Source organism: Oncorhynchus gorbuscha, linkage group LG12 (genome assembly GCF_021184085.1).
Source record: "Oncorhynchus gorbuscha isolate QuinsamMale2020 ecotype Even-year linkage group LG12, OgorEven_v1.0, whole genome shotgun sequence".
NCBI classification, from domain to species: domain Eukaryota; kingdom Metazoa; phylum Chordata; class Actinopteri; order Salmoniformes; family Salmonidae; genus Oncorhynchus; species Oncorhynchus gorbuscha.
Genome location: NC_060184.1, coordinates 20,946,669 through 21,076,528, shown reverse-complemented (window position 1 = coordinate 21,076,528; position 129,860 = coordinate 20,946,669). Strand labels below are relative to the sequence as shown.

General features: G+C 43.0%; 4 protein-coding genes across 4 annotated transcripts in view; 3 read left to right on the top strand and 1 right to left on the bottom strand.

Moving 5' to 3' along the window:
* Positions 1-10,819: 10,819 nt before the first annotated feature.
* Positions 10,820-84,607, bottom strand: LOC123990681 (cyclin-dependent kinase 19-like). The gene is made up of 13 exons (XM_046291424.1): positions 84,345-84,607; positions 65,920-65,995; positions 37,965-38,075; positions 37,618-37,758; positions 29,755-29,812; positions 25,603-25,734; positions 23,749-23,892; positions 23,261-23,330; positions 23,009-23,081; positions 22,445-22,542; positions 17,152-17,230; positions 13,946-14,167; positions 10,820-11,676 (listed from the first exon to the last, which is right to left on the bottom strand). Exons 1-13 carry the CDS (start codon positions 84,470-84,472, stop codon positions 11,560-11,562), a joined length of 1,449 nt encoding a protein of 482 aa, XP_046147380.1. The 5' UTR covers positions 84,473-84,607; the 3' UTR covers positions 10,820-11,559.
* Positions 84,608-86,000: 1,393 nt separating this feature from the next.
* On the top strand, positions 86,001-106,673 carry LOC123990680 (S-adenosylmethionine decarboxylase proenzyme-like). The gene is made up of 9 exons (XM_046291423.1): positions 86,001-86,320; positions 91,476-91,562; positions 94,786-94,912; positions 99,292-99,394; positions 99,588-99,630; positions 100,045-100,189; positions 102,921-103,013; positions 103,211-103,366; positions 103,505-106,673. The coding sequence occupies exons 1-9, from the start codon at positions 86,211-86,213 to the stop codon at positions 103,637-103,639; spliced, it is 999 nt and encodes a 332-aa protein (XP_046147379.1). The 5' UTR covers positions 86,001-86,210; the 3' UTR covers positions 103,640-106,673.
* A 2,275-nt stretch (positions 106,674-108,948) lies between these two features.
* On the top strand, positions 108,949-120,777 carry LOC123990679 (ribosome production factor 2 homolog). The gene is made up of 10 exons (XM_046291422.1): positions 108,949-109,066; positions 109,269-109,401; positions 109,504-109,541; positions 115,643-115,682; positions 116,031-116,112; positions 116,225-116,301; positions 118,828-118,927; positions 119,695-119,797; positions 119,921-120,065; positions 120,273-120,777. Exons 1-10 carry the CDS (start codon positions 109,044-109,046, stop codon positions 120,456-120,458), a joined length of 927 nt encoding a protein of 308 aa, XP_046147378.1. The 5' UTR covers positions 108,949-109,043; the 3' UTR covers positions 120,459-120,777.
* Positions 120,778-123,488: 2,711 nt separating this feature from the next.
* LOC123990678 (monocarboxylate transporter 10-like) overlaps positions 123,489-129,860 on the top strand; it is a 71,769-nt gene continuing 65,397 nt past the window's right edge. Inside the window, exon 1 of the mRNA XM_046291421.1 lies at positions 123,489-124,120. Coding sequence (XP_046147377.1) covers positions 123,769-124,120 — 352 coding nt within the window. The 5' untranslated portion in view covers positions 123,489-123,768. The remainder of the gene's footprint in view (positions 124,121-129,860) is intronic.

The window sequence follows — 129,860 nt, the reverse complement described above, 5'->3', positions numbered from 1 at the left end:
GAGTAAAAGTAAAGATACCTGGCACACTCCAAAACTCAGACATCATTTACAAACTAAGCATGTGTGTTTGTTTAGTGAGTCCGCCAGATCAGAGGTAATAGGGATGACCAGGGATGTTCTTTTGATACATGCCTGAATTGGTGCATTTTTATGTCCTGCTAAGTATTCAAAATGTAGCAAATACTTTTGGGTGTCAGGGAAAATTTATGGAGTAAAAAGTACATTATTTTCTTTAGGAATGTAGTGAAGTAAAAATGTGTCAAAAATATAAATAGTAAAGTACAGATACTCCCAAAAAACTATTTAAGTAGTACTTTAAAGTATTTTTACTTAATTACTTTACACCACTGGTTCTACCGGGAACCAAAAAGGGTCACATTATAGGCAAACTATGGAGACAGCCGAAGAACCCATTTGTGTGGGAGGGGCACCTTAAGACAGAGTGGAAATGGGATCACATGTGTGTTAATACATTCTGCGGAGAACCCTCCAGCGCATACATTTCTCTAAGTGGTAGGACAAGTAATAAGTCAGGGGCCGGGGAGTTCACTCGGGTGTACAATAATTGCAATAGGGTGCTATCTTGGACTCAGCCTCTGTCTGTTCACCATCACTGCATGATTGATATCAGTTCTCAGCTTGCCTGCCCTGCCTGCACTGGTCCCACTGTCGAGTCTCCAGCGGCCTCCAGCCTATAGAATGATCTTAAATGTGGTACCTATTTGACACGTCTCATGGAATCCCATGCAGATAAATAACACAGTGTTGATAGTGAATGTGACAGGGCTTGAGTTTTAAACACAGAACTATATAAAACGTCTCATTAAGTTTCATGAACAAAAAGTAATTTTAAACCATTCACAATTACCACATATTCCCCTTTATCTTTCCAGGTGCTTGAAAAGACACTGTGGGCAGACTCCAGAAAGTGGAATTAAAGCTGGTGAAATTTAGAGAAAAAAACATATTATTGCATTTGCACTTGCTTTGATCATAGTTAGTTTATGCACGGCTTAAGATAAGGCGTCTCAAAACACTGTCCAGTCAGACTATTAAAAATGACCCCATAATGACAGTTTTCATCGTCACCGGACTGGATTGCAGCTGGAAAATCACGCCATACAAATATACCCACTGATGACATCATGTGGGCAAACAAGAGAACACAACTTACGCATGTTTTCTCTTCATCTGAGGTGTACTGTATCTGTATGTGAGCATGACCATAGTTGAGTATTTCAATATCCAGAAATCAAGATACTAAAAATCCAGGGAAATCTAAACCATGGGTCTTCACATTTGAGCCATGCATTCCAATTGACACAAGCATCCAAATTAACATTATTTGTTTCAAAACAATAGGCTATGCTAGATTTAAATTGCTATGCCACAGACCCTGTGGATAGGGTCCAATGACACAGAGTTATCAGACAGTGTGACACTGACACATCTCTCATACTCTAGTTGCAAAAACTCAAACTCAGGACATTGGAATAAACCAGGGACTTGCTATCTGAAGCAAAAGAGATTTTATTACAATAGAGGATATAAAATAAATATACACAACTTTTATCTAATTTAACAGTCATTTGTACAGTGAAATTAGGACAAAGTAGCTAAAAGCCCCTTAAGAAATGTATTATTTTTATTTCTTGCTCTGTGCCATTACCTTACTTATGAAAGCTATGGAACCACAATACATTTAGGCCATGTGTCTATCTTGAACGTCTTCTGTGTGCACACACACATTTATACACACACAAAATACACCGAAAATTCTTTAGAGTTGACAGACACCCACACCTGCAAAGCACTGTTGTTTCATGCCACGGAGCCTGGGGGATGTAGTGTAGAGAACAGAACAACAGAGTGGAACACTTCATGTCTTACTAAAACTGAGAGATGAGGAGTGCTCCGTGACATAAATATGTACAAACAATTGTGTTGCCTTTTGTCTTTCTGTGAGACTTAAACGGCATGGTGAGAGTATAGCCAAACAGATATTTTCTTTCAAAACAGGAAACGCATACCATAAATGCTCTGGTTAAATGGGTAAATTGGTTTCATCTTGGAGATCAGTGAGCACTAGCCTGAATGCCAGTCTGTTTGTGCTATCTTTCCAACTCCTTGTCGCTCATTGTCATGCTAAACAATAAAGTTGGAAGAGCACAAACAGATCTGGTACCAGGCTAAGTGAGTGTCTCTCTCCATGTACAAGAGTCCTAAAACAAACATCTCGGAAGGCATTTTGATACATCACAGGAGCACTTTGCAAATGTAGTGTCTGTCTTTCTGTACATACTGTTGAGAAGGTGACAGAAGTGCTTAAGTTCTGGATTGGAAAAGACAGAAAGACATGCAACATTGGGTATTAGTTATACTGCGTGTAAGAACTCCTAAAAAGAGCTTTATCTGGCTTATTACTTTCATTACCTGCCATATCTTTAGTGTCTAAAAAATAACAAATATACTTTTCATTTACCACAAAATATTTCCGCAATAACAGTGCATTAAAAGACAATTATCTTATCAATATGATTCAATGACAAATTATTAACATGTTCGTATGTACAGTGTTTTAGTTTCAACAATGTGTTCGGACAATATTGATTAGAAGAGAAAATGCTAAATCATTCTACACTGTACTTTTTGCATTCATTAAATTTGAGATCGGATACATTGAACTCAAAGCTGATATTTAACTGCTTGTTGCCAAATTTTGGAAATAACACATTTAGTAAATAACACACGACATGAATTTGAAAACAAAAAATATATATAGAAACAAACTACTATAAAAGAAGGCGTAGGACAAAGAGAAATAAACATAAGTCCTGAAGATCCCATCATGTGATGGCAACTTCAAACATAAACACTCAGACTAAAAAAGGCACTGTCCACACATAAAAAATGCATTGTTTCAGTCCTGTAAAACGTATGAGGTGGTACAGATGTGAGAGAAAGTGCACTGGACTTTATAGACTGAGTGTAAAAAACACAAACAATCCAACCAGCAGCGGAGGCAGATCTGATCACACTGAGCAAAAACACAGCAAAGGAAACAAGCAAAAGAGACAATTGTAGCTCTAATTCCTCCAAATGTGTCAATTCCATAGTACATCAGCAACAAGATAACATGGTGATGCACTACTTGTATCACACAGTCAGTATCTACCTAGATATGATTATTTCATATGTTTATAGAGAAGAATTCCCTTTTAAAAAACTAGGAGCTATCAAGTTGACAAGCAAGTTTGTGGTAGAATGAAAATCTTAGTGATTCAGGTTCTGTTGAACAGAGGTGCCCATCTATATCTAGACATGGGTATATATATATATATATATATATATATATATATATATATAGTTGAAGTCGGAAGTTTACATACACTTAGGTTGGAGTCATTAAAACTTGTTTTTCAACCACTCCACAAACTATAGATTTGGCAAGTCGGTTAGGACATCTACTTAGTGCATGACACATGTAATTTTCCCAACAATTGTTTACAGTCAGATTATTTCACTAATAGTTCACTGCATCACAATTCCAGTGGGTCAGAAGTTTACATACATTAAGTTGACTGTGCCTTTAAACAGCTTGGAAAATTCCAGAAAATGATGTCATGGCTTTAGATGCTTCTGATAGGCTAATTGACATCATTTGAGTCAATTGGAGGTGTACCTGTGGATGTATTTCAAGGCCTACTTTCTAACTTAGTACCTTTGCATGGCATCATGGGAAAATCAAAAGAAATCAGCCAAGACCTCAGAAACAAAATTGTAGACCTCCACAAGTCTGGTTCATCCTTGGGAGCAATTTCCAAATGCCTGAAGGTACCATGTTCATCTGTACAAACAATAGTACGCAAGTATAAACACCATGGGACCACCAGCCGTCATACCGCTCAGGAAGGAGACGCATTCTGTCTCCTAGAGATGAATATACTTTGGTGCAAGCAGTGAAAATCAATCACAGAACAACAGCAAAGGACCTTGTGAAGATGCTGGAGGGAACAGGTGCAAAAGTATCTAAATACACAGTAAAACAAGTCCTATATCGACAAAACCTGAAAGGCCGCTCAGCAAGGAAGAAGCCACGGCTCCAAAACCACCATAAAAAATCCAGACTACGGTTTGCAACTGCACATGGGGACAATGATTGTACTTTTTGTAGAAATGTCCTCTGGTCTGATGAAACAAAAATAGGCCATAATGACCATCGTTACAAGCCGGCTTACAAGCCGAAGAACACCACCCCAACCGTGAAGCATGGGGTGGCAGCATCATGTTGTGGGAGTGCTTTGCTGCAGGATGGACTGGTGCACTTCACAAAATAGATGCCATCATGAGGATGGAAAATTATGTGGATATATTGAAGTAACATCTCAAGACATCAGTCAGGAAGTTAAAGCTTGGTTACAAATGGGTCTTCCAAATGGACAATGACCCCAAGCATACTTCCAAAGTTGTGGCAAAATGGCTTAAGGACAAGAAAGTCAAGGTATTGGAGTACCCATCACAAAGCCCTGACCTCAATCCCATAGAACATTTGTGGGCAGAACTGAAAAAGTGTGTGCGAGCCAGGAGGCCTACAAACCTGACTCGGTTACACCAGCTCTGTCAGGAGGAATGGGCCAAAATTCACCCAACTTATTGTGGGAATCTTGTGGAAGGCTACGCGAAACGTTTGACCCAAGTTAAACAATTTAAAGGCAATGCTACCAAATACTAATTGAGTGAATGTAAACTTCTAACCCACTGGGAATGTGATGAAAGAAATAAAAACATTATCTTTACTACTATTCTGACATTTCACATTCTTAAAATAAAGTGGTGATCCTAACGGACCTAAAACGGGGAATGTTTACTATTATTAAATGTCAGGAATTGTGAAAAACTGAGTTTAAATGTATTTGGCTAAGGTGTATGTAAACTTCCGACTTCAACTGTATATATTCTCATGTCTAGATATATATATATATATATACACACACACACACACACACAGAGAGAATTATGTGGACACCCCTTTAAATGAGTGGATTTGGCAAATTCAGCAACACCCGCTGCTGACAGGTGTATAAAATCAAGCACACAGCCATGCAATATCCATAGACAAACATCGACAGTAGAATGGCCTTACTGAAGAGCTGCTCAGTGACTTTCAACATGGCACCGCCATAGGATGCCACCTACCAACGAGTCAGTTCGTCAAATTTCTGCCCGGATCAACTATAACTGCAGTTATTGAGAAGTGGAAACGCCAAGACAGTCATGAAGAGGGCACGACACAAGCCTATTCCCCCTCAGGAAACTAAAAAGATTTGGCATGGGTCCTCAGATCCTCAAAAGGTTCTACAGCTGCAACATCGAGAATATCCTGACTGGTTGCATCATTACCTGGTACGGCAACTGCTCGGACTTCCGAACACAAGGCACACCAGAGGGTAGTGCGTACGGCCCAGTACATCACTGGGGTTAAGCTGCCTGCCATCCAGGACCTCTACACCAGGCGCTGTCAGAGGAAGGCCCTAAAAATTGTCAAAGACCCCAGCAACCCCAGTCATAGAATGTTCTTTCTACTACTGCATGGCGGTACCGGAGTTCCAAGTCTAGGACCAAAAGGCTTCGCAAAAGTTTTTACCCCCAAGCCATAACACTCCTGAACAAGTAATCAAATGGCTACCCAGACTATTTGCATTGTCCCGCCCCCCCCCCCCCCCCAACCCCTCTTTTACGCTGCTGCTACTCTTTGTTTATCATATATGCATAGTCACTTTAACTATACATTCGTGTACATACTACCTCAATTAGCCCGACTAACCGGTGCCCCTGCACATTGGTTACCCAGACAATCTGCATTGTGTCCCGCCACCCACCACCCGCCAACCCCTCTTTTACACTACTGCTACTCTCTGTTTATCATATATGTATAGTCACTTTAACCATACCTATGTGAACATACTATCTCAATTAACCCGACTAACCGGTGCCTGTATATAGCCTCTCCACTGTTATTTTTTACTGTCTTTTTACTGTTGTTTTTATTTCTTTACTTAACTATTGTTCACCTAATACCTATTTTTTACTTTAAAATCGCACTGTTGGTTAGGGCCTGTAAGTAAGCATTTCACTGTTGTATTCGGCACACGTGACAAATAAACTTTGATTTCATTTGTAGTGGTAGGCCACACAAGCTCACAGAAAAGGACCGCTGAGTGCTGAAGCACATAGCACGTAAAAATAGCCTGTCCTCGGTTGCAACACTCACTACCGAGTTCCAAACTGCCTCTGGAAACAACGTCACCACAAGAACTGTTCATCGGGAGCATCATGAAATGAGTTTTCATGGCCGAGCAGCCGCACACAAGCCTAAGATCACCATGTGCAATGCCAAGCTGTAAAGCTCACCGCCATTGGACTTTGGAGCAGTGGAAACGTGTTCTCTGGAGTGATGAATCACGCTTCACCAACTGGGAGTCAGACGGACAAAACTGGGTTTGGCGGATGCCAGGAGAACGCTACCTGCCCCAATACATAGTGCCAACTGTAAAGTTTGGTGGATGAGGAATAATGGTCTGGGGATGTTTTTCATGGTTTGGGCTAGGCCCCTTAGTTCCAGTGAAGGGAAATCTTAACGTTACAGCATACAATGACATTCTAGATGATTCTGTGCTTCCAACCTCAACCACATCAAAGACCTTAGGGATGAATTGGAACACCGACTGCGAGCCAGGCCTAATCGCCCAACATCAGTGCCCGACAGCAATGTTCCAACATCGAGAGGAAAGCCTTCCCAGAAGAGTGGAGGCTGTTATAGCAGCAAAGGAGGGACCAAATCCATATTAATACCCATGATTTTGGAATGAGATGATCGACAAGCATGTGTCCACATACTTTTGTTCATGTCATGTATATACTGTATATATATATATAATATATACACTGTATATATATACACTGTATATATATATATATACACTGTATATATATATATATACACTGTATATATATATATATATACTGTATATATATATATATATATATATATATATATATATATATATATATATATATATATATATATATATATATATATATATATATATAACACACACACAGTACCGTTCAGAAGTTTGGACACACCAACTCATTCAATGGGATTTCTTTATTTTCACTGTTTTCTACATTGTAAAATAATAGTGAAGACATCAAAACTATGAAATAACACATATGGAATCATGTAATAACCCAAAAGGTTTTTTAACAAATCAAAATATATTTTAGATTCTTCAAAGTAGCCACCCTTTGCCTTGATGACAGCTTTGCACACTCTTGGCATTCTCTCAACCAGCTTCACCTGGAATGCCAACAAGTGCTCAGCATATGTAGGAACTCCTTAAAGATTGTGGGAAAAGCATTCAACATGAAGTTGGTTGAGAGAATGCCATAAGTGTGCAAAGCTGTCATCAAGGCAAAGGGTGGCTACTTTGAAGAATCTAAAATCGAAATTATATTTTGATTTGTTTAACACTTTTTTGGTTACTATATGATTCCATATGTTATTTTCATAGTTTGTCTTCACTATTATTCTACAATGTAGAAAATAGTACAAATAAAGAAAACCCTTGAATTTGTAGGTGTGTTTTTGACTGGTACTGTCTACAGTTGAAGTCGGAAGTTTACATACACTTACACTTAGGTTGGAGTCATTAAAACTCGTTTTTCAACCACTCCACAAATTTCTTGTTAACAAACTATAGCTTTGGCAAGTCGGTTAGGACATCTACTTTATGCATGACAAAAGTATTTTTTCCCCAAAATTGATTGCAGACAGTATATTTCACTTACAATTCACTGTATCACAATTCCAGTGGGTCAGAGGTTTACATACACTAAGTTGACTGTGCCTTGAAACAGCTTGGAAAATTCCAGAAAATTATGTCATGGCTTTAGAAGCTTCTGATAGGCTAATTGACATCATTTGAGTCAATTGGAGGTGTATCCGTGGATGTATTTCAAGGCCTACATTCAAACTCAGTGCCTCTTTGCTTGACATCAACAGGGTTGACTTTTATGCTCGACAGCTCAGTTTTCCACCACAAAACAACAGAAAATGGCCAAAAAGAGTAGAACCAGCTCACCTGATTTTACACTATGATTTGACTATTAGATGTTCAATGTTTGTTTTGAGAAAGAATAGTTTCACCACATTAAATATAGAGTTGAGTTCACATAACAGGGTTGACCTTAAAATGAGGGATAACTAATCACATGAAATAAATAATAATCTTCAGAAATGACTTTGTCAAAGCAACAAAATAACTAGGGCTTTACAATGATGGTGAAACTTGGAGAAATGTTTGGATGAAGTGGTTTGAAATCTTCCTATAAGTGACACAGGGTTAACTGAGGGACCTGTCAAAATACAGGATTTTCGCACATTAGCAAGCCTTTATTCATATAATAATCAGATTGGATTGAATTCTACACGTGATCTATATTAAAGGGCACTTCATGTAATATAGCAGGCTTTTAAAATTCAAAATTGGTGCACAATTTCTACTTAAAATATCCCAGGGACACAAAAGGCACTCGTGGGACAACCATATACCATCCATATAGTTTATATTTCTTTACAATATTTCATTTAGAGTACAATTAACAATGCTGTAAGAAACAAGTGAATGCCTTCTTCAATTACGATGTTCAACATTAGATTTACGATGTGGAAATGGATATCCCAATCGTTTTAAAAACCCTAAGAAAACTCTCAATCTCTCATAGTAAAATTTAAGCATTGCACCATTCTCTTTGCTTTTGCATAGGAACTGTTTAACAGTTATTTGCCCCACGATCACTTGTTGGAGCTGCACAATGAATAATACTTTTGATACCTCGCTTGTATAAAGATAAATTGAGAAACAGTATCTAATGTATTCTCAATGCTCTTCAACTATACTTCAGATATGCGCCAATAGAATAAAAGAGAGAAAAAAGGTTTGATAGCTGCTGATTTTTTTCCAGAGTAAACACCACTGTTCTGGGAAGGCTGTTGTTAATCCACTGGGCCTGTGTGTCTGCCAGATCATACGGAACATAGAAAAGAGAAACTCAAACCCAAACCAATACAGCTACAATGTATCAGCATCAAATAGAGAGCTAGTCCGATATGGAAAACATTCTGGGCGACTGTTAGGAACTCATCTTGAACAAGGAGGGAGCAGTCCCTTTTGTTCATCTAGTGTTTTGGCATTCACCACAACACACATAAGACATACTGTACTTCAGTAACCTGGGAGTGGTGAGAAAGAAATATGGTCTGTGAGGAGAGAGAAGGAGACAGACAGACAGATAGACAGACAGATGATGATCAACAGCAGATCTCTCAATCCACCTGTTTGACTGAGCCAGAGATGACAGACAAATCAAACACAGAAGAACTGTGCAGTATTACTGTCAGAAGCAAACAGCATCACAGAGAGCAGTATATCAGTTGTTCAATACATGTTAGTACCTTGTATTGTTGCTGTGAATATTTTCTTACTATAGAAAACAAAATAAGAGTCTCTCTCCTTTGGCTACAAAAGGACAGTGCTGATGATCATCCTTATCATCATCGTCAACATATGCCAGTTGAACACGACTTGTGTTTCTGAACATCACAAAAGGCAGTTTAAAGAATCGTAATGCAAAGTCTTGATAAAGATTGCCTTGATCCTTGTGACAAACTGAACACAATACATGTTCACCATCACTGAACAAGAGGTCCCGTTCTGTCAATAGCCACTAGATGTCAATGTTTCCACATCCCTTCCCTAGTCACAGAAGAAGCTGAAGTGGCTCTCTTATCCCATGTCCATCTACAGTCTGTCTGTGTGTCTCACACACACACACACACACACACACACACACACACACACACACACACACACACACACACACACACACACACACACACACACACACACACACACACACACACACACACACACACACACACACACACACACACACACACACACACACACACACACACACACACACACACAGTGCAGATCCAGTCAACTAGTTCACAGGATAAGTACTATAAGAAAACCTTTTTCTACCTGGGTTAATACCAGGGGTGTGGAGTTGAAGAGGCTGGGGTGCAAGACTTCCCATATTTGTTCCAGGTCTTTGCAGATCCGTTCAGCAGTGCAGTCCTTTGACTGAATAAGAGGAAAAGTCGCTCTGGATAAGAGCGTCTGCTAAATGACTTAAATGTAAATGTAAATGAAATACAAACATGTAAAGGGCAATAATGAAACATTAAAAGCTAGAAAAATACATGGAAAATAAAAAACTATCAGTCAGTAACCGTCTCAGGAACATACACACTGTTAGCTGTACTATATGATGTCACCTTCAGTGATGTCTGTGTCCATGGAAAGACCTGTCAACCCAAGGTGTCCACAACAAGCATCTCACACACACTCAAACACCTCTGGCCAGAAAGGAGAACATTCAGATTCACCGACAAATGATGGACATGACTCATATTAAAACAGTAGCTTGGTAGTTGTTATCGGTCAGGTGACATGGGCTACCTAGAGATGCTTACATAACTTGCTGCAGACTGATGAAAGGCTGATAAATGGTTCCTTCCAATGCAGACTTTCAGACTACAAATCTAGAAAAACAAAAGGCTTAAAATTAGAAAAAAAAACGTTTTTTATAACAAGATTAAGATAAAATTGTGTATTTTCGTAATTCCCTGCAATCACATCAGCTAAAGAGCTAACTTTCTTATGTACAAATGTATTTCCAAGCCAAGAAGATCTTTTGTCATCAGGAAAGGATTGGCTCATTTTCGTCCTTTTGATTCAATTGTTATCTGGTAAGAGAAATCCAGGGTAAACAACTGTACAGTGAAGGAAAGTGATGACAGTAAAGGGCTATTTTCCTGTTTCATCCCATCTTCTTCTATATCGAACAATATTTACAAAAACATCCACAATCAAAGTAAACAAACTCTACATAGCAAACAAGCAAAAACAAGTCTCTTGTTAAACAAATAAAAAAAGGTACTATATAGTATATATTTATATATGAACAGAGCTGCAATTCTTCCTCTTGAAGAACATGTTTTTGTAAGTGTCATAGTGGTTCATAGTCTTTGTGTTGTGTAATCAGTTGCACCTGACGTGTTTCCTTCTTATCTAGTATCAATCGACTTTGCCACTTGATGATAATAGAACATCTTGTCCTACCCCTCAAGGAGGCAGGGTTTGTTTTTGGTTCCTATGTTGAGTTGGCCTTCATATTGCAGTGCCCTCGGGTGGGTAAGTGTGAGGACATTGGCTGGAAGTGAGGCCAGGGTCAGTCAGTGTAGTAGGGCTGACATGAAGGTGGATAATGAGTGACTGTTGTGCTGTTGGAATTATCTGACACATAATGAGATCTGATCAGGATGAGGAGTCAGTAATACCTTGGCCAGAGGGAGGTGAGAGGTTATGCTAAGGTTTGTTTTTGGTCGAGGGTTGGTTTGGGAGAGGCCCCTGGCCTGTTCTAAGAGCCTCAGTAGCGGTGTGGCTGGTGTGAGTACTGTGAGCTCTGCTGGGATGACGACGAGTATCCCTGGGACTGAGTGGAACCTTGGACGTTGCTTTGGTAACCAAGGCGGGAGCTGGAGTGCTGAAGTGGAGAAAAGAATGGAGAGGAAATAGTCAACCGTTGACAGCTAGAGACCACATTTGTCATTCATTATTTTTCGGTCAACACCACTGGAAAAATACCATTGCTTATTTTGACCTTGCATGGGGTTTGGAAATAAAACCTGTACAACTTAAATTATTCCATAACTTTACCTTGGGACACCGTGTTGTAGGGAAATTACTTTTGTTGGCAATGTTTGCAATTGTAAATCTGGCTGAATAAGTTATAGGTCAAGAACGAGTCAAATAGAAAAGCATGATGTACACAGCCATAGATCTGTAGTACTTATCAACATACCCGCCACAGCTCTCTACTCTTGTTTACTTGGCATCTAAAGATGTGGACTACTTCTCATGGATTTCTCAATGTAACAGTATAGCTTCCATCTGTCCCCTCGCCCCTACCCGGGCATGAACCAGGGACCCTCTGCACACATCAATAACTGACACCCACGAAGCATCGTTACCCATCGCTCCACAAAAGCCGTGGCCCTTGCAGAGCAAGGGGAACCACTACTTCAAGGTCTCAGAGCAAGTGACGTCACCGATTGAAACGCTATTAGCGTCACATCGGTTACATCAACATATTTAGCCAGAGACTACCAACCCAATTCCAAGCTATTTACAGTACCATGACCTACAATAATATATCCTAAAAAGTATACTGTATATCACACAACTGAGTAAAATCAAATCAAAAGAGGCTGATGCCGAAGACCTGGGGGTCTGGATGAATTACTGATCTGGGTTAAAGGGGACTGAGCCACACATCAATAGACGTCAACAGAAGGGCTAACTAAGCACCTGGCCGTGACTCACGCTAACCAACTCAGACTGGGCCCAAGGCCAAATGTCCTCTTAGAAAGGCAAGAAAAGGCAGAAGTCCCTGGTGTTTAAATGATAAACATGTATTAGGCCCCGAGGAGCTACAGCTGGACTGGGACCCAGAGGGCTTGGATGGAGGGTTGGGGGAATAGGAGAAGAACATGGCTGAAACCCCTGAAGTACGGAGACATCGGCCAAACTAATTCCAGTCTCCGCCTGTCTATGAGTCTATCTACACTCACAGGCAGAAAGGAGGAGTGAGTTGTGCACATTAGGGTACTATAGCCTTGGGGAAAGTGATCAATGAGGGGGAAAGGGCGTTGAATGTGACGCCACAGACACAGCAAGCTAGCTCTGTCTGCCCATCCAGAAAGCAAAGGGATATTAATACATCTGTTCTGCTAAGGCTTGACTTTGAAGAGTCCAGCAGCTGTCCACATGCAGCCTCAGCCCCCTGCTAAATATAGCCTAGCACCTCGTCAGTCAGTCAGTCTAGAACCCCACAGGGTCTGGGCCTAGCCAGGAGGAAACACCTCTGAACAGAACACCATTGAGATCCGGACAACAGGGAGATCACCTTTATCTTACCTTTCTCATATGTAAAACACTCTCCTTTCCTCTGTACCATGAACTCCACTCTGTCACTCTTGCTCATAGTCCCTCTCTTTCTCACTTACTCACTCTTGCTCATAGTCCCTCTCTTTCTCACTTACTCACTCTTGCTCTAACTACAGCCTTTCTCACTCTCTCATTTACTCACTCACTCACTCACTCACTCACTCACTCACTCACTCACTCACTCACTCACTCACTCACTCACTCACTCACTCACTCACTCACTCACTCACTCTTGCTCCAACTCTGTCTCTCTCTCTCACCCAGTGATAGGGGCTCAGTCAAAGATAGAGCAGGCGCCAAGAGGGGGAACAACAATGAGGGCAGCATTTTTTTGCTGTCACCTTTATCAACAGGCTAGTGTGAACTGGAGGAATGACATTATCATTCTGATATAACATGACCTGCAATCCTATTAGCTAGCACAATACTCCACTCTGGTCTGAGTTGAGGGGGTTGTGTCTGTTCACTAACCGAGCACAACACGTGTTTTGCACTTCCCTGACATACTCTGCTGTTACGCGTCTGTACGTGTTTTAAACCTTGAGGGCTCTTTGGGGAAAAGTTCACAGCCATTAATTTTTACTCCATAGTCAAATGAATCATTAATAAAGGAACACTGTTGATGGCACACGTTCTGGGTCCTCCAAGGGCCTATTTGGATTAAGCAAATTTGAATAAGTCAACCCTAGATAGCAAACATGCCGTAGGTTATAAACTGTTGGTGACTGTCATCGCCTTCCATCTCCTTTCAATTAAAAAATGGACAGTAATACTATGGATGTATGTAAGGCTGTAAAAACTCAAACCTGGTGGATCCCAGTGCCTGAGGAGGCTCCTGAGGGCCCGGTGCGAGATTTCTTGTTGGGGGGCCCCTGGTCCTGGCCGTGCTGTAGGCCTCCACCGGAGTTGGCTCCAGTGACCCCTGCATTGCCGTTGGTCTGGGTGGAGCTCTGCTGGTTAGAAGCCTGCTGGATGCCACTCTGCTGCTGGGCCTGGGCTGTCATCTGCTGGTGCTGTTGGACCTGGTTCTGATGGAGGACAAACACATTCATTTTCAGTTGAACAGATACAGAGTAACAGATGGAAACTGCAATAATATTAATTGTGCACCAACATACTAACAGTTTCCTTGGTGTACAACTTTATTGTAATCTCCGATTTTGCACCAACACACTCACAGATTCCTATCCATACAAAACATATTCCATACATGCACATTGTAAATAAGGTCTGCTAACTCAATAAATGGTATCAAGACAACATTACTGTTCAACAACAGCCAAATGTACAAATTGCTCACTGATCAATCATGGTCACTGTTTACAGTATTTGGGAACTGGGAAGTATGTTCCCAGTATTGCAGTGTTAGTTTGGGCTTAGTAAACAGTGGGCTGAAATTATTGAACAAGAATTACGCTCCGAGCCTTCAGGCCAGCTTATCACTTCTCAACAGCTCCACGACCACGAGGCTGAGACACGTGAAAGTTTGGGTCAGCTAAAACAATGAGTCTCTCTCATACCCTCTGGGCCCTGGTTGGCACAGAGGCCCTGCAGCCTTCTTGACGGCTGCTCTGAGGCAACACTTGTATCAGGTGTTGCCTACTTGACAACAGCTGCCAATGTGATGCAGGGCTGGGATTCGCAGAAACCTCTCAGTGGGAAGGGGACTGGTATTTCTCTGGCTGTAGCACATGCATACACTCCCCTTCACCTCAAACACACTGATTTGGCTTGGCATAATACAAGCACCTGCTTTCTATAGGGCCTGGTATATTCACAACATGGTGTTTGATACCAGCCAGCCGACAGTACATTATCAGTAACACTATGGTCCAATCTGCTATCAGGGGAACAACTCCACGTTAGTGACCTTTACCTCAAGTAAGATATGAAGTTCAGTGAGAGTTTAGTGAAATAAGTCTTGAGATAAGTCTCGAGAGCTTAGTGATATACAATTTAGAGAGCTTAGTGAGATACGCGTGGAGAGCTTAGTGAGATACGCTTTCAAGAGCTTAGTGAGATACGCGTGGAGAGCTTAGTGGAGAGCTTAGTGAGATACGCGTGGAGAGCTTAGTGAGTTACGCGTGGAGAGCTTAGTGAGATACGCTTTCGAGAGCTTAGTGAGATACGCTTTCGAGAGCTTAGTGAGATACGCATGGAGAGCTTAGTGAGATACGCGTGGAGAGCTTAGTGAGATACGCGTGGAGAGCTTAGTGAGATACGCGTGGAGAGCTTAGTGAGATATGCGTGGAGAGCTTAGTGAGATATGCGTGGAGAGCTTAGTGAGATACGCTTTCGAGAGCTTAGTGAGATACGCATTGAGATACGCGTGGAGAGCTTAGTTAGATACGCTTGGAGAGCTTAGTGAGATGCGCGCTGAGAGCTTAGTGAGATACGCGTGGAGAGCTTAGTGAGATACGCTTTCGAGAGCTTAGTGAGATAGGCGTGGAGAGCTTAGTGAGATACGCGTGGAGAGCTTAGTGAGATACGCTTTCGAGAGCTTAGTGAGATACGCATGGAGAGCTTAGTGAGATACGCGTGGAGAGCTTAGTGAGATCCGCGTGGAGAGCTTAGTGAGATATGCGTGGAGAGCTTAGTGAGATACGCTTTCGAGAGCTTAGTGAGATATGCATTGAGATACGCGTGGAGAGCTTAGTTAGATACGCTTGGAGAGCTTAGTGAGATGCGCGTTGAGAGCTTAGTGAGATATGCTTTCGAGAGCTTAGTGAGATACGCGTGGAGAGCTTAGTGAGATACACGTGGAGAGCTTAGTGAGATACCGTTGAGAGCTTAGTGAAATACCGTTGAGAGCTTAGTGAGATACACGTTGAGAGCTTAGTGAGATACGCGTTGAGAGTTTAGTGAGATACGGGTTGAGAGCTTAGTGAGATACGCATGGAGAGCTTAGTGAGATACGTGTGGAGAGCTTAGTGAGATACGCATGGAGACCTTAGTGAGATACGCATGGAGAGCTTAGTGAGATACGTGTGGAGAGCTTAGTGAAATGCGCTTCGAGAGCTTAGTGAGATACGCTTTCTAGAGCTTAGCAAGCTACGCTTTCGAGAACTTAGTGAGACACGCTTTCGAGAGCTTAGTGAGATACTCTTTCGAGAGCTTAATGAAATACGAGTCAAGAGCTTAGTGAGACACGCTTTTGAGAGCTTAGTGAAATACGCATCGAGAGCTTAGTGAGATACGCATAGAAAAAGTGTATGACAGAGAAGGCCTGGGGTTCCCTCTCAATTCATATCTCACTCATCCACCTGTATCCCATGAACTAAAGGCAACCACCTGACACACTTCAGAGTTTTACCTTCTGATTTCTCACCTTTGTTTAGCTGATGTGCTATCAGGGGACGGGCTAACTGGAGTGACGTTAACCTCCAGAGGTGATTGGACCAACCCTTCTCCTGTGCTGCAGGCTGAAGCTGCTGCTGTTGTGCAGCTTGTCCTTAATCCTTATTATCCCATGGTATGTCTTTCTCTCTTCCCTTATTTTAAAGGATTGGGGCAGTCCCACTCCTCACATATTTTCTGTTTATTGCATAGGACAGAGGTATACAGTAAAGATGGGGCAGAAATCAAATCCATGCTGCTGCAGTGGTATATGTGGTCCGGAGGCAGCGGCTCAGAACACTTAATCACCCTAGGCCACAGACTACTAATTTTCAATGGACCCTTACCCTGCACTTTCAATAACCTTATGAAACCCCTACTGCTGGGCTGACATTCCATTACTGTTTCTATCAAGTTATTTTGGGTTTATTTATTAAGCTGTTTTGCATCTTTTTATTAAAGTGTTTTGGGTCAAAAAATTAAGGTGTTTTGGGTCTATTTATTAAGGTGTTTTGGGTCTATTTTGTAAGGTGTTTTGGGTCTATTCAGACAGCACGATGGCAGTTGTTAATAAAAGCATAAGGACAAAGAAGGCTCAGAATTGTGGGGGATTCTTGATGCAGATCCCAGGATTACACTTTTAGTCTATAGCCCAAAGCATTTCACCTCTGTTTACCTTCTCTGTTTTCTCATCTGGCTCATCTTCGTTTAGAAACTCTCGTTTTGGGTAAGGTATCTGACATCCGGCAAATACACTACAGGAGAGAATGAGACGAGGGATACACACAATCAGAAACAGACTAGCTGGGTGCTATGCGTACAAAGACCAATTATTCTTGATATACAGTGGCTTGCGAAAGTATTCACCCCCCTGGGCATTTTTCCTATTTTGTTGCCTTACAACCTGGAATTCAAATAGATTTTTTGAGTGTTTGTATAACTTGATTTACACAACATGCTTTGAAGATGCAAAATATTTTTTATTTTGAAACAAACAAGAAATAAGACAAAAAACTTGAGCGTGCATAACTATTCACCCCCTCTAAGTCAATACTTGGTAGAGCCACCTTTTGCAGCAATTACAGCTGCAAGTGTCACGGCTGATTTCCTCCTCTTCGCCTGAAGAGGCTCTGGAGGATCCTGGCAGACTGGCGGCTCTGGCGGATCCTGGCAGACTGGCGGCACTGGCGGAATCTGGCAGACTGGCGGATCCTGGCAGACTGGCGGCACTGGTGGATCCTGGCAGACTGGCGGCACTGGCGGATCCTGGCAGACTGGCGGCACTGGTGGATCCTGGCCGCACTGGCGGATCCTGGCGGCACTGGCGGATCCTGGCACCCTGCAGACTGGCGTCTCTGGCGGCTCCGGACAGGCGGGAGACTCTGGCGGCTCCGGACAGGCGGGAGACTCTGGCGGCTCCGGACAGGCGGGAGACTCTGACGGCTCCGGACAGGCGGGAGACTCTGGCGGCTCCGGACAGGCGGGAGACTCTGGCGGCTCCGGACAGGCGGGAGACTCTGGCGGCTCCGGACAGGCGGGAGACTCTGGCGGCTCCGGACAGGCGGGAGACTCTGGCGGCTCTGGACAGGCAAGGCGCACTGTAGGCCTGGTGCGTGGTGCCGGCACTGGTGGTACTGGGCCGAGGACACGCACCTCAGGGCGAGTGCGGGGAGGAGAAACAGGGAGTACTGGGCTCTGGACACGCACAGGAAGCCTGGTGCGGGGGGTTGCCACTGGAGGGCTGGTGCATGTAGGTGGCACTGGACGTGCAGGGCTAGGGAGGTGCACAGGAGGCCTGGTGCGTGAGGTTGGCACAGTCTTCACCAGACGACTAGCACGCACCTCAGGACGAGTATGGAGAGCTGACCCAGGTGCCATCAAATCCCTGACACGCTCCGTCGGGAAAATGCCGTGCCTCATGCACCAACACAGCACCTCCCTCATAACTCTCTCCTCCAATTTCCCCATTAACTCCTTCACTGTCTCTGCTTCGCTCACCTCCAACACCGGCTCTGGTTCCATCCTTGACTCCTTACGGTAAACAGGGGGAGTTGGCTCAGGTCTGACTCCTGACTCTGCCACACTCTCCCTGTGCCACCCCCCAAGACATTTTTGGGGCTGTCTCTCGGGCTTCCAGCCGCTCTGCCGTGCTAGCTCCTCATAATGCCACCTCTCCGCCTTAGCTGCCACCAACTCATCTTTGGGGCGGCGATATTCTCCTGGCTGTGCCCAGGGTCCTTTCCCGTTTAGGATCTCCTCCCAAGTCCATTTTTCTAAATAGTGCTGCCTCTCCTGCTGCTGCCTGTTACCACGCTGCTTGGTCCTATTGAGTTGGGTGATTTTGTAACGGCTTTCCGTTGAAGGAGAGGAGGACCAAAATACAGCGTAGTTCGTGTTCAACATATTTTAATGAAAGACGAAAACGTGAACACTACACAAAATAAAAATAACAAACATGGCAAAACCAAAACAGTCCTATCTGGTGCAGAGAACACACATTCGTGGCTCAGTTGGTTAAGTGACTGTTTCTCACTCCGGAGACCCGGGTTCGTAACCGGGTCCTGATATTATGGCTGTGAAGCCAGGGGTATCCAAGGACGAGAGGGAACTCGGAACAGGAGATCAAATGAAAGTCTGGGCCATTCTCCTTCGCCCAGACACCATCCATGAAGTTACCTGCGGCTCCAGAGTCTACCAAGGCTTGAAGGTGAAGCTTGTGGTTGTCCCAGGAAAGGGTGACTGGAATGAGCAGAAGAGAGTTGGACGGATGGGAGGTTATGTTTCCCGTTACAGTTCCCCCCGGTCTGTACGGGACAGAGCGTTTCCCTGGAGCCCAGGACACGTGGAAGGGAAATGGCCCGGTTTGCCTCAATATAGACAGCGTCGCTCCCTCATCCGGTGGTCTCTCTCGGCCTGGGAGATGCGTCCAATCTGCATGGGTTCCGGTGGAGCCAGCGAGGATAAAGGTGGGGACTCGGAGATGGGACTGATAGGGGCTAGAGGTCTACGGTTGAGTTCTCTCTCTCTCAGACACTGGTCAATGCGTGAGGCCAACTTGATCAGGGACTCGAGATTGTCCGGTGGTTCCCGAGTGGCCAGTTCATCTTGGATAGTGTCGGAAAGGCCTTTCAGAAAGCACACCGTGAGCGCCTCGTTGTTCCAGCCACTCGCTGCTGCCACCGTGCGGAACTGGATGGCATAGTCTGTCACGCTGCGCCGACCTTGGTGGAGAGTCGGGAGCTGTTCGGCTGAGTCAGGACCACTGCTTGGGCCTTGAAACACTCGTTTGAATTCCTCAGCAAAGGCAGAGTAGCTGGCACAGCAGGAACTATGGGCATCCCACACAGCGGTAGCCCAGGCCAGGGCTTTTTCCGACAGCAGGGTGATGATATATGCGATCTTAGACCGGTCGGTGGGGAACGACGAGGGTTGCAGCTCGAAGGAGAGAGAACATTGGGTGAGAAACCCTTTACAAGCACTTGGATCACCTGAGAACCGTTGGGGAGGTGGAAGACGAGGTTCAGCCAGAGGGTTAACTGCCATGGGTACGTGAATCTGAGGTACTGGGACGGGAACTGTTGCCGGGGTAAGTCGATCAGATATCTGCTTTATGGAAGTCAGCATCTCCGACAGAAGATGAGAATGTCTAGCCATTAAGGCCTCTTGCTGAACCAGGGCGGCTTTGTGGTGTTGGACAGTCTCCTGGTGGTGGGACAGCATGGCAACAAGGTCCTGGGAACTGGCTGCCTCTGGGTTCATTTTTGGCTCTGTGTTTCTGTCAGGACCCGGTTACGAACCTGGGTCTCCGGAGTGAGAAACAGTCACTTAACCAACTGAGCCACGACTAGTCGGCAGAACCCAGAAGATGAGGCAGACACAGCAGTACTTGAGACGGTGTATTTAATGAAGTAAAAAGTGAAGTTCTTCAGGAAAACATGTAACTCCACAACCTCAAAAGGAATCCTACAAGAACAAAGGTAATCCTCCAAGACAAAAAAGGTAAATCCACAAGGTGGAAGGTAAAGCACAAAAAGCCTCAAAAGATACTCAAAAAAACAAACAAACAAGAACAAAAAACAGAATTCCACAAGAGAGTCCACCGGGATCAACAAGAGTTCTCAGAGTACTAGGGCTGGGTGCTAACATACAAACACAGAGCAAAGAACAGAGGAAAACAAAGGGTTTAAATACAATCAGGGGAAACGAGGCACAGGTGCAAATAATAATGGGGATCAAGGGAAAACAAAAGGTCAAAAGGCACAATGGGGGCATCTAGTGACCAAAAACCGGAACAACCCTGGCCAAATCCTGACACTGACCTAACCAAAATAATAAAGAAAGCATAGATAACTAAGGACAGGGCGTGACAGCAAGTCTCTTGGGTATGTCTCTATAAGCTTGGCATATCTAGCCACTGGGATTTTTGCCCATTCTTCAAGGCAAAACTGCTCCAGCTCCTTCAATTGCAATGGGTTCTGCTGGTGTACAGCAATCTTTAAGTCATACCACATATTCTCAATTGGATTGAGGTCTGGGCTTTGATTAGGCCATTCCAAGACATTTAAATGTTTCCCCTTAAACCACTCGAGTGTTGCTTTAGCAGTATGCTTAGGGTCATTGTCCTGCTGGAAGGTGAACCTCCGTCCCAGTCTCAAATCTCTTCTTGAGGTTTCCCTCAAGAATATCATTGTATTTAGTGCCATCCATCAGTCCTTCAATTCTGACCAGTGTCCCAGTCCATGCCGATGTAAAACATCCCCACAGCACGATGCTGCCACCACCATGCTTCACTGTGAGGATGGTGTTCTTGGGGTGATGAGAGATGTTGGGTTTGCGCCAGACATAGCATTTTCCTTAATGGCCAAAAAGGTCAATTTTAGTCTCATCTGACCAGAGTATCTTCTTCCATGTGTTTGGGGAGTCTCCCACATGCTTTTTGGCGAACACCAAACGTGTTTGCTAATTTTTTTCTTTAAGCAATGGCTTTCTTCTGGACACTCTTCTGTAAAGCCCAGCTCCTTGGAGTGTAAGGCTTAAAGTGGTCCTATGGACAGATACTCCAATCTCTGCTGTGGGGCTTTGAAGCTCCTTCAGGGTTTGGTCTCTTTGTTGCCTCTCCGATTAATGCCCTCCGTGAGTTTTGGTGGGTGGCCCTCCCTTGGCAGGTTTGTTGTGGTGCCATATTCTTAAAAAAAATGTATAATGGATTGAATGGTGCTCCGTGGGATGTTCAAAGTTTCTGATATTTTTTTATAACCCAACCCCTCCACAACTTTGTCCCTGACGTGTTTGGAGAGCTACTTGGTCTTCATGGTGCGACTTGCTTGGTGGTGCCCCTCGCTTTGTGTTGTTGCAGACTCTGGGGCCTTTCAGAACAGGTGAAATATATACTAAGATCATGTGACAGATCATGTGACACTTAAATAAAGTCCACCTGTGTGCAATCTAACTAATTATGTGACTTCTGAAGGTAATTGGTTGCACCAGATCTTATTTAGGAGCTTCATAGCAAAGGGGATGAATACATATGCACGCACCACTTTTCAATTTATTTGAATGTTTTGAAACAAGTAATTTTTTTCATTTCACTTCACCAATTTGGACCATTTTGTGTATGTCCATTATATGAAATCCAAATAAAAATGAATTTATATTACAGGTTGTAATGCAACCAAATAGGAAAAATGCCAAGGGGGTGAATAGTTTTGCAAGGCACTGTATCTATGTTTTTTTTAAATACACACAACCAGGCCACTCAAGATAAAAACAGGAAACTATCAAATTCAAATACAAGACTATGACTATGAAATCAAATTGGAAGTGGGCTGTTTTTAGTTCACTAAATCAACACTCTCCATTGTTAGTTTATCAGACAGATGTATCATGGTGAAGATGTAACTGTGTTAATGTGTGGAGAGGATGACTATGATCTAGACTGTGTTTGAAAAATTAAGTTTAGTTGCTCTCACTCTGAGGTTGGTAAGGGATCCTCCAGGAAATATGGGTCCTGTAGTGCCTGTTCAGACGTAATCCTTTTAGTGGGGTCCATTGTAAGGAGTTTCTGGAGCTGAAAGGTGGTTAATGAACACTGGGTTAGTGGTGCCAAGCAAACCCGATCAGCCAGCCCAGGCGTATTGGTTTTACAGCACTAATATCTAGATTGGGCCTTGTTATCTTATATTCTCCATTATAAATTCGGTGGTTTGAGCCCTGAATGCTGATTGGCTGACAGCCGTGGTATTTCAGACAGTATACCACAGGTATGACAACATTTTTTACTGCTCTAATTACATTGGTAACCAGTTTATAATATCAATAAGGCTCCTCGGGGGTTTTTGGTATATGGCCAATATACCTTCGCATTGCGTCATGAATAAGAACAACCCTGAGCCGTGGTATATTTGCCATATACCACCCCCTCGTGACTTAAGTATAAATCACCCTATGGTGTGGTTGAGTAGATACGTTAGCATGCCCTCCATAAACTGGCACCTATGTTCAAGCATCTAATGGTTACTAGAAGGTGTGCTTACCAACAGGAAAACCTTGCTGTCAGGTTTGACTTTATGCTTCTCCATGTATTTGATTAGACTGCTATTTGCATACCTGAGAATGGGTGAAACACAGCAAAGACAAAATCCGACATCTTAAAGCAGGGCAATAGTCTCAACATGCTGCCTCCTTGAGAGAACGGTTGAAACGTGATGTAAGATGTGTGTAAAAGGTTCAGGTATCTTTTGACAGCCGAGAAAGCCCAGGTATGGTCAGAATGTCAAGCCACTCACGTCGTTCTCCTGAAGTCTTTCTGAAGGGTGGGGAACTCTGGCATCTTCCTGATGTCTTCCCAATCTTTATCTGGCCAATTCAAACAGAAAAACTTCAGTCACTTTAACCCAATTCTTATACTTGGACGAAGCACATGCTGTCTTCAGAGGATAATGTAATCTACTGTACATAGTGTTGCTATGACAACAAGCACATGAGAAGGTCAAGGTTGATGATGACACAGTATGTCATGTCATGACTTTCATGACCGTGGGAATGTAACTGGACTTTTACTGTGTGTTTCACATGGTCTTATCATGCATGCGTGTGTGTGTGTGTGTGTGTGTGTGTGTGTGTGTGTGTGTGTGTGTGTGTGTGTGTGTGTGTGTGTGTGTGTGTGTGTGTGTGTGTGTGTGTGTGTGTGTGTGTGTGTGTGTGTGTGTGTGTGTGTGTGTGTGTGTGTGTGTGTGTGTGTGTGCGCACGAGCATGTGTGTGTGCTGGTCAGACCTGCTGGGAAGCCCATGACACTGAATATCCTGTCCAGCTGGTCGTGGTGGAAGGGGTTGCTGGTCTTAATGTCCTCCTGGCGACAGTGGAATATGGGCTCCGATGTCAGCAGCTCCGCAAAGATGCAGCCAATCGCCCAAATGTCTGCATCGGACAGACAAGCAGTTAGCAATTAGACTCAAGTGGTCTTGGTCTATACCTTTGACCTTAGCAGGGACAGACACAAAGACATCAGCCATCAAGGGCTATCTGTCTGTGACAATGTCTTCATCCTTCACTCTGTCTGGAAACTAGCCTTTTGTACCCATTATATTATATGTCCCATTGTGGAGAAACAGAGTGAAGGATTCAAATATCTGTTAGTGAGAATGTCTTTATCCTTCCCTATGTTTCTTCACTACAGGACACAGAAAACAATGGGTACACTGTGTATTATGAGACACAAACTAAACTCCTCTAAACTCCTTTCAACAGTTACAGGCTGTAATGGATGCCTAGGGACTTAATGTGTTCAGATCTGCTACACTATGTATCTGTGATGACACCCTGAAGGGCTTGTTGGGTTTGGCCTGGAGGGTTCGATTGAGTAATATATGTCATTTATACTTGACATTCCCAGGCAAGGGCTCCAGGGATTTATTTTATTTAACCTTTATTTAACCAGGCAAGTCAATTAAGAACAAATGTAATTTAAGACAAAATGGGCAACACAGACAGAAGACACTGGCAACAGTACAAATACAACAGCAAACCAACAGTAGGTGTGTGTGTGTGTGTGTGTGTGTGTGTGTGTGTGTGTGTGTGTGTGTGTGTGTGTGTGTGTGTGTGTGTGTGTGTGTGTGTGTGTGTGTGTGTGTGTGTGTGTGTGTGTGTGTGTGTGTGTGTGTGTGTGTGTGTGTGTGTGTGTGTGTGTGTGTGTGTGAAATAATACAATGAATCAGTAAAACAACATGCTTCCTTACATAAGGCAAAGCAAAGACGTAACATCGGGTGACAACTACGTCTCAACAACCTGTACCTTTAGGTTGTTTTGGAGGGAATTCCAAGACCAGGGGGCTGAGTAATGAAATGACCTTTTTCTATGCTCGGTTCTAATGTTCGTAACTCTTAGCATAAAACAAGACTGAGATCTGAGCTTGTATGCGTTTTCATTTCAAGAACAGAGGATAGATTAAATGGCAGTATTCCTAAAATGGCCTTATAAATAGGAATGTAAGAGTGTTGGAGCCTGCGTGTTGCTAGGGATGTCATCTAGCTAATTATACACAAGACATACCCTTCATACAGATAAAGACCACGTATCACACTGCTTGTAAGGCCTTTGCTGTCAATGACACCCACATAGTATCTGTGAATGTCCACATATACTGAGTCTGACCAGAGCTGTATATTTGAGATTTTATTCATTTAGCAGACGCTCTTATCCAGAGTGACTTACAATAGTGAGTGCATACATTTTTCGTCCTTTTTCGTACTGGTCCCCCGTGGGAATCTAAACCACAACTCCGGCGTTGCAAGCGCCATGCTGAACCAACTGAGCCACACAGGACCAAACATGGCTCTGAGGCTGGCATAGAGTAACGAGAGTAAATGCAAAAACTGTTTAAGTAAACAATCAAGGAGCAAAGTTCTACTGGCCTTTCTGTGCTGGTCGGTTTCAATTCATTTTCTATCTAATCTCCACGCTTTGGTTACAAAATAGGAAGCATGTGTTAGGTATGAAAATCACAATAACTTCTCTGAAACATCTTGCAACGTATGTACCTTTAGTATGAAAATAATTCAGGCTACATAATAACTTCTATGGAAGGTCTTTTGATGTATGTACCTCTTGCCTTAAGGCTAACAACTCACCGATTGCTTTGGTATAATGTCTGGCCCCTAGCAGAAGCTCAGGGGCCCTGTACCAAAATGTCACCACAACGGGGTCAAGGTCTGCCAGGGGTTTGAGAGGAGAGTTGAAGAGTCTGGCGAAGCCCATGTCAGCTAAAATGTGGGTAAAATAGTGGGGGAAACACAACATAGTATCAACGTATATGAGATAGTGGGGGAAACACCACATAGTATCAACATATATAAGATAGTGGGGGAAACACAACATAGTATCAACATGAATGAATGACAATGAAACACAGGGCGGCCTGAACCCAAGGCTACTATTGATATTGATTATTATTGATATTTGTACTGCACTGTTGAGGGAGCTGGCATGTAAGTCTTTCTCTGCACCGTTCATACCTGCTGTAAACTGTGTACATGATGAATAAACTTTGACTTGATTTCAGTGAGGGAGGTAGTGCTTGGTTGTAGGAAGGATCTCAGGCTCTGTTGAGCAAACCATACAGATTTGGGATCTTAAATTGAGCCAGTTTGTCACGGCAGGAAAATAATCCTGCAGCAACAAGAAATGTGAAATATTATGTGGATGACTTTTCCTTCAGCGAGACTGAAGATTGGTCTGAAGAATTGCATGACAAGATAAGCCTCAAGACGGTCCTGCCACCCCCAAAATCTTTTAAGAGCTCAATGCTGCTGTTCCTGTCTCTCTGCGGGTCTGGACTCACACGACTTGTTCCATTTGCTTGGGCCCAAAGCACGCCAGAGACGGCATCCAGGACCCCCGGAATGCGTCAGCTGCATCCTGTTATCCTCCAAGATGTGGCGGGAACAATTGGTGTTATCTCTGCACTCTCAGGGCACTTCTGGAGACGATGAAACTGACGACATTGGGGATATGGAGGACGCTATTTTCAAAGAGCCGACTCCACTGACCCAAGCTCACGGCCTCCCCTCCCCCCGGGGAGGCTAAGTGTAGCAGTGACACCGAGGAGAGGGAAGAGTTCTCCGATCTCTCCTTCGGGAAAATCGTCCGCTCTGCCAACTTCCCTACGCTCTGACTTCCCAGGGATTATCGAGGGGGCTCGGTCAAGTCAGAGATACTGACATGATGGTGGGCGGGCCTGTGGCTCAGCGATGCAAAGTGGCGGAACCTATAGCTCCCGCCATGCCCTCGCTGAATAGGTATGAAGGAGGCTCCTGAGATGAACAACTAATGGCAAGGGAAGCGGGAAAATCATATTTACCCTTTACCAGAGTGGAGGGGAAGGCAAGAACCCTTCACCATGGGAGAAGACGCTGGCTGCCCACTTTATCCAGGCTACAGCCAATGGAACGCAAAAAAGCTTTAAAACAAAGTACAGTCTGAAGTCCTAAGTGGATATTACAAACTTCCGAAGCCTTTGTAAACCTCAAATACACTACAAGTTTTACAATTTGAAATGGAATGTTCTCTTGAAACAGGTTGATCAAACTAAGATCCTACATCTGTACCATGATTAATGTATAGCTTGTCAAAGCAACCATGCTTGAATTCCACTGCCTTCTCTCTCACAAGAGCGGGGAAATCAAAATTTACAATGCTTTATGGCTGGTGTTTATGTCAATGCTGTCAGTAAGTCATCTTATGGGCCAAGTCTGCATAGCACTGGTATCCAAGTGTTAGTAGTTACTGTCTTGTCTCATCTCAACAACTCCCGTACGGGCTCGGGAGAGACGACGGTCGAGAGTCATGCGTCCTCCGAAACACAACCCAACCAAGCCTCACTGCTTCTTAACACAGCGCGCATCCAACCCGGAAGCCAGCCGCACCAATGTGTCAGAGGCAACACCGCACACCTGGCGAACTGGTCAGCACGCACTGTACCCGGCCTGCCCCAGGAGTCGCTATTGCGCGATGAGACAAGGATATCCCTACCGGCCAAACCCTCACTAACCCGGACGATGCTAGGCCAATTGTACGTCGCCCCATAGACCTCATGGTCGCGGTCGGCTGTGACAGAGCCTGGGCTCGAACCCAGAGTCTCTGGTGGCACAGCCTTATACCACTGTGCCACCCGGGAGGCCCCTGTTTGTAGTATTTTTGGAAGGTGTTCTGTTTGTAGTCTTATGGAAAGGTCTTCTGTTTGTAGTCCTATGGGAAGGTTCTCTGTTTGTAGTCTTAGGGAAAGGTCTTCTGGTTGTAGTCTTATGGAAAGGTCTTCTGGTTGTAGTCTTATTGGAAGGTCTTCTGTTTGTAGTCTAATGGGAAGTGCTTCTGTTTGTAGTCTTATGGGAAGAGCTTCTGTTTGTATTCTTATGGGAAGGTCTTCTGTGTCTGTGCAGCACCTGAAGTGAAGTTTGGTGGTCTGGTCTGGTATGTTGGGTGTCACACTGCCATTGACACCCATGCATCCCTGAGCAGCAGTTATCATGGGGGTTCAGTGACTCTAAAACAATAACTTAACACTAATGCTAGACTCTCAGGGTTAGGGTATAAATAGAGTCCGGCCGCTACTGCTGACCTGTGACATCATCCCAGAACAGTGCCATGCTGGGGAGTGGGTTATGCAATAGCGTGATCTGTGATGTGGCCATTTTAAGGCTCTCTGCCTGGTCCTGTGTCCCTGTGTTCAGAGACCCTCACAGAGGCTGGTTGAAGGTTAAAGCTGCAGCCATTGTCAAGTAAACAACCTCATCGATCTACAGTTGAAGTCAGAAGTTTACATACACTTAGGTTGCAGTCATTACAACTTGTTTTTTAACCACTCCACAAATTTCTTGTTAACAAACTATATTTTTGGCAAGTCGGTCAGGACATCTACAAGTCATTTTTCCAACAATTGTTTACAGGCAAATTATTTCACTTATAATTTACTGTATCACAATTCCAGTGGGTCAGAAGTTTACATACACTAAGTTGACTGTGCCTTTAAACAGCTTGGAAAATTCCAGAAAATTATGTCATGGCTTTAGAAGCTTCTGATAGGCTAATTGACACCATTTGAGTCAATTGGAGGTGTACCTGTGGATGTATTTCAAGGACGCTGGAGCTGGAGGAAACAGATACAAAAGTATCTATATCCACAGTAAAACGAGTCACATATCGACATAACTTGAAAGGCCCGCACAGCAAGGAACAAGCCACTGCTCCAAAACCGCCATAAAAAAAGCCGGTTTGTACGGTTTGTAACTGCACATGGGGACAAAGATCAAACCTTTTGGAGAAATGTCCTCTGGTCTGATGAAAGAAAAATAGAACTGTTTGGCCATAATGAGGCTTGCAAGCCGAAGAACACCATCCCATCCGTGAAGCACAGGGTGGCAGCATCATGTTGTGTGGGTGCTTTGCTGCAGGAGGGACTGGTGCAAAATAAACCAATAGATTATGAGGAAGGAAAATTATGTGGATATACTGAAGCAACATCTCAAAACATCAATCAGGAAGTTAAAGCTTGGTCACAAATGGGTCTTCCACATGGACAATGACACCAAGCATACTTCCAAAGTTGTTGCACAATGGCTTAAGAACAACAAAGTCAAGGTATTGGAGTGACCATCACAAAGCCCTGACCCATAGAACATTTTTTGGGCAGAGCTGAAAAAGCATGTGAGAGCCAGGAGGCCTACAAACCTGACTCAGTTACACCAGCTCTGTCAGGAGGAATGGGCCAACATTCACCCAACTTATTGTGGGAAGCTTGTGGAAGGCTACCCGAAACGTTTGACCCAAGTTAAACAATTTAAAGGCAATGCTACCAAATACAAATTGAGTGTATGTAAACTTCTGACCCACTGGGAATGTGTTGAAAGAAATAAAAGCTGAAATAAATAATTATCTCGATTATTATTCTGACATTTCACATTCTTAAAATAAAGTGGTGATCCTAACTGACCTAAGACAGGGAATTTTTGCTAGGATGAAATGTCAGGAATTGTGAAAAACGGAGTTTAAATGTATTTGGCTAAGGTGTATGTAAACTTCCGACTTAAACTGTATCTGCTATAGAAATAATGGTCACATTATTAAGCTGTTTTGCTCACATTCAAGTTTCAAATGGGAATACAAATAATATGATGTATAATCAACCTACTGACAGAGTTTTAAGCTTTAAATAACTGAATCAGCTGCCCGCTCCATCAATCATGTACAGTGTATTGACTTCAGAGTGTACATTTAGCCCATCTTACCGATTTTCACTCGCCCTCGTTCTGAGCCCTCCCCCATAACCAGAATGTTGGCTGGTTTCTAGAGGAGAGAGAGACAAACATTTAATAATCTTGTTCTGTGTGTGTTTCAGCCATTAGGGAAGCCTCAGAGGCTCCAATACCAAGTAAGACAACACAACATAGAAATGAGGTTACACTCACTTCACAGGTGTATCACATATTATAAACGGGGTAGTTTTGCTCCTGGATGCTGATTGGCTGAAAGCTGTGGTATTTCAGACATTCTAAATTGTGTGGTTCAAGCCTTGAATGCTGATTAACTGAAAGCCAATACCACGTGTATGACAAAACTTTATTTTTACTACTCTAATTATGTTGGTAACCAGTTTATAATAGCAATAAGGCACCTTGGGGGTTTGCGGTATATGGCCAATATACCACGGCTAAGGGCTGTATCCAAGCACTCTGTGTTGTGTCGTGCAGAAGAACATCTCTTAGTCGTTGTATATTGGCCATATACCACACCTCCTTAGGCCTTATTGCTTAAATAGACAAAAATGCCATGCATGTCCAAAGTCTTTTGGAGGGAAGTTTTGGTAATAGCAGTGTAACATACAAATAACAGAGGCAGAGAGCATGCCAAATGGAAAGTGAATTGCGATATTGACCTACATACTGCCAAAGACAAAAAAAGAGGTCAAACTACTATAAAACTTCTGTGAAAGATTGCTCTGCCAATGATTGTACTGATCATTGATATCAATGATCATGGTTGTAAATCATGCCTGTTCCTTTGGGACACTGATTCCAACCACGCAATAATCTCTCATTTAGTCTGTGTTTTAGGGCTTTGGGGAGGAATTATATTATGATGCCCAGTATAGTTCTGTGGTTTCCTGCATGATACCAGAACCACCTAGCCAATTCAAATCTGGACACATGGAGAGACCAGCCAGACAGTCTGTGTTCCAAGAACTCATCTTGCAGAAAACAAATTTACATTATATGTCAATCAAAGAACACAGTTTGCCATGGTGTGTCCAGCACATAAGCACCACTGTTTTCACTTTCACTTTATCTAAAGATTTATGCCCAAAGAAAAATAATCTAGCTCTGCTTCATCTCCTACCCATTCACTATCCATGCTGCACATTAAAGACATCACAGTGCCAGATGTATACAGTACACAATAACATTTCCAATGACTATATTCAACTTGTAGGCAACCCATTATTTATTTCATCTTATAAAACGGGTGGGTCTAATCCTGAATGCTGATTGGTTAAAACCGCATTCCAGCCGGTGTCTATTCCACAAGTTACCACCGGCTAAATCTAAGATGTTAAAATGCCTATTTACTGTGTTCCATCTGACTGTGCAATCCACTGTCTCATCAGCCCAGCCAAGCAATTTATAATATTGATCTCCACTCCAAATCCTTCCATTGAATGTTAGTCCTCTGAATCTGTGTGAATCTTAAATCTCATAGGATTCAATCTGTTCAACAAACAGGTTCCTATAGCAAACAGGGTTTGCTCTAGGGATGCCACTTATAATGAGCTCTATTATTCAAACACACAACAAAACACTGCTATCGGCAAACACTATGACGACTCACATGAGCAGGGTTTCTTTTCAAGCCCAAATGACTGGCACCAGCTCCTCTTTGAAATTCTAAACTGGGCTAATGGATTCAATCCAAAGACATTCATTTTCATTGGCCCAATGTTCAAATAGATCATATTTTCATACAGGTAAACAATAACTATGAAAATACTCTCATAAAACAGAGTCTGGATGAACGGGCAATTAAAAAGTAAAATGACCATGTTAATGAGGTTGTAATGTTGCTGTATGATGTATTTTTTCTGCAAAAGTTTGGATTTGATTGATTCTAACATGTGTTTAGCTTCCCAGAAAAGTTAGGAGACTTTGTGCAGTGGGTCAGGAGTGGTAAACAGATATCCCTAAGTTAGCGTTTACCAAACTCGGTCCCCGGGACCCCAAGGGTGTAGTTTTGTTTTTTGCCCTAACACCACACAGCTGATTCAAAGCTTGATGATTAGTTGATGATTAGTTGGGGGTCCCGAGGACTGAGTTTGGGAAACACTGCCGTAAATCCTCCATGGACAGAAAACGCAATCCCTAAGGAGGTGCCTCTCTTTCAGTAAAAAATAGCCCTGTTTTCAGGCCAGGAAGGGCCAGAGGCTAACACTGTCTTTACATGTACTGGGAAACATACAACAGTGCCATTATTAATTCAGCAGCTTTCTCCTTGCTTTTCTATGTAGTCGTCTTTTTTCAGATTAAGTAATGACTCTGTTTTTCTCGGCGCACAGGCATTAACCACTTTACTGTCATAACCATGTTATAGCAGTGCAGGCCTGCCACAGCCCACTGCACACAGGATATAGAGGGCACCGGGCACATACATATTCAGACAAAGGACAGTTGGTGTGGATACTATTTTCCTAGACATTTTCTTGTTGCGGACGTGGCATGTGACTGCGGGTAGCCAGAGATTACTCCAGCTTTGAACAATATTCCATTACGTCAGAGATAAGGGCATGTCCTTAGTAATCAATCATGACAACAACCCACCATTGGCCGGCAGGTGAGAGAGTGCAACCTAGCTATATGCTGCAGCTGAAATCTGACAGCCTGGACATATTGACTTTCAGGGGGGGAGTGGGACCTGCAATCTGGGATCTAACTCTGCTGGCTAGTGGCTGGTGTGGGTTATCTGTAGCTCAGTTGGTAGAGCATGGCGCTTGTAACGCCAGGGTAGTGGGTTCGATTCCCGGGACCACCCATACGTAGAATGTATGCACACATGACTGTAAGTCGCTTTGGATAAAAGCGTCTGCTAAATGGCATATATTATTATTATATTATTATATAACTTAGGCAGGAGATGGGGGCGGGACTGCCTGGTTAGCTGGAGACTGAGAATGGGGAGGAGCTGCCTGGTTCACTTGAGACTGAGAATGGGGAAGTGCTGCCTGGTTCGCTGAAGACTAAGGATGGGGAGATGCTGCCTGGTTCGCTGGAGACTAAGGATGGGGAGATGCTGCCTGGTTCGCTGGAGACTGAGGATGGGAAGGTGCTGCCTGTCTCGCTGGAGACTGAGTATAGGGAGGTGCTGCCTGTCTCGCTGGAGACTGAGGATAGGGAGGTGCTGCCTGTCTCGCTGGAGACTGAGGATAGGGAGGTGCTGCCTGTCTCGCTGGAGACTGAGGATAGGGAGGTGCTGCCTGTCTCGCTGGAGACTGAGGATAGGGAGGTGCTGCCTGTCTCGCTGGAGACTGAGGATAGGGAGGTGCTGCCTGTCTCGCTGAAGACTGAGGATAGGGAGGTGCTGCCTGTCTCGCTGGAGACTGAGGATAGGGAGGTGCTGCCTGTCTCGCTGGAGACTGAGGATAGGGAGGTGCTGCCTGACTCGCTCGAGACAGAGGATGGGTACAGTGGTGAGGGGAGGCTGGTCTCTCTGCAGCGGTGCAGTGCCCAGGTTGAGTGTTGCATAATAAGACAGTGGTGTAGGGAGCCATGTGTAGGGAGCCATGTGTAGGGAGCCATGTGTAGGGAGCCATGTGTAGGGAGCCATGTGTAGAGAGCCATGTGTAGGGAGCCATGTGTAGGGAGCCATGTGTAGGGAGTCAGGTGTAGGGAGTCAGGTGTAGGGAGCCATGTGTAGGGAGCCATGTGTAGGGAGCCATGTGTAGGGAGTCAGGTGTAGGGAGTCATGTGTAGGGAGCCATGTGTAGGGAGTCATGTGTAGGGAGCCATGTGTAGGGAGCCATGTGTAGGGAGCCATGTGTAGGGAGTCATGTGTAGGGAGCCATGTGTAGGGAGTCATGTGTAGGGAGCCATGTGTAGGGAGCCATGTGTAGGGAGCCATGTGTAGGGAGTCATGTGTAGGGAGCCATGAAAGAGTGGTGGTGGGAGCCATGTGTAGGGAGCCATGTGTAGGGAGCCATGTGTAGGGAGCCATGTGTAGGGAGCCATGAAAGAGTGGTGGTGGGAGCCATGTGTAGGGAGCCATGTGTAGGGAGCCATGTGTAGGGAGCCATGTGTAGGGAGCCATGTGTAGGGAGTCATGTGTAGGGAGCCATGTGTAGGGAGTCATGTGTAAGGGAGCCATGAAAGAGTGGTGGTGGGAGCCATGAAAGACATGCTATTGCCCTACCCATGTGGCTGTTGATAAAGCACCGAGTCGCTGGAGTAACTAGCCCCCGAGGAGATTATGAATGCTGTTTGCATTACTCACCCTTTAGCCTAAATCTAACACACCTCCCCCAACATGACTCGAGAGAAAAATTTCCTGATGGGGTGGAATGTGGCATTTTCCATTGAGTAGCAACATCTGAGGTACACGGCTATAAAGTGGTAGACAAAGGAAGTTGACTCTTTCATATTCAGGACAATTTCACAATGGAATGGCCAACAAACTCCCTGTGCAAAACAGACTACACATACCCACGTATCTCGATTCCGAACACCACCAGCTTGAGAGTGGAATTTCCACAATAGCAGGAAGTGCTTGCTTTGAGAAAACTGCAAAACATCAACCTTTATCTGGAATCAGACACAGAGAAAGCGACAACAGAGAAATTCACCCTGGGACAAAGAAAATAGTTATTAAGAGCCAGAATAATTGGTGTCCAGATAAGAGAGAAAAGCAACGCTAGCTACTGTGCCAGTGTGTTTTAATTCCAGCAGTTGCTAGGTATGTACTGACCAGTATAGTAGTACTGACAGAGGCCTCTGCTTAGATACAGGCTTGTACAACAGGAAGGCAGCGACAGGCAGCATATACCCTTAGTGTTGAGGTCAGACATATGACATAGGTCAGACATATGATGTAACGGCGTTCGTCTGTTGAATGAAGAGAGTCGGACCGAAATGCAGCGTGTAGGTTATTCATGACTTTAATGAAGGAATCGCGGTACATGAAATAACTGAATACTAAATACAAAAACAACAGAACGGAACGTGAAACTAATTACAGCCTATCAGGTGACTACAACACAGAGACAGGAACAAACACCCACGAAATACAAAGCGAACTCAGGCTACCTAAATACGGTTCCCAATCAGAGACAACGATAAGCACCTGACTCTAATTGAGAATCGCCTCAGGCAGCCAAGCCTATACCACACCCCTAATCAGCCGAGATCCCAAATAATACAAACCCCCAATACGAAACACAACATATAAACCCATGTCACACCCTGGCCTATCCAAACATATAACAAAAACACAAAATACAATGACCAAGGCGTGACATATGAAATCAAAAACACAAGACCATTGTCCCTTCTGTTGTATTCTGGGTGATTCCTTAACCACATCTATTGACCAGGCATTATAAAGACCTGCTTAATCCTATAGAATCTCTAAGTAGAATTAAAGAAATACGCTATTGATGACACACTCTCAACAAGTAATACCATGTCATAAACTGCTCAGCAATCACCATCATCAACGACAACGTGATCCACTATCCTCGCAAAGTTATCCATCAACTCGGATTTCACCTCTAAAATAACCCCTACAAGGGACACATATTGAACAAGGGGCCATCAATGGCATGGCAGTGCAGTAGTATGTCTTCATCCCTGCATTACTCCACCTTGGCTGTTGGGGTATAGGCCGAGTTAGTGAGGCTGTGTCCCTGACTGATAGATCCCTGTGTATTTATATAACGGGAGTTAGCGTTGGTCCTCGTCGCACCATGCTGCCATCTGGGAGAGCTGAGAGAGATTACATGAGAGGGGATGGCCCGATGAAGGCCTGATAAGACTGCTGGAGCTGTGGGACTTGCAGATTCATTCTACTCTGCATTAGTCTCCAGAGCCGGGACGGAAGTCACATCAACTGACTGACTTATACTCTGAAGTGTGCCGACTCGATTAGTGTGCTGGTAGTAAACACCAAACATCTGGGCACCAATGAGTTAGAATAGATTCCCTACTACCCATTCATCCACCCATAGATATTTGTATTTATTATCGCAGCAGATACTCTACCTGGGGTCCCATAAAAACATTAAGGCAGTAATATACATTATAATACCAAACATAAAAATACATTTAACAACAGATTTCACGATACATGAAGTGTGTTCCAGGCCTCTACTCTACTACAATACACAATCCAGGTGTAATCAAATCAAAAACAATATCTCGATATGTAACTGTATCGATTTTCCCCCTATCACTAATAGTATATAACAGAAGCATAACACTTACCAACTAGCTGAAGAAAATATATTTTCCTGATAACACACTCATCAAAGAGGGACTGTACGTGTGTGTATAGTGTGTATGTTATGTGTGTTTGTACCTGTGTGTGTGACTCTTTGCAGTCCTCACTGTTCCATAAGGGGTATTTTTATCCGTTTTAACACTTTGATGAGTGTGTTATCAGGAAAATATCTTTTCAACAGTCTCTACTCATTGCAATCATCCCCTGTGTTTTCTGCTTGAAGAATGTCAATATAATGACACAGCTGGTGTCCTCTAATAGCAGCTGATTTCCCAGTGGCTGGCAGGACACAAACGATTGTCTTTCCATCAGCTAGTTGGTAAGTGTTATGCTTCTGTTATATACTATTGTTAGTGATAGGGGAAAATCGATACAGTTACATATCGGGATATTGTTTTTTACGATATATTGTATCGTTTTGACAATATCGCATTTTTGCGCTAGTTGGCTGTACCTGCACCAAAACTCCAGTATTTTGGTGCAGGTATAGCTTGTTCTCCATCTTCTTTTTAAATAAGGAGCCAATTTGTTTTCAGGACTTCTATTTCCATGACTGATCAAAACTCGTTCTCGTGGCTCTCTCTTGTTCCTCTGTAGCAGACATATGGTGAGCAATACGTTTGGAACATCGAATGGCAATAAAATCACAGTATCGAATTGCAATACATATAAAATTGTGAGAATCGCAATACATATCGTATTGGCATCTAAGTATTGTGATAATATCGTATCTTCAGGTCCCTGGCAATTCCCAGCCATAAGTGTTGTGTCACTGTAATATAGTGTTATAAAACTTTAATATAGTGTTATAAGTGTAATGTAGAGTTATAACAGTGTAGTATAGTGTTATAAGTGTAATGTAGTGTTATAACAGTGTAATGTAGTGTTATAACAGTGTAATATAGCCCTTATCATGGAATGTCCAAGTTGCACCATAATCAGTTAAGTTTGGGACAATCAGAAAAGAAAACCAAAATAAAAGCTTATTTCTAAAAGGAACTGCAGAAAGAGATAAGAGAGAGAGAGAGAGTGCTCTTGTGTTGAGAGGGGCCGTGAGGAGAGGAGGTTTCTACAGCCAGATAAGAGAGGAAACAATCCGGTGACCTCGTTCCAGCTGGGCCCAGGGCTGACCTTCCGCTACAATGAGCCCAGCAGAGTCAGGTGAACAGCCTGACCTTCCAGGAAAACACTGTGGGAAAGGTATGGGGGAGAAAGTCTCACAGGGGTGCTAGAGTACAGGCTGGTTGGTGGTGGTGGTGGTGAGGGTAGGGGGGCAGAATTGACAACATTCACCAAGCCAAGACACTTTGCTCCACAGCCAAGGACCTTAGAATCATAATAATAAACAGTACAAGGATATAACAGCACTTGTGCCAGACAACACAGGATTCAGTTAGCTGGCAAGAGGGTTGCTTTAATGATCCTTTTTGCAGTGAACACCACTCATTGCTGCTTCTAGATATGCAAACAAGTAACTTATTTGCATGCACCCTATTGGTTGAAAGCAGTTCATATCAGTGACCAATAGGAAAAGGACAGATCAGTGGATGAGGTGTCAGTGAGCATGTGTAGCAACATTGTAAAGGGACACTGGAACTACAGTACAATCGGCTCACCAGATCCCTGTGAAGCACCCAATTGGCATGGAGGTAATGGATCCCGTCCAGAATCTGATACAGGAGAGACTTGACCATGCCTCTCGGCAGCTGTATGGCCTTTTTATTGGCCTTAGAGGCACGGTGGAACTTGATGATGTGCTGAAAGGAGACCAGGGGGAGTGTCATTGAGAAACTGATCAAGCAAGGGAATCAAACAGCTAGTTTCCACAACATACAATACATCATGTACCATACACGGTCCTTTACAGACAGGAAAACGTCAAGAACAAAGACCAAACAACTAAAACATCCAAACAAAAACCTAAAACTGGTCTTCTGACTGGCAGTTGTGATGAAACACTTACCCAGAGGTCGTGCTCAGCATAGTCAAAGAGGAGCCACACCTTTCTGTCACTGTGAGACAGGAACACTTTCTGCAGGGTGATCACGTTGGGGTGTTTCAGTTCTCGTAACAGCTGCAACACACAGCAAGAGCTTCCATAAATCTCCAACAGAAAAAAAACACCTCTTTCACTGCAATTAATTAACACCTTCTGAATTATTGAACTGGGACAAGAGTCATTCAGATTATTTGCAGAATTCTGACACGAAGTTGGACACAATTACACTGCATTAAATATAACAATTTTGTACATGCTGTACTGGAGGCTATGTGCCACACATGTCTCATGTCTTATCCTCACATCAACATGTCAGATAAAGATTGGCAGCATATGGAAAACGAAACTAAAAGGAAGAGTCCTCTAGGGATGGGCATTTTAAATAATTGTACTATTTTAATAATATCATGAAACATCAGGATAGTCTAAATTACATTTTTGTTTCAAAATACCACTATTAATTTGACCAATCAGAACGACGCAAATGTACATGCCGGACAGCCGACATGTTACATTTCTCCGGTAGTTTGGCTAACAGCAACAACAGCTAAAGTCTGTGTTTCACCATGATAGAACTGATTCTGTTACAAGAACATTTTCTGTGGCGAGTTCTGCATTGATCTATGTCAGGTATTGTGGAAACTCCATTAGGTGAGCACCAGTAATTGCCATTTCAAGTGGGGGAAATAGCATACCGATGTCAGGGCCTTTGATGGCTAAATGCGCAGAAGTAGCTCAACGCACCTGTCACGTTCTGACCTTTATTTCCTTTGTTTTGCCATTATTTAGTATGGTCAGGGCGTGAATTGGGTGGGCAGTCTATGTTTGTTTTTCTATGTTTTGGGGTATTTCTATGTTTCAGCCTAGTATGGTTCTCAATCAGAGGCAGGTGTCATTAGTTGTCTATGATTGAGAATCATACTTAGGTAGCCTGGGTTTCACTGTGTGTTTGTGGGTGATTGTACCTGTCTGTGTTAATTGGCACCAGTATTAGGCTGTTTCGGTTTTTGTGTTACATTTATTGTTTTCGTATTTGATTCGTGTTTACTTTGTTTCATTAAACATGAATCTCAATAGCCACGCCGCATTTTGGTCTGACTCTCCTTCAAGTCAAGAGAACCGTGACAGCACCGTTATAAAAACTACAGGTACATAATTTATTTTTATTTTTTTAAATGTCATGATATCATTGTAGGTTAAAATGTCACAAGGATCATTTCATGTCATTTAGACAAAGCTTTTCTATTGTTAAAAAAGGCCTCCAAAAATGAACACTCCCTCAAGTAATCAAATATGAACCTACATTCGGATATGTAGATATTGAATTATCCATGCCCATAATAGTTTCCTCACAAATCATGAGGGATTTCCACACTACTCTAATCACATGAAGTGGGAACTCGTGTTGTAGTTGTTGTTGTCGTTATGAACTCTCATCTCACTCCAACCCTCTGCACCAGCAGACAGATGGACCATCAGGCTATGCAGCCAGCCCAGCTGTGTTTCCATGGATTTATTACATAAGATGCCCCCACCTGCGCTGTGTGCTTTAGTTTCTCCACTGAAACCTTGTGTGTCATACCAATGGGCCCAAAGCAGATGTTCCAACAACAGCGTGGCTGGCAACACATAGCCCCTGCACAGCTGAGGCTGAGAGGCATGCCACTACAGTCTGCCTTTACTATACTGTATTAACATCAATACATTATATTTCTACACACTAAGGACTCTGTATTACTGCACTAAGATAAAGACATTATACTCCCACACAATCAGCTGTTTCTCTTCATGTTCATCCTCTCCCCGCTTGTTTTGTCAGCGGAGGTACAGCTGAATCCATAATCAATCGAGCCCTTTAGATAGACTACGATCTCTCTCTGTGTGTGTGTGTGTGTGTGTGGCTTTGTTGGGAAAAAGCTGAAACGGGCCGTAATGAATTATTCACTCAGTGTCACCTGACCTGAAATCCCATGGAAGAATACCTCTCTGTGAGTGTCCCTCCCTGCGATCCTGACGACACCGTACACTAAACATGCAGCCAGGGCGTTGGCTCGAGCTAGGGCACAGTTGGCTGTAATTTCAGAGTGTCCGCCGACAAGGACAGACAGGGTTACAGCCAGGGGGGAGTGGCTCTCTGCATTGACAATGTACTATATCACACGCACACAACCACGCACACACACAGCATGTCTCCCCCCTCGGTTCTACCCGCAAGGCAGGCTACTACTGTAGTAAGAAGCTTGAAAAGTGAGGGGGAGGGTAGAGACAGAGCAGGGGGAATAATGCTGTGATTGTATATGCCGCAAGTTTGATTTGGGCTTTTGGATGGGGGAAATGAGGAGGGGGTTATTGAGGTTAGTGTTTAATAACAAGCTAATCCCTGGGCTATGACACAGCATTGTGTTAATAAGCCCTGGGTTTACAGGCATACTACAGGCAGACCCCTGCCTCTGTGATGCTGGCCACACTGACTGGAATCACAGAGCCACAAGGACTGGCCACCCACACCAGACCAATTCTGGTATAACTGCTTTCTCGTAGTACCCCACAACGGCCGGCGTTCAGCAGTATGCACTCTTTATAATCGGCTAAACTAACAAACAGGGATCCCGTGCAGTCACATGACTTCTACAAAAGGTATAGAGGTCATTTCGTTATGCAAATGCAAAGATGCACATTGTATTTATCCAGGGGGAAGGCCAGACTATGTAGCTCAGTTGGTAGAGCATGGTGCTTGCAACACCAGGATAGTGAGTTTGATTCCTGGGACCACCCATATGTAAAATGTATGCATGCATGATTGTAAGTAGTTTGAATAAAAGTGTTTGCTAAATGGCATATATTATCTATTATATTATACTGTACAGTAGAGTACTGAAAACAACAGTGTTGTTGTTTCAGCTTAGCATTTCAGTATAATACTCCTTCCACATTGACACAGAATCAATGAGCTTATTGCAGTAAATCCATCACAGGGGATGGATCCTTTGTAGAATCACTCCACTCTCAAGTGAATTTGAGAGCAGAGAAGAGGAGCAAAGCCAGTGTAGTGAAACAGACTTCATGTCATCAGGACAGTCTCTGTCTGTCAGGGCCCATGTTCCTTTACAGGGGGCATCACCTCAGTCAAACCTCACTGCCGTGATCAGGTGCCCTTAATCCACTCTCTCTCTCTCTGGTCCACAGGAAGCAAGATTGCAGCTACCCTGGGGGACATTTTACTGGACTGAGTAAATAAAAACTCTGACTCAGCCATTTCATGGGATCAAGATGAGATAATATCTATGTAGATTCTGGTTTTCTGCTCCACATAACACCCAGTGTGTCAATTAACGACTGCAGCAATTACCATCAAAAGGTCACGATTTATGGACTACCGTCATTGTGAAAAATAATTTGTTCTTAAGTGACTTGCCTTGTTAAATAAAGGTTACACACAATATCTGATAAAACATAAAAGTATTGTGCAATCAATATTTTGTGAAAGTGCTGTACATCCCAATGTATATGTTTCCTGTTTCAAATCTACTTATCAAGCCTGTTTGTCTGTCAGAAACAGCCAAACATATGTCAAAAGAAAAGACATGAAAAGAAAAGACATTAAACATAATGTGGCCATGACCATTGCACAGAACCCTCATTGTGAATATGTGGCAAGAATATAAGAACAGAGCAGTTGTTCGTGGCCTGTTCTGGGAAAAATGGGTCATGTTTTTCAACAGCTTCACAGGGAAAGCTCTGGCTGGATATGGGCCAAATGTCAGCACAGCCTCTGTTGTCAGGACAGCCAATACACCTTTAAAGAGGCCACATGAACCTGGACCCATGAGGTCTCGGCTTTCAGTTCACTAACCACCCCTGGCTCATATATATAACCCCACATAACACTTGGAAACTTAAATAGCTTGCAATTCAGTCTATTTCTATGGGCATTTAAGCATTGGCAGTCATTACCACATTATACACATTTAGGGTTTTAGATCAATGTGGGTTTTGTATTACACTCATCGAGCACGAGTCAAAACAAGTCACAAATCTGGGGATAAGAGAGTGAGAGGAACCACAAGAAAACAGTGTCTCCCTGAGTTGGGCCTGGAGAAAACTGTCTCCAAAATGGCACACCGTTCCCTGTAGTGCACACATATTTGACCAAAGCCCTATGGGTGCCATTTGGGATGCAGCTCGGGACTGACTAACGAGCTGGCGTTCTTCATGCGGCTACAGCGCACTGGGTCGATAAATCCAGAGCAGGCAGGCTGCTGCTGTGTGTTTTGGACCAAGAACCACTACAGGTCCAAGTGAAACACTACGGCTCTGTGTGTGGAAATGTGCATGCCAAGCTTTCCCTGAGACTGAACAAAGGCAAGGCAAGCATTCTGCTCTCTCTGCTCAGCTGCCGCCGGACATTTGCTCTTGTTATTCTGTGTTGCCCAGAACATGCTGACTCTGTTAGAAGCTGTGTCGTTGAGTAACCATGGTCTGTAGCGCAGGGAAGATTAGTGTAGCTACTAGCAGCATATTCTCTGACAGAATAGATACCCACATGCAGGTTTTCTTTGGCACGTATTAGAATGCCATTGAAGAATGCATGTTGTGGTTGTGCTATATACTGAAGCAGAGCGCAATTCAATTAGAATCTCCTTTGCTTTTATATATCATCATTAAAATAGCTTATCTCTATTTTTTCCTTTATTAACTTCTTATGAAACACAATTCCATTTATAAACTGGGTGGTTAGAGCCCTGAATGCTGATTGGTTGACACATGGTATATCAGACCCTATACCAAGGGTATGACAAAACATCTAACTATATTGGTAAGCCATTTATAATAGCAATAAGGGCTTTGTAGTGTTGCGGAATGCCTGGATACAGCCCTTATCCGCGGTATATTGGCCATATACCACACCTCCTCGGATATTATTGCTTAATTATACAACTGTCTTCCTTATCTATTTACAGTACTAAGGATCTTCCCCTGCATGGACACACTGTCACTAACCTAAAGCATATGTCATGACAGGCCTGATGGAAACAAAACATTTTTCGGGAACCTTTCCAAATGTCGACAAAACGAAATACACTAGACAAGGTGGGCTCTTTTGTGACGGTAAAATGAATTATGCGAAAAATGTCGGTTTAAACGCTTTTATGCATAAATATTTATATAATAACCATGATATCGAAGTAAACTTTGAGTCACTAGATGACATGTTGTGTGGTCCTCCCACTATGACTAATCGGGAAAGCATGCAATTTATTAGGATACAGATTAAATCAATTATAATTCACTTCAAATGGTGGTGAGAGTGCAAGGTGAGCTTGATGCTCATTTCCAATAAATATCGAGGGTCTTATTCTGGTGACATGATAATCGATGCTTGGCTGCTGTTTGACAAATAAAAATGAACAAATTAATGTAACAAATTAATAAATTAATTAAGTCTGGGAACTGGCTCGGCAGACAGCGCTGTTGGCTGAAGCGCACGTGCAAATACCAGAGAGTGAACACTCGCAATATAACGCAGATTTTGGTGAGAAAACCATCGGTAGAGTTGAAAATGCGATGGAAACCCAATTAAGTTGTATTTTTTATTCGATACATGGGTTTTTAAACACAAAAGGTATTTTATGTTCACTACATCATCGAGCACAGCCCTTTATCTGCAACAAGTCAATTTGATGGTAGCACATCTCTGGTGGGAAATTGTGCATATTGTTTTTATGCGTCTTTTAGAATATTCACATGAAAATTTGGATGGAAACCTAGCTGCTGACTGTCATTTCATCCATGGCAACCAAGTGAGAGCGCCTGCCAACCCACTCCCTCTGCAAACACAACTAAAACATGGTCATGTTTACACAGTGATCAGAATGGTCGGAAAGAATAGCGGACTTTGGCTGGTTGACAGAGTGAATAGCAGAACTACTCTTAGACTGAGCCGAGGCAGGTCCCAGACTTAATTCATTGGATGACCATAGGATTCACAGAACATTCAGTATCAGGTGTTTCTGTGTACTGAGGCACACGTTTTCCCTGTCCCCTATTAAATGTTGTATTTTACAACATAAAGAAGATGGTTGGGTAACCTCTTCATCTTTCATTAATCACTAACTCAATTCCTTCTTTACCCCACCTCTTGTTTTCGTGGAAGAAAATAAATGTTGTGCAAATCACTGTTGTCATTGTTTTTGTCTGAAGGACATTTAACCTGGTCCCCTTGATTGTATTTAAAGAAACGCCATTTGGTGATAATAAGCTAAAAACAGGACTTGCTTCAAGGGAAACTGTAACGGGTTTCTTTATGTGAAGTAGAGGCGGACCAAAACGCAGAGTGGTGGTTATTCATGTTCTTTAATAAAGACACTAGACATGAATAAACTAACAAAAGCAATAAACGTGGAAAACCAAAAACAGTCCTATCTGGTGCAAAACACAGAGACAGGAACAATCACCCACAAACACACAGTGAAACCCAGGCTACCTAAATATGGTTCCCAATCAGAGACAATGACTAACACCTGCCTCTGATTGAGAACCATATCAGGCCAGACATAGAAATAGACAAATAAGACATCCAACATGGAATGCCCACTCAGATCACACCCTGACCAACCAAAACATAGAAACATACAAAGCAAACTATGGTCAGGGTGTGACAGAAACTGCATTTTCAAAATAGTTTCAATCGCTGATGGTCAATCTAAACTAGACCAACAACAATCTAAACCTGGTAGTTTAGATTCTCAAAATAGATTGGGTGAAATGGATGCCAGAATTGCACAATAACAGTCTGTTTGGTGTTTCATTGCTAATACATTGCTCCGATTTTCTGCATGAATCACAGACAAAATAATAAGCACCGGCAAACCTCAGGCCACACCACAGCGGTAATAGCCCACTTATGGGAAGTAGGTCTATCACCAAACACCAAATAAAAAATAAATCATTTAACCAATTCTGATATTTTGTGTTGATTTGTGCTGATCTTAACTTTTTTTGTACATAATGTTTCCGCCATCGGTTCCTATGATCGAAAATAAGTTATGGACATCAGAACAGTGATCATTAACCTCGAATTTTGATGAAGATTTTGACTTCAATGAGTCAGTGGCGCAGGACATACTGCTCAACCCGGACCAGGCCCTAATCCCTGACACTTAAAAGAGACGACAATATAGAGGCTGAAGTGTGGGCACCCTGATGAAACTAAAACGGCAAAGAAATAAACCGCCTCTACCCTCTGTTCTATTGACGAATGTACAAACACTGGAGAACAAACTGGACAAGCTCTGTTCGAGACTAACCTATCAATGGGATCTGAAGAACTGAACATGAACATTGAACATGGGCATTGATAATATACATCAACAGTTGAAGTCGTAAGTTTACATACACTTAGGTTGGAATCATTAAAACTCGTTTTTCAACCACTCCGCAAATGTCTTGTTAACAAACTATGGTTTTGGCAAGTCGGTTAGGACATCTACTTAGTGCATGACACAAGTAATTTTTCAACAATTGTTTACAGACAGATCATTTCACTTATAATTCACTGTATCACAATTCCAGTGGGTCAGAAGTTTACATACACTAAGTTGACTGTGCTTTTAAACAGCTTGGAGAAAAAAAAGAAAATTATGTCATGGCTTTAGATGCTTCTGATAGGCTAACTGACATCATTTGATCTAATTGGAGGTGTACCTGTGGGTGTATTTCAAGGCCTACCTTCAAACTCAGTGCCTCTTTGCTTGACATCATGGGAAAATCAAAAGAAATCAGCCAAGACCTCAGAAAAACAATTGCAGACCTCCACAAGTCTGGTTCATCCTTGGGAGCCATTTCCAAACGCCTGAAGGTACCACGTTCATCTGTACAAACAACAGTACACAAGAATTAACACCATGGGACCACACAGCCGTCATACCGCTCAGGAAGGACACGCGTTCTGTCTCCTAAAGATGAACGTACTTTGGTGCGAACAGTGCAAATCAATCGCAGAACAACAGCAAAGGACATTGGGAAGATGCTGGTGGAAACAGGTACAAAAGTATCTATATCCACAGTAAAATTAGTCCTATATCGACATAACTTGAAAGGCCGCTCAGCAAGGATGAAGCCACTGCTCCAAAACCGCCATAAAAAAGCCAGACTACGGTTTGCAATTGCATATGGAGACAAATATTGTACTTTTTGTAGAAATGTCCTCTGGTCTGATGAAACAAAAATAGAACTGTTTGGCCATAATGACCATCGTTATGTTTGGAGGAAAAAGGGGGAGGTTTGCAAGCCGAAAAACACCATCTCAACCGTGAAGCATTGGGGTGGCAGCATCATGCTGTGGGGGTGCTTTGGTGCAGGAGGGATGGGTGCACTTCACAAAATAGATGGCATCAAGACGCAGGAAAATTATGTGGATATATTGAAGCAACATCTCAAGACATCGGTCAAGAAGTTAAAGTTTGGTCGCAAATGGATCTTCCAAATGGACAATGACCCCAAGCATACTTCCAAAGTTGTGGCAAAATGGCAAAAAGGACAACAAAGACAAGGTATTGGAGTGGCCATCACAAAGCCCTGACCTCAATCCCATAGACAATTTGTGGCAGAACTGAAAAAGCGTGTGTGAGTAAGGCGGCCTACAAACCTGACTCAGTTACATGAGCTCTGTCAGGAGGAATGGGCCAAAAATCACCCAACTTATTGTGGGAAGCTTCTGGAAGGCAACCCAAAACTTTTGACCCAAGTTAAACTATTTAAAGGCAATGCTACCAAATACTAATTGAGTGCATGTAAACTTCTGACCCACTGGGAATGTGATGAAAGAAATAAAAACTGAAATATATCATTCTCTCTACTACTATTCTGGCGTTTCACATTCTTAAAATAAAGTGGGGGATCCTAACTGACCTAAAACAGGGCATTTATACTAGGATTAAATGTCAGGAATTGTGAAAAACTGAGTTGAAATGTAGTTGGCTAAGCTGTATGTAAACTTCCGACTTCAACTGTAGCTAGTTTTTCTATGCCCCGGCAGGACAGAATGGCAGTGTTGGGTACGCTCAAGGGGGGCGGAGTGTGTCTCTTTGTCAACAACAGCTGGTGTTCAATCTCTATGTAACGACTGTTGGAAGGAGTGGAGGACCAAGGTGCAGCGGGGTACGATGCTGGCACTAAGAACGCACTCAATCATTTGTATAGGGCCATAAGCAAACAACAAAATGCTCATCCAGAGGCAGCGCTCCTAGTTGCCGGTGATTTTAATGCAGGAAAACTTAAATCCGTTTTACCTTCTACCAGCTTGTAACCTGTGGAACTAGATGCGAAAAAACTCTTGATCAGCGTCACTCCACACACAGAGACGCATACAAAGTGCTCCCTCGCCCTCCATTTGGCTAATCTGACCGTAACTCTATCCTCTTGATTCCTGCTTACAAGGAAAAACTCAGGAAGTACCTGTAACCCGCTTATTACGGAAATGGCCTGATGAAGCGGTGCTAAGCTACAAGACTGTTTCACTAACACAGACTGGAATATGTTCCAGGATATTGATGGCATTGAGGAATATACCACATCAGTCAGTCACGGCTTCATTAATAAGTGCATCGACAACATTATCCCAACAGCGACCGTATGTACAGTAAATATCCCAACAAGAAGCTATGGATAACAGGTAACATCCACACTGAGCTAAAAGGCTGGAGCTGCAGCTTTCAAGGAATAGGACACTAACTCGGACGCTTATAAGAAATCCCACTATTTCCTCCGATGAACCATCAAACAGGCAAAGCATCAATACAGAACTAAGATCGAATCCTCGTCAGATGTGGCAGGGCTTGCAAATGATCACAGATTACAAAGGAAATCCCAGCCGCGAGCTGCCTAGAGACACGAGCCTACCAGATGAGCTTAATGCCTTCTATGCTCGCTTCGAGGCAAGCAACACTGGACCATGCGTGAGAGCACCACCTGATGTGGGTAAAACAGCCTACACTCTTTTGGGAAGACTTTCCACTATATGTTGAAACATTGCTCTGGGGACTTGCTTCCATTCAGCCACAAGAGCATTAGTGATATCGGGGACTGATGTTGGGCGATTAGGCCTTGCTCGCAGTCTGCGCTCCAATTCATCCCAAAACTGTTTGATGGAGTCGAGGTCAGGACTCTGTGCAGGCCTGTCAAGTTCTTCCACACCGATCACGAAAACCATTTCTGTATGGACCTTACTGAGTACCATACTCCATATTTTCTAGCATAGTGGTGGTTGCATGATGTTATGTGTATGCTTGTAATCGTTAAGGACTGGGGAGTTTTAAGTATTAAAAAAAACAGATTGGAGCTAAGCACAGGAAAATTCCTAGAGGAAAACCTGGCTTTCCACCAGACACTGGGAGATGAATCCACCTTTCAGCAAGACAATCACCTAAAACACAAGGCCAAACCTACCCTGGAGTTGTTACCAAGAAGACAGTGAATGTTCCTGAGTTGCCGAGTTACAGTTTTGACTTAAATCTACTTGAAAATCTATGGCAAGATCTGAAAAGAGCTTGAATAATTTTGAAAAGAATAATGGCAAACGTTGCACAATCCAGGTATGGAAAGCTGTTAGGGACTAAGGCAGAAAGACTCACAGCTGTAATCGTTGCAAACAATGATTCTAACAAGTATTGACAAAGGGTGTTGAATGCTTACGTAAAGAAGATATATTAGTGTTTTATTTTTCATAAATGTTTTACAAATATTTTTCTTCCACTTTGATATTAGAGTATATTGTATCAATCGTTAACAAAAAATTACAATTCAATTCATTTGATCCCACTTTGTGTCACAATATTTTTTGGAAAAAGTCAAGGGGTGTAAATATTTTCTGAAGGCACTGTACGTATCTACCTCAGTACCTCGTACCCCTGCACATGGACTCGGTACTAATACCCCTTGTATATAACCAAGTTGTAGTTGCTCATTGTGTTTCTATTATTACTTTTATTATTACGTGTTTTACTTTTCTTTTTTTTTTCAATTTAAAGTTTTATTTGATTCTTGTTTTTCAATCAACCAACAAAACACATTCCACATTCACAGATGTGACAGGCTTTAAAAAAAGAAAAAGTCAAAAAATAATAATACATTTGAAAAAATAAAAATACAATACAAATGATAAAGTCAAATAAAAGCATGTATTTTTCTTAATCTATATATTTTCCTTGGTACCTACATACACACATATACATACACACACACACATACGCACACGTACTCAAAAAATACATTAAAATAAAAACACACAAAAAAAACATAGAACACTTGCAGCAGCACTATCAAGGTTTTTATCAGCTATTTCAAGCATTCGCTGAGACGACGGGCCAATAATTAGTTTTTAGGTTTTATAGTACCTTACACAACATGTATCTGCGCATTTCTCTAGTCACCCCGTTCACTCTGTCCAGTTTGAAATATAGTTGAATAGTGGAGATCAGAGTCTATCAAACTTGGGCTGTCTCTTGTGGACGTCATAAGTGAGCTTTTCAAGAGGAAGAAAGTCAACAATCTGGTCAATCCACATTTTAAATGTAGGAGGGGTAATAGAGGCCCACAATAGAAGAATACATTTCTTAGCAAAGTATGTAATAGTCATGAGCAAATTTTCTCTGTCAGGATCAAGAACAAAGTCCTGCTGGGCATTAAGAAGATAGATACACGGGGTCATATCAAACTGTACCTCTAGTATTTTCTGTGCAGCAGTATGTACAGATTGCCAGAATCTGGCAATCTCCCTACAGCTCCAAAATACATGCATATAGGTTCCACTTTCAGAGGTACATCTTTTACAGTTAGGAGACATATCCGTTTTCATTCTATGGAGTCTCAAAGGAGTATAATAAAATTTGTACAAAAATTTGTAATTAGATTCTTTCATTTTTACACTGGTAGAGGAGCAGTATACCCTGTCGCAAACCTCCGCCCATAACTCGTCATTGATAGTCAGACCAAGGTCCTTTCCCAGATTATTTTCAAAGGAGTAAAGGAGGAGCCTCCTTTCTCAGAAAGGAGTCTATAGATGTAAGATATTTTGCCTTTAATGGATTGTGCTGTGACAAGAAGGGTTTCAACTTCATTCAACTGAGTTCAAAACCTCCTCTTGGAGGTAAATGAGGAAATTACATGTCTAATTTGAAGATATTTTTTTTTAAATGGATCTTGGCACATCGAATTCACTGCAGAGCTCTTGAAAGGATTTCAGTGTAGTGGTTTTCTGATGAAATAGGTCTGAAAAGGTCCTGATTCCTAGAGTATGCCAAAGATTAAAGTTCGCATCCCTCAGGGCTTTTGGCACGTCTGGGTAGCCTACTATAAGCGAGTGAGAACATATTTGGGAGGAAATGCCCAGGTATTTCTTAGTCCCTCCACGCTAGTAGGGTGCTGTAAATCGCAAAGGTTTTGGCTATGTTGTCCACTTCACTAAAGTTATTAATGAATATAATTGAGCTTAAGGGCAATGAACCACAAGGTTGGGCTTCTGAATCAACGTTGACTCTTGTCCGTTTGTGATCCATGTTAGCATGTTGCGGATTTGGACAGACCAGTAGTACAATTGAAGGGAGGGAAGGGCAAGACCACCTTTAGATTCAGGTTTTGATAAAGTGGAAAACTTGATCCTAGGTTTTTTATTGCCCCATATAAATTTGGTGATGCTTTGGATAGTTGTTTTGAAGAAGGAAACTGGGAGATTGTGTTCGATTTTGAAAGAACGTGACAGAAGCAGACCAGGACAAGGAGAGTAGGAAGACTGTGAGTATTTATTTACAAGTGAATGTGAATGTGTAGATATATCCAGGTGGCGTAGCGGGCAGCGGTGGTGAGTTGATGGGAGTAAATAGGTGGATCCAATGGGGTAGCGGAATCCTCCGACGATCAGGCGGGAATGGGGTAAATGATCCGGGTGAGTAACTGAAGACAGAACAAACGGAGGTAAGTTTAAGGTAAGTTTTAAGTTAAAAACAACAAAACAAATTCTATCCAACTTGAGGCTGATACTATGGCACAACATACTGTTCATGGCTAACGATCCGGCAGGGAATGGATGTCAGGTCAGAGCTTTTGAAGGGGAGAGGTGATGATCAGGACAGGTGTGCAGATTACTGATGGGATACAGGTGCGGGTGAACATCATCTCCCAACAAGCTAATTCGCCCAGCAACCAGACAGGGTGCGTTCCAGGACACCGGAAACACACTCCAGGACAGAAACACAGGCAAACACAGACTCAGGAAGCGTGATTCGTGACAGAGATAGCATGGGAGCATCTGAAATAAGTAGTTCAGTCTAGGGAGGACGTTCATACGGATTACATTAATTCTTCCTACTAAGCTAATTGGGAGGGAGATCCAGGTTTGGAGATCATTCTTGATTCGATCCAGGAGTGGAAGATAATTTTCCTTAAAAAAGCTATTCAGATCTGGTGTTATGAAGATCCCGAGGTACTGAAACCCCTGTGTTTTCCATTGGAAAGGACAAAGTGTCTTCATAGAGCTTCATAGAGCTGGTGAGTGTAATATTAAGAGGGCAGAGGGATGAGAGGGATTTGTTAAAATTGATCTTATAACCTGAAAACTTGCCATACTGAGCAATTGTGTCTAAAATGAGAGGGAGGGATTTCTCAGGGTTGGATATTTAGAGCAAGACATCATCCGCGTAAAGCGAAATCTTGTGCTGCAGGCCACCTTCAGAAACACCGATAATACTTGGATTGCTCCTTATCAGCTCTGCCAGAGGCTCCGCCCCCAACAAGTAGAGCAACGGGGACAGCGAGCACCCTTGTCTTGTGCCCCGTTCCAGAGGGAATCTGTCAGAGTTCAGTCCATTAGTAGTCACCATGGCATTTGGATGAGAGTATAGTGATTTGATCCATTTAATAAAATTTGGGCCCATATTGAACTTTTCTAAGACTGAAAACAGAAAGCTCCACTCCATCCTGTCAAACGCCTTCTCAGCAAGGGAAGAAGAGTGTTTAGTCTTTTGGCGAGCAATTTGGTAATTATTTTAAATTCGAAATCCAACAAGCTTATGGCCGGAAGGACGAGCAGGATAGGGGGTCCTTGTCTTTTTTTAGCAACACTGTAATGTGAGCTGTGTTGCATTGAGTCTGGGAGAACTCCGTTTTTGCAAAAATCCTCCAGCATTGGCATGAAGATAGGGCTGAGCTGGGGCCAAAAAGCTTTGTAGAACTCTCTGGGGAATCCATCTGGGCCTGGGGACTTATTAGGTGGCATGGAGGTAATTGCCTCCAGGATCTCCTCAGGAGTGAAGGGGGAGTTGAGATCTTCTTGGTCGGTCTCTGATAGTTTAGGTAGCGAGATTCCCTCTAGGAAAGAGTGGAGTTCTGCCTCCGTGTGTTTTCTCTCAGAGGTATATAGTTTGCAGTAAAAATCATGAAAAGTTAAATTGATCTTTTTTGGGTCATATGTGACCTCATCCTCTGCTGTTTGGATAGCCATGATTGTACGCTCAGACTGCTCCTTTTTTAATTGGTAAGCAAGCAATCTACTGGGCCTATTGCTATACTCATGGTATTTCTGTTTAGTAAAGAAAACTTTTTTCTTTATCTCCCGAGTGTAGTCCAAATTCAGTTTGGCTTTGGCTGCTTTAAGATGACTCCAGGAGGTGCTGTCTAGGGATTGTTTATGTATTTTTTCACAGCAATCCAGCTCCCTCTCAAGATCTAGCCTGTGTGCTTCCATTGCTTTTTTCTTAGAGGAAGCATATACAATTAGATGACCTCTTAGTGTGGCTTTAGCAGCGTCCCACATTGTGGCCGGAGGAACAGGAGAATCTTTATTGTCTTGTGTGTAGTTGTCTATCCATGTAGTTACCAATGTATGGAACACGTCATTTGATAGCATGGAGGTGTTGAATTTCCAGCTCTTTGACCTCGGGATGTTTTTGCAGAGGTCAAAGCGGAGGTGGACAAAGGCGTGATCTGAAAGTGCTATGGGTCCGATTGTACAAGTGGCTGAATTTATGAGACTCTTTGGGATAAAAATGTAATCTATACGGGAGTAGGTGTTATGGACATTAGAGTAGTATGTATAGTCCATAGATGAGCTATTATTCTCTCTCCAGATATCTATCAGTCCCATCTCTTTAGTAAGAGAGTTCAACATCTTTGCAGATCTAGGATTTGTGGTGGGGACTTGAGATGATTTGTCTAGGGTTGGGTTAAGGGTACAATTAAAATCTCCGGCCACCACGCCAAAGGAGACACAATGCTCATTGAACAGGGTTATAATTTTTGACATGAAGGCAGGAGTATCTGTGTTAGGGGCGTATATGTTTAATATAGTAATTGGTTGACCATATAGTGACCCAGTTATCAAAATAAATCTCCCCTCCGGATCAGATATGTTTTTGTCAATTATGAATGGAACATTTTTATGGATAAGTATGGCTGTGCCTCTACTGTTTGATTTGAAAGATGAGAAATACACCTGTCCCACCCAAGCTCTGTGGAGTTTGGCATGTTCAGCATCACAGAGGTGTGTCTCTTGTAATAGCGCCATATCTGCTTTTTTCTTTTTATAGAGCACATAGTATCTTTTTCAGTTTTATTGCATGCCCTAGACCACATATGTCAGAGTCAAGGCCCGCGGGCCACATCCGGCCCGCGAGAAGGTTTTTTACGGCCCCTGGGATGATCTTGATTTATTATTAGAACCGGCCCGCAGACCGCAGCAAGCCGGCAGCCGGCAAGATCTTTTACACGCACCAATACTACATTTCCCACAATGCAACGGTGACGCACCGAGCAGTAGGCTGCTTCATTTCAATATTTATTGGCACAGCAGTTGTCAGCATCACAGTAAAATTAACTTTCAGATACCCATCAAAAATGGCAAAACGGAAGGTGGACACTGAGAACCGGGGGTTTCAAACAAGGTGGGAGTCGGAGTATTTGTTCACGGAGGTAGCTGGAAAACCTGTGTGTCTTCTGTGTGGAGAAAGTGTGGCGGTACTGAAAGAGTATAATCTGAGACGACATTATGAAACGAAACACGCGGACAAAAACAAGAATATGGACATGGAACAAAGGCTACAAAAGGCAGAGGAATTAAAACGAGGCCTCAAATCTCGACAGGCTCTGTTCAAAAAGCCAAATCACAAGGCCAGGCTGCTGTCAAGGCCAGTTTTATTTTGGCAGAAGAGATCGCTAAATCAGCCCGGCCATTTACGGAGGGGGATTTCATCAAAAACTGCATGATTAAAGTTTGTGACGAAGTTTGCCCAGAAAAAGGCAACTCTTTTTAAATGTGAGTCTGAGCAGAAACACCATTGCCGAGAGAGTAGACCAGTTGTCCATCAATCTAAAAGAGCAGCTTGTGAAAAAGGGAAAAGATTTCATTGCATATTCCTTGGCTGTGGATGAGAGCACCGACATTTCTGACATTGCCCAGTTGTCAATTTTCATCCGCGGAGTGGACTCCAGCCTAAGCGTGACAGAGGAGTTTTTGGCTTTACGTCCTATGCATGGCACAACTACGGGGCATGATTTGTATGAAGAGGTGTCAAGATGTGTAAATGAGATGGAGCTGCCTTGGGAAAAACTTGTGGGTTTGACAACCGACGGAGCACCTGCGATGTGTGGACACAGGAGCGGACTGGTGGCGAAGATACGGGAAAAGATGCAAGAGGAAAACGCGACAGGTGAGCTGACAGCTTATCATTGTATCATACACCAGGAAGCGTTGTGCGGTAAAGCCTTGAAAATGGAGCATGTAATGAGCATCATCACGCGCACAGTTAACTTTATCAGAGCCAAAGGTTTGAATCACCGCCAGTTCAAGGCATTTCTGACGGAGTTAGAAACGGAGCATGGTGATTTGCCTTATCACACAGAGGTGCGATGGCTAAGCCAGGGAAAGGTGCTTCAAAGATGTTTCGAGCTTCGTGAGGAGATTTGTCTGTTCTTGGACAGCAAAGGGAAAGACACAACACAACTCCGAGACGAAATGTTTCTGTGTGAAATGGCTTTTCTGTGTGACATTACGAGTCATCTGAATGCAATGAACTTGCAGCTGCAGGGTCGGGATCGTGTCATCTCTGATATGTACAGTACAGTGAAGGCATTTAAAACCAAACTGACTCTGTGGGAGACGCAGATGCGGAAAGAAAATTTGAGCCACTTTCCCAGCTGCCAGACCATGAAAGAGAAGCTCTCTACCAGTGCGTTCCCGAGCGCACAGTTGGCTGATAAAATAGGTATGCTTGCCGCTGACTTTCGACGCCGATTTGCTGACTTTGAAGCACAAAAAGCAGGTTGGAACTGCTCGGTAACCCATTTGCTGTTGACGTGGAAAGCTCACCACCAAACCTCCAAATGGAGTTGATTGACCTCCAATGCAATGATGCACTGAGGGCAAAATATGCGGCAGTGGGTGCTGCGGAGTTCGCCCGTTTCCTCCCGACACAATGCCCCAGCTGCGCATCCAGGCTGCTCAAACGTTGTCTATGTTTGGCAGCACATACCTGTGTGAACAACTGTTTTCTTTGATGAACTTGAACAAAACATCACACAGAAGTCGACTTACTGCTGAACACCTCCACTCAATTCTGAGGATTTCCTCAGCTCAGAGCCTTACCCCGAACATTGATGAACTTGTGGAAAAGATGGGACACCACCAAGTATCACCCTCAACCTCAAACAAGTGAACATTACTGTGCAATCACATATTTAGAGTTTTTACTCAGTTCAAGTTTAAAAGTTAAAGTTTAATATTTGTTTTCACTGCATGTTACTTCTCCTTAAACAAAGTGTTGTTTTTGATTAATAGATTTTTGCACTTTATTTTATTGTATTTCAATCCAATTATATTTTAAAAATATTTCAGTTGAGTGGATGATAGAAAATTGCTATTATTGTTTTTTTCTTTGAAGTAAATTTAGCCCACTTTTGCTAAAATAGAAAATATAGGCTACTGATGGTGCCTTGAATACCGGTTTCTTTCATTTAATGTTCATGTTATGGGGATTTTTATATAAAGGAAATTTGTCTTTTGTGTCTGTTGAAAATTAAAGATTACTGACAGAGCCATAAGAAAATATTGCTTTATTTATCTGATCATATTGGAATATATTTGTTAGGTTTTCAGTAGGTTCAATTAGGTTCACTAGACTATATGCGTCATTTAAAAAATTTTCAATGAACATTCGAACAGTCCGGCCCTCGGCTTGTAGCTAAATTTTTTATTTGGCCTTCCGTCCATTTGACTTTGACACCCCTGCCCTAGACCATGGCAGTTCCATGTCAATAGATTTAAGGTACTAGTCATCATCATCGAACAGTAATAAAACTTTAGTGCAAGTCATCGCTGGGTAAAAGTGGATAGTAGTTACAGCTGCGTTCACATAAAAGGAAAATAAATGGTGTACATAAAATAATAATCTCTGAACACTCCAGCCGAGTTCCCAAACAACTTGACACTTCCCGTTGGATCTATTAACCCCCCCCCCCCCCGCTCATTCTCAATTCTGTGTTCCGAATAAAACAAAAACCGGGAACAGTTAGCAACGCACAACGTCTCCCTCTCCCCACCAAAGAAATGCCTCATCCTCTCCACCCCTCATTGAGTAAATAACACAGTTGCCCTCGTCCAGACCACAGTAAAAGAGGGGAGGAAAATAAAATCAATAGCCCAGCCTACAAATACCTCCCCCAAGGGACATAGGGAACCCAGGTAATAATAGCAACAACAAAAAAACAGGGAAATAAAAGTAGGCTGAAACATTAGTAGGCCTAGGTTAGGCTATACAGGCCATCCCTCTCAGTTAAAGGAAATTAAATATAAATTGGACGGCTATAATGACATTTAGGGGGTGGGTCTCTGGATATCGGCTATATGTCGTCTTACCTCCTTTAGTAATGGCATTAATCACATTTAGTCATTGGTCTGTTTCTCATTGGCCAGGATTGTCTTTCAAAAAACGTTTTGCCTCTTCGGGAGTTTTGAAGTGTCGCAAGGCTCCTTGGTGAAGAATCCTGAGCTCGTTTGGGTATTTGAATCCCCTGAAGATGCCTCGATCAATGGAGTATTTCTCCACTTCGTCAAATTCTCGGCGATTTCGGCGTATTCCAGCTGACGAGTCCTGGTGTAAAGCGAGTTTGGCGTTTCCCACTGTGATGGTGTTGTTTTTCGCCGCCTGTAGGACTCGTTCCTTGTCGGTGAATCTCAGGAAACATATGGTTATTGGGCGCGGTGGTTGTCTGGCTGCTGGTGGGGGCCTCAGTGCTCGGTGAGCTCTCTCTCCAGTTCTATGGGCCTGTCAGTGGACAGATGGTTGTCTGGCTGCTGGTGGGGGCCTCATGGGCCTGTCAGTGGACAGGTGGTTGTCTGGCTGCTGGTGGGGGCCTCAGTGCTCGGTGAGCTCTCTCTCTCTCGAGTTCTATGGGCCTGTCGGTGGACAGGTGGTTGTCTGGCTGCTGGTGGGGGCCTCAGTGCTCGGTGAGCTCTCTCTCTCGAGTTCTATGGGCCTGTCGGTGGACAGGTGGTTGTCTGGCTGCTGGTGGGGGCCTCAGTGCTCGGTGAGCTCTCTCTCAAGTTCTATGGGCCTGTCGGTGGACATGTGGAGCCACTCGGGAAGTTTGTCTTGCAGGTAGCGGATCAGTGGCATGTTTCCCTCTTCTTTTTCGCCCAGATTGAATAGAACACAATTATTCCTTCGCCCCCTGTTTTCCAGGTCCTCTGTTTTCTCTTCCAGATGCTCAATTTTCTTTTTAGCATATGCTATTGTTTCCATGGCATCTGTCAATAAGTTTTCCATGGATAGGATTCGCCCCTCTGCCTCGTCCAGGCTCCCCGCGTTTATGGTTATCTTGTTGTTGATGTCAGGCAAAGCGTTTTCCAGGATTGTCACCTTGCCCCCTATCGCACTGAGCTGAGAGTTAATGGCATCTAATTTGGTGTTTAGTTCTGTACGTTGGGATCTCAACTCAGAAAGGATGTCTTCGACAGAGTGCGAGGTTGGCATTCGTTGTGCCTCGTGGGGGAGCGGGTTCTCTTGCTCCTGGCTAATGGCGCTAGTTTTTTCTGAAGCTAGCTTCTTCTTGGAGGCTTTTTCCGTCGCTAATACTCGAGTCCGGGTAAAAATGTCACCTGTAGTGTCGCCTTTTGTAGCCGCCATGACTTTTTCTTACTAAAGCTAAATGAGTTTGAACTTGGAGTGGAGGTAAGATTAGGAATTGGAAACTACTTGTGCGGAGCTCTTAGTTCATGCGGCCAGAACAGAGAATGAGACGTCTAAAGATATGTTTAATACAATGCTACTACTGTATCTAGTAAAAGTTGTGAGCGAAAAAAGCTTGAGAACTCACTGAGAAACCCCATCAACTACATAGACAAAGGTAACATATGGTAGAGCATGGTGCTTGCAACGCCAAGGTTGTGGGTTCGATTCCCTCAGGAGACCAGTACGGATAATGCATGCACTCACTACTGTAAGCTGCTCTGGATAAGATAGATTACTCAAATGTAAAAATTATAAACTGACCTGAGTGAAAGTGAGCATTTGTTCTTTAGGAAGGCTCACAACACTCTGAGGCCTTCATTTAGTACATGCCTCAACAGCTCAGTATACTTTTTGAAGCCTTTTATCTGAACATGGTCTGCTTTGTCACAGTGGTTTAAGGGGTGAGCGAGGTTGAACTTGAATCCTCCCTGACTGGTCTAGAATACATTACGCAACCAGCTGCTTTAAGCTCTCTTTCAACAACCAGCTCAATGGCAGTGCACAGTGCAATGGTGACATGTGGATCCTTTGATCCAGATGAGTTGCAGGGCCCTGCCTAATTCAATACAATGAATATGCATGTAATCTGGTTTCATGTCAACACATTACCCCAAAACGACTACAGGTGAGGAAACATTACCAAACACATTATGTAAAAGCCTGTATAAATTCATTCGAAAGATCGATCAATTTCAAAAAGGTACAGTACATTCAGTTCTGAAACTATTTTGCACGTAATGATTTTTCCACAACTTCTGAAGGGACATACCAACACGGAAAAAGTCAAAAAGATCCTCAAGCCATTTTAATGCACAAAACCAATAACACATGGCAGAAAAGCCTCCCTCAAGTCAGTCGTGAATGTGGCATGCCAAACGTTAAACTCTAGCACAGTTAGAGTTTATGGGCGACCGGGGGGTTGTTGGTGACACAAAGAGTCTATTGTTCTGTTTAAGCGAAGCTGGTCTGAGAGACTTTGAGCAAAATCCATTTATTGTGGCTCTTAACTTCAGCTGGCAACCCTCAAGGTGTTTTGGTCTGATTGTGAGAGCCTCCTGTTGCACTGCTCACATCCGGCTTCACCTGTATTCCACTACTGAGCTCTGGCACCCCTGACTGACGCCTTTCCTTGACAGCTGTTCCCTTCCCTGGACTTTCGGGGCTAGGGTCCACCTTCTGGGGTTCCCTCACCTAACTAGACCCATCTGGATGCATTCTTTGAGAACATGGATGTTATCATGTGCTATTATCAGCTTCCAGGGGTAGGAGACATAATGTGAGATCAGATAGTAGAAGAACATAATGACCAGGTTTACCAGGAAACTAGCTGAGTAAACTCAACTCCATCCAGCGATATGTCTACGGAGTTGAGTATGTAGTGCTTGTGTGTGTGTGTGTGTGTGTGTGTGTGTGTGTGTGTGTGTGTGTGTGTGTGTGTGTGTGTGTGTGTGTGTGTGTGTGTGTGTGTGTGTGTGTGTGTGTGTGTGTGTGTGTGTGTGTGTGTGTGTGTGTGTGTGTGTGTGTGTGTGTGTGTGTGTGTGTGTGTGTGTGTGTGTGTGTCAGTATAAGTATGTGTGAGTGTGTGGGTAGAATCCAGTGTGTGTGCATAGAGTCAATGCAAGAGAGTTAGTGCAAAAGGGTCAATGTAGATAGTCTGGGAAGCCATTTGATATCTAGCAGTCTTGTCTAGCAGTCTTATGGCTTGTGGGTAGAAGCGATTCAAGGTCCTGTTGGTTCCAGCACTGGTCCTGCTTCCCGTGCGGTAGCAGAGAGAGCAGTCTATGGCTTGGGTGGCTGGAGTCTTTGAATTTGGACCTTTCTCTAACACTGCCTGATATATAGGTCCTGGATGGCAGGGAGCTCGGCCCCAATGATGTACTGGGCCGTATTCACCGCCCTCTGTAGCGCGTTGCAGTCAGAAGCTTTGAAGTTGACATACCAAGCAGCGGTGCAGCCAGTCAAGATGCTCTCAATGGTGCAGCTGTAGAACTTTTTGAGGATCTGAGGGCCCATGCCAAATCTTTTCAGCCTCATAAGGGAGAAGAGGTGTTGTCGTGCCCTCTTCACAACTGTGTGGGTGTGTGTGGACCATGTTAATTCCTCAACTCAACTCCGCTCTCAAACCCACTCCACTACAACCCCATCGACGTGGATGGGGGCGTGCTCGCCCCTCTGTTTCCTGTAGTCCACGATCCATGTTCAGTCCCAGGGTCCTGAGTTTGGAGGGGACTATAGTATTGAATGTGAGCTGAAGTCCATGAACAGTATTCTTACATAGATATTCCTTTTGTTCAGGTGAAAATGTCAACAAAAACATATATATATATATATATATATATTGATATATATCATATATATATCATATATATATATCATATATATATCGCTATCAACAACAGAATAAACACATTTTGAACTACATATCTACAGTAGAAAATAAGATAATATCTTCTTTCTAATGATGTGAACTTCATTTCATGATGTGAACTTCATTTCAACTCCTAATTGTGAGCAAATTACACTCATTTGAGCCAATTACACTCACTGGAATATCTGACATAGGCTTTGAAAAAGCACTGGCGAATAGGCTAGCAGTGTGGCAAGTGCCACTGGCTGCTGATAATATGTCTTGACTTGGACATACATCCTTGCCAACACATGGCTAACCTTTGTTTAACCAGCTAAACAGCTGCTCTTAGTGAATATGTGTTTGGAGTTACCTTTCTAGCTAATAGTGTTATGTTATGTTAGACACTCATCTCAACTCAACTCCGTAGAGATCTACGGAGTTGTTTTCTGATGCAGAGCCATAGCTTCCTGAAAACACTTGTTTTCTGATGCAGAGCCATAGCTTCCTGAAAACACTTGTTTTCTGATGCAGAGCGATAGCTTCCTGACAACACTTGTTTTCTGATGCAGAGCCATAGCTTCCTGAAAACACTTGTTTTCTGATGCAGAGCGATAGCTTCCTGAAACCACTTGTTTTCTGATGCAGAACGATAGCTTCCTGAAAACACTTGTTTTCTGATTTTCTGAAAACACTTGTTTTCTGATGCAGAGCCATAGCTTCCTGAAAACACTTGTTTTCTGATGCAGAGCCATAGCTTCCTGAAAACACTTGTTTTCTGATGCAGAGCCATAGCTTCCTGAAAACACTTGTTTTCTGATGCAGAGCCATAGCTTCCTGAAAACACTTGTTTTCTGATGCAGAGCCAGCAGATGCAGAGCCATAGCTTCCTGAAAACACTTGTTTTCTGATGCAGAGCCATAGCTTCCTGAAAACACTTGTTTTCTGATGCAGAGCCATAGCTTCCTGAAAACACTTGTTTTCTGAAAACACTTGTTTTCTGATGCAGAGCCATAGCTTCCTGAAAACACTTGTTTTCTGATACAGAGCCATAGCTTCCTGAAAACACTTGTTTTCTGATGCAGAGCCATAGCTACCTGACAACACTTGTTTTCTGATGCAGAGCCAGAGCTACCTGACAACACTTGTTTTCTGATGCAGAGCGATAGCTTCCTGAAAACACTTGTTTTCTGATGCAGAGCCATAGCTTCCTGAAAACACTTGTTTTCTGATGCAGAGCCATAGCTTCCTGAAAACACTTGTTTTCTGATGCAGAGCGATAGCTTCCTGAAAACACTTGTTTTTTGATGCAGAAAAATTGCTTCCTGAAAACACTTGTTTTCTGATACAGAGCCATAGCTACCTGACAACACTTGTTTTCTGATACAGATCCATAGCTACCTGAAAACACTTGTTCTCTGATACAGAGACACAGCTACCTGAAAACACTTGTTTTCTGATGCAGAGCCATAGCTACCTGACAACACTTGTTTTCTGATGCAGAGCCATAGCTTCCTGAAAACACTTGTTTTCTGATGCAGAGCCATAGCTTCCTGAAAACACTTGTTTTCTGATGCAGAGCGATAGCTTCCTGAAAACACTTGTTTTCTGATGCAGAGCCATAGCTTCCTGAAAACACTTGTTTTCTGATGCAGAGCCATATCTTCCTGAAAACACTTGTTTTCTGATGCAGAGCCATAGCTTCCTGAAAACACTTGTTTTCTGATGCAGAGCCATAGCTTCCTGAAAACACTTGTTTTCTGATACAGAGCCATAGCTTCCTGAAAACACTTGTTTTCTGATGCAGAGCCATAGCTACCTGAAAACACTTGTTTTCTGATGCAGAGCCATAGCTTCCTGAAAACACTTGTTTTCTGATACAGAGCCACAGCTGCCTGAAAACACTTGTTTTCTGATACAGAGCCACTGCTTTCCTCCATTCCCCTCTGGGCGAGGGCATCCACTGGGTCTGGGTCAATCCCATAGCAAGGCCAAAAAGCAATTGAAATTCATGAATTGACCTGTGGGCAATTTTACAGCATCGTGTTAAAAGCATCAACAGCATTACAAGTTATGAAAGTCATGAGTCACCTTTCCATGAGGGGAAGCCAGCCAGTGGTGACACAGGGCAGACTAATACAACAGTTTATAGTACAATGAATAAGAATCAGAGATCACATGAAGGAATAATTGTCTGTGGGGTCAGAACTCTGTGCTCTCTGACAGTTCAGTCTGCTGTAGCACAAACTAGAGGACAGCGCCAGGAGAGAGAGAACATCAGAGCAGTAACTGAGTCGGTTACACATGATCATAGCCCAGGATGATTGGATCCACCGTGGAGAGAGACAGGGATAGGTGTGTTGTGGAAGCAGAACAGACTAGACACGCTAGCTAGACAACCAATACTGGGTCAGATCACCAACTAAACACCCATATTTACTTTCTGTAGACAGGGCGAGATGGACCTCATCCAGGCATTCAGTCCATTTCTGCAGTACTGTGCAGTCAGAGCTGAGGCAGCGGTTTGTAACCAACACACACCTACACCTCTGTTCAAATTAAGAATCCTTATTTACCTTACCTCCAAATGGAGATGAAATGAACTATTCTGTTGACAGTCTATAGAGCACTAATATTGTGTCCCGCCCCACCAATAACCATTTATTCTTTAAGATTAGTCAGCCAAACAATAATATACACATTCTATCTACTTTCACAGTGGGTAGTCAATCATCATCCACTGAGTAAGTTTGGCTGTATTGTGGGTAGAAACACAGCAGGTTTGTCACCGCAACAACTAGTGTACCACAATACAACATTCTGACAATGAGTGGATCACATTGCACATTCCCAGAGAAGTTGGTAGGTGGAAAACTGACGTACATACTGTAACATTACATAACCCAGTCAGCTCACCTGTCACAAGGACCACATTCTGACGATCTGCTGTTCCTCACAGAGAACTAGATGAATGACACACAGGTATGGCTTAAGATGACACTCACCTCTCAGCACAAAATAGCCTAATAACACTCTCCTACAGTATTATGTGTTAGCAATAATCCCCATGTACACTTAAAGAGTATCTGCCTTCCTGTTTTTAGATAAGGCTACACTAGCGCTGAAAGTAAACCAACACAGTATGTGTTCTTGAACTGCTTATTGCTTAACCCTTTACACTTGTACCTATATACGGGTTGAAAATGGCAGATTTGGCCATTGATAAACGGCTAAATTGGAACGTAGTGACTGTACAGTAACATGCTATACATGACATCAGCACTCAAGCCCTGCACTTCACAGCGCTGTATAGGTTTTTTGTTGTTTGAGTGAGGGAAATGCTTTAATTTAAGAGGATTCAATGTATTTTGAAAGATGAGATGTTGAGGATCATAATAAATATGCTTTGATGTCATACAAGCCAGACCGACCACCTTTGAATCCATATATGCTCTTCACATCTCCAAATCATAAAAGTCATGTCATATACAGTGTCAACGTTTATGATCACTATGATTGATGTACAGTTACACGATGACATGTCGTCATACTGGGTTGTTCTGAACAGAATGAGCCTGTTTGTTTATTGTGAAGACAATTTGCCGCGGAACACGCACCTGAATACACGCACCTGAATACACGCACCTGAATGCACGCACCTGAATACACGCACCTGAATACACGCACCTGAATACACGCACCTGAATGCACGCACCTGAATGCACGCACCTGAATGCACGCACCTGAATACACGCACCTGAATACACGCACCTGAATGCACGCACCTGAATACACGCACCTGAATACACGCACCTGAATACACGCACCTGAATGCACGCACCTGAATGCACGCACCTGAATGCACGCACCTGAATACACGCACCTGAATGCACGCACCTGAATGCACGCACCTGAATACACGCACCTGAATACACGCACCTGAATACACGCACCTGAATGCACGCACCTGAATACACGCACCTGAATGCACGCACCTGAATGCACGCATGACTCCGTTCTATGTGCACCAAAATGATGATCAGATTCTCTGAATTGCCCTGTGAAAGCCTAACACTGTAAGATTGTATTGTATAACGTAGCTAGTCATGTTGGCAACAGAACAAGCTTTCAAATGATGCCCATCTGATCCAGATTGTGATTTATGATGGGCTGCTGTTGTTCCAAACAACATAACTACCAGTGTGCTTGTCCTGGTTCCTCAATGGCACAGCTAGGAGAGCAAAAAAAAACAACCTTATAATTGAAAAGTGCATTAAAACTGCTTAGGAACTGTGCACACTGTGGAGAGGTGTGTGACCACAAGGAGACCAGTTTGTCGTCACTCAAGTCCTTCTTTTGTCTTGTTGTGCTCCTACTCCACATTTTCCAGGAATAGTCTTATCATGTAACTGAATATATATCCAGAGTATTTTCAGATTTCGTTATCAGCTAATGCGGTGAAAAGTAGAGTAAATGTAAAATGCACATAAAATCACCAGTGTAATGTTTGGATTCAGTCTTGTGAACTGTTGTGTCCTCAACTTTGGTATTATAATTTCCACCAAAATCTCAAAAATGTGCCCTTTAAATTGATACCATGGTTATGCATATGCTTTTCATATTTTCTATTTAAGAAACATTTCAGTTTAGCCCTATCCATATGGGCCAATTCCCACAAGTGTAAAAGGTTAACACTGGGTTAGGAATAACCTAAAGAGCATGTGAAAAATGAAAAGTGACAGCTGAGTGTAAGCAAAGAGTAGCTGGGTGGATGGCCTATTCACAAGGGCACATGTTTGTGTGTGTTTATCTATTTGCAGAGAGATCGTATTGGTTAACATATTGAAGACCTGAACTCTATACAGCAGATAAAATGGGAGCCATAAAATGTGCAGAACTTTATTGTTCTCCTACAATGTGTATCTTGCCAAGCACTTGAGTACTGGTATATATCATGTTTACATGGCCATGGTGATGTCTCTGTTGCTTATGCCTCAGCCATTAGGAACACTGCACCACGCAGATACAACTCCTGGGCTAGTACAATCCTGGAAGCACATCGGCGCAGGATTACACTCTACAGTCAAAGTAGAACAGTTCTTAGAACAGTTCTTAGGTCTCTACTCATTTATATAGCATCAGCTGAGGCTAGAGCCAAGTGATGGCATGATGCAGCGACTACACATAAGACCTTATTGTAGGAGACAGAAAGCACAGTAGAAAGGAAAATAGCATTGATAGGAGAAAGGACTAAATAAAGGACAAATCGGCGCCTTTAAGCAGTATCTTAACTTACAGCGATTTCCCTGCAAGCAGACATCGATATTCCAGTGCCTTCAATTTGTTTCAGTGCATATTCCTTCTCAACTTCCCTGCAAAGAAAGAGACATAAGGGGAAATATCAGCACATCAATTTATGTATTTGGCAAGTATGTAACAACACCGCAAACTCACCTCCTTGAACAACATAGATTAGTGAAATACTGTTTCAGGTATTGAATATTGTGTGTTTATGAGCAACAGTAAGATAGAACAGGGGATATGAAAATGATGGAGATGGACTGCTCTTGCTTGACTTGTTCAAATGGAACAGTAGAATCCCTGCCATTATCAATATCCTCTGGCAGAAGAAGACAGTTATACCCTCTCCACAGGCATGCTCTGTTTTTGAGTGCAGCCTCTCCCCAGAACAAGCATAATTATCTATCCACCCTGCATTTCGCCACCCCCCTCAATGCAAACACATGCTCTGGCTTCATCATAGCCTCCACACCGAGCTGGTCGTTGTTCCTTCTCATAACACACACAGTGCATAATCAAAATGGATTTGAAATAGGATTTTATTTAATAAATGCAGTGTCAGGACAAATCTCAGGGCTTTTTTTCTTGACATTCTGAGGGTATTTATGTGCCATTGTAAAAATCTGTTGGTGGTGGAAAAAGGCATTGAAGGCATGTAGAAATGTTAGACGTATTGTGGTGTGCACACGGACATCAGCACACTGTGAAGTAGGGAACTATGGATTATCTGAGATAAGCAGTATCCTCCTAGAAAGGGAAATTACTCCAACATTGACTCACCAGAAAATATTATTGAGCCATTACAAACATGGCCTGTTGTATAGCTTACTTCTTGCAGAAGATTTGTGAAAAGGTCAACAAAAAAAAAGAATGAAGACCAAATATGTACAAAAAAAGATGATTTGTTTAATGAGAATCTGTGTCTGTATGTGTGTGTGTGTGTGTGTGTGTGTGGTACCTACATCAAACATGACATCACCAACTGGCCTACATAAGAATGGGTAATGGGCATTCAATAGCGGTGGTTTCAGGCTGGAGGTTTCAGACACTACTATCTCAAATCTGATTTTGACTGAGCCTCAACACTGTTTTAATGGATGTTGAGGTCTGTGATAAAACAGCCTTGATTGCTCATGAATATGAATTTACTGTAGCCATCTCCGCCTTCTGATTAATTAAGCAATGGACTCAAAAGACAGACAAACAACCACTCTAACTTATCATGCCCTATAAACATAACACTGTATTATCATGAACAACACACAACACAGAGGACTGCCAAGTCCAAAAAGTGCTAATGCACAGACAAACACAGGAACACAATGTGAGCTGGAGGGCTAGAGGGGTACAATTGCATTTATTTGTCTTATTTTTTTACCATTTACACCAAACATATTTTTTATAATAAGCTCCACCACACAATGGGGATGGTGAATTACAGCTGTTCTGGGCATTCACATTTGATTAGTGTCCAGAGATTCCTGGAGGAGCTGGCAGGGGTCCAGAGTGGGTAGGGCTGTCGCACAGTCCAAAGGCTGCATATTGGGTTTCTCAACAAGCCTGCATGGCCCCTTCACTAATCTGGCTACAAGCCTGATTCATGTTCCCAATCACATATATGAAGATAGAGACACTCCCTGTTCTCTGTTCACAGAGAGAAAGCTTGTCTTCACACCTCATCAAAGTGCTACTTCTGCAGTGGGAAAACCTTGTGGAAAAACAAACAAAAACTAAATTGTCTCAATATGTTCCACTGACAGTTCTATATGACAACATTTTTTACATCTACTTGGCCAAACTTTGCACGAGGAGTGTTTTATATTGTTGACCAGCAAGGATGGATCATTCTTCATGTCTTATGTGGTGCACATGAAACTAATATTAAAACCTTAGCATTGCCTTTATGATAATACATGAGATGCAATCACAAAATACAGTGACCGGCTGCTGCGCATTAGTTTTCTTCGACATGCTGTTCAACTAGACTCTCTACAAGGGATTGAAGAGCAAGCATTTGCAACTAAAATGCCAGGCCTACTGCACCACCCCTGAAAGCATGCATCACTGGAAAATCATCATCAGCAAAAACAATGGTGACGATGATGCTTGGGCTATGTCTCAGTTTCTAGGCAATTCCATGTAACGGAATGATGCTATGACTCCACTTTTTCCATTTAAAATGTATGTCAAACAAAAAACAATAAATGCTAAGTTTAACAAACCATACAATTCCATACACAATGTCTACTTTCAACAATTTCCAGTGAAAATTTGACAAAAACACATTACCTTGAAGAACAGTGCATCTGCAAAGTTTGGTAACAGAAATTCAGTTTGTGCTGTAACTGCTGTCATTCTGTTTCCAAACTTTGTATCTGCACTGTACTACAAGTAAATGTGTTTTTGTAAAATGTTCAGTGGAAATTGTTAAAAGTAGTCACTGAGTATAGAGTATAGAGTGTAGAGTGTAAAGAGTATGGTTAGTTTAATTTTAAATAATTGTTTATTGTTTTGCAAACATTTTAAAGTTTAAAAAAATCAGAGTCTCAGAATCATTCTGTTTTTGTGGAATTGCCCTTTTCTTTTTTCAATTTAAAGTTTTATTAAGTTTTCTTGTTATTCAATCAATCAACCAACAAAACACATTCCACGTTCACAGATGTGACAGGCTTAAAAAAATAAAAAATAAAGTCAAAAACTATAATAAAACATTTGAAAAAAAATAAAATACAATTAAAATGAAAGATAAAGTTTAAAAAATACACTTATTTTTCTTAATCTATTTATTTTTATATACATACATACACACATACCCACACATACATACATACGCACACGTACACAAAAACAAAGTTAAAATAAAAACACAAATAAAAAACATGTATAACACTTGCAGCAGCACTATCAAGGTTCTTATCAGCTATTTCTAGCATTCGCCGAGACGATGGGCCAATAATTAGTTTTTAGGTTTTACAGTACCTTACACAACATGTATCTGCGCATTTCCCTAGTCACCCCGTTCACTCTGTCCAGTTTGAAATATAGTTGAGTAGTGGAGACCAGAGTCTATCAAACTTGGGCTGTCTCTTGTGGAGGTCATAAGTGAGCTTTTCAAGAGGAAGAAAGTCAACAATCTGGTCAATCCACATTTTAAATATAGGAGGGGTATTAGAGGCCCACAATAGAAGAATACATTTCTTAGCAAAGTATGTAATAGTCATGAGCAAATTTTCTCTGTCAGGATCAAGAACAAAGTCCTGCTGGGCATTAAGAAGATAGATACACGGGGTCATATCAAACTGTACCTCTAGTATTTTCTGTGCAGCAGTATGTATAGATTACCAGAATCTGGCAATCTCTCTACAGCTCCAAAATACATGCATATAGGTTCCACTTTCAGAGGTACATCTTTTACAGTTAGGAGACATATCTGTTTTCATTCTATGGAGTCTCAAAGCAGTATAATAAAATCTGTACAAAAATTTGTAATTAGATTCTTTCATTTTTACATTAGTAGAGGAGCAGTATACCCTGTCGCAAACCTCCGCCCATAACTCATCACTGATAGTCAGACCAAGGTCCTTTTCCCAGATGATTTTCAAAGGAGTAAAGGAGGAGCCTCCTTTCTCAGAAAGGAGTCTATAGATATAAGATATTTTGCCTTTAATGGATTGTGCTGTCACAAGAAGGGTTTCAAATTCATTCAACTGAGTTCTAAACCTCCTCTTGGAGGTAAATGAGGAAATTACATGTCTAATTTGAAGATACTAAAAAAAAATGGATCTTGGCACATCGAATTCACTGCAGAGCTCTTGAAAGGATTTCAGTGTAGTGGTTTTCTGATGAAATAGGTCTGAAAAGGTCTTGATTCCTAGAGTATGCCAAAGATTAAAGTTGGCATCCCTCAGGGCTTTTGGCACGTCTGGGTTGCCTACTATAAGCGAGTGAGAACATATTTGGGAGGAAATGCCCAGGTATTTCTTACAGTCCCTCCACGCTAGTAGGGTGCTATAAATCACAAAGGTTTTGGCTATGTTGCCCACTTCACTAAAGTTATTAATTAATATAATTGAGCTTAAGGGCAATGAACCACAAGATTGGGCTTCTATCTGAATCCACGTTGACTCTTGTCTGTTTATGATCCATGTTAGCATGTTGCGGATTTGGGCAGACCAGTAGTACAATTGAAGAGAGGGAAGGGCAAGACCACCCTTAGATTCAGGTTTCGATAGAGTGGAAAACTTGATCCTAGGTTTTTTATTGCTCCATATAAATTTGGTGATGCTTTGGTTAGTTGTTTTGAAGAAGGAAACTGGGAGATAGCATGGGAGCATCTGAAATAAGTAGTTCAGTCTAGGGAGGACGTTCATACGGATGACATTAATTCTTCCTACTAAGCTAATTGGGAGGGAGATCCAGGTTTGGAGATCATTCTTGATTTGATCCAGGAGTGGAAGAAAATTTTCCTTAAAAAGGCTATTCAGATCTGGTGTTATGAAGAACCCGAGGTATTGAAACCCCTCTGTTTTCCATTGGGAAGGACATAGTTTCTTCATAGAGCTGGTGAGTGTAATATTGAGAGGGCAGACAGTGGATTTGTTAAAATCCACAGGGGTCTTCTGTGCGTTTACTTGATCAATAATATCAAAAAGACGGCGAATGTTATCAGAAGAGTATCTGTCTCTAATAAATCCAGTTTAGTCCGCTTTTATTATTTTGGGAAGAAGAGTGTTTAGTCTTTTGGCGAGCAATTTGGTAATTGTTTTATAGTCGAAATCCAACAAGCTTATGGCCGGAAGGACGAGCAGGATAGGGGGTCCTTGTCCTTTTTTAGCAACACTGTAATGCGAGTTGTGTGCATTGATTCTGGGAGAACTCCGTTTTTGCAAAAATCCTCCAGCATTGGCATAAAGATAGGGCTTAGCTGGGGCCAAAAAGCTTTGTAGAACTCTCTGGGGACTCCATCTGGGCCTGGGGACTTATTAGGTGGCATGGAGGTAATTGCCTCCAGGATCTCCTCAAGAGTGAAGGGGGAGTTGAGATCTTCCTGGTCGGTCTCTGATAGTTTAGGTAGCGAGATTCCCTCTAGGAAAGAGTGGAGTTCTGCCTCTGTGTGTTTTCTCTCAGAGGTATATAGTTTGCAGTAAAAATCATGAAAAGTTAAATTGATATTTTTTGGGTCGTATGTGACCTCATCCTCTGCTGTTCGGATAGCCATGATTGTACGCTCTGACTGCTCCCTTTTCAATTGGTAAGCAAGCAAACTACTGGGCCTATTGCTATACTCATGGTATTTCTGTTTCGTAAAGAAAACTTTTCTTTTTATCTCCCGAGTGTAGTCCAAATTCCGTTTGGCTTTGGCTGCTTTAAGATGACTCCAGGAGGTGCTGTCTAGGGATTGTTTATGTATTCACAGCATTCCAGCTCCCTCTCAAGATCTAGCCTGTGTGCTTCCATTGATTTGTTCTTAGAGGACGCATATGCGATTAGATGGCCTCTTAGTGTGGCTTTAGCAGCGTCCCACATTGTGGCTGGAGAAACAGGAAAATCTTTATTGTCTTGTGTGTAGTTGTCTATCCATGTAGTTACCAATGTATGGAACGCTTCGTTTGATAGCATGGAGGTGTTGAATTTCCAGCTCTTTGACCTCGGGATGTTTTTGCAGGGGTCAAAGCGGAGGTGGACAAAGGCGTGATCTGAAAGTGCTATGGGTCCGATTGTAGAAGTGGCTGAATTTATGAAACTCTTTGGGATAAAAATGTAATCTATACGGGAGTAGGTGTTATGGACATTAGAGTAGTATGTATAGTCCATAGATGAGCTATTAGTCTCTCTCCAGATATCTATCAGTCCCATCTCTTTAGTAAGAGAGTTCAACATCTTTGCAGATCTAGGATTTGTGGTGGGAACTTGAGATGATTTGTCTAGGGTTGGGTTAAGGGTACAATTAAAATCTCCGGCCACCACGCCAAAGGAGACACAATGCTCATTGAACAGGGTTATAATTTATGACATGAAGGCAGGAGTATCTGTGTTAGGGGCGTATATGTTTAATATAGTAATTGGTTGACCATATAGTGACCCAGTTATCAAAATAAATCTCCCCTCCGGATCAGATATGTTTTTGTCAATTATGAATGGAATTTTTTTATGGATAAGTATGGCTGTGCCTCTACTGTTTGATTTGAAAGATGAGAAATACACCTGTCCCACCAAAGCTCTGTGGAGTTTGGCATGTTCAGCATCACAGAGGTGTGTCTCTTGTAATAGCGCGATGTCTGCTTTTTCCTTTTTTAGAGCACATAGTATATTTTTCAGTTTTATTGCATGCCCTAGACCATGGCAGTTCCATGTCAATAGATTTAAGGTACTAGTCATTGTCATGGAACAGTAATAAAACTTTAGTGCAAGTCATCGCTGGGTAAAAGTGGATAGTAGTTACAGCTGCGTTCACATAAAAGGAAAATACATGGTGTACATAAAATAATAATCTCTGAACACCCCAGCCGAGTTCCCAAACAACTCGACACATCCCGTTGGATCTATCTACCTTCCAGAAGGACAAACATCTCTGCAGCACTCCACCAATTAGGCCTTTATGGTACAGTGGCTAGACGGAAGCCACTCCTCAGTAAAAGGCACATGACAGCCCACTTGGAGTATGCCAAAAGGCACCTTAAGACTCTCAGACCATGAGAAACAAGATTCTCTGGTCTGATGAAACCAAGATTGAACTCGTTGGCCTGAATGCATGGTGGTGGCCGCATCATGCTGTGGGGGTGTTTTTCAGTGGCAGGGACTGGGAGACTAATCAGGATCAAGGCAAAGATGAACGGAGCAAAGTACAGCGGGATCCTTGATGAAAACCTGCTCCAGAGCGCTCAGGACCCCAGACTGCGGTATGGTTCACCTTCTAATAAGATAACGACCCTAAGCACACAGCCAAGACAACGCGGGAGTGGCTTTGGGAAAAGTCTGTGAATGTCCTTGAGTGGCCCAGCCAGAGCCTGGACTTGAACCCAATCGAACATCTCTGTAGAGACCTGAAAATAGCTGGGCAGCAACGCTCCCCATCCAACGTGACAGAGCTTGAGAGGATCTGCAGAGAAGAATGGGAGAAACTTGTAGCGTCATACCCAAGCCGACTCGAGGCTGTAATCGCTGCCAAAGGTGTTTCAACAAAGTACTGAGTGAAGGGTCTGACTACAGTAAATGTGATTTTATTTTTATTTTTTATTATTCATGAATTTGAAAAAATTATAAAAAAACATTTTTGCTTTTGGATAGAACATGTAATACACCTATATGAAATAAATATAAAAAAACAAAATATTGTACATAGCCCAGTTAACGCACATATTTAAATTACACCTATGTATATTGTAGAAAAGGCCCATGGAGTTGGTGGAATACTCCTTTAATTAATTGCCATTTACTCAGCTGGGCCAGGGGCGCTTTAATTAGGTCAGGTGGAAATGTCCTACAGATCTCAACTCTATAAAAGGAGGAAATTGCCATTGCCTGATCTCGCTGCTTTCTCTTCCCTAAATCCATCTGATCCAGAAGTTCTGTGCGTCCATGAATCCACCACAGACTAACAGTAAATATACCACTTTATGGTTAAAGGAATTCCTGCCTCAGTCTCATACATTCCTCTGTCACCTGACACGTGACCACCTGTTTACCTTCACTGTCAGTCATCCTACCTGTCCAGCAACCCACACAGATTCCACTAATCTTTCAATGGTCCTTTGAGCCGGATGATGACTGAACCAAAGACAGGTGAAAAGGAAATGGAGGCGGAGAGGGAAGAATTGTCTCCACTGGAAGGAATAAGAGAGGAGGAGAGAGCAGCTGAGGGAAAGGTCTTGGAACAAAGGAAATATCCAGGAGCTAAGCCTAAAGCAACAAAGGCTTCATCCTCAACTAGGCAAGCACCTGGTTATCTTAAGGACTATGTGGTCGAGGTTCCGACATCAAAGGGCAAGCCCACCAGAGCTCAAAGAGTTGATGGATCAACTATATGTTTCAGCCATCAACCATCCCCTCTGAGCCAAGGACCGGAAACTGCTTTGGAGCAGGAAAGTGGTCTACGTGAGGAACCTATGGAAGAGGTAACTCCCACTACACAGGTCGACCAGCTTCCAGAGGCAGGCTCCGCTCACCCCTTAACTAATGGGAAATTGTCGAAGCACTCTAGACGGAGTGGGAGTTCGACCAGTGGATACCCCTTTGGAAGTGGCCATGGCAGCCGCCATTCACTAGCCCTCAGCAATTCACAGAACGCTGTCCTACAAGAGAGGATGAAACTATTAGCTTTGGAGGAAATTGAGCGTCAGATTGAGGAGGAACGACAGGCTGACGAACGATGTCACCAATTGGATGTGCAGGCCCGTAGAGCTCTACAGGAAAGGGAATTCATTGCCAAGGACCTGGCACAGCAGCGACGGCACCGTCAAGCCAGAAGGGAATTAGAGGAGGCACGGATGGTCTCATCCTTCCTGGAGAGGAACGAACAGGGAGTTGACCTGACCACCCCTCCACATGGACCTGAACTGTCTGCCTTTCTTTCCCAATCTGCCCCTCTGGTACAGCATGGCACACAGTCCTCGGAGGCTCCGGGGTCAACAGCCAACACGGAGCACGGGAGACGGGCCGCTCCGCCAACGCCCTCTATGCCAGTGACACAAGTTAGCATTCCTCCATCTGGACAAAGCATCACTCCTTCGCCTTTCCGCCAATTACCAACCAAGGCAAATCGTTCCTTTCATCCGGGGCCAGGCCAGTCCTCAAACAACAGGTCAGAGGGCTCTCGCCCAATTCCGGCTGCCACAAATGGTGGGTCTGGGACAGTAGGTGACCGGCCCAATGAGGCCACAGTGGGCTCATCAGAAGTCCCGGGTTTATCCTTCACGCAACCAGAAGAGGGAGCCAACATTATGAAACTTCTAGTAGCCTCAGCCTATGGAATTCCCAGACCCAAACTGCCATACTTTGAAAACGGAAAGGAGAGTGAATTTGTCCTTTTGGAAATGGCATTGGAGAGTCTACTGGGTATTCACGGTCATCTGTCAGAACGCTACAAATACCAAGTACTAATGGATCATTTGCAGTTTCCCAGTGCATACAGGCTGGCCCAATCATTTATGCACTCCACAACAACATACACTGCAGCTCTCCAGGCCCTGAAGGCGAGATATGGTGAGCCACGTCAGCTAGTCCAGAATGAACTAAACAACATCCTGAACACGTCTCCAATTAAAATGGGAGACCATGCTGCCTTCCAAGAATTCTCCCTGGCAGTCCAATCCCTGACCTCGATGCTCCAATCCGTTGAAGGAGAAGACGGGAACGAGCTTAAATGTGGCTCCCACGTGGACAGGCTTCTCAGAAAACTTCCAGTGTACCTCAGAGACAGTTTCATTGAACATTGTTTGAATAAGGGCATCCTGAAAGAGGGCTCGAGAAGCACCTATGCTCTCAGAGACCTGGCCACATGGTTGGAGGTGAAGGCAAAGGCGAAGAGCATCGCTCACCAGGCCACAATCTCCGCCATAGCCATAGGGGGAAGGAAGGAGTTTGAACGCCAGCAGGGACAGAAAAGACCAAATCCCACTACCATGTACTTAAATAGTGAGGCCGGGAGGAACCCGGGAAGAAGACCCCTCTCAAGAGCAAGAACATCAAATTCCAGCCTTACTGCCCATATTGCAATAGTAAGGGGCACTTCCTTGGCTCATGCACCAGAGTAAAAAGCTCACTCAAACTCAATTGAAGGCCTGGATCACTTCAGGCGAGCGATGCTACAAGTGTGCCCGTAGCCATAAGGTGGAGACCTGCACATTGAGGAAACCCTGCAACCGCTGTAAAGAAATCCATCTCACCGTGTTGCATGATCTATTTCCCCAAGCAAAGAAGGAGCAGAGTATGCTCATGGTAGGAGCTGCAAAGGAGCTGTATCTCGACCAGCAGAACCGGTCTCCAAGGGTCATGTTGAAGGTGGTCAAGGTCACTCTGCAAAGTGAAGGGAGAAGCATTGATACATTCGCCGTTCTAGATGATGGGTCAGAAAGAACAATCATTCTCACAGCGGCCACCCGTCAGCTTAACCTGGAAGGGACCCCGAGACCCTTAATCTCAGAACGGTGCGACATGATGTTATCCAAATGAAAGGCTCTGCTGTAACCTTTAGCATTTCACCTTCAGGAAACAGGGACGTGGCCTATAACATCACCAATGCCTTCACGGCAGATGGCTTGAATCTCGCAGAGCACTCCTGCCCGGTAAGTGTTCTACAGAAACAATATCCTCATCTACGAGGATTGCCTCTTCCTAACCTGGCCAGAGTAGCACCACTTATCCTGATTGGGTCAGACCACCCACATCTCGTCACCCCGACTGAGCCTATACGAGCTGGACCAGAAGGAGGACCCATTGCTGTCCATACATCCTTGGGTTGGGCTGTGCAAGGTCCATCCCATCTACTTCTCTCCACCCAAGCTGTACTGTCACAGCAAGTCCTCTTCACCAGAAGCAATCCAGATGCAGCCACTGACCTCCTTCGGAATGTTGAGATGCTATGGAAGATGGACACCTTCTCCAACCGGAAGCTACAGGAGGTCACTCGCTCGAAAAATGACTCCTATGCATTAGACCTCCTGGAGAAGAGCACCACCACCACTGAAATGGATGGCGTTCGCAGGTATGCAACCCCACTGCTACGGGTGCCCAACCATCCTCCTCTGGCAACCACGACACGGGCTGTACTCCCACTACTGCGTGGAACAGAGCGACGCCTGGTGAAGAATCCTGAGCTTGCAGAAGTTCATAACCGAGAGATTCATAACCTTGTGAAGGCAGGCTACGTCACTGAAGTGACAGCTCATGAAGAGGGAAACGCACTCCGTGAATCCTGGTATCTCCCTCACCATGTCATCCAGCAACATGGTGGGAAGTATAGACTTGTCTTCAACTGTTCATTCCAAGCAGCTGGTCAAAGCCTGAATGACTGTCTACTCCCGGACCAACCTTAGGTCCTTCCTTGCTCGGTGTCCTTCTCCGGTTCCGGCAGCACTCTACAGCCATCAGTGGAGACATCAAAGCCATGTTTCATCAGATTCGTTTACTGCCTTCCGACACCACACTGCTCCGGTTCATATGGCGAAATATGGAACGAGATGCAGAGCCCACAATCTATGAATGGCAGGTACTCCCATTCGGCACCACCTGCAGTCCTTGCTGTGCCATATACGCTCTGCAGAGACACGCACGGGAGCATACAGACAGTGACCCAGAAGTATTGGATTCAGTGGAAAATGCCTTCTATGTGGATAACTGCTTACAAAGCATCCCATCCACGGCTGAAGCGAAATCACTCCTTGATAAAGTGCGGAATCTCCTGTCCAAAGGGGGATTTGAGGTCCGACAGTGGGCTAGTAACAGAGCGGAGGTTATCCAGCACCTCCCGCCACAAGCTAGGTCCAGTAGCAGTGAACTATGGCTAACGCAGTCTGGTGCTAACCCAGAAGAGCCCACTCTAGGACTGAGGTGGAGCTGCCTACCGGATACCCTGGGGTATAAGCACCGCTCATCCCCGAGTACCGAAACCCCCACTCTGCGCACCATCTATCGGACCCTGGCCAGTCAATACGATCCCCTTGGGTATATCCTGCCATACACAACACAGGCCAAAGTCTTAGTCCAGGACCTGTGGCAGACCAAGAGGGACTGGGATGAACCAATCCACCCAGCTGACCTAGTGGAACGATGGATCTGTTGGGAAACTGAGTTAACGGAGCTCTCTGATGTCCAAATGCCAAGATGTTATGTACCATCCTGTGTTGACCAACTGGGATCATGCCTGGAACTGCATGTGTTCTGTGACGCTTCGGAGCGAGCTTATGGGGCGGTTTCCTATCTTAGAGTGGAGGATGAGGCAGGCCACACCCATGTCTCCTTTGTCATGGCCAGGTCCAGGGTCGCACCCAAGAAGCAGTTGTCAATGCCTAGGCTGGAACTCAGTGCTGCCCTTTCCGGAGCCCAGTTGGCCTCTACCTTGCGAGCCGAGCTCACCTTGCCAATCCAAAGGATCATCTACTGGAGTGATTCGACCACTGTATTGACATGGCTCAAGTCGGAGTCCTGCAGGTATAAGGTATTTGTCGGGACTCACATTGCGGAAATCCAAGACCTAACAGAAGTCCAGGACTGGAGGTATGTTGATAGCATAAACAATCCTGCTGATGACATTACTAGAGGTAAAACCCTTAAGGAATTGGCTAAACCCCATCGCTGGAGCTTGGGACCACCATTGTTGTCCCAACCAGAGAACGAGTGGCCGACAGCCCCCAGGCGTGCGGCCCCTCCGCGACCGACTGAAGCTCATGAGTTAAGGAAGTCTGCCCAATGCTACAGCATTTCTACAGAACCAACAACGGCTCTCCCTGACCTAACACAATCCCAAACACTGCCGGATCTGATCACAGCCACAAACCAGACCTCAGATGGGGTGGCTTCTATACCTACCTCCCTCGCGGCAGAGACACTACTCCTACAGCAAGCACAAGCAGTTAGCTTCCCTGAGGAGTTAAAAGCTCTGAAAGCCGGTAGGGAAGTGGCTAAGGGCAGCCGTCTTCTCTCTCTTGCCCCAGAATATGATCCAATCCTTGGAGTGATCAGAGTCGGAGGGAGGCTGCGCCAAGCGGAGGTTTTGGACCCAGATGCTATCCACCCAATTATCCTCGACTCCAGACACCCTCTTACCAGGCTCCTCATCAAGAGTTATGATGAGCGGCTTCTCCACCCAAGGCCAGAGAGGGTCTATGGGGAGATGAGGCGGAAGTACTGGATAATTGGAGGACGAGGAGCCATTCGTAAGCACCAATACGCCTGCGTAGAATGTCAGAGATGGCGGGCCGGAGCTACGGTGCCCAAAATGGCAGATTTACCCCCTGCTCGCTTGCGCCTCCTTAAACCACCCTTCTGGTCAACAGGAGTAGATTGCTTCGGCCCCTTGATGATCAAGTTAGGTCGTCGTGTGGAAAAGCGCTGGGGCATTCTATTCAAGTGTATGACAACCAGATGTGTCCACCTGGACCTACTGGAGAGTTTGGATACGGAAGCCTTCCTCATGGCCCTACGGCGGTTTATCTCCCGACGGGGAAACCCTACGAGATCCTGGCTGACAGAGGTACGAACTTCAAGGCAGGAGAAGCCAGGTTGGAGGAAGCCTTCCAAGCCATGGAACCCAGCCTCCAGGATCAGCTGATGGACCAACAAATCTCATTCAAATTTAACCCTCCAGGCGCTCCTCATTTTGGAGGAACATGGGAGCGAGAGATCAAATCTGTAAAGACGGCCTTACGAGTCGTACTAGGGGACCAAACTGTCACTGAAACGGTCTTGAGGACTGTCCTGATAGAGGTGGAAGGGATTCTGAACTCCAAACCCTTGGGATATCTCTCTGCAGAGATCGCTGACCCCGATCCGGTTACACCGAATATGCTCTTGATGGGACGCCGAGATGCGTCACTTCCTCAAGCCATGTATGCTGATACGAACCTCGTAGGCAGACGCCGGTGGCGACACAGCCAAATCTTAGCTGACCATTTTTGGGCCCGATTCATTCGGGATTACCTACCAAGTCTACAGCACAGAGGGAAATGGCGGAGAGAAATGGCCAGCCTGGAAACTGGCCAAGTAGTAATGATGGTGGACCCTCAGCTGCCTCGAGCCTCCTGGCCGGTGGGCCGTATAACTAAGACCATGCCTGGGACCGATGGTCGTGTTAGATCAGTGGAAATCCAGGTAAAGAACCGGACATATATCCGGCCAGTTGCCCGACTGATTCCTCTCCCTGAGATGACAGAGGATGGGGAGCAATGAGCCTTTTTGAGGAATGTGGAAATTAACAAATTTCCGGGGTGGCTGTAGAAAAGGCCCATGGAGTTGGTGGAATACTCCTTTAATTAATTGCCATTTACTCAGCTGGGCCAGGGGCGCTTTAATTAGGTCAGGTGGAAATGTCCTACAGATCTCAACTCTATAAAAGGAGGAAATTGCCATTGCCTGATCTCGCTGCTTTCTCTTCCCTAAATCCATCTGATCCAGAAGTTCTGTGCGTCCATGAATCCACCACAGACTACCAGTAAATATACCACTTTATGGTTAAAGGAATTCCTGCCTCAGTCTCATACATTCCTCTGTCACCTGACACGTGACCACCTGTTCACCTTCACTGTCAGTCATCCTACCTGTCCAGCAACCCACACAGATTCCACTAATCTTTCATATATACTAATGTGTCTTCTATTGCGTTACAATTCAGTAGGCCCTATGGCCTTTTAAGTTAAAATCAATGAGCGCATGACTGATTGGACTTTAAAAAAAATGTCTCAGTCGAGAAGGCTTTGAAGGTTGTCAGGATTTGCCCAGGGTTGTTCCGGTTTTTGGTCACTAGATGCCCCCATTGTGCTTTTTGACCTTTTGTTTTCCCTTGATCCCCATTATTATTTGCACCTGTGCCTCGTTTCCCCTGATTGTATTTAAACCCTTTGTTTTCCTCAGTTCTTTGCTCTGTGTTTGTATGTTAGCACCCAGCCCTAGTACTCTGTGAACTCTTGGTGATCCCGGTGGACTCTCTTGTGAATTCTGTTTTTTTTGTTCTTGTTTGTTTGTTTTTGAGTATCTTTTGAGGCTTTTTGTGCTTTACCTTCCACCTTGTGGATTTACCTTTTTGTCTTGGAGGATTACCTTTGTTCTTGTGGAATTCCTTTTGAGGTTGTGGAGTTACATGTTTTCCTGAAGAACTTCACTTTTTACTTCATTAAATACACCGTCTCAAGTACTGCTGTGTCTGCCTCATCTTCTGGGTTCTGCCGACTATTCGTGGCTCAGTTGGTTTAGTGACTGTTTCTCACTCCGGAGACCCAGGTTCATAACCGGGTCCTGACAAAGGTGCTACATGTTTTGAGAGCAGACGGGAACAGTTTACCTGAACGCAGAGTAGCGTTTATTATCAGGGAATATGGCATATCTGCCAATTAAATGTGTTATCATTTAAAATTGGAGATTGGCAATGTATGGGAGAAATGGGAGAAACTTGTAGCGTCATAACCAAGCCGACTCGAGGCTGTAATCGCTGCCAAAGGTGTTTCAACAAAGTACTGAGTGAAGGGTCTGACTACAGTAAATGTGATTTTATTTTTATTTTTTATTATTCATGAATTTGAAAAAAAAAAAAAAAAAATTTTTTTGCTTTGTCATTATGGGGTATTGTGTGTAGATTGTTAAGGGAAAAAATAATTTAATACATTTTTGAATAATACTTTCCGAAGGCACTGTATAGGCTATCTGCATGTTTACAGAGACACCAGTCGTGACACCAGTGGTGCCTGGAGAAGTGGGTATACCCAAATTTGGTCAAAATCATCCAGAAAGACGAATCAAAAAGCACCCTGTGTGAAGAATTCTATGACAAACAGTGACATACCTAAAATTATAAATCCCATATTGGTATTTCAGTCAGGCCAACCCAAGCTGTACTGTGCGAGTAGGCTAATAGTAGGCCTACTATTGAAATAGATAAGAGGGTGTCAACTGAGTCAGAAGTTCATAGCATTCTGAGTCACACTTTTTTAATAGAAAAACACTGGATGTTCTAAGTCCACAACAACACTTAAACCACATCAGGAGACCACTTTTGAGGTCTGGGAAAATCACTTTTTATTTATTTTTGAGTATATTTACCCTTTAATTCAACTATGCAGGCATCTAGCACTGTTGTTTCTGTAGAGCACATGAAATGGAGTTTGCAAAACAAATGGCCACAAATAATCATGATATCATATCATTCTGCCAGGTAGGCATAGATTACTTCGTAGCTAGTAAACATTTAATTGAGAAGGTTTTCGGCAAAGCCTTTGCATCTACCAGAAGACAGTTAGGCCGATCATTAGCATGGCTATATTTTTCTTCTTCCTTAAAATGTTTGAAACCTGGACATTTTACTTCATATTATGAGGCATGTCTTACCTTGCTTCAAAGTAGCCTATAACCAAAATCCCACCATAGAATGATGGAGGCAGTTATTTCATAAAGACTAGGGTACTCATCTTGTACACTGTTTTCAGAACATGTTGATTTTGAATTCTTTATCATAACCTTTGTTGTAGGTGCCGCATTCTTGCTTTTCGACCAAGTTGATCTTGTGCATGGCCTACCTGTTCTCAATTGGCCTACCTGGATAAATAAAGGTGAAATAAAAATGTAAAAAAGTGTTTTTTTTATTGTAATGGTGTATACCTCCACTACACTACTTTGATAAGCATTGTTGAGATTAAGAAGTGAGTTTACGCAATGGCCACAAAAAAAACGTATTCCTGCGTATACACGTATTCCTGCGTATACCCTCCACTACACCACTGAGAGACACTATACAGGATGTTTACTACTAACTAAATAGAGTGGGAAATGCTATCAATAGCCTAGTAGCCTCCATTGTTGTAGCCTACAAATGACATGAATGAATACGAAAGCTGTGAAAAAACTGACTGTTTTGTCAGACTACTCGAATGACAGGTGAAGCTACCTGTACGAAGGCGCAGGAAATGAAAGGAACGGAACACCAGAAGGCCCTTTCACTCCAGAAGGCCCTATGCCAGATCACCAGAAAAATCACCCTCAACTGTTTGATTGCCATTCAAATTGTACAATCAAACTGCTGCTCATGCTTCGAGGCGATATTTATGTATAACAATGTTTCATCAGGTATCCCATATCACAGGTGGGGGTGGAAGGTCCTATATATAGGGGCAGTACTCAGTGACATCACTTCCTGAAACAGGAGGTAAAAAATGTATAACATAGTTTCACAATATTACCCACTGGAGAAAAAGGAAACTTTCTTGGACAAAGTTCTGGAGGGTGGACAATGTGCTCAATGCAGCTTCATGTACAAATGCAACTCATTTACCCACCCCCACACAGGACAAAGATTTAAGATCAAGGGCCTGATTACCTGCATGTCAGCCAATGTTATTTACATGTTGAAATGTCCTTGGTGGTCTGTCTTACATTGGGAAAACCCATAGAAGCCTTAAGACATGGATCAGTGAGCACCACAGCAATATTCGGACATTGAGACAAAAAATCTGGATGCTGTTCCTTTTGTACAAGCTGGACATCCTATTAGTTCTCTGAGATACATTGGAATATAAATAGTCAAGATGTCATGCAATGGAGAGGAAATTGACAGGAAACTTCTTCAAATGGAATCTTTCTGAATCCACAGGCTCAACACACTCTCCTCTTGACCTTAACGAGGCATTTGACTTGAAACCAGTTTTATAGTTTCAATATGTCCAAATTCTGTTTTTAAAAATAATATTTTGTGTATGTATATTACTGTAAATATTGATCACATTTCTTATGTACAATCATATATTTTGATACATTGAATGTTTATATTGTGAAACTATGTTATATATTTGTACCTCTTGTTACAGGAAGTGATATCACTGAGAACTGGCACAATATATAGGACCTTCCAACTCCACCTGGGATATGGATGCCTGATGAAGACCTAAGGGTCGAAACATTATAAAAAAATATCACCTGGGAGCATGAGCAGCAGTGTTTTCTGTGATAGTGATCTACCCTTCTTAAAACCGATATAGGCTTATATTTACACTTTCCCTCCAATTTGGGGAGACACCAGATGAGCCAGGCATATCATGAGATTGGTGCACAAATGAGAATCAAACACAGCAAAATCACTTGCTTGCTGCAGGGAGAAAAAACTAACATTTCAATGGTATTTTCAATTATCCCACATAAATGTTGGTGACATTGCAAAGTAAGTAGGTCAATTAAGAACAACAGTACAACTTAGGAAACTATTAGAAGTGTACTTGTCATATGGGTATTTTATCCATATGTTATTAGAAACCCGTAATACTACAGTAATAGCCAAAAATAAATATGACTATATATACACCTATTTGTTTTGCATTTAAGCACCAAAGGGAGTTTAGCATTACATCGAGTTCGACTATGCAAGTGCTCTTGAGAGAGCTTGGCAATAATAGGATGATTATTTTAGACTAAGCCAAGTTGAACAAGATCAGAGAATATCATTACACCTATACATTCCTACTGGCGAAATAACTCATGTTGAAAGTAGCCTGCGCTTCCATGAACAGTGTGTCAAATAATAAACATCATCACTGTGTTGTTGTGGGGGAGGACCGTTGAGTGAGTGTGAGTGCGTACATGAAAACAAAAACACAGACACGGGCAGCGCTCAGGGTAGTTAAAATCTATCCTCTGCTTTGTCCAACGTGCAAGGAGATATAGCCTAGTCTTGATAAGGCATTCTGCAATCAGTTTATTGAGTACACAATAACGTTATCTGAATCTTACCCGTCTTTGCGCTTAGCTTTATAAACGTGCCCGTAGGTGCCTCGACCCACTTTGCAACCTTCATATTCGAACAAATCTTCTACCTTCTCTCGTTCGGCTGCGAGCTTTGTTTTGAAGTCGTAATCCATTTGAACCCATAAATATTTCTTAATTTACAATCACATAAAATATTAATTTTAACATGCATTAATTAAATAATATGGTCGTTTTATTCCCCCACCATTTCCTTGTTTGGGATTTTGGTCTGCTCCGCTTAATGTTCACTGGCTCGTTGACGTTTCTAATTGACACGCAAGGCTTTCTGGGGAGCGTAGTTTACAAAAGCATTAGCTTGCCTCATCAACATGGAAGTAAAAGGTCTGTGAAACTACACTCCGCATTTCGCGCTGCGTTACTGCACTTGCGTACTCATGAACGCGCTCAGAAAATGTGTGGATCAGTTGTAACATTTCATGTTTTGTATACAACAAATGTGTAATTCTTTTGAAGTTTGAGCGAACATGTGCAGGTCTCCAATATGTGTTTGAATAGAAAAGAGGTATATTGAAGTAGCTTCAACTGGAGGGATAGGTTGTACTATACAATCCCACCCGTGACATCTATTAGTTTTAGCCTTTTGCTTTTATACAAGGGAGGTAGGCTACATGTAGCAAATCTGCATGTAATTTGTCATCTGTAAAAAAATATGCATATGCAATCATATTACACTATTATGACATCCACCATAACTCGTTTATGAAGAACAGAAGTAATATAATAAATAATATATGCCATTTAGCAGACGCTTTTATCCAAAGCGACTTACAGTCATGTGTGCATACATTCTACGTATGGGTGGTCCTGGGGATCAAACCCACTACCCTGGCGTTACAAGCGCCATGCTCTACCAACTGAGCTACAGAACCACCTTTATTAATCATATTTATTACGTTTATTTGGCAGGGACAATGAACAACAAAAGCATGTCCCAGAGCATTGAGATAACATGTGTCGCACCAGATTTAGCTAATAGCCAATTTCCATCTGTAGTCCCTAAAACGTCTAGACATCGGTGAACATCTAGACATGGAAACATTATATACAAAACAGAAAAACACCATACAGTTAAAAAAAAAACAGAGATCAGGACATAGAAACTTGTTTCAACACGGAAGTCAACACAATGCCCATAGAATCACATTGCTATTGGATAGAACATGTAATACACCTATATGAAATAAATATAAAAAACGAAATATTGTACATAGCCCAGTTAACGCACGTATTTAAATTACACCTATGTATATACTAATGTGTCTTCTATTGCGTTACAATTCAGTAGGCCCTATGGCCTTTTAAGTTAAAATCAATGAGCGCATGACTGATTGGACTTCATGTAAAAAAATGTCTCAGTCGAGAAGGCTTTGAAGGTGCTACATGTTTTGAGAGCAGACGGGAACAGTTTACCTGAACGCAGAGTAGCGTTTATTATCAGGAAATATGGCATATCTGCCAATTAAATGTGTTATCGTTTAAAACTGGAGATTGGCAATGTACAATTTTGTCATGCTGACAGTTGCCACTGCCAATCGCCACTTCATTAGCAAGAACCCAGCAACGTGATTCGACTAACGTGGGGGTGACGTTTTAGGCTGGGTGAATAAAACCAATACGCGTCCCCTTTTCTGCGCTTTACACAGTATGGCCGGCGATATTAGCTAGCACTTGCTTTACAGTATTCTCTGTAAAAGGGAAGACGGTTAAACCAAGAAATTACACCTGGATTGCTAAAGGACTGTACTTAATAAATTATAACGATCAAACAAGGGCTAATTCAATTGAAAACGTAACCGACGTTTCATTTCTGTTGGTGTCTGTTAACTCACGATGGAAGCGAACGGTGCACACTTCTTCGAGGGAACCGAGAAGCTGTTGGAGGTGTGGTTCTCCCGGCAAGATGAGATCAAAGGAACAGGGGACCTCCGTACCATCCCAAGGTTTGTGAAGTCGAGATGTGATTAATACATTCCGCCTTTGGCTAGTTAGTTAACTAAGCTACTAACAGTAGTCCCCGTGCTCCAGAAATCCGTTCACTCTAGAAGACTGGATGGTGATTCAACCCTCAACACGCGCTAGAAAGAAACATTGTAACGATAATTTATTTATCTAGTTAACTGGGTCCGTTATTAAAGACTACGGTTATCTCATAAACCACAATCTTTCACTGACATGTCATGTGGTGGCTAATGTGATCACGCAGTGTTAGCCAGCTGGTTAGCTAAATTCAGATAACATCGCCACTCATGAATTACCATCCCCCACACTGACCACCACTAGCTTGGCATTTGCTTAGGGAACGAACGCGTTAGCCGAGTCATTCATTCATGCGGTTCAGTCAGCTGCTGACTAATGCCCGCTACTGCCATTCATTAAATCTCCAGTAATACTAATTATCCAATGTTTAGAAACGTATTTGAATATTGCATGTACCATCAAGGCAATGTTAGGTATTCCAATTTGCAAGCTAGCAAATTGTTTTGGCAAGAAAAGTGGTCAGATTGGGGTGAGTTTGACAGCGCGGGTTTTTCGCATACTGCGCATGCATTGGTGTTCAATGTATCCATGCTAGGGTGATGATCTCAACATGTTGCCCACGGATTTGATTTGACACTAAACACGCTAAATAGCTCATTATCTTTATGCAATCTTGTATCTTATGTAACCAGGTAGCTAGGTAAGTCTCCAACGCAACTTCTGAAGTTGTTGGTGTCATTGTGTATCTTCTGGCTAGCTGTAGTAATTTTCCATTTCACTTCTCTGCGTCACGATGTGGTACTGTAGCGCCTTGTGGCCACCGCGATCTATTCTCTGATATGCCGCATTGGCAATCATGGTCTCTCGCCGCTGAAGATTTACAACATCTGCAATGCACAATGAACGAAGGCCATTAACGGACTAAAGCGATAGAGGCAAGCGATATCTACCATTATACCTGATCAGTTTGAGTTGATTGCCAACCACTTCTTCACAAGTGTAATTTACCCAATCGGGATCAATGCAATAATGAACTTTAAATTAAACTAACGCTTGTAGTTGATGTTACTTGTACATACCCATGCATGGGGCCATCTAAATTGTATTTATAAAACCCTTCAAACTAGGCCTATTTGCATTGCCCTAATTAGTGGTGTAAAAATACTTCAAAGTACTACTAAAGTCGTTTTTTTGGGTTCTGTATATTACTTTACTATTTATATTTGACAACTTTAAGTTCATTACCTGCCCAAAGAAAACATACTTTTTACTCCATACATTTTCTCTGACACCCAAAAATACTCGTTACATTTTGAACCCTTAGTAGGACAGGAAAATTGTCCAGTTAACCAACTTATGGTATCACGAAAACAACATCCTTGGTCATCCCTACTGCCTCTGACCTGGCAGACTCACTAAACACATGCTGCTTTCGTCAGTTATGTCAGTGTTGGACTGTGCCCCTGTTAAAATTAAAATAAAGTGCAATCTGGTTTGCTTTAATATAAGGGATTTATACTTTTGATACTGAAGTGTATTCATAACCAAATACTTTTGGATGCTTACTGTATATTACTGTTTAACTTAACAGAAAATGACAAGTCATCTTTACTTCTACTCAGGTGTGACAATTGGGTACTTTTTCCACCACTGGCCCTAATATCTACACGTGTCAACCATGTTGAATTATTTCAATGCTCTTGTTTTTAATATGAGTTGGAGTCCTCATTTTTATTTAACCATTATTTTACTAGGTAAGGTGACTGAACACATTCTCATTTACAGCAACAACCTGGGGAATAGTTACGTCAGGTGAATGAGCCAATTGGAAGTTGGGGATGATTAAAATTTAACCAGGACACTGGGCTAACACTCCTAATCTTACGATAGGTACCATGGGAGCTTTAGTGACCACTGAGCAAGGACACCTGTTTAACGTCCCATCAGAAAGACTGCTCCCAACACAGGGCAATGTGCCCAATCACTGCCTTGGCCACTTGGAATGTTATTTTTTAGACCAGAGGAAAGAGTGCCTCCTACTGACCCTCCAACACCACTTCCAGCAGCATCTGGTCTCTCATCCAGGGACTGACCAGGACCAACCCTGCTTAGCAAGCAGCAGGATGCAGAGTGGTATGCTTGTGGCCTGAACCTTTGCTGCCAATCCTCAAATATTTGACTTGAATAACTTGTTGACACGAGGCCACTTTAAGGTTCCTCAAGGCGTCTGCATGCTTCCCAGTCGAAACAGCGTAGCGTTTGCATACATTAGTACTCAATTCTGTGACCGTTTTTGTTAGTTTTGGACTTGGGTGAATATTTGTTTGGCTGTTTGCTGTATATTTACGGGAACTGGAACAGGCTGTTGTAAGTGTTGCTCCAGAGTATCCCATACATGCTCAATGAGTGATGTCTGAGTACTGTATGGAGGCCATGGAAGAACTTTTACATTTTCAGCATCCAGGAATTGTGTACAAATCCTTGTGACATGGGGCCGTGTATTATCATGCTGAAACACGAGGTGGTGGCGGATGAAGGGCACGACAATGGGCTTCAGGACCTCATGGTATATCTGTGCATAAAATGCAATTGTTCGTCCGTAGCTCACGCATGCCCATACCATAACCCCACCACCACCATGGGGCACTCTGTTCACAACGTTGACATCAGCAAACGCTTGCCCACACAACGCTGTCTGCCCGGTACAGCTGAAACCGGGATTCTTCTGTGAACACTTCTCCAGCGTGCCAGTGTCCATCGAAGGTGAGCATTTGCCCAATGAAGACGACGAGCATGCAGCTGAGCTTCTGTGACGGTTTCTGCAAAAAGTCTTTGGTTGTGCAAACCTGTAGTTTCATCAGCTGTCCTAGTGGCTTCTCGGACAATCCCGCATGTGAGGAAGCCAGATGTGGAGTTCCTGAGCTGGCGTGATTACACGTGGTCTGCGGTTGTGAGGCCGGTTGGACATACTGCCAAATTCTAACACAGCAGGTGGCTTATAGTAGGGAAATTAACATTTTAAATTATCTGGCAACCGCTCTGGTGGACATTCCTACAGTCGACATGCCAAATGCACACTCCAAGAAATTGAGACATCTGTGGCATTGTGTTGTGACGACTGCACATTTTGTGGCTTTTTATTGTGCCCAGCACACGGTGCACCTTTGTAATGATCATGCTGTTTAATCAGCTTCCTGACATGCCACACCTGTCAGGTGGATGGGTTATCTTGGCAAAGGAGAAACTCACAAACATGGATGTGAACAAATTTGAACAGTAAGCTTTTCTGCTATTTTATAGTCCAGCTCAAGAAACATGGGACAAACACTTTCCATGTTGCTTTTAATATTTTTTGTTTAGTGTAGTAATGGCAATCGCCATAATATAAGTCCATTCCAATACATGTGATTTCATTGAATGATAAGGACTGACAAATGGTTCTTCACCTGCCTCTGTGGCAAGGTTCATGGCTACTGTTGCCAATCCAATGGAAAGCCAGCGTTTTCATGGTTAACATATGGTTAGAAATGACGACGGGTATTAATTTACAGCCAAGGAAGATTAACAGATCGGAGGCAGTGGATCCGGGATGCTGGACGCCTGCCAATGTCCAACTAAGTCCACAAGGGCATCTGATTCACAGATCTGTACCTTACACCTGCCTCTGTGCCACGTTCTTTCTCTGGGTTGTGTAGCAGCTAAAACTTTTCTTATGGTCAGCAGAAATGTTGGTGTTTTTTAACATTTCTCTTGGTATGGACGTCCGTCTGAGGATTGTTAATCAGCACACCTGCCACTCTAATGGGGGAAGTCTACCTCATTTGACCTATATTGCGGGTCTATTAATACAAATGGTTCACATTTTATGAGAAAAATAGTTCCCCAGATAGACTGGCTGTGTTGTTGAGAGGTGCCTATTGGCATTTATTTGCTGTGTTATCTTGACTTTCCATCAATACACTCTCGTCTGGGGGAACTTGACACTTCGTAACTACATTGTTCATGTCACACTGAGCTGACACAATGCTCTTGACGGTGACTCGTCTCAATATGATACTAGACAGATGTTACAAGGGTTTTTTTTAGGGAAAGGTGTGATGCTTAAACTCATTGACCCCCTGAAATAGGTCCTGGTTATGTAAAATGATCTCGCAATCATGCAGTCTACAAAGTCTTGCTCAACAGGACCATGGTAACTGATTTCGTGACCTGGTGGATTTACGCGCAAAACCAAGGATGGGGAAACTTGGTGGGGTGGAGCCCACAATCAACTCCTGGGGGGTTGCAGTGACTTGTGGGTCTGCATAGACACATCCATACCCACGCGTGTTGTCACCCCGACTGAGTTCTTCAAATATCTTTAATAATTTTGTTTTTGGTAATTGATCTGCGGGCCTACACGGACGAATGCCGCCTGTTTCCCATCCCTGAGCTAAATGATTAACTTCTATTGACATCTGTATTTAAACACTATTTGCAGTTGAACAGGATCTCAACCTTGATTGATCTACCTCTTTAACTGTTTTGGATGATCATAGTCAGCACGAGGCCTAATCCCTACAGTTACTACCTAGAAGCGGTGGAGAAACTGGATTGTCATCTTCTACCTGCTGTCTTGTGAGCAGGCTGTTTCTTAATAGTAGCCTATAGTAGAGCAGGGAGCCTGTTGTGCCAGAGTGCACCTGCCTGCGGTTTGCACTGTTCCAGGGAATGCCAGGGCTCTGGACCCGTTACAAAATCAACCTGAATATAGTACTGTAGATTTTCTTTTCACTGTTACTAGCCTCAAACATTTAGTTATGTAAGTAAAGTGAGTTGGTTAGGCCTTTTTTAAAATCTAAACAAGACATTAATTGTTAGACTGCCCTTATGGTTTGTTGGCAGATTAATTTCACTATCTATTTAGTCATCAGTCACATCAGTTAAACCCCAAATGCCATGCTCAGAATTGAAATGATTAGCTTAATGTAAGATTGTTATTCAAATTGTCTGATGGCACTAGAACTAAAGTCTAGCCTCTGACAGTTGCTTCTATTTTTAAAAAGCAAGTCTTGAACTATTAAATAGAGTGCTGCAGTGTTAAAAAACAAACATGAACAAATGCTTTTTGTCTTTCAGGTTTGAGTGGGACAAACTTCTGGAGAATGTGCACTGTTTGATCATAAGTGTGACAAAGACCGACAAGCAGGAAGCTTATATACTCAGGTGAGTAGCGACCGAATCCCTGTTCTGTTTACCACTGTCACTTTGGCTTGTCCCCATTTCAGAATCGAGAGCTGGGATTGCGTCATCTGTAATCGTCTCATTGTGAATGGCTGCATGGAAACGCTTCTCTCCCCCAGGGTGAAAGGACTGACTGAGCAGAGCTCTTTTTAGATCTCTCAGGTCTCCCTGGCTGTTCTGAAGTTCCTAATGACCTGGGTCTTATGTGAGCCCAGTTGGATGGGTGAAAGATGGCTAAATGAGCACTCTGGCAGCACACAAGCATATAAGGCACAAGTTGCCAATTTAGGTTCCTAGGAATCAATATCTGATGGTGAAATCTGCCCTTTGTGACACCAGTGTACTCTGACTGGTCTTTGGGGCAAGTCATTGCCAGTAAAAAGTACATGCCTGACCCTGGGTGTTAGTCTGGCTGCGGAGGCTGTTGTGAGAGGTCTCCACTCTCCGCTCCCTCTGCCGGTTAAGTCCCACCTACAACCGTCTGGTAACGAGGGGTAGGGTTGATCTGTCTAGCTGTTGCACAGACCTCGACTAGGCCGGTGCTAGCACAACGGAGTAGCGTTCTCCTTCACTCTTGAGGTTTGTTATGCGAATGGGACAGTGCTGATTCAGGGGAGGACTACCTGTGACGGCTTTCTGCTTGACTGCAAGTAGACAACATTGTTGTTGTAATCCTACATATGCCCCACAAACTTCTTCGTTCTCACTAGTAGTGCTGGAAATGACCAGAGGCGACACAATGTTATCACAATGCTTAGTTGACAATACAATATGTATTGCAATTCGATACTGCAATTTTGTTGATTCGATGTTCCGAACATATTGCTCACTATACACGGAGTGTACCAAACATCAGGACCGCCTTCCTAATATTGAGCTGACCTCCATAAGGCATCGTAGCTGGTCAGTCTGTCATGGAAAGCACATGTTCTTAATGTTTTGAACAATCAGGGAATACGTCTGCTGCTGAGACGAGAGCGTTGAACTAGTGCCAAAAATAGTGGTATTTTCAATGAGCTACCATAGGCTATATCGCAAAAAATATTCACTATTTATTTGAGCAAAGGGAACACTAAAATAACACATCCTAGATCTGAATGAATTAAATATTCTTATTAAATACTTTTTTCTTTACATAGTTGAATGTGCTGACAACAATCACACAAATTATCAATGGAAATCAAATTTATCAACCCATGGAGGTCTGGAATTGGAGTCACACAAAATTAAAGTGGAAAACCACACTACAGGCTGATCCAACTTTGATGTACTCTCCTTAAAACAAGTCCAAATGAGGCTCAGTAGTGTGTGTGGCCTACACGTGCCTGTATGACCTTTCTACAACGCCTTGGCATGCTCCTGATGAGGTGGCGGATGGTGTCCTGGGGGATCTCCTCCCAGACCTGGACTAAAGCATCCGCCAACTCCTGGACAGTCTGTGGTGCAATGTGTCGTTGGTGGATGGAGCGAGACATGATGTCCCAGATGTGCTCAATTGGATTCCGGTCTGGGGAACGGGCGGGCCAGTCCATAGCATCAATTGCCTTCCTTTTGCAGGAACTGCTGACACACTCCAGCCACATGAGGTCTAGCATTGTCTTGCAGTAGGAGGAACCCAGGGCAAACCACACCAGTCTCACAAGGGGTCTGAGGATCTCATCTCGGTACCTAATGGCAGTTAGGCTACCTCTGGCGAGCACATGGTGAGGCTGTGCGGCCCCCCAAAGAAATGCCACCCCACACCATGACTGGCCCACTGCCAAACCGGTCATGCTGGAGGATGTTGCAGGCAGCAGAATGTTCTCCACGGTGTCTCCAGACTCTGTCATGTCTGTCACATGTGCTCAGTGTGAACCTGCTTTAATCTGCGAAGAGCACAGGGCGCCAGTGGCGTATTTGCCAATCTTGGTGTTCTTTGTGGCAAATGCCAAACGTCCTGCACGGTGTTGGGCTGTAAGCACAACCTCCATCTGTGGACGTCGGGCCATCATACCACCCTCATGGAGTCTGTTTCTGACCGTTTGAGCAGATACATGCACATTTGTGGCTGGAGGTCATTTTGCAGGGCTCTGGCAGTGCTCCTCCTGCTCCTCCTTGCATAAAGGCGGAGGTAGCGGTCCTGCTGCTGGGTTGTTGTCCTCCACGTCTCCTGATGTACTGGCCTGTCTCCTGGTAGCGCCTCCATGCTCTGGACACTACGCTGACAGACACAGCAAACCTTGTCACAGCTCGCCTTGATGTGCCATCCTGGATGAGCTGCACTACCTGAGCCACTAATGTGTGTTGTAGACTCCGTCTCATGCTACTACTATAGTGAAAGCACCGCCAGCATTCAAAAGTGACCAAAACATCAGCCAGGAAGCATAGGAACTGATAAATGGATTGTGGTCACCACCTGCAGAACCACTCCTTTATTGGGGGTGTCTTGCTAATTGCGTATAATTTCCACCTGTTGTCTATTCCATTTGCACAACAGCATGTGAAATTTGTCAGTGTTGCTTCCTAAGTGGACAGTTTGATTTCACAGAAGTGTGATTGACTTGGGGTTACATTGTTGTTTAAGTGTTCCCTTTATTTTTTTGAGCAGTGTATATATTCCCCCCCCCCCCCCCCCCCATCAGTACTCACTAGCTATACTGCAGTATCTCCAGACTGCAGTATAGCTAGTGTTCCTTGTGCTCCTGCCTGGGACTAGTCTGTAACTAAGAGACAGATGACTAATGATAACCCAGCTATGTTTCCTCAAGGAGTCTGTGGGCCAGAATTCTAGACTGGCTTGCCGCTGTAAACAATTTCAGGCTCATGATAACAGTAATGCACTAATGCCCTGTGGTTGGTTTTGAATTCATGCTCAAGGCAGACTGTTAAGCTGTTTGTAGCATGTGCTGCTTTATGTTCACCCTGTGTAGAATCAATGGCCAGCAGTCACCAGGGTGATGCCATGCCTGGCTGTCAGTCTGCCACGTAATGGTGTCTTTAAAAAATAAAATAAAAACTCTCCAGGTGTCTAAATGGTCCACGCTACTTAGCTGGAAGGTATCGAACCTGAAGAACTCTACTTTTTCCTTTTGACAGTTGTACATGCATGTTGGATGTAAATTGAGCTTGTGTAAAAAAAGGCTATTTAACTGTAACTTGTGATATGTATGTGACGCGTATAAAACTCATAATATTGCTCTTCTCCTTCTGTCCCTTTTCCATTCAGTGAGAGTAGCATGTTTGTCTCCAAGAGACGTTTCATTTTGAAGACGTGTGGAACCACCCTCTTACTGCAAGCACTGATGCCTCTGCTGGAACTGGCCAGGGAGTATTGTGGCTTTGATGCTATCGAGGTCAGTGTGACGCGCGCTCACACACAGGGTTGGGGAGTAACTGATTACAAAAAACTAACTATTCTGTGACGTTACCAGCAAAAATATTGGAATCAGATTACAGGTACTTTTGCTAAATCAGATGACTTTTAAATTCAAAAAGAATGTTTGTAAAAATCAGCATTGAAAAAAGGCAAATGTTTACATTTGTTCCATCTTGAGTCTGACCAAGTCAGAGACCACTATGACGACATACCAAATACGTTCGTTGGATTGCGGGAAAATATCAGGAATTTGCACCAGCTGATGGTGAATTCACGTACACTTAGCTAAATGCTAACGAGTGTGAACCAACTGTATTGAGTGAAATATAAAAGGGAAATTTAGTGTAGGGCTCAAATGTTCCATATGCACAAAGCTTTCTCAAATTTTGCGCACAAATTTGTTTACATCCCTGTTAGTGAGCATTTCTCCTTTGTCCAAGATGATCCATCTACCTGACAGGTGTGGCATGTGAAGAGAATCAAACAGTATGATCGGGATGTATTCAGAGCCCGTGGCTTTCAACATTTTGTCACGTTACGGCCTTATTCTAAAATGGATTCAATATTTTCCCCTTAACAATCTACACACAATACCTCATGACAAAACGAAAACAGGTGTTTAGAAGTTTTTCCATATTTACAAAAAAAAAAAATTATTTACTGAAGTATTCAGACCCATTCAGACATGTTTGAGTCCACCTGTGGTAAATTAAATTGATTTGGAAAGGCACAATCCTATCTAAATAAGGCCCCACAGTTGGCAGTGCATGTCAGAGCAAAAACCAACCCGAGGTCGAAGGAATGTCCGTAGAGCTCTGACAGGATTGTCGAGGCACAGATCTGGGGAAGGGTACAAAAACATTTCTAAAACACTGGCCTACATTCTTAAATGTAGGCCAAACTGAGAAATCGGGGGATGACTGCCTTGGTCAGGGAGGTGACCAAGAACCCTATGGTCTAAAGGAGCTCCAAAGTTAATCTGTGAAGATGGAAGAATCGTCCAGAACGACTACCATCTTTGCAGCACTCCACCAATCAGGCATTTATGGTAGTGGCTAGACAGAAGTCACTCTTCAGTAGAAGGCACATTGACATCTTGCCAGAAGGTACCTAAAGGCACCTCAGAAACAAGATTCTCTGGTCTGACGAAACCAAATCTTTTTGCCCGAATGCCTATTGTCGCCACTAGAGAACCTGGCACCTTCCCTACGATGAAGCATGGTGGTGGCAGCATCATGCTATGGGGATGTTTTTCAGCGGCAGGGACTGGAAGACTAGTCAGGACTGAAGCAAAGATGAATGGTGCAAAGTACAGAGATCCTTGATGAAAACCTGCTCCAGAGTGCTCAGAACCTCCTGGCAAAGGTTCACCTTCCAACAGGACAACGACCCTAAGCACACAGCCAAGACAATGCAGCAGTGCCTTCGGGACAAGTCTGTGAATGTCCTAGAGTGGCCCAGCCAGAACCCAATCGAACATCTCTGGAGAGATCTGAAAATAGCTGTGCAGCAATGCTCCACATCCAGCCTGACAGAGCTTGAGAAGAATGGGAGAAACTCAAATACAGGTGTGCCAAGCTTGTAGAGTCATACCCAAGAAGACTCGATGCTGTAATCGCTGCCATAGGTGCTTCAACAAAGTACTTAGTAGGGTCTGAATACTTGTGTTAATGTAATTAAACCTGTTTTTGCTTTGTGTGGCTGTAACAAAATGTGGATAAAGTCTAGGTCTGAGTACTTTCCAAAGCATCTGTATACATGCTGACTGCAGGAATGTCCAACAGAGCTGTTGTCAGGGAATTGAAGGTTAATTTCTCCACCATAAGCCACAAATGTCTTTCTAGAATTTAGTATGATGTCCAACCGCAGAACGTGTAACCATGTCAGCCCAGGACCTCCACAACTGGCTTCTTCACCTGTGGCATCCTGAGTGGGAGGGGCTTGTTCAGGATTATTTCTCTCTGTAGTGAAGCCCTTTTGTGGGGTAAAACTAGGTGGACCTGGCTACCAAGTGGGTGTGCTTATCTATGCCCAGTCTGAAATACATAGATTAGCACCTAATGTATTTCAATTGACTGATTTCCTTATATGAACCAACTCAGGAAAGTCTTAAATAGTTGCATGTTGCTTTTTAAAATATTGAAAGTATAATTTCAAAGACTGGGCAAATCTAGCTCATAAAGTTAAATGAGCATAGCTAGTAGATACCAAATGTCAGTTTCTATGAGTGAACAAGTTTTTTTTATTTTATTAAAAAAAAAAAAAAAAATTCCTAATGAACAAAGTTGTGATGCTGCTCTTCCTTCAGAAAAGCATGCATGTGTACACTGAGCAGAGTAGACAACAACGGGGGGTTGGATGCTAATAAGATCAGGGGGGGGAAATGGCAACCCAGATGACTCATCCAGAGCTCTTTGACTTCTGTCAGAAAGCATTATAAAATATCTGGCAAACAATTAGTAGTGAATTGCATACGAGTCTTAACTTAATCACCTCATGTAAGCCGCACAAAAGACATAGATATAGAATGCTATGGCCTCACCTCCGCCTGCTGTCTCCGGTTGTGCTATTTACAAACTATGGTAAGCTTCATGTGACTGGTTAATTCAACACAATCTGCTTTCTCCTAATGTATTGCACAATGGCTGCAGGTATTAACTTAAAGTAGCTACAAATGGTTATTTTATTTAAACATTTCAAATAAATAGTTTACGGTATTGATGGTATTAAAAGAAATGTGGCTTTTTCAAAATTACACGGTAGGGTAGCCTAGTGGTTAGAGCGTTGGACTAGTAACCGAAAGGTTGCAAGTTCAAATCCCGAGCTGACAAGGTACACATCTGTCGTTCTGCCCCTGAACAGGCAGTTAACCCACTGTTCCTAGGCAGTCATTGAAAATAAGAATTTGTTCTTAACTGACTTGCCTAGTTAAATAAAGGTAAAATAAATAAATAAATTACATACATTAGTGCTGACCCCATTTTAGTTGACTGGTGGATTCTGTTCCAGCGATACAATTATGTTTAGTTGGGCCGTTGCAAAGAATATAAATGTTTATGGAACATCTTGACTCTGTCAGTGGACTAATCCATTGCGGAGGCCGCAATGTTTGGTTACCATTTCTTAATGCATTCAATTTATTACTCATATTTTAGTTATATTGAGTGCATATGTTTGCAGAGCACAACCTAGGCTACACTTTGTTTTATTCCATTTACGTGTTGTCAAGGTGTTCGTTGTGTTTTGTGTGCTCCTGTCAATGTTGAGTAAGGACGCACACCTGATTAAGTATAGAAGTAGGCCTAGGCTTACCTAGCCTGCACGCAAATGTACTCTTACTTTTGGATCAGATTGTCTTAAACTCACTACCGCTAATGAGCTGCGGAGGTTCTCAAAGTACTTTTTAATTTTTTAAAATCTCAAACAGCAAGTAAACAAAGTTTGTTTTTACATCCATTGAGAACGACAATAGTTCCTCCCAATGTTGCTTATTTTGAACAATCTTTCCAGGTCTCACCCTTTCAATTACCACTAAGTGAGGAAAAAATGCCATGATCTGATCAAGTGGAAATGTTAATCAAGTAGGACTATTTTATGACACCTCTGTCCAGGGCTCACTGGCGCTGTTAACTAAGGGTCCAGAATATTTGATACAATGTTGCAAGTTTGTTAGCACAAGCTTTGGGCTGGACCAAGTTGATCGAATGTTTTAAAGTTCCTTGCAGACAGGCCATATGCAGCCAATGTGATGCATTTGTGTTCATACCCCTTTGGCTTATTCTACATTTTGTTACAGCCTGATTTTCAAACTGGATTAAATAGATGTCTCTCCCATCTACGCACAATATCCCATAATGATAGTGAAAACATTGTTTTACAAATTTTTGCAGATGTATTGAAAAGTGAAATGCAGAAATGTAAATGAAGTATTCACACCCCATTGCTATGACATTGCTATGACATTCCAAATTTAGTTCTGGTTCGTCTAATGTCCTTTGATCTTCCTTGATGTCACGACAACTTGATTTGGAGTTCACCAGTGGCCAATTTTTAATTGTTTGGACAGGATTTAGAAAGATATACCTGCCTATATAAATAAAGTCCCATGGTTGACGGTGCACGTGAGAGCATAACCTCTACCATGACGTCCAAAGAACACTATGCCTGCATACATACAAACCAAATGGAATACCATTTTATGTACATGTTCATAAAACCAAATGTGTGTACACTCAAATGTTTTATAAACAATGTTACGCATCAAGATGTTATGTTTGTACATTATACCATCTTTCTTTGCGTTGATGTTATTCTGGGCAGGATGGGTTAGTTCTAACATGTCCTTGCAACCTACAGAATTTCTTCTATTCTCGCAAGAACTTCATGAAGCCTACCCATCAGGAGTTTCCTCATCGGAACTTCCAGGAGGAAGTGGAATTTCTCAGCCAGATTTTCCCAAGTAAGTACTAATGCCCACGCTCCAAATTAAATTCCTCAACTCTAATCACTGGAGTTTAGGAAGTGTGCTAATGCATGGATGGGGCGAGTCAGGGACGCCATACAGGCTGCCTTCATATGCTGTTCTCTAAGCAGGAGGTGTTTGAGACACGGGACACATAAGATAAAGAAATGACATGATCTTCCTTTGACAGATGGAGCAGCGTACTGTATGGGGCGTTTGAATTCTGATTGCTGGTAAGGTCCCCCCACTTCAGCTACTGTTTCATGATCTATGCATAGTCACTTTAACTCTACCTGCATGTACATATTTCCTTGACTAACTGGTGCCCTTGCACATGGACTCTGTACTGGTATCCCATGTATATAGCCTTCCTATTGGTATTTCACTGCTGCACTTGTTACTTTTATTTAAATATTTTTTGGCAATTTTTTTCTTACCTGCATTTTTGATTAATGGCTTGTAAGTAAGCATTTGAATACAACAAGGTCTATACCCATTGTATTCGGTGCATATGACAAAATTAGATTTGAATATACTCAAGATACTGTTCCATTAACGAGACATTAACTAATAATTGCCATGGACTTCAACTCCACTGTCCAGTGCTGCTGAATGTGGTCATTTTCCTTTACCTCGTTTCCCTACAGGTACCTGTTTACTCTGGATTTGCCAGAGTTCTGGGAGAATAAGCACGCAGATCAGACGCTGGAAGTTCTGATGAGTGACCTTGATCCAGCAATTATGGATCAGTTCTTCATGAAAGACGGTGTTTCTGCAAATGATGTCACTCGTGTAAGGCCCACACACTAGCAATGTTGGGTATCGTTATTTATTCTTCATTTCACGAGGGCTCACTCAGTAGGCCCCTTCAAGGGGACCTGTTCTTATGACATTGACCTATTCTGTAATGATATTCACTAGTAAGGGCACCGATATGGAAAGTATCAGTTACATTTTACGATACGATATTGATATATTGGTTTAAAAAAACAATGCAACTGTGTACATTTTTCACTTTCACATCTCTGAAGTAGAGATGACTGCTTGTTGATTGCCCATTGGGCCAGACTTGAATTGTCTGGGAACCTACCCAAGCAGTTTGTATACAATCGGAAGCTTATCAACTGTTGCTGGCTCATCAGCAGGGAATTAAGTACAATAAATTGACTAGGTCCCTATAAAATCTGCATTGCTGACGCAATCATGGAATCCAGACATGATCTGAATTCAATCTAAAACCATGTATTGCTCTTAGTAGGAAACGTTAAACAGAGTTGATCAGAAAATGCGTTCGTTTGCCCAAGTTAATCATAAGACACTAATCAAATGCATCAGCGATGTGTATTTTCCATCAAATTTCGGTAATGGCACAGGAATGTCTGTAGTGCTTGCATACGTCTATACTTTGTGTAGCTGTTAACCTTGTGGTATAGATGGCAAGGCGTTCCCTAAAACCTGGAAGAATATCATCATGATTGTCTGGATAGTGGCCACTTGTTTTGCAAACTCTGCAATCACATGATTGCTATAAACATTGCTGACCAAACAAGTATCTTGCTGGTGCACACTTTCATTAGGGTAAGTTTACCCAAAAATGTATCCAATTTCAGAGCTCAAGTGGTCTCACGGTGCAGTTTAAGCATGGTTATGGACTTGGAATATCCCATTCAAAAAAAAAAAAAGAAGCCAATTTTACCTGGGGGAAAAAAATAAATCACAAATTTTCTAGGGCCCTAGTTGACAGCCTGTGAGTTTTGTGAAAGAGGTTTTGTGCATGCAGGAACAGTATTTTTTAATTTTTTAAAATACATAATCATTTGGATAAATGATAAGAAGGCCCAAATATCACTGCCTTGCGCCTATCTATATGAAACTATCAATATCTTATTGAATTATCGCTATTGGTGCCCACCAGTAATATTTATTATAGGAACACTATCATAAAGCTGACTATTCTTCAGTTAGTTGCGGTTTTGTAGTGCACTATATATACACTGCTCAGAAAATAAAGGGAACACAAACAACAATGTAACTCCAAGTCAATCACACTTCTGTGAAATCAAACTGTCCACTTAGGAAGCAACACTGATGGACAATAAATTTCACATGCTGTTGTGCAAATGGAATAGACAACAGGTGGAAATTATAGGCAATTACCAAGACGTCCCCCAATAAAGGAGTGGTTCTGCAGATGGGGACCACAGATCACTTCTCAGTTCCTATGCTTCCTGGCTGATGTTTTGGTCACTTTTGAATGCTGGCGGTGCTTTCACTCTAGTGGTAGCATGAGACTGAGTCTACAACCCACACAAGTGGCTCAGGTAGTGCAGCTCATCCAGGATGGCACATTAATGCGAGCTGTGGCAAGAAGGTTTTCTGTGTCTGTCAGCGTAGTGTCCAGAGCATGGAGGCGCTACCAGGAGACAGGCCAGTACATCAGGAGACGTGGAGGAGGCCGTAGGAGGGCAACAACCCAGCAGCAGGACCGCTACCTCCGCCTTTGTGCAAGGAGGAGCACTGCCAGAGCCCTGCAAAATGACCTCCAGCAGGCCACAAATGTGCATTTGTCTGCTCAAACGGTCAAAAACAGACTCCATGAGGGCCCAACGTCCACATGTGGGGGTTGTGCTTACAGCCCAACACCGTGCAGGACGTTTGGCATTTGCCAGAGAACACCAAGATTGGCAAATTCGCCACTGGCGCCCTGTGCTCTTCACAGATGAAAGCAGGTTCGCACTGAGCACGTGACAGTCTGTTCTCCACGGTGTCTCTATTCTGCTCCCTGCAACATCTTACAGCATGACTGGTTTGGCGGTGGGTCAGTCATGGTGTGGAGTGGCATTTCTTTGGGGGGCCGCACAGCCCTCCATGTGCTCGCCAGAGGTAGCCTGACTGCCATTAGGTACCGAGATGAGATCCTCAGACCCCTTGTGAGACCATATGCTGGTGCGGTTTGCCCTGGGTTCCCTCTACTGCAAGACAATGCTAGACCTCATGTGGCTGGAGTGTCAGCAGTTCCTGCAAGAGGAAGGCATTGATGCTATGGACTGGCCCGCCCGTTCCCCAGACCTGAATCCAATTGAGCACATCTGGGACATGTCTCGCACCATCCACCAACGCCATGTTGCACCACAGACTATCCAGGAGTTGGCGGATGCTTTAGTCCAGGTCTGGGAGGAGATCCCTCAGGAGACAATCCGCCACCTCATCAGGAGCATTCCCAGGCGTTGTAGGGAGGTCATACAGGCACGTGGAGGCCACACACTACTGAACATTACATCAAAGTTGGATCAGCCTGTAGTGTGTTTTTCCACTTTAATTTTGAGTGTGACTCCAAATCCAGACCTCCACGGGTTGATAAATTTGTTTTCCATTGATAAATTGTGATTTTGTTGTCAGCACATTCAACTATGTAAAGAAAAAAAGTATTTAATAAGAATATTTCATTAATTCAGATCTAGAATGTGTTATTTTAGTGTTCCCTTTATTTTTTTGAGCAGTGTATAACATTTTTTTTCTCCAGATGAGTGGAATTCGTGACCTGATACCAGGTTCTGTGATTGACGCCACAATGTTCAACCCTTGTGGCTACTCAATGAATGGAATGAAGACTGACGTAAGTGGATCTTGTAGACTCTCTTAACCAGAGTGATTTCAGTTAGTGCATTCGACTTAAGATGGCTAGGTGAGGCATCGTATCAAGTCCAAGTTTCCCTCAGTATTTATCAGCAGTCTTTCTTTTTGGTCTTCTGGCTCTTTATTAAATACGCCTTGGAAATCATTTTAAAACAAATGTCTGTCTTTATCTTACAGGGAACTTACTGGACGATTCACATCACTCCAGAGCCAGAGTTCTCCTATGTCAGCTTCGAAACCAACCTCTCTCAGACATCCTACGATGATTTGGTCAGGAAAGTTGTGGACATCTTTAAGCCAGGAAAATTTGTGACTACGCTGTTTGTTAACCAGGTATGTCCTCGTTCAAAACGGGTCTGTTGCTTGTGGATGTTTGACTCCATCTTTCAGGACGTTGCACTCATAAGTCACATCTTCAGTCTTCACTGTACTTGGCATTTTCACTAACTACTTTTTTATTTTCTCCCACAGAGCTCCAAATGTCGCAGTGTCTTTTCTTCCGCCCAGAAACTTGAGGGGTACAAGCGCCTCGACCGCCAGTTGGCCCAATTCAACGATTACAATTTTGTCTTTACCAGTTACGCCAAGAGCCACCAGCAGAGTTGAGGATTAAGAATGAAAAAGAAGAGAAAAAAGAAACACTGCTACAAAGCAGGGCGATGTCCCCACTGCGGCCATCTCTCTGCCCGAGCAGAGAGGCACAGTCCCCTTTGCTGCCATTGTTATTCAGGATTTATTGGTTCCGACAAGGCCGCAAGCCCTACTAGTGTAGCCTCCAGTTTGAATTGTTGTACCTATAACTTAGATCTCTTGCATGAAAGCTCTCTTCTCTGTTTAGATATTCTAGCTCACTCTTGCTGTGATCTTGAAGTGCATGTAGAGGATTTAAACACTCTCTGTTTGTTGCTGGCCAGCCTTGCCTCCTTGCTGCAGGTCTCCCCCCTCATTCCCCACAGACAGGGCTTCCGCTCCCACTAGTCCAGGGCCCTGACATGCTCAGATGGGTCCACTATTTTGTGCTTACCGACAGTTGAAACACGCCTCCCCACACACTCTTCCTTCCTCAACTGATTTGCTGCTACATCGATCTGTTGCCAGTTTGTATCCTTTTTGGTTTTGACTTTTGAGTGCACTTTAAGAACACATTGTTTTCAGCCAACTGGAGCAGGACTCCTCAATACCAAAACAGGAAACGGCAACCCTTTTTTTGTCTTCTAGAATGTTCATGACTTTGGTCTTTTATTGAGTGATTCGAAGCATGTGAGCTTTGGGCCATATAGCATAATTTGTCAATTAACGTCGGAGTCTATCTAATGAATTCCTTGTCAAATCAAAATGCCATACTTTATTAGCTTTGCACTACTAGAGGATTGGCTAGAGGCTGACCGCTAGGTCAACATTATCTAGTTGTTCTTGGCAGTAAACTGCACTGCAGCCAAAGGAATTCCTGCTAGAATTGGGTCAGAACGCCAAGTCTGCCATGCTTCTCTCCACCCCGACAATCATTTAGCTGTTGAATGTGTCCTCAAATGGAAAGGCTTTAAACTTGTCCCAGACAATAGTATGCGTTAGAGCAAATAATTTAGGATGTCCAGTTGGGTACATCACGGTATGGAATGTGTAACATATGCACTCTTATACCCAGGCTCACTCTACAGTATACTGTCCCAACAGGACGGCTTTGCTGGTTAGAATTCCCTGAGGTTTTAAACTCATGTATGCATTCATGAACATATTGATTTAGAAACAAACATCCAAACTTAAATGGAAGAATCAGTCGCGTAAGAAGGAAGGCTGTGTGCGAACTGTGATTGTAGAGGGTGTTGTTTAGACTAGAGGAGCCAGTTAAAGTGTTTTATATCTGAATGTTAATTGCAAGGAGACCTAGTAGACCCTTTGTAGCTGTGGTGTGGGCCAGAACTGCCCTCTGCTGTCCAGCATGGTCAGCCATTGTCGTCCCACCCACCCCGTTGATATTTGAAACTAAGGGGTAGGGACGTCCCTAGGATCCTGCATAGCACTACCCCCCCCCCCCCCCCAATATAGCAGACACTGTCATCTGGCCCCAGAACCATGCTTGACATAGGTGCTGATGGCTGCACAGTGTGGCCCTGAATGGAAATAACGAATCACACTCTGCTTAGTACAGTTGTGGCCCAGCAAAGCATTTTCTTTTTCTAAACAATGTACCCCCCCATACAGGAGTCGGTAAGCACACAATAGAGGCCCACCAATCTGAGCATGCCAGGGTGATCCCGGATCATTCCACACAACTGTTGCATAAACTGCCATTTTATAAATGTTATTGTGGGCTGGCATTTTGCAGTGAATTGGTCCAAAATGTGACTTCATTGCAGTTTTTTTGGCGTACCATCAATGCCCTTTTGTTTAGTGAGAAAAATCCTGTGGCACAGGTGACTACTAGTTCTGTATTGCTTGACAGTGTAGTGTGCTGCTGTCAGTTTCTCCTGTGTAAGTAGATCAATGTGTTTCACCTTGTTTAATCAGCTCATGTACTGGGGCATTCTGATTTATTGAGCAGGTGGGATGGGGGTTAATACATATTTGTTTAAATAACATGCATACATACAGTGCTGAAGGCATGCCCTCATCTCTGGTTAGTATAAAGACTGAGAGGTTTGTAATTTGAGAGCGGATTTTGATAGGATGTTGAGGATTGTTCTCCATTGGCTGGTCAGTAATGTTCATGATGCTTCTCCTGCCAGTGAATGCAGATTGAGTTTAATTTGCAGACAGCTGGGGTGGACAGGACTATTTTTTTGGGACTGCAATTTAATGGCCTGCCTTCAGAACTCCTGGGAGTTATAACTGGCGCTGCTTTGTCCAGCTAGTTTAGAAGGCCCTTAGAACATCGGAGTCCATCACATGATGGTATACTGTAGTTAACAGAAAATTGGGCTTTCTTTAAACTGAATGTGACAGACATAAAAGCGGACCACTAGAATGAGTACTTCAGTTCATGTAAGGACCTGGGCAAAGTTGACAATTGGAACGACTTGCCTCCAGTACATCTGTGACTTTTGGAATGGTTTAGCATTATTTTTTTTTTTTTTTTGAGGACCAACTTTTGCCAATAGTCTTTATCTGAAATGTTCTGACTCATGTCTGAGTGACCAGCCTCTACTGTTCTAGGAGCTGTATTGACTGGTTTAGGGAATACACCAGCACTGTTCACAAATAAAGGCAACTTTTGATTGCTTTTGGGTCAAGTCCTATTTGGACTTGATCTGGGTCATGTTGGTGTAACTTATTTTTTATTAAAGTCTAATTCTTTGTTTTTCTCAATACCATTTTTACAAACATTTTTGTAAGAAATGCATTTTTGCCTACTTCCAACTTTGTTTGTTTACCTTTTGTTGTAAAACCAGTGTTCCAGATGTGTTTGTTCTGAAGCTGAGGGGATTTATTTTTATTTTTTGAACAAGCTTATTTCATGTATATTGTTTGCCTTACCAAGGAAAAGGTCAACTCCTCCCCTGATGTGAGAGGTTGCAATTGCAGGATGTACTGAAGGGAAAATGTTTGCTGTTGTCTCTTTTGCTGTTCTTTGGATGGTCTAGATGTGCTAAATGTATCTGTACTCTGAGCTTGATGCTTTAATAAAAAACCTATTGCTCTTTCTCCTGTGAGTTTGTTGGTCAGCATGGGGTATTTTAGGTAAAGCATTAAGGCCAGTTCACCATGTTATTCACAAACTAGGAAATTCACCCTACGTAAACGGTGAAGTATCTAAACCTAATGGCAATTGGTATTCCAGATGTCGGGATATTCAACTACAATTTGCCACAGGATGACTTTGAGTTTATGGGCAGGAACAATTCCAAATTTGTGGACTGCAACTTGACTTCAAGAAGCTCAAACAGACTAAAACCATTTCAAACCTTGCTTATATTTGTAAAAGGTCACATCGCCCTGTGTGGGAATACTTTGGATTTGATTTCCAAAATGAAAGTCACTTGGTGTGTCCAAATTAATATTTACATTAAATACATAAAGTCGACACCTTCAAATTAGTAGTTTCAGCAGCAGGCTGTAATGACGGGTAGAAAATCGCACACAGCAGTTCATTCTCCATAGACAAACATTAACAGTAGAATGTCCTTACTGAAGAGCTCAGTGACTTTCAACGTGGCACTGCCATAGGATGCCACCTTTCCAACAAGTCAGTTGGTCATGTTTCTGCCCTGTTAGAGCTGCCCTGGTCAACTGTTAGTGCTATTGTGAAGCAGAATCATCTAGGAGCAACAACTGCTAAATTGTAAGCCACACAAGCTCGGAACGGGACTGCCAAGTGTGTCGTGTGTAAAAATGGTCTGTCCTAGGTTGTAACCCTCACCAAGTTCCAAACTGCAGTCTGGGACTGTTTTCATGGTTTGGGCTAGGCCCTTTCCTGTTTCAGCATGACAAAAAGTGAGGTCCATACAGCAATGGTTTGTCAAGATCAGTAAGGAAGAACTTGATTAGCCTGCACAGAGCCCTGACCTCAACCCCATTGAACAGCTTTGGGATGAATTGGAACGCCGACTGCGAGCCAACATCAGTTTCCGAACTCACTAATGCTCTTGTGGCTGAATGGAAGCAAGTCGTCAGACCGAAGGACAGATTTCCAGTGGTCTAATGTCCATTGCTCGTGTTTCTTGGCCCAAGCAAATCTCCTAGTAGTGGTTTCTTTGCAGCAATTTAACCATGAAGGCCTGATTCACGCAGTTACCTCTGAACAGTTGATGTTGAGATGTGTCTGTTACTTGAACTCTGAAGCATTTATTTGAGCTTCAATCTGAGGATGGTAACTCTAATGAACTTACCCTCTACAGCAGAGGTAACTCTGGGTCTTCCCTTCCTGTGGCGGTCCTCATGATAGCCAGTTTCATCATAGTGCTTGATGGTTTTTGCGACTGCACTTGAAACTTTCAAAGTTCTTGACATTTTCCAGATTAACTGACCATGTCTTAAAGTAATGATGAACTGTCATTTCTCTTTGCTTATTTGAGCTGTTCTTGCCATAATATGGACTTGGTCTTTTTCCACCCCTACATTGTCACAACACAACTAATTGTCTCAAACGCATTAAGAAGCAAATCAATTCTACAAATGAACTTTTAACAAGGCACACCTGTTCATTGAAATGCGAAGCTGGCATCAAGGCAAAAGGTGGCTACTTTGAAGAATCTCAAATATAAATATATTTTAATTTTTTTAACACTTTTTTGGTTACTACAGTATTCCATGTGTGTTATATCATAGTGTTGATGTCTTCACTATTATTCTACATTGTAGAAAATATGAAAAATAAAGAGAAACCCTTGAATGAGTAGCTGTGTCCAAACTTTTGACTGGTACTGTATATAAATGTTCAGAAAACTTGGGGGGGGGGGGGGGGGTTCATATATATTTGGCCTCAGAAATGTTGGGTGCCAAATAAAACCAGCTTCCAGTTGGGGAACCCTGACAGGTCTTGCAGCTGTGCAGAGAGGAAGGTTTCTGTGAAATCCATAAACATTTCAATGGCAAATACAGTATAAACAGTAAGTGGTGTAATCCAACCAAAGTGGGAGAATGACTGGGCACGATTCAAAGTGTCACACAAGTTAATGTCATTGATAAACATTTGTGGAAGTTACAAGGTCCACATTCCATTTCAATATCTCATTCCATGTAGGAAACCACTGTGTTCATTTGTTCTTCAGGAGCAGTACTCTCACCAACCCTTCCACAGTACTGATTATCCCAGGACTATATCAGCAATTACACAACCATTAATATGTAGGTTAGAAAAAATAAATAATTATTCAAAAGACAGAATGGTTTAGCTCTTTACCGCCATCATGTGGCCAAATAAGAGTACATCGTGTGTGTATACACTGTACATAGCGGATGTGACGTACATGTAACTGCGACATTTTCCGGTGTTGTGAATTCACGTGGAGTATTTTAAAGCAAGCGCCATCAAGCACACAAGTTGTAATTGCACACGAGTGAAGTCACCAAAATGAAACAAAAGGAAGGAGTAATGTACGTTGTGCTATTTTATTATTGTATAGTTAACGTCAGTTGTTAGCCATGTAGTTAACTACCTAGTTACTGTAGTCTTCTAAACCGTGTTAGTTTGAGATCCTCCAAACTAAATATACTATGTCAAAACATCTGTTGTTTTACTCAAGTGTCACGGTGTCTATAGCTGAAATGCTTTCCTGTTGAATGACTATTTCCTCAGAAAACCTAAGACGAAGAGGGCTAAGCGCTTTCTTGACAACAGAGCTCCCAAGCTTACAGAGAACGTCAAGAATGCCATGATCATGAAAGGAGGCAACACCAGTATGACTGTCACTCAGGCACTGAAGGACATTGTACGTTTTCTGACGGTCGACCCTCCCCTACCAGAATATTGAGGATGATCAAGTTTTGAGTGCCAGATAGCTAGTTAACTCTGAATACATTTTTTTCTCCAGTATGCCCTGAAGAAACCAAGTGCTGTATTGTACAAAAAGTAAGTGATTTGATTTTTAAAGGACCAGTGAATCCGTTTTTATCTCTCTCTCTCAAATAAAGTTCTAGGTAACAAATGACTACCTTACTGTGATTGTTAAAAATGAAAAGGGTAAAAAAGAAACAAATAGCTTCTTAGTAAAGGACTCTTATGCTAGGACTATCTGTGAGTGGGAAATATGAAAATAAGTTGTTGGTCTTAACTAATTTACCGCCTGGTGACGTTATGGAGCCAGATACCTGCCCATATGTTGAACGTGCATGTCTTTAGGATCATAAGAAGATCCATACGCAAATTGTTAAGATCATAAGAAAAGCCATGCGTGAAACATGAACGTAAACGTAACATTTAATCTGTCAACAAACACCATGTTATGATTACAGTCTAACATTATAGGTATTATAAATACGTATCCTGCACGTTTTCAAGTTGTCTCAATTAGTCATTTGAATTTACTTCACATTTTAGGTAGCTAATGTAGTGGATTTGTCTAGATGGCACTATCTATATTATGCCTACACCTAGCGGATTGAAACATCAGTGATGGATCTCCATAGCATGGCCAAAACCTAATTTAATTTGTATGAACATAAGATTAAACAACAGACATAAATGGAACAAGTTCCACAGATGTGACTAACAGAAATTGAATGTGTCCCTGAACAAAGGGGAGGGTCAAAAGTAACAGTCAGTATCTGGTGTGGCCACCAGCTGCATTAAGTACTGCAGTGCATCTCCTCATGGACTGCATTTTCAGTCCAGCCTCTCTCAGCCTATTGCGGACAGTCTGAGCACTGATGGAGGGATTGTGCGTTCCTGGTGTAACTCGAGCAGTTGTTGTTGCCATCCTGTACCTGTCCCGCAGGTGTGATGTTCTGATGTACCGTTCCTGTGCAGGTGTTGTTACACGTGGTCTGCCTCTGCGAGGATGATCAGCTGTCCCTCCTGTCTCCCTGTAGCGCTGTCTTTGTCGTCTCACAGTACGGACATTGCAATTTATTACCCTGGCCACATTGCAGTCCGCATGGCTCCTTGCAGCATGCCTAAGACATGTTCATGCAGATGAGCAGGGACCCTGGTCATCTTTCTTTTGGTGTTTTTCAGAGGCAGTAGAAGGCCTCTTTAGTGTCCTAAGTTTTCATTTCTGGGACCTTAATTGCCTACCGTCTGTAAGCTGTTAGTGTCTTAACGACAATTCCACAGGTGCATGTTCATTAATTGTTTATGGTTAATTTAAACCCTTTACAATGAAGATCTGTGAAGCTATTTGGATTTTCACTAATTATCTTTGAAAGACAGGGTCCTGAAAAGGGGACGTTTCTTTTTTCGCTGAGCTTATCTCTGGGTGATGTGGACATCTTCAAAATATGACTAATTCAAAATTGCACCATCCCATTCTCTGGGCTCTGTCGGTAATCATAACCAGTAGCATATACAAGGAATAATAAATCATAACCAGTAGTATCTTCCAAGAATAATAAATGCTTGGTGAATCTATAAATTATGTATGACCACAGGAGGTTTTGCCACTGCGCAATATTTTTTAATATAATATTTTTATATTAATTTCATCACTCAATCTTGGCACAGCATATCCTGTAGGAGGGTTTAATATGAATTTAAATTAATTTGATATGATTTATATAAATTGTTTCATGAAGATATAGACTGAAATGAACACGGGAGAGGTAGGCTTTTCCCTCCATCGCGACACTGCTGCCCAATTGAAGAGCTTGTGCAGCACCACAGCTGCATGCGCCTTCGGAAAAGCACCCCTCGGCCTCAGAAGATGCCCTTCTGGAGGCATGGAGTCAGATAAAATTACTATTTGCCTACTAGCCAAATAAAGTGCAGAGCATGCGTGATGCGTGCAACTCGTCATTCCAACATATTTGAACATTTAATTCATCCTTCAGTCAGTCAGTATGTCATCCATTCTGTCATTTTTCTGAATTGCAATAGGAACTAAATCAACGAGAATAGAAATCTTATCCATTTGTTTATTGAAATCCATATGTATTCAAAATGATCTACATTCAAGTTCTTTAGCCTATCACTTTAATAATAATTAAATGTTTAATTTAAGCCTATCCAAATAAAAAAATAGGCCTTCAATTTGTAGGCATTGCAATTTCGGCTATCAACATGTGTTTTATAATTGTTTTTATTTTAGGGCTCCCTTTAAAAAGAGATCCTAGCTCACAGGCCTCTAAATATTGCATCTAAATACATGCTAAACTAAATAGTTGAAGAATCACATGCAGTGGCTAGGGAAAACAGATCTGGGAGTAAGAATAGATAAACCATTTGAGACCCCTTGGTTATTTCTCTCAGGACATGTTATAGCCAAGACTTAATAAATATTGTTTTGTTAAATTTATTGATAAGGATATAGCCTTTGCGTGATGGGGTTATGCAATGAAAATGCTGTTATTCTGGCTACAGTGGTAGTGATTGCGTAGCCGTAGCAAGTTTGCTAGCTAGCAGCAAGCAAGGGATAAGAATGTTGCCACTGAACTGAGCATGGCAACAGAACATAAAGAACGAACAACTGGGTTGGGTCCTTCTGTAGCTCAGTTGGTAGAGCAACTGGGTTCAATCCCGGGACCACCCATCGTAGAATGTATGCACACATGACTGTAAGTCCAGAAATGGCATTTTATTATATTATTATAGTCTCGCAACCAGAATTTTCTTATTAAAATGATATCAATGAAAAACAAGATTCTACTGGTAAATGTGTGCTTTCATATTGTTTTCTTTGGCAACTGTGGTACACTATATGACCAAAGGTATGTGGACACCTGCTCGTCGAACATCTCATTCCAAAATCATGGGAATTTAATCTGGAGTTGGTCCCCCCTTTTCTGCTATAACAGCCTCCAATCTTCTGGAAAGGCTTTCCACTAGATGTTGGAACATTGCTGCGGGGACATGCTTCCATTCAGCCACGAGCATTAGTAAGTTCGGGAACTGATGTTGGGCAACTAGGCCTGGCTCGCAGTTGGCGATCCAGTTCATCCCGATAGTGTTGAGGTCGGGGCTCTGTGCAGGACAGTTAAGTTATTCCACCGATCTTGAGCACTGCATCAGATGTCCTGGCCTCCACAATCACCTGACCTCAACCCAATTGAGATGGTTTGGGATGAGTTGGACCACTGAGTGAAGGAAAAGCAGCCAACAAGTGGAAAAAGCATTCCTCATGAAGCTGGTTGAGAGAATGAAGAATGCCAAGCCAGTGCAAAGCTGTCATCAAGTCAAAGAGTGGCTACTTTGAAGAATCTAAAATATAATTTGACATGTTTACCACCATTTTGGTTACTACATGATTCCATGTGTTATTTCATAGTGTTGATGTTTTCTATTCTACAATGTAGAAAATTGTACAAATATAGAAAAAGCCTTGAATGTGTAGGTGTGTCAACTTTTGACTGTATATGTATTAAAGGTCGACCGATTCTGATTTTTTTTAAATGCCGATACTGATTCATAGGAGGGCCAAAAAAAGCAGATAGCGATGAATCGGCTGATTTAAAAATGAAAAAAATAAGTTATTTGTAATAATGACAATTACAACAATACTGAATGAACAACTTATTTTAACTTAATATAATACATCAATACATCAATACAATCAATTTAGCCACAAATAAATAATTAAACATGTTCAATTTGGTTTAAATAATGCAAAAACAAAGTGTTAGAGAAGAAAGTAAAAGTGCAATATGTGACATGTAAGAAAGCTAACGTTTCAGTTCCTTGCTCAGAACATGAGAACATATGAAAGCTGGTGGTTCCTTTTAACATGAGTCTTCAATATTCCCAGGTAAGAAGTTTTAGGTTGTAGTTATTATAGGAATTATATGACTATTTCTCTCTCTACCATTTGTATAACATATACCTTTGACTATTGGATGTTATTATAGGCACTTTAGTATTGCCAGTGTAACAGTATAGCTTCCGTCCCTTTCCTCGCCCCTACCTGAGCTCGAACCAGGAACTCATCAACAACAGCCACCCTCGAAGCAGCGTTACCCATCGCTCCACAAAAGCCGCGGCCCTTGCAGAGCAAGGGGAATAACTACCCCAAGTCTCAGAGTGAGTGACGTTTGAAACGCTATTAGTGCGCACCCCGCTAACTAGCTAGCCATTTCACATCGGTTACACCACCCTCATCTTGGGAGTTGATGGGCTTGAAGTCATAAACAGCTCAATGCTTGAAGCACAGCGAAGAGCTGCCGGCAAAACGCACGAAAGTGCTGTTTGAATGAATGCTTACGAGCCTGCTGGTGCCTACCATCGCTCAGACTGCTCTATCAAACCATAGACTTAATTATAACATAATAACACACAGAAATATGAGCTTTAGGTCATTAATATGGTCGAATCCGGAAACTATCATCTCGAAAACAAGACGTTTATTCTTTCAGTGAAATACAGAACCTTTCCGTATTTTATCTAACAGGTGGCATCCATAAGTCTAAATATTCCTGTTACATTGCATAACCTTCAATGTTATGTCATAATTACGTAAAATTTTGGCAAATTAGGCGGCCCAAACTGTTGCATATACCCTGACTCTGCGTACAATGAACGCAAGAGAAGTGAAACAATTTCACCTGGTTAATAATCCCTGCTAACCTGGATTTATTTTAGCTAAATATGCAGGTAAAAAAATATCTACTTCTGTGTATTGATTTTAAGAAAGGCATTGATGTTTATGGTTAGGTACACATTGGAGCAAGACAGTCCTTTTTCGTGAATACGCACCGCTTCGATTATATGCAATGCAGGACACGCTAGATAAACTGGTAATATCATCAACCATGTGTAGTTAACTAGTGATTATGATTGATTGTTTTAAAAAAGATAAGTTTAATGCTAGCTAGCAACGTACCTTGGCTTACTGTATTCGCATAACAGACAGGCTCCCCGTGGAGTACAATGAGGCAGGTGGTTAGAGCGTTGGACTAGTTAATTGTAAGGTTGCCGAGCTGAGAAGGTAAAAATCTGTCGCCCCGGGGCCTCCCGGGTGGCGCAGTGGTTAAGGGCGCTGTACTGCAGCGCCAGCTGTGCCACGAGAGACTCTGGGTTCGCGCCCAGGCTCTGTCGTAAGCGGCCGCGACCAGGAGGTCCGTGGGGCAACGTACAATTGGCCTAGCGTTGTCCGGATTAGTGAGGGTTTGGCCGTTAGGGATATCCTTGTCTCATCGCGCACCGGCGACTCCTGTGGCGGGCCGGACGCAGTGCACGCTAACCAAGGTTGCCAGGTGCACGGTTTCCTCCGACACATTGGTGCGGCTGGCTTCCGGGTTGGTGGGTGGCGCGCACCATCTGTCAGATTGACCATTGAGTTCTTGGTCACATCCCTGACCAAGGCCCTTCTCCACTGATTGCTCAGTTTGGCCAGGCGGTCAGCTCTATGTAGATGCGCTGTGTTAAGAAGCAGTGCGGCTTGGTTGGTTTGTGTATCGGAGGACGCATGACTTTCAACCTTCGTCTCTCCCGAGCCCGTATGGGAGATGTAGCGATGAGACAAAATAGTAGCTACTAACAATTGGATACCACGAAAATGGGGTAAAATTATTATTATTTTTTTAAAATATATTGTCCCTGAACAATGCAGTTACCCCACCGTTCCTAGGCCGTCATTGAAAATAAGAATGTGTTCTTAACTGACTTGCCTAGTTAAATAAAGATTAAATAAAGGTGTAAAAAGAAAAACTTGGCCAAATCGGTGTCCAAAAATACAGATTTCCGATTGTTATGAAAACTTGAAATTGTCCCTAATTTAATCGGCCATTCCGGTTAATCGGTCAACCTCAGGAAAAATAATGTTTGACTGCACTGGGCCTTTTCTCAAGTAGGAGAACTGTTATTATTTTAACCTATCCAGTATTGTGGTAGTTCTGAAATGATTGTATTAAGTCTTCATGTTTTATTTTCCCCCTGTAAACATTGGATATTTATAGCAACTTTGGCATAAAGGACTGACTATACTGAAATAATAACAAAACATAAATAGTCCATCTATTGTTGGTACTTGAGAAATGTGTGTTTTTTTATCCTGCATGTAAACTAAATGTTGTCTTTCCTTCCAGGAAAAATATAACCAGGCCATTTGAAGATTCTTCATCATTGGTCAGTTAACTAGAGATATTACATGTCTTCATTACCCTCTAAAAACTGTTTTGTTTAACCTGAGAATTATAATTGTTTTTGATTCCTCTAGTTCCTAAATATACAGTATAGTGAGTATTTCAATGTAGTAGTCCTGGTTCAAGGGACATTGTTGTTGTAGCCCTAGCACAACACTGGAATTATTGTGGAATCGGGTGTGTAGTGCTAGGGAAAACAAACATTTGCTCTTCTTTGGGTCCGCAGGACCAGGATAAAAAACACTGCAATAGTGTACTAGTTAGCATCACATTAAAATACAATATATTCATTGCACTGCCATTTCCGATCACTAATATTTTCTCTCTACAGGAATTCTTCTCGAAGAAAACGGATAGCTCGCTGTTTTTGTTTGGCTCGCATAACAAGAAAAGGCCAAACAATCTTATATTTGGTAAGCATTTTTGTATTCTATCAGTGGGAGACTAGACAAAAGATGTCTAGTAATTTTCACAGCAGATAAGGGTTTGACCTTGTTTTTCTCCTTTCCTTTTTGCTGATTACAGGTCGTCTGTTTGATTTCCACGTGCTGGATATGATTGAGCTGGGCATTGAGAAGTATAACTCCTTGAGTGCGATCAAGGTGATGTTTCTGCAGTTCCTACTATAGTCATTTGTAGTTGCGTTGTTTCACATTGCTGCATGATACCACTTATGTGAGTTCTGGATTTGTCAATAAGATAAAAAATAATAATTTAAGCAGTGCCTTCAGCACCACCTGATGTTCTGTACATTCTTAATCTCTACGAATCATAGTTCTTTAAGTGTCATCACGCTCACACTGCTACAAAAAGCCAAACGAATACACCTCCTTGGTCTTTCAGTGGTCTGAATGAACAACTACAAATGAACTATTTCCTCTTAATCAATCAAATGTATTTATAAAGCCCTTCTTACATCAGCTGATGTCACAAATTGCAGTACAGAAACCCAGCCTAAAACAGCAAGCAATGCAGGTCTAGCAGCACGGTGGCTAGAAAAAACTCCCTAGAAAGGCCAGAACCTAGGAAGAGACCTAGAGAGGGACCAGGCTATGAGGGGTGGCCAGTCCTCTACTGGCTGTGATGGCCAAGATGTTCATAGATGACCAGCAGGGTCAAATAATAATAAGTGGTTGTAGAGGAAGCACCTCAGGAGTAAATGTCAGTTGGTTTCCTCATAGCCGATCATTAAGAGTATCTCTACCGCTCCTGCTGTTTCTAGAGAATTGAAAACAGCAGGTCTGGGACAGGTAGCACGTCCGGTGAACAGGTCAGGGTTCCATAGCCGCAGGCAGAACAGTTGGAGCTGGAGCAGCAGCACGACCAGGTGGACTGGGGACAGCAAGGAGTCATAAGACCAGGTGGTCCTGAGGCATGGTCCCAAAGCTCAGGTCCTCAGAGAGAAAGAAAGAGAGAGCATACTTAAATTCACACAGAACACCGGATAAGACAGGAGAAATACTCCAGATATAACAGACTGACCCTAGCCCCCTGACACAAACTATTGTAGCATAAATACTAGAGGCTGAGACAGGAGGGGTTGGGAGACACTGTGGCCCTGTCCAACGATACCCCCGGACAGGGCCAAACGGGCAGGAAATAACCCCACCCACTTTGCCAAAGCACACCACTAGAGGGATATGTTCAACCACCAGCTTACCGTCCTGAGACAAGGCTGAGTATAGCCCACGAAGATCTCTCCCACGGCACAACCCAAGGGGGGGCGCCAACCTGGACAGAAAGATCACGCCAGTGACTCAACCTACTCAAGTGATGCATCCCTCGGGATCGCATGGAAGAGCACCAGTAAGCCAGTGACTCAGTCCCTGTAATAGGGTTTGAGGCAGAGAATCCCAGTGGAGAGGGGGGAACTGGACAGGCAGAGACAGCAAGGGCGGTTCGTTGCTCCAGAGCCTTTCTGTTCACCTTCACACTCCTGGGCAAGACTACACTCAATCATAGGACCTACTGAATAGATGAGTCTTCAGTAAAGACTTAAAAGTTGAGACCGAGCCTGCGTCTCTCACATGGATAGGCAGACCATTCCATAAAAATGGAGCTCTATAGGAGAAAGCCCTGCCTCCAGCTGTTTGCTTAGAAATTCTAGGGACAATAACGAAGCCTGCGTCTTGTGACCGTAGCGTACGTGTAGGTATGTATGGCAGGACCAAATCGGAAAAATAGATGCACGCCCATGTAATTATTTGTAGATTAGCAGTAAAACCTTGAAATCAGCCCTTGCCTTAACAGGAAGCCAGTGTAGAGAGGCTAGCACTGGAGTAATATGATCAAATTTTGGGGTTCAAGTAAAGATTCTAGCAGCCGTGTTCAGCACTAACTGCAGTTTATTTATTGCTTTATCCGGGTAGCCGGAAAGTAGAGCATTGCAGTAGTCTAACCTAGAAGTAACAAAAGCATGGATTAATTTTTTGACAAAGTTTCTGATTGTTGCAATGTTACGTAGAAACAAAAAGCTGTCCTTGGAACAGTCTTGATATGTTTGTCAAAAGAGAGATCTTAACACCATTTTAGCCACACTGTTTCCCTGTTCTTTGAATTTTTTTCATTTTTGTTTTACATTTACATTACATTTAAGTCATTTAGCAGACGCTCTTATCCAGAGCGACTTACAAATTGGTGCATTCACCTTATGACATCCAGTGGAACAGCCACTTTACAATAGTGCATCTACATATTTTAAGGGGGGGTGAGAAGGATTACTTTATCCTATCCTAGGTATTCCTTAAAGAGGTGGGGTTTCAGGTGTCTCCGGAAGGTGGTGATTGACTCCGCTGTCCTGGCGTCGTGAGGGAGTTTGTTCCACCATTGGGGAGCCAGAGCAGCGAACAGTTTTGACTGGGCTGAGCGGGAACTGTACTTCCTCAGTGGTAGGGAGGCGAGCAGGCCAGAGGTGGATGAACGCAGTGCCCTTATTTGGGTGTAGGGCCTGATCAGAGCCTGGAGGTACTGAGGTGCCGTTCCCCTCACAGCTCCGTAGGCAAGCACAAGTTTTACTGATAAAAACATGCCAATACACTCTGGACTGCAAACAAGTGAAGTTGGTGTTACACCTGTTATATCATAATCGTCCTCCTGTAATTTTATGTTCTGTTTCCAATGCATTGCAGAACAGCAAATGTCCTGAGGGGACCAAACCGATGCTGGTGTTTGCAGGGGAGGCTTTTGACCAAGATGATGACCACAAACGCCTAAAGAGCCTTCTTACAGGTACAGTTTAGTCTAAGCTAAACATTTGAATTTGGTGTTAATCGGATGTCGTGGGGTTAATTTTAGAATTTTACAATTCCTCTAACTATACTGAACAAAAGTATAAACGCAACATGCAACAATTTCTCATATTTTGCTGAATTACAATTCATAGAAGGAAATCAGTCAATTGAAATAAATTCATTATCCCCTCCAAATTCTATAAAAAATATATAGGCAGGTTTATGGTAGAGAAATTAACATTCAATTCTCTGGAACAGCTCTGTTGGACATTCCTGCAGTCAGCATGCCAATTCCACGCTCCCTAAAATGTATATCTGTGGCATTGTGTTGTGTGGCAAAACTGCACATTTTAGTGGCCTTTTTGAAATGTCACACCTGTCAGATGGATGGAATATCTCAGCAAAGGAGAAATGTTCACGAACAGGAATGTAAAAAAAAAAAAAAAGTACACCAAATTAGAGAAATAAGCTTTGTGTGTATGGAACATTTCTGCTATCTTTTATTTCAGCTCATGAAACATGGGACCAACACTTTATTTATTTAACCAGGTAAGCTAGTTGAGAACAAGTTCTCATTTACAACTGCGACCTGGCTGTTAACATGTCAACATAACATGTTGCGTTTATATTTTTGTTCAGCATAGAATTTTTTGGGTGGAAACATACCTTCACAATCCGTAGTAATTTCTGTAGGTTGTAATAATATTGCATTTCATGTCGGCGGTGCTATTGACCATTTTTTTTTGTTATTGTCTTGTCGTACAGACTTCTTCAGGGGTCCCGTTGTGCCTTCAGTGCGTCTAGCTGGTCTGGAGCATGTCCTGCACTTCACTGCTCTGGAGGGGAAAATCTACATGCGCAGCTACAGGTATGTCTGCCTGCTAGCAGCTAGACCATCTACCAATGTCACCTATTATTCATGAATTTACATATGATCTGCATCTTTCACCCCTGAAATGATCACTAGTCAAAACTCTTTGGGGTTCTCCAGATCTCTGTTGAAGAAGTCTGGATGTCGTACACCAAGGATTGAGCTGGAGGAGATTGGGCCGTCTTTTGACTTTGTCTTGCGGAGAACACACCTGGCATCAGACGACCTCTACAAGACAGCTCACAGACAGCCCAAGGCTCTGAAGGTATGAAACAACTAGTTGCAGTCATCTTTCTCAATCTCTTTCAAGAGTCATGTTGAATGTCACATAAGGTTTATTCTTTTTGAAAGTATCTTAATTGCACAATTGTATTGTGTGCCATTGGCCACATAATTTAGAAGTATCTATGTAGTAAAATTAAACTTCAAGGCAATCAGTCCTCATGTTCTTTGTCAATTCTATTCTTTACAGCCCAAGAAGAAGAAGAACATATCCCATGATACCTTTGGTACCAAGTTTGGCAGGTTGCACATGCAGAAGCAGGATCTGGCCAAGCTCCAGACACGTAAGATGAAGGGTCTGAGGAAGAGGAGGGGCCCGGCAGCCGCTGCGGAGGGAGAGACGTCCTCGAAAACAGCCAAAGTAGAAGTGGAGTGAAGTCTTCCCAGGCTTTAAAGGACATTTCACGTCACGCTAACTGTGGATGTTGACCGATGTCTTCAGAATTATCATTAATTATGAAAGAACCCCCCACCATACATGTTTACCTTCTGCAGGTATGTTTGTCAATGTCTCTTGTTAATGACATGAAAATCCTCTTCATTCTGTTGATCATTTTGATCATTTTGCTTAATCTGGAAATGCTTTGTGTGAAAGGCAAGCCTGTCAGATGTATGTGCATAAGAAAATAAAAAAAATGCGTAGTTTAATAAGATGTCATTGTTCTAAAATAAAACTAATATTTTCTGTATTTTAATCTCTACTTGTGCACTGCGGAAGCATTGTCTCAATGATTACATTTATTTTGTACATCTGTCTCGTGATGTTCTCTTCAGAGGTTTTACAATTGATTTGTCACATGCACAGTGAAATGCCTTTCTTGCAAGCTCTTTCCCAACAATGCAGTAGTAAATGTTGATAGTACTGTAAAAGTAGAAGAATAACACAAGTAAGCTATATACAGGATCAGTTCTAATACCATATTTACAATGTGCAGAGATACTGTAGGGGTAGATATGTATAGGGGTAAGGTGACTGGGCATCAGGATATGATTGTGTGTGTTTAGTCAGTATGAACGTGTCTGCATGTTGTGTGAGTGTGTAGCATGTGCATAGTCAGTGCAAAAATAGAAGAGTCGATGCAGATTGTCTAGCTATTTTGTTAGCTATTTAGCAGTTTTATGGCTTGAGCATATATTCTGTTCAGGAGCCTGTTGGTGTCAGACTTGATTCTCTGGTACCGCTTGCCATGCGGAAGCAGAGAGATTAGAGTCTATGGCTTGTGTGGCTGGAGTCTTTACCTTCCTTACGCACCACCTGATAGCGGGGTCCTGGATGGCAGGAAGCTCGGCCTCAGTCATGTAGCGCCATGCGATCAATGGCGATGCTGTTGCCATACCAAGCATTGATGCAGCCAGTCAAGATGCTCTCAATGGTGCAGCTGTATAACTTTTTTAAAATGTAATTATTTTACCCCGTTTTTCTCCCCAATTTCGTGGTATCCAATTGTTTAGTAGCTACTATCTTGTAACATCGCTACAACTCCTGTACGGGCTCGGGAGAGACGAAGGTTGAAAGTCATGCATCCTCCGATACACAACCCAAGAAGCCGCACTGCTTCTTAACACAGCGCGCATCCAACCCGGAAGCCAGCCGTGTCGGAGGAAGCACCCTGCACCTGGCAAGCTCCTTTGCACCCCATTATTTTTATTTCTACTTTGCACATTCTTCCATTGCAAAACTACCATTCCAGTGTTTTATTTGCTATATTGTATTTACTTTGCCACCATGGCCTTTTTTTGCCTTTACCTCCCTTCTCACCTCATTTGCTCACATTGTATATAGACTTGTTTATACTGTATTATTGACTGTATGTTTGTTTTACTCCATGTGTAACTCTGTGTCATTGTATCGGTCGAACTGCTTTGCTTTATCTTGGCCAGGTCGCAATTGTAAATGAGAACTTGTTCTCAACTTGCCTACCTGGTTTAATAAAGGTGAAATAAATACACGACTCCTGCCTGCCACAGGAGTCTCAATGAGACAAGGATATCCCTACTGGCCAAACCCTTCCTAATCCGGGCGACGCTAGGCCAATTGTGCGTCGCCCCACGGACCTCCTAGTTGCGGCCGGTTACGACAGAGCCTGGGCGCGAACCCATAGTCTCTGGTGGCACAGCTGGCGCTGCAGTACAGCGCCCTTAACCACTGCGACAGATGTTTACCTCCGCGATTCAATCTTGCAACTTTACAATTAACTAATCCAACGCTCTAACCACCTGCCTCATTGCACTCCACGAGGAGCCTGTCTGTTACGTGAATGAATAAACATAAGGTTTAAGACAGCCTTCCTATAGGCTGTTTTATCATCCCTGGTGATCAGGCCTACCACTATCGTATCATCAGCAAACCTGAGTCGTGCGTGGCCACGCAGTCGTGGGTGAACGGGGGATACAGGAAAGTACAAAGCATGCCCCCGTATAGAGGGTCAGCGTGGCCGAGGTGATGTTGCCTACCCTCACTACCTGGGGTCTGACCATCAGGAGGTCCAGGAAACAGTTGCAGAACGAGTCCTAGGGTCCTAGGGTCCAAAGCTCGGTGACGAGTTTGGAAGGGACTATGGTGTTGAATGCTGAGCTATAGTCAATGAACAGCATTCTCACATAGGTATTCCTCTTATCTAGGTGGTAGAGAGTTTAGTGAGAGTAGAGGGAAAACTTCATACGGGTGGGACAATTAAACCATGTAACTGTGGAGAAGGGACTGTAAGTATTCTACTTTTCACTCTGCTGCCACAAAACCCTTAGGTATATAGACTTACCTTCATATGAACACATCACAATTGTAATCTGGGCTCACCACGTTAGATAAATTGGTATATATCAGTCAACCTTCAGGTATGAAATCAGAAGTATTGTTATCAAATCGCTGGATGTTTCTTTGGATAGTCTACTTTGTACACAAGAGGTAGCTGTTTGACATTATTAATTTGAAAACTCTGGGCTCTGGTGTTATACTGAAATCAATAGCAAAAATTGTCAAATTAAGTCTTATTTAAATGAAGTCATATTTAAAAAGTTATAGATTTAGTTTTTAACAATGTACAGGCTTAGCACGCAGATAATTTAGAAAACGTTGACACCTTCCACGTTGTTCATTATTTTCCATAGAACGCATAGCCCCTAGTTGATTATCCCTTACTCATTTCAGCACAAATGATAGACTCCTATGTTTACTCTTTCCTTGCAAGAGGAACCTCTGGATAAGAGAGAAAAATAAATGTGTTCTGGATCTTATCTATCTTGAAAAAAAATGTTCTTCACTTTTTCAAACACTACAGTAATTATTCAATGTTTTTACGTCATACTTGAAAAGTACGGTAAATCCAATCAGCGACAAAAACCCGGCGTAATGTACGCACGTCCCGCCCCTCTGTGGTATCTATTTATACAATATTTCTACACTGGTGTTTGACACGCACTAAAGACAGTGCGGGCTGTTGATAGAACAGATCATTACGGCTACTGCTTCTGAATTGATGCAACTTTTCGATAACAATTCGATGAAAGAAAATGCAAACTCTTCATATTTGTAGATAGACATTTTGCGGCATACCATCATCTGAATCTCTTCAGTTAAGTTTGACTTTAGCTTGAGAGTACATCATTTAGACTAGTTAGCGGCATAGTCACATTATTGCTGTCATCATATTTGACAGTGTTAAAAATCTGCATTGTCGTGCGAAGAAATGACAGAAGGTACCAACATGACAGACAATGAGTATGAGACAACTAAAGAAACGGTTGCTGCGGAACCTGCGGAAGAGACACCAATGAAGTCATTTGAAACGCGCCCGGACGAAGTTGAGGAGAATAATGAGAACCGGGGAAGCAACGGAACCACCCAAGAGCAGGTCCCCGTCACTGCGGAGGAGCCTGAGTTCGAGCACCCAGAAGGAGGATGGGGGTGGGTGGTTATGCTGGCTGCCATGTGGTGCAATGGAGCGGTGTTCGGAATCCAGAATGCCTTTGGTATCCTGTTCATGTCCCTTCTGAAAGAATTCGGCTCAGCAGATGATGCGGACCTCAGGTTCAAAACAGGTGAGAAAAGTCCGCATAACGCGAGTAACCTAGCTAAATACTGTATTAGCGAGTTAGCTTGCATCAGCTTGCCTCATAAAATATTTGTATTACTTTCTGGCAGCATATCAACTTGTGACATTCATTCTCGTATGCTATCGTTGACTGGGATTAGTGGACGGCATACACATCACACTAATACAACAAAGTTTAGAGAATGTCATTAATTTACCATAAAACTAAGTTTACGATATAATCACCTTTCCAGCTAGCACGGTCTCGATTGCTAACGTTATCTGGTGTCAGTCAGTGATTCGAGCGTGCCACATGGCTAGACAGTGCTTGAGGTGGAGGAAATGTCTTTTTTTAAGTCTGTTCACAGAAATGTACAAATTACGCAATGCCATAGAGACCTCTGATTATTCACTGTTAAGGGTTCATACACATCTTATCAGATGTGGGTCTCTATGTAGCCTACATGGAAAAAGTCAGCATTAATGTGGCGTTGACACTAGAAGGCTTCTGGTCTCTGATCCCATGTATGCCTACTATCTCTTGCAGTTGTGCCCTTGATCAAGGCACTCAACCCCACACAAAGTAGAATAACTGCACTGTTAGGCTACTGCATAAAACACATGTGGTCAACCCTCCATCTGGAGAGCTACTTACTGGTGGTGCAGGCTTTTGATCCAACCCTGCTTATCAAGGTTCTGTTGTGCAGATGACGTTTACACAAAAAGGGTTCTCTCTTGCTTCATAGATGGAACCTTTTTGATAGGGTAATTGGATCAGAACCCTAGAGGGTCTAATTCACTGAACTGAAATGGTTCCCCACAGAATGGTGCCGTTTATGAATTATGGCTACTACTATTACAGTGCATTTGGAAATGATTCAGACCCCTTGACTTTTTCCACATTTTGTTACGTTAGCCTTATTCTAAAAAAAAATTTTCTCTCATCAATCTACACACACTACCCCCATAATGAAAAGGCAAAAACAGTTTTTTAGACATCTATTAAAAAATTAAAAAACAATCATATTTACATAAGTATTCAGACCCTTTACTCAGTACTTTGTTGAAGAACATTTGGCAGCTATTACAGCCTCAAGTTTTCGGTATAACACTACAAGCTTGGCACACCTGTATTTGGGGAGTTTCTCCCATTCTTCTCTGCAGATCCTCTCAAGCTCCATCAGGTTGGATGGAAAGCATCGCTGTACTGATATTTTCAGGTTGCTCCAGAGATGTTCGATCGGGTTTAAGTCCAGGCTCTGGCTGGGCCACTCAAGGACATTCAGAGACATGTCCCGAAGCCACTCCTGCGTTGTCTTGGCTGTGTGCTTAGGGTCGTTGTCCTGTTGGAAGGTGAACCTTTGCCTGAGGTTCTGAGCACTCTGGAGCAGGTTTTTATCAAGGATCTCTCTGTGCTTTGCTCTGTTCATCTTTCCCTCAATCCTGACTAGTCTCCCAGAAAGAGTTCAATCTTGGTTTCATCAGACCAGAGAATCTTGTTTCTCATGGTCTGAGAGTCCTTTAGGTGCCTTTTGGCAAACTCCAAGTGGGCTGTCTTGTGCCTTTTACTGAGGAGTGGCTTCCGTCTAGCCACTTTACCATAAAGGCCTGATTGGTGGAGTACTGCAGAGATGGTTGTACTTCTGGAAGGTTCTCCCATCTCCACAGAAGAACTCTGAAGCTCTGTCAGAGTGACCATCGGGTACTTGGTCACCTCCCTGACCAAGGCCCTTCTCCCGCTATAGGAAAAGGCCAGCTCTAGGAAAAGTCTAGGTTACAAATTTCTTCCATTTAAGAATGATGGAGGTAACTGTGTTCTTGGGGACCTTCAATGCTGCATAAATTCTTTGGTACCCTTCCCCAGATCTGTGCTTCGACACAATCCTGTCTCGGAGCTCTACAGACAATTCCTTCGACCTCATGGTTGGTTTTTGCTCTAACATGCACTGTCAACTGTGGGACCTTTTGTATAGACCGGTATGTGCCTTTCCAAATCATGTTGCATCAATTGAATTTACCACAGGTGGACTCCAATCAAGTTGTAAAAACATCTCAAGGATGATCAATGGAAATAGGATGCACTGGAGCTCAATTTAGAGTCTCATAGCAATGAGTCTGAATACTTATGTAAATAAGGTTTCTTTTTTTGTTTTTGCTTTGTCATTAAAGAGTATTGTGTGTAGATTGATGAGAAACAATATTTAATCCATTTTAGAATAAGGCTGTAACATAACAACATATGGAAAGGGGTCTGAATAGTTTCCAAAATGCACTGTATGTAGCCTACTATTGGGGAAGGGGTTTATTTCCACTCCCACTGATTCTCTGGCCAGTCTCCATGTGCATTGTGTATTCTTTGGCAGCTGCTCTTGAAAAGAAGCCCATGAAAGATTATCTCAATACATTTGGCTGTTCATAGTTAATGGATATACATTGCACTGCCATTTCATCCTCACAGTATTAGATAAGAAGAACCTCCTTTGTACAACACAGGCATAACATTTTGCGGGGTAGCCTTGAAACAGATGACCACAGCCCTGTCAGTTTCAGGGCCATTAAAAGGTTCAAACATTTCTGGAAAATGTGCAGACAGTGAGTGAGTGAGCATGCCCAGTGTGTGTTTTTCCTCTCCATGGCTAAAGGCTCACCTCAACCACATGGATAATGATCCCACGTTGTTCAACTGTCTTTAGCCACCTGTTGCTGATGTTATTTGGGTTTGAGAATTGGTTTCTGTTGACGTGTGATTTACATTTGGCCACGGTAATGGGTGAGAAGTGTGAGTAGGCTATTTCCCACTCTTTCATTAGGTTACGTGTTAAGGAGACTCATTTGTGTAGCCTATAACCTTTTCAAGCGGAAGGTCCTGCATCAAATATAGGATCAAAGCTGGCAAGATACACTGTGCTTGGCAGTGTTAATCATCGTAGATTTGATTACTGAACAATCAGGAATCACCCATTTCCTAAAATTGACATTGCTGTGATTCTTAGGAAGATTTGCAGATCTAGATGATCTAGGTGAATCACTACATTGATAGATGTATCAGATCTTGTTAACTGATAGCTACTAATCACAGCATTGTCACATTGTAATTACAATGTAATTATCACTCGAAGTGATCACACATTGGCCAAGTGATCACTCATTCCTTGATTTTCTTCAGTACAATTTCTTCTTCCTCAGTCTGAAATGAGTAGCCAGGATTGCATCAGCATGCTTCAAGTCCAGCTGTTGCCCTGCCTTCCACTTTCCCCAGTCGTAGTCCCTCTCCAGTTGTCAGAGGTCTCCTCTAGGGATATCCTGAGAGGAACATTATCCAGCTAGGCACACTGCCAGTAGCTAAAGTTCCCAGACAGAGGGGAGTTCATGGAGCCTTTGGCAACCCATATCATGTATATTTTACCTACAGTATACTGACGTATACTCATGTCACTGTTACACTACTAGATGTTATTGTGGGTGTAGTAAAATGCTTGTGTTCCTAGCTCCAACAGTGCAGTTATATCTAACAATTCACAAAAAGAGAAAATCTAAAGTAAAAGAATGAAGTTAAGAAATATATCAATATTAGGACAACCAATGTCGGAGTGGCATTGACTAAAATACAGTAGAATAGAATACAGTATATACATATGAAATTAGTAAAGCAGTATGTAAACATTATTAAAGTGACAAGTGATTCCATGTCTATGTAAATAGGGCAGCAGCCTCTATGGTGCAGGGTTGAGTAACCGGGTGGTAGCCGACTAGTGATGACTGTTTAACGGTCGTCTGGCCTTGAGATAGAAGCTGTTTTTCAGTCTCTCGATCCCAGCTTTGATGCACCTTTTACTGACCTCACATTCTGGATGGTAGTGGGTTGAACAGGCAGTGGCTCGGGTGGTTGCTGTCCTTGATGATCTTCCTGTGACATCGGGTGCTGCAGGTGTCCTGGATGGCAGGCAGTGTGCCCCCGGTGATGCATTGGGCTGACCGCACCACCCTCCGGAGAGCCCTGCAGTTGCGGGCAGTGCAGTTGCCGTACCAGGCAGTGATGCAGCCCAACAAGATGCTCTCAATTGTGTATCTATAAAAGTTTGTGGGTCTTAGGGGCCAAGCCAAATTTATTTAGCCTCCTGAGGTTGAAAATAATTTGTTGCGCCTTCTTCTTCAGATCGTCAGTGACGTGTACGCCAAGGATCTTGAAGCTTTTCATCTTCTCCACTGCGGTCCCGTCGATGTGGATGGGGGTGTGCTCCTCTGCTGTCCTGAAGTTCACGATCAGGTCCTTCATCTTGTTGACGTTGAGGGAGAGGTTATTTTGCTGGCACCACTTCTCCAGGGCCCCCACCTCCTCCCTGTAGGCTGTCTCCTCATTGTTGGTAATCAGGCCTACAACTGTTGTGTCGTCTGCAAACTTGATGGTTTAGTTGGAGGCATGCGTGGCCACGCAGTAATGGGTGAATAGGGAGTACAGGAGGGGGCTGAGCACGCACCCTTGTGGGGCCTCAGTTTTGAGGATCAGCGAAGTGGAGGTGTTTGTTTCCTACCTTCACCACCAGGGGGGGCCCATCAGGATGTCCAGGACCCAGTTGCACAAGGCGGGGTTCAGACCCAGGGCCCCAAGCTTAGTGATGAGCTAGGGGGGCACTATGCTGTTGAAGGCTGTCCTGTAGTCAATGAACATCATTCTTACATAGGTATTCCTCTTGTCCAGATGGGATAGATCAGTGTGTAGTGCGAAGGTGACTGCGTCATCTGTGGATCTATTGGGGTGGAATGCAAATTGAAGTGGGTCTAGGGTGTTAGGTAAGGTGTAGGTGATATGATCCTTAACTAGCCTCTCAAAACACTTTATTATGACAGAATGAATGCTACGGGGCGATAGTAATTTAGTTCAGTTACCTTCACTTTCTTGGGTACAGAAACAATGGTGGACATCTTGAAGCAAGTGGGACAACAGACTGGGATAGGGAGAGATTGAATATGTCCGTAAACACTCCAGCCTGCTGGTCTGAGCATGCTCTGAGGACTCTGCTAGGGATGCCATTTGGGCCGGCAGCCTTGCGAGGGTTAACACGTTTAAACGTCTTACTCACATCGGCCACGGAACACGAGAGCCCACAGTCCTTGGGAGCAGGCCACGTCGGTGACACTGTTATCTTCGAAGCGGGCGAAGGTGTTTAGCTTGTCCGGGAGCAAGACGTCGGTGTCCGTGACGTGGCTGGTTTTCCCTTTGTAATCCGTGATTGTCTGTAGACCCTGCCACATGATAATTTCTCTACTATGCATGACATCATGGGCTTGGTATGGCTGCAGAAATAATGGGAAACACAAGGGGTTTCTACAGAGATCCTATAAATCAACTTCTAGGGGGGTTTCTGGATCTGTTTAATTAATTTGGAATATTGGCTAGCTAGATGGATCATGAACCCATTTGTCTTTTCTTTTTATAGAATAGCACAGCTACAGATCAGCCCTGTCCCAATGGTGTTGAGATGAACTGGGACCTAAAATGAGCTGTCACTCAAGCAAAGTTGACATTTTAAATTTAGACTGTCAACGCCCATCTTAAGCCCATCTGTAAAGCATGATACACCCGCACGCACCCATGACCCCTTCCTATCCAGTCAGATTCTAAAGGTGTTGGCTCTCCAGTCACCAGTTGGACAATAACAGCACATTTCCTATTAGATTTAGTTTGTCTCAACAGTTGGACTAATGGTGTTATTCAACATTCATTTATGTCCTTTCCCTCCCAAACA

Excerpts from the sequence above, each read along its gene's own strand:
- LOC123990679 (XM_046291422.1), top strand. The coding sequence starts at position 109,044 with ATGAAACAAAAGGAAGGAGTAAT. Across the intron at positions 119,798-119,920 it reads ATCTACATGCGCAGCTACAG|ATCTCTGTTGAAGAAGTCTG; the intron begins GTATGTCTGCCT and ends GGGGTTCTCCAG. Across the intron at positions 120,066-120,272 it reads GACAGCCCAAGGCTCTGAAG|CCCAAGAAGAAGAAGAACAT; the intron begins GTATGAAACAAC and ends TATTCTTTACAG.
- LOC123990681 (XM_046291424.1), bottom strand. The coding sequence starts at position 84,472 with ATGGATTACGACTTCAAAACAAAGCTCGCAGCCGAACGAGAGAAGGTA. Across the intron at positions 37,759-37,964 it reads ATGCTGAGCACGACCTCTGG|CACATCATCAAGTTCCACCG; the intron begins GTAAGTGTTTCA and ends GTCTCCTTTCAG. Across the intron at positions 22,543-23,008 it reads ACAGCAAGGTTTTCCTGTTG|CTCCAGAAACTCCTTACAAT; the intron begins GTAAGCACACCT and ends ACCACCTTTCAG.
- LOC123990680 (XM_046291423.1), top strand. The coding sequence starts at position 86,211 with ATGGAAGCGAACGGTGCACACTTCTTCGAGGGAACCGAGAAGCTGTTG. Across the intron at positions 91,563-94,785 it reads CAGGAAGCTTATATACTCAG|TGAGAGTAGCATGTTTGTCT; the intron begins GTGAGTAGCGAC and ends TTTTCCATTCAG. Across the intron at positions 103,367-103,504 it reads CTACGCTGTTTGTTAACCAG|AGCTCCAAATGTCGCAGTGT; the intron begins GTATGTCCTCGT and ends TTTCTCCCACAG.